The sequence below is a fragment of the Rattus norvegicus genome, chromosome 8 (assembly GCF_036323735.1).
Source record: "Rattus norvegicus strain BN/NHsdMcwi chromosome 8, GRCr8, whole genome shotgun sequence".
Taxonomy (NCBI): Eukaryota; Metazoa; Chordata; class Mammalia; order Rodentia; family Muridae; genus Rattus; species Rattus norvegicus.
In genome coordinates, this window is record NC_086026.1 from 13124183 (window position 1) to 13268361 (window position 144179).

Sequence of the window (144179 nt, forward strand, 5' to 3'; positions counted from 1 at the left end):
TCACACATATACCACAGCGCGCACACACACACACACACACACACACACACACACACACACACCAGTTAATTTTGATATGCCTTAAGTAGTTCAATGGTTGGGCACTTTTAAATCTCCCTGAAGCTAACAAACACTCCCCTCTGGTACACCTGAATTAACACCCTCCAAATCTACATTTTGTCTTTGTTGCCCTGTTACCTTCTGTGCAGCCTCCCTACCTTAGGGTTGCCTTCCATTTATACTACATTTCAGCCTTCTCATCCTCTTCTCCTTCACGGAGTGGGTCTACCACCCCCACCCCCGCTGTCCCAAGCCTGGGAATCCTGAAACTCCTGCCTCTGTCTGCCCTATCCAACCATTAGCTGCTGGCATCTTTATTTACCAACCAGAACCAACTGGGGGCAGGGTGCCTCAGTGTCTTACGTGCAAACACTTGTGTGAGCAGTTTGGGGGACCAAAATTAACAATGTAACACAGGCAGCATTAGGTCAAACCCACTTCAGCTAAAAGTATCCTCAAAGCACAACCCACACTAGCTCAACCAATAACAAACAGGTGTGGGAGAGTTTCACTGATTTACATGCAAGGGAGCCTGGGTCTCACGTCTCTCTTCAGACATGATTAAATTGGGTTAACAAGATGGCTACCTGGAGGCTCCAAATCTATACATCTGTGTGACTGAAAAACCAAGAGAATGACACCTTCTCTTGGCAATTCTCTACATCAAACCTAGAAAGAACACATCGTGTGTTGTGTGTAGGGCAGAGGAATGGGCGGCTCTTGCCCTTTTAGGGTCTAGACATATGCACTATAGCTTAAACTGTGCTGTCATCGGAAACATGAAAGCTTTGAAACATGAATGTTTCCCTGCAACATGGGGGTTACTGATAAGAAGGCAGCGTGTGATTCTGCAAAGAACAAGTGGGGCTTGTTCAGGGAGAGCGACTGTCTGCACAGGCCCAGGGAAGGCCTGGATTTCAAAGACTGTGGGGTGAAGGGGCATCGTGATGGGAATTCCAAGCCTGCCTTGATTACTACAGCACCCAGTGAAAAGCAGAGATGTTAAGGAGCTTTACTCTTAGGTCCAGCCTCACAGACAGAGGGCATCTGAACTTCACAAGTAAGTGGGAGGCAGGAGAGTGGAAGGCAATGCGGAGACAGATGCGGAATGAAGGATTCCCGGACTCTGGAGCCATGTCCCGGTTCTAACGTTCAGTAGTCCTGGCCACTTTGAAGGTGAGCCTCAGCTTCTTCTGTGAGATCACCAGCAATCTCCAGCTTGTGGCCACTCAGCTCCTGGCATCCTCAATATTAAATACATTATGCCTCCAGCAGTTCCTTACAAAAGAACTTTGTGCTTATTCTTGAAGGCGTCAGTATGCCATCTACACTGTCTTGTGAGCTATCTTTAGACTAGCTCCCTTCTCTAGAATGCAAGAGAGCTGAGAGGTCAGAGAGTCATAGCCAACAAGAACCTGGGAAGAAAGACTCTTATACACAGATAAAACCACCCTAAGTGCTGATGAGGTAGGGAGGGCTGAGTGGAGTGTGAGATGGCCACAGGGGCTAGTTTCCCTCCAAATGCTCAACCTTGAAAAGAAGAGAACCATTCCCAGTCACAAGCATAAGCTTATGATAAGTGGTGAACGAGGGTGTGTTAGTCAAATGCTTGCCCAGCATGCACAGAGTTCAGCTACTAATGGTGAAAAGAGAGAGCATTTCAGTAAAGCCTCCCACCCACTGCCAGGCAGGCAATTTCATGAAATTTAGAGAGATACCTGTGAAAAGAGGACCTGAATGTAGGAGGGGACATGTTGGGAAGTATAAAGGTCCCCACAGGTGAGGGAGCAGATGAGAGGAAGAAACTAGAGTGAACATAACTAAATTCATTATATTTCATATATGAAATTGTCGAAGAGTCGAAAATGAAAAAGTAAGTCAGAAATGATTGCTGGCTTTAGCAGTAAAAGCTGTTTAAAGATATAAATATATACAAGGTAATTTAAAAGTACCAAGTCATTGTTTTTACCCTCTACGTTAATCTAATTAATATTTCAAAATGTGAGAGGAGCATCCAATACCCTCAGAATAATCCTCAGATACCCTGAGTAAATTTGCCACTAAAGTTGTAGACAGTCTAAAGTAAAATGTTCGCTTCTAGTTTTAAATCACAAAATAAAATACTGTCATGGTTATAAATTATCTCCAAACAGACTGAGGGCTTTATGTTACCTGGTGTTGCTGAGGGACTCAGCAGATTCTTGGCTCCTCCAAAGAAACTGACTTTCCAGCATTTGGGAGGCAGATTAAAGCAGATCTCTTGAGTCTGAGGACAGCCTAGTCTATTTAGCAAGTTCTGGGTTAACCATGGATACCTGGTGAATATCCTGTTTCAAAACAAGAAATGAGAGAGAGAGAGAGAGAGAGAGAGAGAGAGAGAGAGAGAGAGAGAGAGAGAGACTCTTTATTAGAAGAGTATGTTAATAAGCTACTTGCCAGTGTAGCAGGAAGCTGCTGAATTGTAAACAACTGAGAATATGCTTTGTTTTTTCTTTCTTTCTTTTATTCTTTTTTGTTTGTCTGTTTGTTTTGTTTTTATGAAACAAGGTTTCTCTGTGTAGCCCTGGCTGTCCTGGTACTTGTTGCCCAGGCTGGCCTTGAACTCAGTGCTGGCCTTGAACTCAGCGATCTGCCTCCTCTGCCTCCTGAGTGATCAGATTAAAGGCGTGCACCACCAATGCTTGGCTGCCTACTTTTCTTCTCTTTGGGGAGTTGAAGGCAGGGAGGTGTCAAGGCAAGGTTTCTCTGGGTAGCTCTGGCCAGAGTGTAAGGCTGTATACAAACAGAAATAGAAAAATCTGAGGCAAATTTAATTATTGAAAGATGTACTTATTTTTAAAACTAACATTTATTATGAGTTTGTAAATTGTCATATGGGGTTATAATCTATGTTCCATTGCTCATTGTCCAATAAAACCCATTCTATCACATGGGTCTACTTCTTATGGAAGCTGCCAGGCATAACAAGTTGTGTCCAGCCTCAGTGTTTGGGTGGGACAAAGATGGTGATTTCCCTTCCTCTCTGGAAGATAACCTGTAAAAACTGAACTGAGAGGGCAAATGGTTAGCCCCCCACGTAAGTGTCTCTGCTTCTTCCCCCACCCCACCCCATCCCACCCCCCATTCCCACACCCCACCCCCAAGTAGAGATATGCTTGCTTATAAAGGTCCAGATTCTTGACGGGTGAGGATTAGGTGGGCAAGGAGAAGCAGAACTGTTAGCAGCCTTGTTTTGCCTTCTTCCTCTGAGAGTGGTAAAAGCCTACAGCAGAAGGGGATTGAGCTGGGGCCATGATTACCCAAACCTTCCTTTCCCTCAGCTTCCTCTCACTTCCCCTTTCTGGTCCTTTCTCTTCCAGTTTCCTATTCTGAAACCTTCCACATGCTGATGTATGAGCTTCAGAGCAGTGGTGGCTGTACCTAGAGGCTGGGGACAATGGTGGCTGTACCTAGAGGCTGGGGACAATGGTGGCTGTACCTAGGGGCAAGGTGGCTAGAACAGCTCACCCCTCCTTTGTAAGGAGCTTCAGGGAACTTCTGAGTTGCCACTTTGTCCAGAGCTTCTCACCTAAACACAGTGGGCAGGCCAGTGACTCCAAAGGGATCCTACTGTCTTTCTGCCCTTTGTCTCAAGTCTTCTCCTGACAAGAAACATTTCTGAACATTTAGAATGTGCCTTGTATCATTTGTCCTAACATCTGGTTTGCCCAGTTTCAGTCTTTAGCCTTGTTTATCTGTTCTGTCATTCACACCATGTATCCAGAGATCTTCCTGCTAAAGTCTGTGCTTTCCTTGTTTACAGATGGACTAGACAAGGAGACTCCTTTGCTAACTTTAATATCTAAAGCAGTTACTTTCTGACGTTTTGAAGAACATAGCATTAACAATATCAATAAAGATTATGGGACACAGGCATCCCAACCTTTTCTGTTTCTTCTGCATTTGTCATACTTCCTCACTAGGTTCAAAGATAGGAAAAAAACAGAAACTTACAACTCATAACTCCCAGAATAAGGGTGCTGGCTCACCAGTTCAGAATACTAGCTACTCTTCAAAAAGATCTGGGTTCGGTTCCTAGCACCCACACAGTGACCCATGGCTATCTGTAACTCCAGTCCCAGGAGACCCGACACCCTCCCTTCTGGCCTCCGAGGAACTGCATACATGTGGTGCACAGATATGCATCCCAGCACACACACACACACACACACACACACACACACACACAGCTCCTGGAATAATAATAACAACAACATTGATACTGGCTAACATGGTAACATGTTAGTGTCATTGAACTGGACTTCTACAAATGGTAAAACCAGAGTCAGTGAGCTGCTCGGTAGGTAAAGGTGCTTGCTGCCAAGCCTGACCACCTTGAGTTCTATACCCTGGCCCATGGTAGAACCAATTCCTATATAAACACATACTTTAATTTAAAGGGTTAAAATGGAGCTAACAAGATTGCTTAGTGGTTAAGAGCACTGGCTGCTTTTGCAGTAGATTGAGTTTCAGTTCCTAGCACCCACACCATGGCTCACAACCATCTGTAACTCCAGTTCCAGGAAACCCAACACCTATTTCTGCCCTCGTAGGCTCCAGGCCCATACATGGTGCTCAGATGTACACTCGGACAAATCTGTCATACATATAAAATAAAAAATAAATGTTTCAAAATTGTAAAGGTTAAAATGGCATATTTTACATTATGTTCATTTTACACACACACACACACACACACACACACACACACACACACACGAATTGGTTTTCCTCCCTTAACGGTAAGTTATACTCATGGCCTGTATTCATATACTGTCACAGCTGTGTCTACATACTGTCATGCTTGCTAGTTGTGGACAGGACTTCCCAGCTGAGCTCTCAAATTCAAAAGCCAATGTAGACACCAATGACTTAGACACAGACGACTCTTCTTTCCCTGGTAACAGTCACTCTTGTCCCTTCTACAAGCCTTAATCCCAACATTAGGTGCAGGTCCCTCGGATTCTTTCTTTCTTCCTTCCTTCCTTCCTTCCTTCCTTCCTTCCTTCCTTCCTTCCTTTCTTCCTTCCTTCCTTCCTTCCTTCCTTTCTTCCTTCCCTCCTTTCTTTCTTTTTAAAGAACAGTTCTTTGTTCTATAGTTTCAAATACACAGCAGACCAACCCTGTTCCCTGAAATTTAGCACTGGCATTCAATACAAGCCTCAACACTGTAGTTCTAATGGGTTTCCTTAGAAGTCACTTCATAAAGCCTTGCTCAAGAGGAGGGTTAGGGGGAGGTTAAGCAACAGTAACATAGTAACTAGCAATGGTTTTATTTCTTCATTGTCACAGGCAAACATACAAGTTCTTCTTCCTCTGTGCCTGATCCTATAAAATACGTGCTACCCTCCGCCTTGTGGTACAACGTTTATAAATATAATTCACCAATAAGAAGTTGAAGCCACTAACAGGGGCTTAATAACAACCACCAGGGGACAATAAAATGTGGAAAACTGACAGAATCTGAAGAGAATTGGAAAGGGCACTGAGATACACATTAGAGTAAATGTTTGCTTCAGAGGAGGTGTGAAGGGAACTTCTGATGAAGAATTCCCTGAGCTTCTCCAAGCCTACTTTCCTTCTGATGTGACATTTAAATACTACAGAGCATTGTGGGTAGTGTCCCTCTGTGCATTGCCAGAGGGGATGCCTGAGCCATGACACCTGGTGACAGTACTGGTGGACAGTTCTGCAAGATACTGATACTGTCCTTTGGCGCTCAGTTCTTCTCTCTCCAGCATGTTACGTTAAAACCTTGCTCCTTGCCAAACTCGCTAGGCAGCTGGATGTGGTCTGTGTTCAGAAGACTGAGGAGGCTTCCTTTCAGTAAGTGGATCTTTTTACCAGGGGAATTCCTCAAAGGAATACCAAGAACAGGCTAAGGAGTACCCCAGAACATTCTCTAGAGAAATGGGGTTCTCCAGAGAAACATCACTAAATTTGGCAAGAAATTTCTCAGCAGTTTCATTCTTGGCTTGATTTTTGTTGTTGTTATTGTTGTTGTTGTTGTTGTTGTTGTTGTTGTTGTTGTTGTTTTATTTTGTTTTGTTTTTGTTTTTCAATTTTGTTCTTGTTTTGTTTTTAATCTCTCTTTCCACTTTCCATAAATGAGACTAGCTTGAAAATTGTTGTATAGCCACTGTCTAAGCAGATCTTCCTTCCTGAGAACAGTACGTTCGGGGAATCACCACCCACTAATAGTAGCCACTTCCTGAAATGAACCAATTGAGTTAAGCTGAGTCTTTGGTGATTTGGATGTATCAGGCACTGAGGGGTCAGGAACTGCAAAGTAAATGCCCACACTGGATGCCAATGTTTGTGGCAGCCTGCAGCCATTCTCTCACCTATCCCTGTGCAAAGGTTGTTCCCAGAAGGTAAAAGTAGTCATGTCTGTTTGCATATTGACTTATGCTCATAACAGAAAGTTCTTGATCTTCAGCACCAGAATCGATGGTTTTCAGGGCGAAGCTGTTAACTCCCCCAAACTGAAGGTCCTGCTTGCCTGTCTCATGTAGGACGTGGTGAGAGGGGACATCTGGGCGGAGCAAGGAGAGCAGTGCTGAGCAGGGTCCTGGTTCACAGTGCTGCCTGCCTCCCTGCTGTGAAGGCACTGGCAGGGCGAGAGCTAAAACCTGGTTTCCTGGCCTGGCTGGTATCCTTCCTCTGTTCCACTTATCTCTGTGAGGGTTTGGTTCTCCCTCTCACCCTGGCTGTAGTAATGGCCGCTTTTCTCTCTCTGATGGCCCTCCGTGGAGTTGTGTTTCCTGCTACAATCTGTCTTCAGAACAGGCACTAGCATTTTCTCACAGTCCAAATTCAGCCACAGTACTTCCTTCTTCTTATTTTTCAGAAGGATAAATCCAAAATGCCTGCACCCAAGGCTAGAAAAGCTCTCTAGCCTCATTACAAACAATCTGCCTGAATTCCCCACCCCCTATCCAGTTGCATTACAACTCACTCTTAGTATTGTACACTCTAAAGTTTTAGACAAGTGTGTGGTGACATGTATTTGTCACCACAATGCCAGAGCATTTGTTGTTTTTTAAAAATGGTCTGTGCTGAGCTCATCCCTCAGCCACCCTCTCCACTCTACGCCCCTAACCACTGATCTGCCCCCTGCCTCCACAGACTGCATGGCATCTAGTCAGAATCAAGTTTTAACCCTTTCCTGATGGATCCCTTCAGTCAGCAGCCTCATGTAAGGCTCTTCCATGTCTTCTCATCACTGTGGCTCTTTTGTTTTCAGTGCTGAGTAATATTCCTTTGCATGGGTTACCATAGTCTGTCCAGCTATTACCTCTCTGAAAGACATCTTGAGTGTTCTCACGTTTTGAGCAGAGTAAATAGAGTGTTACAAGCATGCACTCGCAGACTTTATATGGGCATACATTTTCATTTCTTCTGTGGCTAGGAAAGAGCACATGTGCCTGTTCCTGTGGTCGGCGGGGTTTAGCTGTGGACAAACTGTATTCCTAAGTGACTGTCCCCAGTACATCTTGCCTCTGCTGTGGCTCGTGCACGGGATTTGAAGCGTTGTGGTGGCTTTAACTGACGTGCTGCTAGTTACACTCACATTGCCCTAGAAAGTGCAACGGGGAACATGCTTTCACATTACATAGTATTTGTCTCTTTCGGCAAATTATCTCTTTGGGTCCTTGGTGCATCTTTTAGTCAGATTATTCATGGTCTCGTGTGTTAGGAGTTCTTCATATAGTTTTAAGAATAGTCCTTCATTGGATATGGGGTTTTTTTGTTTGTTTTTTGTTTTTGTTTTGCAATATTTTCTCCCAGCCTGTGGCTCGTCTTGTTATGTAAGATAAGAATAGAGCCATGATTTTACTCTGAAGCAAGGATCAATGGACACCTTCTAGCATTGTGGTTACCTGATACAGGTAACATCTACAAATGTTATTGTACAGACGTGAGTTATTCAGGGCTCTTCCTGAATATATGGTGGGGTTCCATAATTGAAGAAAGTTAGGAATAGCACTACCCAGTGAGGAAAGAAGCCACCTGATCAGAGGGTACCCACCAGTGTGCCTCAGACAGGAGGCTGTGAGAGTGAAGGCGGGACCTGCCGTACACAGACCCTGCACCCGCAAAGCCTGTCTCCTTTACAAAGAAATATGAAACACCAGCAGTGCTCCGGGTTCTCCTCCTCCTTCCTCCTTCCTTCCTTCCTTACCTCCTTCGTTTCCACCTTCCTTTCCTATTTTAATCATTATACCCCCTATGCAGCCAATGATCGGTCTATGTAGCCACTGTGTGGCCACAAACTTGCAGTTCTCCTGCCTCAGCAGCCTCCTGAATTCTGGACCCCAGGCACGATTCAGCTATAAATTCATCTACGAATCATCTTGGTGCAGCGATATTCTTTCTTGGCATGGGTGATGTTGTAGCACCTGCTCAGTGATGCTGTTTGTAATTTGTGCACTGTCCCACTCATTATAAATGTTTAGAAAACTCTTTGTAAGATACGGAATACAATTACAGTTCCAAACTTGTCATTGATAAGACATGAAAGAGTAGTTATTTGATTCCAATAAATAAAACAAGTGTTCTTGTGGATTCAGCATTCGGGGGTCCTCTAGGACATAAATTTAATGTGTTCCTGCTGCCAATATAAAATCACAATACTTCCTCATTGTTGCTAAATTCTAAAAAGAAAGAAAGCATGAGAATGAGTCACCGATTCCCACAGTCAGGGCCGAGAAGCCATATAAATTTCTCCAGCCCCTGTCAGGAAACATCAAAGTGGCTCTGAGAACAATCGTCTGTTGATGGCAGCTATGAGGCTCACCCTGTTCCGCATTGTGTGTCTGCTGCCAGGCTGCCTGGCCCTGCCACTGTCCCAGGAAGCCGGAGAAGTGACCGCACTTCAGTGGGAACAGGCGCAGGTACATGGGTCTCTTGCTCGTCCCTCGGGGTTCTCTGGCCTCACCGCCAGCCTCCACATGTGGTTTTGAATGATTTGTCCTTCGGCGCTTGCGTGGCAGTGAATATTCTTGAGCACGATGTTCCTGGTTAGAAAGCAGTGCATGCTCTCTGTGAAAGCCACGCGCCGGCTTCGGAAGCCTTCCTGAACTCTGATTGGATGCCAGCTCCTTAATCTGCTCTCTAGGTGAACGAGCACATCATTTCGTTTCTGGCCTTAAATTTTCCAATTTAGAAACTGGAGAAGTATAATAATGATGTCACCAAGTGCAGAGATTATAACACACTTAATGCAGTATTGAAATCCCATCCAGGCTCAGGAAGTGCAAGTGTTAGTGTTTGTTGCAACTTGCAATTATCTTCATGAACTGTACTGAACTGGACATCTAAGGATGAAGCCCCACAGTGAAGAAAACTGTAGTCAGAAAGCGCAAAGAGAAGAAGTAACTTTCGTGCATGTGCAGTAGAAGCCGTCTGTGTTCTACCCCACGGGGTTGAACCGGCAGACCAGTAACATGATGACAGAAGGTCGTCTTGCTACCAAAATAGAGACAGGAATCAGGAGCTTCTCTAGCTCAGAAATGCATTCTCTTCAAATATATTGTTATTCGGTAAAACCAGATAATGACTGATATGCTTTAAGCATAAGAAAAATAGAGCTAGACTTCACATTCCATTTGACTTTTTTAAAGATTGATAAAGTAGATTCAATCATCAATTTATAACCTTACCAAATAGCATTTTAGGAGTTTTGATCCAGTTTTCTCCAGGATGCTGTTGCAAGGGTCTTCAGGCCTGTCAGTGTGCCTGCACAGATGGTCTGACAGAAGAAGGGAGCTTATGTATTTGAGCCCAACCCAAGCTACACAATGAGTTTCAGGCTGTCCTGTGCTACAGAGCAAGATTCTATCTCAAATCAAAACCAGGGGTAGAAAAGAATGCAAACATGTCGTCCAGAGAGTGTCTCATTAAAGTCCACAGCTCCAGAAGGGATACAGTGTTTGTTATTGGTTTTTTTAAAACAAAAAAAAAATAATTTGTCCATGATTATTATGAGTGAATAGTAAGAATTTGTTGTATTGAATGAAACACCATGGGAGCAGGTAAGGAGCATCTTGTTGGTCAGTTTGCTTTGGTAAAATGCAGTCATGGGAGGTTTTCAGCCACTGCCAGGCACTCTAATACTGACAGCAAATGACTAAGCAGATGGTAGGCCATTCAACGATCTTCCCACTGCACACACTTTTAGACTGTACACTTTTCCTAAGGAAACTTCCTTGGAAGTGGAGTACAGACACCTGGGGTGATCTCTGCCTGCTGCTTCACCTCTCTGAGCCATGTGTCTTCAGATAAAGCAGAGGCATTTCTGGGTAGACGTTGTGTACCCCTTTAATCCCAGCACTTGGGAGGCAGAGGCACTCAGTGTGCCTGCCCATGGGAAGGGACTTTAACGCCTTCGTGAGTTGCTACTGTTATCATTCTCTTGCCTCTTTGTATTCTGGCTGAAGATCTCCCACCCCACTCCCAGACCCCAGGATACTTTCAGACATCCAGTTATGCTTGGCAAGATCTGGGGTTCTCTTTTATTCTGATGCCTCCTAAACGGGCTATGCTAGCAGCAGAGTGGGTTGAGGGGAGAAAGGGGAAAGAGAGAAAGGGGCCTACAGATAAGGAATCTCCAGACCAGGTCTGCTGCTGACTCGGTGTGTGAACCTGAACAAAGCATGTGGCTGCTGTGAGCTGTGGTCTCTTCCTGGACTGTTAAGTCAGATTAGTCAAACTAACAATCACCTGACTTCATATCCTTGTGGAATTCATAAGAGCCAGATGGGAGCCTCTTTAGCATGGCTAATGGACCTCACATCTATCTCCCCAAAGTGTCTATGATGTTCAAGGGTCTTACTATGTGCTCAAAAGTGCTCTCTCTCTGAGTTTTGTATGTATGTATGTGTGTATAAGTGTGTATGGATGGATGTGTGGATTTGTGTATATGTGGCTGTATGTATGTTTGTGTATTGTATGTGTATGTGTATATGTATTTACATGTGTTATGTGTGTATGTGTGTTGACATGTGTATGTGTGTTTGTGTTTATATGTATATGTGAGTCTGTGTGTGAGTGCGAGTATGTGTATGTATGTGTTTGTGTGTATGTATGTGTATGTAAGTGTGTGCATATGAGTATGTGCATGTGTATGTGTGTGCATGTGTGTATGTGCATGTATATTGTATATTGTGTGTATGTGCTTGTGTTTGTATGGGGAGGTAAGCATGGCTCCTTCAAGCTAATCCTGTGTGTAATTTATATTAGTGTTCTTTCAACACTTAAGTCCTTTCCCGAGCCTCGGTTCTTAGTGTATGTGTAAGTGTGTGCATGCTTGCATGTACATATATGAGTGTATTGTGAGTGTGTACATGCTTGTGCATATGTATGAGAGTGTGTGTATTTGTGTGTGCGTGTGTGTCTGTGTGTCTGTGTATCAACCATAGTTTGATACTGGGAGTCTTTAGTGATCCTCCTGCCTCTTCATCCCTGGCATTGGAGTTATAGAAGCAACCAATTTTTAACATAGGTTCTGGGAATCAAACTCAGGTTTTTGAGGTAAGCTCTTCTCTGACTGAGACATTGCCCCATCCCTTGTTGTGCTTGCTAAAAACACACTGACACTTCTAACTGCTCTAAAATAAGACCAAGCTTTAGAAAGTGGGTGGTGTGTTTGTCCTCCAGGTATGCATGGAGAATACATAGGTCAGGCTTTCTTCTTGTCGTCTTATGCAACAACATAGTAGTCCACCTCCCCTCACCAGTGAATGCTTACTTCACTCCATAATCGTACAACAACTCTGTCTTCAAATCTACAACAATAGCACGTACAAGAGATGTGGGTTTTTTGAATAAAAGACTTTTTACTCTCTGTCTGCCAGAATTATCTTAGGAAATTTTACCTTCACGACTCTAAAACAAAGAAGGCCACCAGTGCAGTGGACAAACTGAGGGAAATGCAGAAGTTCTTCGGTTTGCCGGAGACTGGAAAGCTGTCCCCCCGTGTCATGGAGATAATGCAGAAGCCCAGGTGTGGAGTGCCAGATGTTGCAGAATTCTCACTAATGCCAAACAGTCCTAAGTGGCATTCCAGAACTGTCACCTACAGGTGAGGCTCACTTTGACTCATTCTGATGGAGGCCACAAAACCCTTTTCCTGAGAATTCAAACACTGAACTCTTCTGTGCCTTCAGAATCGTGTCCTATACTACAGACTTGCCTCGGTTCTTAGTAGATCAAATCGTGAAAAGAGCTCTCAGAATGTGGAGTATGCAAATCCCACTGAACTTCAAGAGGGTTAGTTGGGGGACTGCAGACATCATAATTGGCTTCGCAAGGGGAGGTAAGCATGGCTCCTTCGGGCTAATCCATGTGTTGTTTATATTCGTGTTCTCTTTTCAACACTTAAGTCCTTTCATGAGCACTTGAGATGGCCTTTATTGGTGAAACATATGAAGCATATGCGAGAGGCCTTAGTTTCTATTTTCAGCATCACACACACACACACACACACACACACACACACACAGAGAGAGAGAGAGAGAGAGAGAGAGAGAGAGAGAGAGAGAGAGAGAGAGAGAGAGAGAGGAGCTTTAAGATCCTGAATCTAGTAGCCTTCCACATATAATGGTTGACAATGATGAGCAGACAATGACAGTAGTCAAAGATCTAATAAAAGCCATGCGCCTGGACCAGATTTTCTGTGTGAAACTGACTATTGGTACCAAGAGGGTCAACCAACTGGACTGGCTTCTCTCTCCAGTTTTCATAATCGTATGATTGTGGAGAGAAGAGAAGGCCAGGGAAAATGGAGACACTGATAGAAATCACTGTGTGCTTTTGCAGATCACGGAGACAACTTCCCATTTGATGGGCCAGGAAACACTCTAGGCCATGCCTTTGCACCGGGGCCAGGCCTCGGCGGAGATGCTCACTTTGACAAGGATGAGTACTGGACGGATGGTGAGGACTCAGGTACAGTGTCCTATGTCTCTTCTGCGATCATTGCTTTAATTATAATCATTACGAACCCGTAAGTGTCAAGTAATGGACTACATGCTTCAAATGTTTTTATCTCATTTAATGTTTTCTTTTTTAATTTGTGTGTGTCGTGTAGAGACCTACCTGGTAGGAAAGAACTGAGGTTGTCCTCTGCCTCCACACTTGTACTGTGGCACAAGTTAAATAAAAATAAACAAATAAGATAGGATAAGAAAAAAATGAACCAGAAGAGCACATTGTGGCCCTTACTGGTCACAAAGCTAAAAGGTTAACTGAGGGCAGTCAAAGCAGTTAGCTACCCCTACCCAGCCCAAAACTAACACAAAGCTCAAAGTTAAACTCATTAGCTATCTCAGAACTTGATGTCACACAGAGCAGCTTCTAACTGCCTAAAAAATTAAAACCAACAATAACCATATGCAATGAATTTAATTATTTCTTCTTTGGTAGCACAAGGAAATGGATATAGTTCTCACACCCAAGGCTCCCAAGAATACACTGGTCAGAAATTCTCCACAGAATCTTCAACACACAGAGATTTGAAGTAACTGGGTCATTTCCCAGTGGCCCTGCCTCGCCTACCAGCAAAGCATATTATTCTTTCCCTGAATTCTGGTTTCATAAAGAACTGCTGTAGCCACTCTTTTCTGTCCTCCTTTGGTTCCTTATCTGGGAGGTTGGTTTAGGGTATATGTTCTTAACCTTAGGTCACTCACTAATGGACCAAAGTTCTTCCTGTTATTCTTATTTGAATGTGAAATGTCCCATGAACTCCTGCATTTGCACATTTGGTTCCTAGTTGGTGGCACTGTTTAGGAAGGGTTATGGAGTCTTTAGGAGGTAGCATCTTGCTGCGGAAGGGCAGACTTTGATGGATTATAGCACCTTAACCTATGCTCATGCCCTCATGCTTGCTTTTGCTCTCTCGTTCTCTCACGCTCTCTCTCTCTCTCTCTCTCTCTCTCTCTCTCTCTCTCTCTCTTTTCCTCCCTCTCCCTCTCCCTTTCCCTCTCTCTCACTCTCACCCTCCCTCCCTTTCTTCCTCCCCCCTCTCTGAGTCTCTCCCCTTGTGTGTTTATGAAATATGATCTACAGACTGCTTTCCTGCCACCTACTATTGCCGTGACTTCTTTGACATTGTGGATTCCATCCCTACAGCAACATGAGACAAAATAAACCCTTTCTTCCTTCAGTTGCCAAGGACATGGTGTTTTGTATACACACACACACACACACACACACACACACACACAGAGAGAGAGAGAGAGAGAGAGAGAGAGAGAGAGAGAGAGAGAAGTGAGCAATGAACTCTTCTCTCAGTCTCCTCTCTTTTGAAGGAAATAACCAATAACCAAGGAAGCCTGGGGAATTGGCTATTTCTTTCCATTACGATGTGATTGATGTATTACTGGCATTTATATAGTTATTTTAATACTTACCATATATACTTCCCTGGCTATAGGAGTGAACTTCCTGTTTGTTGCCACTCATGAACTTGGCCACTCTCTGGGTCTGGGTCACTCTTCTGTTCCCAGTTCTGTGATGTACCCTACCTATCAAGGAGATCATTCAGAAGACTTCAGTCTTACAAAGGACGACATTGCAGGCATCCAGAAGTTATATGGTAATAATCACGGCTTTCCCAACAAGAATGTCAGACTTGAAAGATGTCAGAAAATAGGGACTTGCCTGGAAACCACAGTGAAAACCTATGCAGTGGGCCAGCAGAGTGCAAGGCTGTGTGAGGTCCCAAGGTGAAGTGCCACCCTCACATTCCTGGGGGATGTTTATATCATGCATATGAAGAGATATTCATTTTATTTTTAATTGATCTCTACAAGCTTGTGTGAGTGTATACGTGCATGTGGGTGTGCATGTGTGTGTAAGTTAACAAAGTACTACACATATATGTAGGGTCAGAGGACGATTAACACATGTCAGTTCTCTCCATCTCCTGTATGACTCCCAGGGGTGGTATGTGGACCACCAAGCAGGCATCCAAGCCATTGTTCACTGGACCATCTTAGCAGCTGACATTTCATACGTAAGCTTCCAGAGTCCACTGTGAGACAGGAATGTTATCATCCTTCTTTGCTCAGCTCAGATTCACTAAGAGAGCCCCACCCCCAGACATCCTCAGCTGCTTGCTGCCAAACAGTTGCCCTACACAGTCAAAAGTGACCCATTTTCCCTGTTTTTATAAACATGCAGGGAAGTGGTCCCCACAAACAACCACAGCCGCCATGGTAGCAGGGTAACAAATGCCCATGACATCTACCAATGTTGTATCCCAGTCTCCCTTTTATTTTGATCAAATTCCAAAATCAGTTGTTTCAAACAGCAAGTGTCAGTCAGTATTTGCTTGATAGAGCTCACTAGAAATAGTATTTGGGGAACAGAAGATAAAACCCATGTCCCTGGATAAAGATGAGGAGAAGAATATCCAAGAAATGACTTAGCAGAGGTGCAAGGTGCTTGAAGAACAGTACCAAGCCAGGGAGGTGATTTCAGGTATTGGTATGTCTTTCCTAATCTCCACCTTCTCAAAAAGACATGGACTCGAGAATCCAGAATTACATACTCATCAAACTTGCCCAAAAACCTACTTCACACATAAGTAAAAATGAGGATATAGTGTCAAAAGACACTTCTCTTTTGAAGACCTGTATTCAGGAAAAAAGTACTTCTACAGGAAAAGAAATGGAAATCAGTGGAACCTAGAATTCACTCTGAATCAGCAGTTGCCACAATGTGTTCCCAGAACAGTTTGCAAAGGGGCTATTACAGCAATGTAGTATTTCTACTACTGTTGTACTTCAGATGTGTATGAGTGGTGAACACATATTCAGACAATTTGTCCTAAATTATAATTGTTTTGAGGCAAATTCTGTCTGTGTAGTTCTTGCTGTCCTGAGCTTTTGATGTAGACCAGGCTGGCCTGAGTTTTCTAGGTAGAGCAAGCTATCCTGAGGTTTCTAAGTAGAGCAGGCTATCCTGAGGTTTGTAGGTAGAGCAGGCTGGCCTGGGCTTTCTAGGTAGACCAGTTGGCCTTAAATGTGCAGTGATCCCCTTCTCTGCTTTCCTAATATTGATACAAGAAGCATATGCCCCAACATACCACATCTAGCTAACATAGAAGGGTTTTGGTTTCTGGTGTTTTGGCTTGGTTTTGGTTGATGGTGGGAATTGAACCTAGGACATTGACTGTGTTTATATAGATGTAGAATGTTTCCTGTGTGATTTATAACCCACCTTGATGTTCTTCTTTCCTTCCTTATCAGGAAAGAGGAACAAGCTGTGATAGATGCAGACAGTTTCTGGAATGAGCAAACGCCCTTCCTGAGCCACACTTACTCCTTTCTTCCTTGTACTGTGGATGGGTTTTGCACATCCCTCTGAGGGTCATTTTGATGGAATGAGTCTGACAAATCTCAGGTAACACGACAGACACCAGCAATAAATGTCATGTGACATCAGCAATAAATGTCATGTGTGCAAATAACCCCACTGTCATTATTCTGTGATGAGAAGACGCTTTCAGTGACCAAGGAAGATATGCTATGGACTGCCTCTTTTCATTGGGATCTGACATGGGAAGCCATGGAGAAGGCCTTCATTTTCAGCTATTCCATGGCTCCCAGCAGTGCCTGGTTATCTGAGATCCTGAGAACTAGATGGTCCCAGCCTCATCACAGGCCTGGGGACCCCCCGAAACCAGCTTTGGCTGTCCCTTACCTCAGACTGCACTTTCCCACCCCAGAGCAGTGTCCCAGGGCTTCCCTATGGCCCAACCCCTGTCCACTTGCAATGGTGTCAGATAAGCATGGTCAAACTTCCCGATCCTGCCTCCCCAAGTGGCCATGCCCTGTGGTTGAGCGGACGCAGGACCCACAATTCTACACTGCAATGCACACCACACACACACACACACACACACACACACACACACACACACACACACACACAGGGCAGGTAATAATAATAACAGATACACCTGCTGCCTTTGAATCCTTCACTTAGCCAACGTATGCAGGTCTCCCGCTGGCCTTCCACCTGCAGCCGTTCACTTCTCCTCCACCCTGCAGGCTTCAGACCCTTGTAAAGCTTCTGCTGGACCGTGGCTTCCTGCTGTCCCACATTCATTCCAGACCTTGAACTTGTTCATTAACAAGTTTCTCTCCTGAGCAATCTCTGAGGTGTCAAGATGAAGCTGCCAAAACTTGGCCATCCCCTCCTCTTTCCTCACACCCTTGCTTGCATAGTTCTCCCTGAAAAACAGAAAAACGGAAATATATTTAGTTTTCATTGATATAGATTATGCCCCCTGTTTGGTCTGTTGCTATGTACTATAATGCTAAATTCTATACCTGAGGGAAGGTCTAGGCCTATGAGTGAATTCTCATGTGTACAAGCTTTTGTTGTATGAACCTTATACCTTAATTTAAAACTATTAGTTAAATAAAATTGGTGACAGCCAATTACTGGAGAGATTAGAAGTAGGTGAGTTTGGAGTGACTTGGTTGGAAGAGAGACCAGGGAGGGAAGGAGAAGAAGAAGGGGGAGAGAGAGGAAGTTCCCATGAGGGGAGATGGACCATGAGCGCATGGCCAGGAGAAACAGCAAGTATCTGGGAGATACCACTGGGGAGGTAGGCAGGCCAGCAGTCAGAAGAGCAGATTAGGGGTTACCCCCAGTAATTGTCAAAACCAAATAAAATAACCAGAGCCTGAGTCTCATTCATTTGTAAGCTAGCTGGAGATAAGCTTAAATTGTCTGTACCTCAGCCCCCAGCAGTTTTCTTTTCAAAGTTGCTTGCAGATTTCTTTCAGTACTCTAATACTGAGAAGCAGCAGCAGTCATTAGAAATGCATTATAGACGTGAAGCCTTAACACACACACAGAGTATATACAGAGCAAACTCAAAGACACTTTCACAGAACAGAGCACACCTGCAATGGGAAGTGGGTGAACTAGGTTCCTGATTCTGTGGACAGCAAGGCAGCCTATAGGGTTCAGCATAAATGTAGTCATTCATTAAGAATCCTTTCTGCTGGCTTAATGCTCGCACTCTGTCTTGAGCAAGAGGAGGCCATATCTCTCTTGCAGCTGGCATGGCTGCCTATTGCTTTTCATACCCAGCCTTCCCTCCACACCTCTAAATGCTAGAATGCTAAGTTGTCCCGGCTGGGAGGGAAATGCAGGACCCAGACACTTCTTACTGGAAACACTGAAAGGATGACGTCTGGTTCTGGGCTCTGAAGGACCCACTTGAGTCCTGCTTGGCCAGGCTCATGCCTTCCAGTTAATTGGTCTTTTGCTCATATCTTTGGTTTGCAAAGCCCTGCACAGTGGGTTGACTCCTGGTATCTTCAGTGAATTTTACTCCTGATTTCAATCTTAACCAGGAAGTCATCCCCTGACTGAGCATAGAGAATCTCCCTCCAGGAACAATGTCATAACAGCCACTTATACATTGACCATTTCTTAGTAAATAAAGACCTGGCTTCTCTTTAAATTGTGCTGAAAGGCATGTCACATGACAGCTACTTTGTTAACTCTGAGTGTACAGGTGAATACTACTGGGTATATTCACATTGTGAATTTAAAACATATGATGCATCTCAGGTTAGCCTAGACCTTAATATGTAGCCAAAAATTACTTTTAACTTCTGCTTCTCCAGCAACCACCTCCCCAGTGATGTACTGGTGTGTGCCACCATGCCTGGTTCATACAGTGCTGGTGCTAGAACCCAGAGCCTTTCACATACTACACAAATGTCCTGCTGACTGAGCCGCATCCCCAACAGAAGCTTCCTGGCTCCAGCATTGCAGGCGTGTTTCTAAAGGTTTAAATGTGTTTATTTAATGTGTGTGGGCATTTGCCTGCATGCATATAAGTGCACCACACACATGCAGTGCCCCAGGGGTCAGAGGAGGATATCATATTCCATAGAACTGAACTGAAGTTATAGACAAGTTATAAGCCCGCACGTGGGTGCTAAAAACTGAACCCTGGTCTTCTGCAAGAGCTATCTTAAGTCTGATCCATCTCTCCAGCTCTGCTGTCAGCATTTTTGATTATGTGTTATGGTTTGTTTAGCAGTAACCTCTGACCTCTGACTGATGTGTGTTACTAGAACATCCTCAGTTGTAGCAGTGAGAAATGCTCTGACACCTTCAAATGCCCCCTAAAGGAAGAAATAGCTCCCGATTTAAGAATCACTGAATCACTGATTCTTAAATGCTAAAAGAAACCACTAAAAGTCACTGCAGAAAATTGATCCTTATTACCCTATATTTTGTGTCCCTGGCATTTTTCTTTTCATCCAAGACTGTCTGGCTAGTTTTGTGACAACTTGACAAAGGCTAGAGTGATCTGAAAAAAGTGAACCTCACTCGAGACAATGCCTGCACATGTATCAGAAAAATGTAGCACAGTGAAATGACATCCTTAGGGATAGGGTACTCTGCAATGAGTTTTGGTGGTGGTGAGGCTCTACTGGGAGGATCCATGAGGTTTGACTGTCAGCTTGCTCAGTAACTTTTGATCATCATAAAATATGTCAGTGTCTCTCCAATAAATTCCCTTTTGCCTATTCTAGAACTAAAAAACATAATTTCTCCTGTAAAAGAAAAGGCCATATTGGACAGTATTCTCTGGAGCAAATGGACCAATAAGGCAGGGTAGTTCAACGGTGGCCATCTGCACACTTTGGAGCCTCTGTCTCCGCTGTCCCAGTCCAATGCTGCACAGATTCCTATAGTTATTGCTGGTTTAAGTTGGAAGGCCAAAGAAACTGGAGTCTGCTGTCAGGCAAGGATGGTAGGGTAGACACACACCACTCAGGAAGTGGCTGTGAAGGTAGGTAAGTACAGACACCTCTTTCCTCAGAACCCTTTGGATCTGCCCTACCCATTGGAAGATGCTGCCACTTAGAGGGTGGGTCTTCCCCACTTAGTTTAACTTCTCTAGAAATGACTTCACAAATGTGCCCAGAAAAGTGTCTCCTAGGTGACCCTAGGTGACCCCTTCAGGATTGTCACTGTCATCTCTGCCTCCTCATTAGATTCATGTATCACTATTGCCTTTCAGAAAAACAGAGCCCACAGATGCATAACAAGGAGCAGATTAAGTGACTGATATGATGCACGGAGAGTCCATTGCTCTCTCTGTGCCCAATGTGGAGCTAAGCACAGCTGCCCTCCTGGTGCTGTTATTAATGCATAGGTAACGTTGCCTCTGTGCTAAAGTTTCAGATTTGCACATTCATGCCCTGCTTACCCTTTTTCCTACCAGTGCTAGGAGCTGAACCCAGGGCTTGAAGCATGCTAGGCAAGCATGTTACCACTGAGCTACATGCCCAGTGCCTGTCTTTTGTGATAATGTCCTTATTTTATAAAGTAGAACATATGATCCTTCCCCTTCCAACATTTGATGACCAATTAATCATAAGCTGTGGTCCTGTGGGTATAAGAATGTGGCACCAAGACATACAGAGAGAGAGAGAGAGAGAGAGAGAGAGAGAGAGAGAGAGAGAGAGAAATACACAAATAAAATGTAATGCAAATTTTGGAGAGATTTTGGGGGAAACACCTCAGAAAAGAGGAGGGAAACAGAATGAGCAGAGAAAGTCCTAGGGAATCAAACTTAGGCCACCAGTCTTGGCAGCAAGCGTTTTTATCCCTGTGCCATCCGGCTAGCTATCCCCCAAGATCCCTTGCATGTCTAATCCTATCTTGGTGTCCTCTTTAGAAGATCATAGCTGATACCAGGACTGTCCAGTTTTCTATTTTTGTATAAAAATGACCCTCAAGCATGCCTCCTGAGAACAACCATGTATTATTTCCCAAGATTCTGAGGCTTAGGGGCTCCTGCATGGTCCAGCTGTACAGTGAGGTAGATGGGTTGGTTTGGAAGATTGGCAAGCCTCTCTTTTTTTTAAAGATTTTATTTATTATATATGAGTATACTGTAGCTCTGCCATTACAGATGGTTGCGAGCCATGATGTGGTTGCTGGGATTTGAACTCACGACCTTTGAAAGAGCAGTCGGTGCTCTTAACCACTGAGCCATCTCTCCAGCCCCCGGCAACCCTCTCTTATGTTTCTGTTGTGACAGAACAGAGACTGCTGGGCTCAGCCAGGACTATCAACCCAACCATAGTGTCCACATGTGACATCTCTGGCTTGCAGACCTTTTGGGTTTTGTTTGTTTGTTTGTTTGTTTTGTTGCTGTTATTGTTGTTGTTTTTTGGGGGGTTTTTTTGTTTTTCTCTTTGTTTGATATGTGTGAATGTTTGCCCTGAGTGTACATATATGCACTATGTGCATGTCTGGTATCTATGGAAGTAGAGACTATCCAATCCAATGACAAATGAAACTGAAGTTAGAGATGGTTATGAGCCAGCATGTGGGTGCTGGAAATTGAACGTAGATGCTCTAACCGCTGGACCACCTCTGCAGCCCCAGCATCCAGGACTTAATTTGAATATCTCTTTGGATGTACTTTGCCTTCACACAGCCCCACTCCTGCCATACTCTGATGGTAAAAGAAACAACAGACACATCCAGAATGAAAAAGAGATGGTCGAACGACACTCCAGTTTGAAGCCAGAAGAGCCAAGAAATTCACGGTGCTGCTCTAAACAGCCACATGGGGCCGCCCTTCCACTTATGAAAACACCTGTCATTTAACCCAAGAGGCATTTATTAATTCTAACCAAAAGCATACTGGCTACAGCAAACATGCCAGGCAGATCCCACCTGGGGCCTCCTAGCTTCTGCCCTCATTCATCATCATGGCCCAGTTGTCAATGACAGAGAAGGACAGGGACTTGGTGCTGATGGTGGAACCGTCTTGATGAATCAGTCCCCAGACCACACACAGCCCTTATGAAGGGAAATAGAGCAGTTTTGCTGTTGGTCTTTTTTTTTTTTTAATTTTTCTACAAATGCAGAAGGCTGTCATGAGAAATGACCCTGGCCACAGATTCGTTGACCATTTGGAGCCCGTGAAACAGCAAGTCTTCCATTTTCTAGTAAGCATAAGGAGGAAGGAAATAGGCACTCTGGCCCACGTCTATCTAAGGGTCAGCTGTGGTCTGCTGTGCCTTCTGAAGCTTTCATCGGTGAGGAAGAGACAAGAAATTATGGACTGGTGTAGGACTATTCTCCCAGGAAAACTGCCAATGTCCCCAGGAGTTCAGGTGAGGCACTTCCAAAGCAACCATCACAGCAGTCCTGACTGCTGACAAGTCCCTCACAGAAGGAGATAGAAAGCACCATGGGACCCTCATCAGAAGGAGATAGAAAGCACCATGGGTATCCATCCACCCCTGCAACCAGTGTGCACATAGTCCCAGTGGGGAGCAGGAAGAGTACAGGAGAGGAAGCATCAGGGAGAGGGCTCCCTCTGCCTGGACATGCAGTGTCATTGTGCATGCTAGGTAGAGACCACCCACCAGAGCTGTATTAGGCCACCCATGCTCCTACCTGTACTCCTGTCATTGGTCTGTAGGGTTCCCAGAATGAACTTTAGTGGATTTGCACCTCAGCCTGTTGGTCCTCAGGAAGGAGGGGGGGGCACTGTTTACATCTCCCACAGGAAAAAAATTTTCAGAACAGCTGTGAATGTAGCTTGATGGTTAAGTATTTGCCTATAGTATGAGGTCATGGGTTTGATTCCCAATACAAAAGGAGGTCAGTGGGGGTAATAATTAAGGCCAGGGAGTTAAGTGTGAAAGAAACAGTGCAGCTAGAAATGCAAGCCCTGAGGTTGATTCTCCCACAGAGAATGATAGCCTTGTCTTATTGTTTTTGTTTGTTTCAGAGAGGGTCTCTGCTAGATCAGGTTAGCCTCAAACTCACAGAGATCTGCCCACCTCTGTCTCCCAAGTGCTGGTATTAAAAACGTGAACCACCACACCTGGTTTACAGTAGGCTTTTTAAATCTGTGCTGTCCTTTGCTGAGTCATTTGTACAAGTTTAGTCAGTTTAGACTTGGTGATGAGGAAAGACTCAGGCACAACAGTGGCGAAAGACAGGTTTGGGGTGTGGTACGTATCTGCTGTGTATTGAAGCAGTGTCTTCTGTAGTCTAGGCTGGCCTCAAACTCATTATGACACAAGGACTTTGAATCTCTCCCTCTTTCTCGAACCTTCTGGGTGCTGTTATCACCATACCTGGTTGACGAGGTATTGGAGATGGAACATGCTAGACAAACTTTCCACCAATACACCAATTCTCTCAGTTCCAATTTCTTGATAGCAAGACAGAGTAACAGGTTCTAACCTAAGGAAGAAGTGAAATTTCTTAGAAAATGTGCCATTTCTTAGTAAATGTTCACAGAATCAGAGAGAAGGCCAGAAAAACAGGCAAAGAATATGAACTCACTTGGGATTCCTGTGTGAATAATAACACTGCCCAACAGGGAATCCCCATTTGCCACCTACTAGATCCAGAGTCCCGAAAAGGAGAATTTTCTGTCTGTGTTAAGACCACACATGAATGAGGAGCATGTGTAGAAGGTGCATGCCTCGTAAGACTGACTGCCTGAGTGTCCACCCGAGAATCCAAATGAGAAGGCTGATGAGGGGGTGCATGTCTGTAAACCCAGTGCTTCCCTGGCAAGACATGAAGGGTAGACAAGAGGAATGTTAGTCAAGTATAGAGACATTCTCTGACTTCCACATGCACGTCCACACCCACATCTTCATAATATACACTATCATATACACACACCAAATAAATCATGTTTTAAAAAAGATCACATTTGTCTCCGCCCTTATCCTTTGGAGACAGCTGAAGCTGCAGGTGGTATCAATCCTTAACACAACCATGTTTTTACACACACACACACACACACACACTCACAGAGACACACACACACACATACACACAACCACAGTAACATTAAATCTGAAAACTAGCCTCAGTAAGATATTAACAGATTGAGGATGTAACTCCACAGACAAACTGGCTTCCAAAGTGTTTGAAGCCCTCTAAACTTGGTCCCCAGAACCATTTTTTAAAAATGAAGAAGTTGGGGTTAGGAAGATGGACAGCTCCGCAGTTAAGAGCTCATATATCTTTGGCAAAGAGGCAAGTTGGCACCCACATCAGAGGCTCACAACTGCCAAAAACTCCAGCTCCAAGGAGATCCGATTCTTCTGGAATCTGCAGATTTACACACACACACACACACACACACACACACACACACACACACACACGGACAGAGAGAGAGGCATAATTAAAATAATCTTATTTTAAAGTGCAGTAATTCCTAAGGAAGAAAGATTGTAACAAAATGTTGTAATAAAAATTATTTAACTTAACATTCTTTGCAGAATTTTCCATTAATATTTTAGGAAACATTTAGCTACAACAAAATGAAAATGCAAAGAGCAGGTTTGTCCATTATCTTATCTTCCTGACAGTCGGGAGCATTCGGGCCCTCTCTACACACATCTCCCACATCTACAGAGGGAGGCAAGGCACACTGCCTTCTACCAAGACTCGATGATGAAGGTTGATGTCATTATGCAGGTGAAGGCAGACAAGATAAAATGAGGCCTGTCATTGGACAAGAAGGAAGGGAGGTGGGAGCAGAGGTTTTAGAAGGGAGAGAGAAGCAAAAGAGAGAGCGCCAGAGTGAGGAGAGGAGCTGGGAGAACATGGCACCAGATGTTAAGATTTTTCTCTGCGCATAGATAAAGGTTATGACTATTTTTAAGGGGTGGGTGTGTACAGGGTTTTGCGCTGTCTAGATGGGCAAATTATATCTTATCAATTGGATTAGAGGTTATTGTGTGGTGTGTTCTTTCATGGGGGACTGAATTGAATTCAAGAGAGTGTGTGGTGGCAGGAAGCATTGGGATGTGTATACCTGGCATAGTAACCACCCACCAAGGGAACTGTGAGCGACAGCAGGGGGTGTGACAGAGTGCTGTCGCACACTTACTTTCTGTCCCCATGATCTCATGCCACTGCTGCCAGCTCTCCTATTCTGGTTCACACCAACTCTAAGCCAAGTGCTTAATGCAAAATGTGTTTTCCTATATACTATGCAACCTGTCAAGGTTACTTAACCATTAAGATGTTCATTCCCATCCTGCCTGGTAAATGATTTTTGCTACTGCTACTAAATTATTGGGTGCTATATTTACTATATACATTCTCAAGTCAGTAATTTAATAAACACAAGTTGTCTAACTCAGATATGACCAATTGATACAGCTCTCAATCTCGGAAGTCTGCTAATTATTAATATACCCAAAGTCTAACAGATTACCCCCCAAGGTCTCAGAAGATAATGGACACAGCTATGAGAAATTGTCTGGATTGTGTTATGGAAACCACTGAGAAACACTGTGGACTGACTGGAGAGCCAAATGCCTCATATTGCTTAAAGTCAAGGTGGGTCACTTCTCAGTTCACGAATTATCTATTCCACAAAAGTCACAAATTCAAATTTTAAGTTTTCTTTGATTGCCCTTTAACTAAACTTAAAAGTGTTTTTCATTATGTACATTCAGAAGGAAAAACACCTTTTTGTTCCTTCTGCTCCACAAAAAGCTCATCTTAAAGACTGTTCATGTTGTTAACTTATGTTGTTATCTCTTTTGTAAATTTATAAGCTACAGGAAACCCACTCAGACCTACCTCTCATGGACCAAATAGAAATCTGCTTGAAGCAAAACACTTGTACTGTCATAATTCAGGGTTTTGGCCTCAATTTTTCTGCTGTGTTCAGCATCATATATTTTATAAAATTTAAAGCAGTGAGAGCTAAATACATGTTATGCACTCTTCAATTATAAGATATGATAGGATATTGGTTGTGAAAAGGATTACTGGGGAACTAGTGTTTTCCATCCATTAGTATATTTTTCTGACCTTAACTACAAAGGCCCCTCCCTCATGGGGTAAATGCAATGCCAGCAGGAAGACTCTACATTAGGAGACCAGAAGCTGGTCGTGTGACACATGAGTACCAGAAAACAAGGACCACACAAGTTCTGTGCACTACCATGTCTGGCCAGCTCAGAGAATGTACACAGGAAGTATGATTACCTTCCCTATTAGCTAGTATACGTAGTATATTAGGCACTTAAATATTTGTTGAGTGAGGTTTTATAAGAGGGACCCAGTGTGCAGAGCCTCGCTGGCAGTGAGCTGTGATTGCTCCGGATCTGTTCCTCAGAATGTAGAGGTAGCCACACTGCATGGCCAGGCCTGACAACACCAATAGGACTTGATGTTGTGCGAGCTCAACTTCACAATATAACAATGTAGTGAAAGCGAGATGCATTTGACATGGCCAGCATCGGATAAGCCATTTTGTATTTCCAGGGTATTGGTAGTCATGATACCTACCAGCTCCTTACATCCAGCAAACAGATATCACCACCAACTGCTAGTGTGTCAATGCCGCTGAGGTTTTTAAATCTGTGCTTGTACTCCAGGCTGTGCACATCATTTATGGCAGCCTCAAATTCTTGGACGTCACAGTAAATTATCATCTCAAAGAGTTCTGGGAAGCAGGTAATATTTCTCTCTTCTCCCCAAGCATCCTGAAGAACAAAATGTCTTACAAATGCTTTCACATTCAGGCATGGGTTCAAGGGCAGAGCGATATCCCTTGATTTTCCTGCCACTAGGTCAATGTTAAAGCTTCTGGCATTTGTATTCACCTCTTCTTTAATGACAACAGTTTGTCCAGGGCCAGTGGAAGCATTCAACCTTGCTTCAAATGGCAGGCTCAACGGAAGCTTTGCCAGACTTTTGTCTATTTTCTCTGCTTATCTGTGTCAGTCCCAGAGTAGATGTTTCCATGCTCTGTAAATCCAAGCTGAATCTGAACCCGATGGAGTGAATGTTCACTTTGCCATAGATGCCTACTGTGTCTACCTTCTCTGGACTGATCCTGTGGCATACATCAGAATGTGCTTTCCATTCACAGCCACCTGGACTTTGTTCTTTAGCACCATGATCACAGTCTCAAAGGACTTTATTTTCTGAAGGGCATGTCATAGGTGATCTCCTCCCAGCCCCAATTCTCATGGGTCAGTGTGTTACAAACAATGTGGTTGGATCTTTTGAAGCGAGGGTTAAAGTGGAAGGGCCACATCAGCTCTTGGCTTCAGGTTGTTGCCATGTACCTGGAATCTTTAGGACCATGTCCACGGATTACAGTCAAAGAGCCAGGCTTCAACTGCTTAGTAATGGTGCCGACCTAGGAGATTGTCGAGTTATAGATGATATTTTGTAGGTTATTTAAGGACAACATTTTTCTTTTTCAACTTATTGATATTGTTAATTGGAGTCTCTCTTTCATCCCACTCTTCATTTAAGGATTACTCAAAGTAAAAACTTGTCCCTAGCCAGGTGGTGGTAGGTTCTGCGCTCTGACATGTGTCCCTTGCCAGACACTGTTGGTGCTCTCTGTCTTTCATTCTTAAATGTCACCCTTGAACACTTGGAGAACCTGCATAACTGATATGGGTTAGGGTCGAATATTAGCTGTGTTGTTGTACTAAAGTCATTTGATTTTTTAGCTGCAGGTACCCTAAGAATAGAATGGGAATCTTAACATTTACTTCTCTTCCCAGTTTAAAGAACAAGTGAAATATTACTAACTTAAAAGCTGTTAAAGACGAGAACCAACAGCTAGTCTCAGCAAACTACAAATGAAAACAAAGACCTTGGCATCCACTTTCAACCCCCAACAGAATCACAAAACCATCTTAACTGGAGGTAAGAAAGTACACAAGAGGCCAGAACACAGTGCCCAGGCCCTGCACCCAATCCCTTCTGTGTGCAATAGAACTGGAGGTACTCTGGACTCCATGATCTACACAGAAAATCAGGGAAGCTCAAATTCACAGACCACACCTTGAGCCACAGCATGTCCCAATGCTTGTCCCGTCTTCTGGTCCCTCCTCCTTCCATGCTCTTGCTAATCTTCCTCTCTGACTCGCTGAACCTGGGACAGGCACACCCCATTTCAGCAGGCAATCTTTTCATTTCCCCTCCTTCGTTTGATGAGCTAAGAAGTGAAATGCAAATGTGTTCCCTTCTCTTTGAAAAACTAAGCCTCCCTTCCCTGGAGCAAAGAGGAACAAGTTTTTCAGGTTGTGGATCTGAGGTACCACCAAAAGAAAAAAAATGGGGGGTGGGTGAAAGATCAAGAGGGAGAAATGCTTACCTAGACTCAAGGCACTTTGGAGGTGTGGGGACAAAGTCTATGAGTTTAGAAAGGGGAAGTGCCAAACTCTGTTCCCCATAGTCACCTGGCAATCAGTAAAACAGCAGACACAAGTACTTGGGTCATCTAATCCACAGTGCCCTGGGCACTGGGTTTCAGAGCTTTATAAAATACTCTGCATTTGGTATACTAACTATCGTGGAAACTGCTAGATGCTGCCCAACTGACAGGATGCTGCAGATGCAGACAGATCAGACCTCACTGGGTGAACAGATGAGTAAGAATGAGGTAAGGGTGGAACCTTGGGGCAGGTAGAGCTTGTGACAGGGGTAGGGCTTCACAGCTGGCAGAACATTTTTAGTCATGTGTCACCCATGATTGATTGGCAACTGTGTGTCAAAAGAAAGGTGATGATCTAACAAGCTTGAGCTTGGATCAGCCAATAAAGAACTTGTCAGGAATCATGAAGACATGAATTTAGTCTTTAGAATCCAAGTAAAAAAGCTGAGCTGGCAGCATATGCTTGTAAGCCCAATGTGGAGAAGCCAGAGACAGATGAAACCCTGAGCTCCCTGACAGCCAACCTGGCCTAGTAAGAGAGATGAAGGTCAATGTCTCAAAACAACAAGGTGAGTGACTCCTTGGGAACATGCATAGTTTCTCTCTATGTATGAACACATGTGTACACATGCTTAACACACACACACCCTGAAAGCAAAGGAAGGGAGGGAGGAAGGGAGGGAGGGAGGGAGAGAGGGAGGGAGGAGGGGTGGGGGGAAGAAAACCAAACCTGTTGGTATACTGGCTAGTCTTGTATCAACTTGATACACAAACTAGAGTTACCTGAAAGGAGGAGAATTTAAATAAGAAAAATGCCTCCATAAGATCCAGCTGTAAGGCATTCATTTTCTTAATTAGTGATTGATGAGGGAGAGCCCAGCATATTGTGAGTAGTTCCATCCCTGGCTTGTTGGTATCTACATCAGCTCCTGCCTCCAGGTTGCAGCCCTGTTTGAGTTCATGCCCTGGCTTCCTTCACTGATGGACTATGATGTACAAGAGTATGACATATAAATCCTCTCCCCCAACCTGTTATTGGTCATGGTGTTTCATCACAGCAATAGAAACCCTAACTAAGATAGAAGTTAGTACCTGGAGTAAGATATTTCTATGATAGATCCAACCATGTTTTCTGGAAGATTGTGGAAGATCTTTGGAAGTTTGGTCTAGAAAACCCTTTGAGTGTCGAGGGCTCAGTAGGTTGTTCTGTGTGAGCTTGGAAGGTAAGAATATTGTGAGCAGTGCAGAAGATGGAGACCTGGAAGCTTCCAGAGAAAACTTAGACTCTATCAGAGACATTTGCTATTTTGAGTTGGGATTCTGTCTTTCTGGTCAGTTGGGAAGGAAGAGGCAGCCTTAATTAATAAGAGACCAGCAACACTGAAGTGAAACTTTTGTAAATGTGGGACAATTGATGCTGGTCAGCTAGAGCTAAGAAATTAGGGGTAATTGAGAGGAAACACACATCATTAAGGTGAAATCTTCTGGGAAGGTTTTATAGGTTAGCACAAATAAGCTGTGTTCCAGAAGTTATTGTGCTGGCAGCTTGTTTGTGTAAGAATCATGAAGGTAGTACTGGCTTTGACATGAAGAGATTATGGAAGCAGCTGAAGCTTGATACTGGGAGAGGCCGGGAGAGGCCAGTGGTGAAGGAGCAGACTCAGTGGCAGAAGGCCGAGGACCGAAGGAATCGTGCCAAAAAAGTTGAGGATTGGCACCGAGAAGAGAGCCTATGAGAAGCTGTTGGTCAAAGAGCCGCCCAGTTGCAGCAGAAGATTCCAGTTGCAGCAGAAGTTGCCAGTGCTGTGGAATGACCATCAAGAAGAGCAGCAGCAGAGGAGTAGAGTCAGCCAAAGCCTAGAAGACAAGCTGTGTGTGTTGAGAAAGCAGAACTGAATTAGTGACTCAAACTCCTTGGAGGATTGAGTGACTCCCAGATAGCTGGACATTGAAATACTTATACTGTTGGAGTTTTGTTTTACTTGGTTCAAAATGTAATTTTGCCCTTGTTCTTCCCTCCTGTAGAAGATATTTAACTTAGTTTTATATTTTTACAGGAGTCTAACAGCTTAAAGACTTTGAACTTACAAAAACAGTTTTGCATTTTAAGATTGGATTTTTTTATTGATTATTTAGGAATTTTACATAGCACACCCTAATCACACTTACTTCCAAGTCCTCCCAGGTCTGTTGCCCCATCCTTATGACCATCCAAAGAGAAGGAAAAAAGTCCAATTCGTGTTGCCCATATACTTACTGGAACATGGTCAAACTCCCAGTGTCCATCTACTGTGGAGAGCTACACTTCAACATCATTATACAAATTTTAAGAGTTCTCTTCAATAGTTCTTGTCTAAGCTGTTTCTTTTGGTGGGGCTGGGGGTCATCACAGAAGCCTTCTATGTCTCTCTTTCTCAACTGTGAGTCGGCAGTCATCAGTACTACTGCGGAAGAAGTTTTCCTGAACATTACAGTCAGGGGTAGAACAGATCATGGACTTCCACATGTTTTCTGGTGATAACACAGACCACAGACATCAACATTTCCTTCTGCCACCGCACAGGCCATGACCATCATCACATCCCTCAGTGACAGACCACAAACATCAACATGACCTTCTAAGGGAGCACAGATCACAGACATCAACATGGCTTCAGGTGGCAGCAGAGACCACAGACATCTGCCTGGCCTTCAGTGGTAACACAGGACATCAAGATCCCCTCCCCACCCTATCCAGCAGGACCACAGACCCGCAACATGGCCCTTGGTGGACTCCAGCATGACTTCAGGCAGCAAGAGATTAGATATTTTAAAGAGACTGAAATTTTAATTTGTTTGAATTAGTAAAGACACCAGGACTTTTAAAGTTAGCTTTGTTTTTAAAGTGAGATCTTGGGATGAATTAGAAAGGTGCAGCTTAATAGTGATGTGTTTGCTTGTCAAATTGACAAGGGGTCAGTTGTACTAGCTAGTCTTATGTCAACTTAATCCAAGCTAGAGTTATCTGAAAGGAGGGAATCATAACTGAGAAAATGCCTCCTTAAAATCCACCTGTAGGGGCTGGAGAGATGGCTCAGCGGTTAAGAGCACTGGCTGTTCCTCCAGAGGTCCTGAGTTCAATTTCCAGCAACCATATGGTGGTTCACAACCATCTAAAATGAGATATGAATGTCCTCTTCTACATTCATATTTAAAATAAATAAATAAATAAATGAGAGAGAGAGAGAGAGAGAGAGAGAGAGAGAGAGAGAGAGATCCGCTTGTAGAGCATTTCTTACATTTAGTGACTGATGCGGGAGGGCTCAGCCCACTGTGAATAGTTTCATCCCTGGGTTGGTGGTCCTGGGTTCTATAAGAAAGCTGGCTCAACAAGCCATGGTGAGCAAGCCAGTAAGCAGCACTCCTCCATGGCCTCTGCACCAGTTCCTACTCCAGGTTCCTAACCTGTGTAAGTTCTTGTCCTGGCTTCAGTGTTACACTTCAATGTGGATGTGTAAGCCAAATAAACCCTTTCCTCTCCAAGTTGCTTTTGGTCATGGTGTTACATCACAGCAATAGTAATACTAACTAGGATATGTGGAATTTAAATCTAGTAGACAATAAAATCTGTTTAAAAAAAGATACAACCTTCACACCTTCATAACACACACACACACACACACACACACACACACACACACACACACCCTTCATTCTCTTGGCAGACCATCATGGGACTGGGGATCAAGCCAGCCTTGAACATGCTACTCAAATGCTCTACCACTGAGCTTCATCCACAGCCCTCCCCTTACAGATGTTCAAGAGCCCCCTTGGCCCTCATGCCACACACCAGCCTTAACTCTGTGGTTGGCCTCAAGAGCTGGGCCAGGTTGCCAGGGCTCGACTCCAGAGCTATCTCTCCTGACTCGCCCATCTTGGTGTAGTAATTCTCAGAGCTAAGATGCTAAGAGGATGCAAGGGCTTCCTCCTCCTTAGCTGACCCTTCAAATGATGCAGGATGAAAGTTCATTTTAGTTGTCTACTTGAGACAATCTAAAATCACCTGGGAAGACAGTCTTAGTGAGGGACTGCTAGATCAGGTTTATCTGAGAACTTGTCTGTGGGGGGTCATTTTAATTCTATTAATTGATTGATGTGGGCCTAGAGGTGGGCAGCATCTTTCCCTGGGTTTGGGTCCCAGACTATACAAAGGAAAATGTGGGCTCAATGCAAATTCATATGCTTCAATTCTCTCTGCTCTTAACCATGGATATGATAAGCTGCTTCCAACCCCTGCCTTGCCTTCTCTGCAATGATAGACTGTAATGCAGAACTGTGAGCCAAATAAGCTCTTCCTCCATAAAGTTCCCTTGTCATGATATTTTATCACAACAACAGGAAACAAAACTAACACAGAGAAGCCACGAGCTACCTGCTTAGGACTCTCCGGCTGTGCTTTCAGTACACAGTAGAACTCACACATATGACAGCCCATTAAACATGCCTTTGCATGACTTACGAAAGTTTCAGATGCCAAAAGCACAGGCTAGCACCTGTGCTACCCGGCCTCCCAGTGACTCAGTACCCAAGGTCACTTTAAAATGTTCTTCTCTACCTCTGATTCAGCTCAGTCTTTTTCTCATGCTTAAACTATCAAATGTTTCTGAATTTGTTCAATCCCAATACACGCCCTCGGATCACAATGATCTTAATAAACACAAAGTGACTGACTCCCCTCAGGCACTCTTTTAGTGACTGCCTCTACGCTCCTCTCCCAGTGGACACAAGATCTGCGGGCCAACCCCTCCCTCAGTCTAGCCTGCAGCCTAATTTTATATCACCTTGGAATTAAGAATAGACTTTATTTCTGGGAACACTTGGAAAGGAAATTAACATTTTTTTTAGCAGATACCATAGGCTGCTTGTTCAAATACAAATGTGACTTGGGACCCATGAAATAATTTAAACTAATATTAGCATCCTGCCCCCAAATCTACTTGACAAAAGTACAAGGCCTTACATTTTTTTGTGTTTTGTTTTTGTGTGTGTTTTGTTGTTTTGGTTTGGGTTTAGTTTTGGTTTGGGGGGTTAGTGGGGCAGGGGTGTCCAACATAAATTTTATTGATTCTTTGGGAATTTCACATCCATAGATCCCTCCTGCACCCTTGCCGGAAGCCATCTTTTGTGAAGAGCAACACTTATTACATTCTTAAGAGTTCTTTTCCATGGGTTCCTGTTTAAGCTGTTACTAATTTAGAGTAGAGGGAGGGGCACTGGGGTGAGGGTAAGGGTTGTCACAGAAATCTTTCACGTCCCTCTTTCTCTACTGTGCATCTTCTGTCATCCATATCACTGCCAAAGTAGCTCATCTGCTCTTTACAGTTCTCGGGAACATGAATCGTGGGCCTCCACAGGGTTCCTAGTGTCAGGTCAGCACAGAAAACAAACAGGGCTCCCAATTGCTGCAAGGCCACAGACCCAGATAAGGCCCTCTGATATAGCTGAGATCATAGATTATCAATATAGCTTCAGGCCACAGCATAGAGCACAGACCTGGCTAGAGTAAACCCACAGACCCAGACATGGCTGTCTGTAGCAGCATAGGCCCAGCCATCACCATGGACCCAGGGGACAGTGCAGGTCACTCAGATGAGTCTAGCTCCCAGTGGCAACAGGGCCCATGAACATCAATAGCTTCAGGCTGCAGCAAAGACCACAGACATCTGAGTGGCCATTCTTAATTCTTAAGTTAATGTTTTTAATCTGTCAAGGTTTATGTGTTTGAAGATATATAGTACACAGTATATATAATTATTTAGAGAAAAAAAAAACAGGAAAAGTTTTCTAGCTAACTTTTTAGAAGATAGAAACATAGCAGAAGAAACCAGCTCAAGCTAGTATTTGAAAATCAGGGTATAACCTTTTTAGTAAGTATAAATACAAGGGCATTGTACTAAACATTAACATTTGTTCTTCCACTAATATTTACTACATGAGATACATTGGCACCTCTCACAGCCCCTTCTGTAACCACACTGGAATTCCTTTCCTGTCTCATGCAAATATTAACTAAGCATTGTAGTGTGTCCCAGCAAGGACTGAAAGACTGAAACAGATTCTCCATTTAGTAACCTGGCCTCCCTCAGTATAATTGTTTGGAATTGAGATCAAAACAATCAATTGTTTGGAGGACAGAAAGTATGTTTTCCCATCACTTCCCAAACATTTTAACAGTTGTGCATTAATGACTCATTTCATAGCCATTTCCCCTTTTTTCCTCTGAAAGTTCTTCTTGTCCTAAAACTCCCTGGTCAAGATCTGTGGCGGAGAATTTCTTGTCTCCTCAGGGCTGGCTTGGAATAGGTCTATTCTACCTGCGTTTGTCTTCCTGCTGTGATAGAACAATGAGTAGTAGGAACTGCTGACCTGAGGATTGGAGTGTTCAGTGAACTTCGAAGTTCTTTGTTCTTCATGGAACAAAAGAGGCTTCACTCACTAGCCATCTGTCTGTCCCAGTCTCATGTTGGGAGTAGAAAAGGCTGTGGACTGGCACCAACCGGAAGAGAAAATTGCCTTCTCATCAGCAGCTCACCTTGGAGGACAGACAGGAAGTGACCTCACTCAACTCACTTGACAGGACTGACAGGCATGCCCACATCTTGACCAGGTCTCTTCAGCCTCACACGCCTCTTACCTTTCTCTGCATTTCTCATTGCCTGACTCTTTAGTTGACCCACTGAGGATTGGTGACTAAGCCTAGCTTGTCATGGCTGCCAAGGTCCAGGCTCTGACCATAAGCCCTGTTAACAATAACACAGTGCTTAACGCTTCAGTGCTTCTGCAGGGTTTGATGTCCCAAATGTTAGCTGGGCTACAGAAAAGATCCTGCCTCAAAACTACAAACAAAGAAGGATAAATTTAATTCAGAGGAAATAATGTAGAAGAAGCAGTGCTTGAGGAAAACCTGAAGGACGGGAGCGTCATGGTCATCACAAGCAGGGGACAGGCAGAGCAGGAGCTCAGTCCATCAGACATGGATGAGTCCATCCATCCACAATGGCAGAGGGAGACTAACAGGAGGGTTCACAGCACAGAGGATATGGAGAGAGACTGGAAGTCACCGACTGGTGGAAGAAGTCTCAGACTCCTAGGAAACTCTAACTGCTAAGAATCACTAATGATAAGGTCAAGAGCTCAAGGGTTACAACCCTGAACAATGGTTAGGTGGAAAACTGATGGGTCATGGTAAATAGTTGGCCTCTTGAGGAAAGAACTCTTCTTAGGATGCCAACATGAAAATCTTTGAATCTTCCACATTTGTTGGGATTCTGCTTTTCAACAACTTATCTCAGGTGAGCCTGATATCATGACCCCATCCCCTCAAGTATTTCAAACGACAGACTGTTACATAACTTAGTTGGTCGAGTTCCAGCCTAGCATACGCTCAGCCATGGTTATTACCACCAGCACTGCATAAATTGAGCTTGGCGATCCCAGAACTTGGATTCGGAGGCAGGAAGATCAGAAGTTCAGTGTAAGGGCATGAAGTTCAACCTACAAAACCCATAGTGAAAGGAGAGAACCAATAAATATTGTCTTCTGATCTCCATGAATGTGTATAGCACACATGTGCATGCACACACACACACACACACACACACACACACACACACAAATAAAGTTTAAAAATAAATAAATACTGGGACTAGAGAGCTGGTTCAGAGATTAACCATAGTTGCTGTTCTTCCAAAGAACCTGGGATCCCTTCTAGGCTCCAAGGGCAAAGTACTCACATGTACAACAAAGCCACAGACATATACATAGAAAATAAATCTTTAAAAATACATGAAATAGTCTTTTAGAAATTTAAGTCTATCCTTAGCTTCATATCAAGTTTGAGGCCAGCCTGAGCCACCCAAAACTATGTCTCAGAAAAACAAATATAAAATTAAAACCAAGACTCTAAAAGTCAGATAGTGGTTTGTCCTCAAATATCCCCACAGTGAAAGTCGATTTGACTGACATTTTTGTATTTCTGCTTTCATTTAGCTTTTGCCTCTGGAAATTCCCAACTTCCTCACTAGTCTTACTGATGTCTTACTATGAAATGGTCGAGGGTTCCGCCAGCAGTGCTGGGATTTCCCTGTCCATAAGCCGTGCTCACAAGGCTGCCAGGAGCACAGGCCACTCAACCTGTCCCCTTTCAATGTAATTTTTAAACTGTGTTCTTTATTTAGTGTTTTCTCTCTATTGGTATTTGTGTGGGTTGGGTAAGGAGGATGACTGGTAATTGAGCCTAGGACCTCATGCATTATAGGCAAATATTTTACCACTCAATTATACCCCCAGGCTTTGTAAAATATTTAAAATATTCATCTGATTTTCTGTAAGTCTTATAGTTACTTTTCTAAAGTTTCCTAGGTATTTAAATACTCAAAGCTCTGGTTAAGCATATATTCAGGAATATATACAGCTCTTACTATTACTTAGTAAGGCCAAGAGATGGGCAGGGCTAAACTGCCTGCTGCAGAAACATTAAGGACCTACATTAGGGTTCCTAGAACCCAAGCAAAAAGCTGAGTGTTAGTGAGTGCCTGTAACTCCAGCTCTGAGGAAGGAGATGAGGTAGAGACAGGTGGACCTCTGAAGCCCATTGGCTAACAGTTTAGTCCAATGGCTGAACTTCAGGTTCTGTGAGAGATCTTGTCTCAAAAACTGAAGTTGGTGAGCACCCAAGTTAGGACACCTGATGGACCTTTAGAATCCACATAGGGGTGCACACCCCTGTACCCACACATTTACAAATGTTACATACCACATATCCACAGTCACAGATCAAAACTGAAAGGAAAATAAGTGATTGATAAGGCAGCACAGATTTTGGGTCCACACTGCCTAGAACCAAACACTGATGGCCAGTTACTAGTTTTGTGTCCTGCGACTTCACCTTTCCCATATATAAAATGGGTATGATAATGACCACACTCCTTTGTAATAAATGCTATATAATACTCCTAGAATATTGCCTTGTCAGTGGTGAGAATAATTCATATAATAAAAATATATAACAATTGAAATGTAAATAAGAAATACCCAAGTTAATAAAGATGGAGGAAAAAATGTAAAGACGATGAGGTTGTTAAAATGTTAGTTTTTACTGGCACTCATGATTGATATTTATAACAGTTTCAAACCATCACAGAGGCTTGTTCCTCTAAGTCTGGGGAACACCCTGTGAAAAACATGAACCTGAGAGAAACTAGACCCAGGAATTGTATTTAAAGAACTCATATTAAGCTATTAAGGTGTTGTGTCTCAAACTTGTAATTTCTGAGACTTGGGAGGGTGAGGCAAGAGAATGGCTATAACTCCAGGAGTAGCCTTAGCTACAAAGTGAGAACCTAGTTCAACAACCAGCCAACCCTTACTGACAGAATTTGATCACTGAACTACAGTCAGATGGCTTTTGGTTTGCAGACCAAACAAGACCTGGCATCTCCTGGATCGTTCCTGTGCTAGACAGGATACAGAGAGTGCCTGTGACAATCCCTTCAACATAGAAACCATTACTGCCCTCATCTTCCAGATGATAAAATGGAATTTCCAAGAAGTTAAGGGGTTTACTTGAACTTGTAGCTAGAAGGGATGGATGCAGGCAGTCTGTGAAGCAGCAAGTGGGCAGATGTGCATCTCTGTAGATACACACTGTCTCTTGAGTTGGCTCTGGGGTTTCTGTTTCTATAGGGGTATTTACTTGGGACACAAGTTACTCCCTTTTTGAATGAATCCTCCCATGAAGCCTTGAAGAACACTGGAGCTCATAAATGTATGGTTTGTGCTTCACAATAGAAATGGAAGAAATGAGACCAGAAACTTTTCCTCCCCACCCTTACCAGCAGCATTTGACCACAGGACTTTCCCTATTCCTTAACCCTGAAGTCAAGTGGCTTTGGTTTGGAGACTTTTAATCTTTTACTTATTATCAATATGTGCTTGAGTCATGCATATATGTCCCTGATGTGTATGTGTGCATAGACATGTGTGCCACAGCATGCATGTGGAAGGTCACAGGAGAACTTCGTACAGTTGGTTCCTGCCTTCCACTTTTATGTTGCTTCCTGGAATGGAACTAAGGTCATGAAGCATACCCGGAAATGTTTTTACCTCCCGAGTCATCTTGCTAAACAAACACTTGTTTAGAGATGTTGTCTGCTTGTTTTTTCTGGGGATTGAACCCCGGGCCTTAAGAATGCTGTGCCCAACACACACACACACACACACACACACACACACACACACACACACACACATCACTGTGGTACTTCCCAGCCCTCAAGTCAGATGTTTTATCTGTATTTTATAAGTAAACTAGGTTCACTGACATGGATAAATTAAAGTTATTGTATCTATAGAGAAATCCAGCAAGTTGAAAATCATTCTCCATCTGCCATAAAGGGAGAAAAAGAGGAAAGAGAGACACCATGCCTGAGAGGTGCCAGACAGAGAACCGCAGTGTAGGAGCTGGGGGATTGCAGTCCATGAGGTCTACGGCAGCAAAGATGGAATATAGATTTTAGTAAGTAATAAATTGGGAATATTGGAAGGATTAGGCACATGGAGGTTAGGAAGTAACCTGGCCATTGAGCTGTTTAAGGCATAGAAGACTATAAAGGCTCAAAAGGGAAAAAAAAAGAAAAGAAAATCATTCTCTCCTGGGTCAATTTATTATGGTTACATTTATAGTTTATACTAAAAAGGGAAATAGGATAACACAATGGAAAGCTGTGCTGGCTAGTTTGTGTCAACTTGACATAAGCTAGAATCGTTTGAAAGAAGGGACCCTCAACTGAGACAATGCCTCCATAAGATCCCACTGTAAGGCATTTTCTTGATTTGATTGATGGAGAAGGGTCCCACAGTCCACTGTGGGAGGTGCCATCTCTGGGCTAGTGGTCCTGCATTCTGTAAGAAAGCAGGCTGAGTCAGCCATGGGCTGCAAGGCAGTAAGCAGCACCCCTCCAAAGACTGCATCAGCTCCTGCCTCCAGGTTCCTGCCCTGTTACAGTTTCTGTACTGAGTTCCTTCAATGATGAAAGTGATGTGGATGTGTAAGTCAAATAAACCCTTTCCTCCCAAGATGCTTTGATCATGGTGTTTCATCACAGTGATAGTGACCCTAAGACAAAGGCCAATTAAATGAATGGTTCATTAGGTCACATTGTAATGCTACCATCAGCAGAGCCACAGCATCTCTCTAACATTTGGGGTGAATGTCGACTGTGATGGCAATGCATGGTTGTCTACTTGACTACATCTAGAATTAACGAAAACCCAAGATCTGTGAGGGATCTTCCTTCCTTCCTTCCTTCCTTCCTTCCTTCCTTCCTTCCTTCCTTTCTCTCTTTTTCCTTTTCTTTCTTTCTTTTTTCTTCCTACTATTTTAAATAGTATTATTCTCTCATATATTATGTCCGGACCACAGTTTCCTCTCCACATACCCAGTCTCTACCCCCTACCTCCCCTCTCTTACAGATCCACCCCTCCTCCACTTCCCCCTAGAGAAGAGCAGGCCTCCCAGGAATATCAACCAAACTTGGTATAACAAGCTACAATAAGACCAGACACATACCCTCACATAAAGACTAGACAAGGCAACCCAGTAGGAAGAAAGGGGTCCCATGAGTAGGCAAAAATGTCAAGGACAGCTCCTGCGCCCACTGTTAGGATTCTCACAAGAACACCAAGTTACTCAGCTCTGTCACATATGCAGAAGACCTAGGTCAGACCGCTAAAGTTTCCTGATCTCTGCAACCCCCTATGAGCCCAGTCAGTTGAGTCTGCGGGCTGTGTTCTTGTGGTATTCCTGACCCCTCTGGTTTCTTCCTCCCCATCCTCCTCAGGACTCTCAGAGTGCCCATCAGTCGCTGAATGAAGTCCCTCTGGTATCTTTGGTGGGGATTCTGCTAGGCTCTAGCTCCAGAACACTCTACAGGCAGGACAAACTGTAGGTTTTGTGTTATATATAATGTTGTCCCAATCCATCGTGAAGCCTGGTCTAGTTAGAGAAGATGGCCAGATCAGGCTCCTTTTCTCCCATTACTAAAAGTCTTTGCTAGAGTTACTTCCCAAGCTTCCATAGCACTAGGTTTCTACCTCACTTCTGGAGGGATTTTTCTTAATTAAATTATTTGAAGTGGGAAGACACACCAGACCTATTGAGGTAAGAAGACCCACCTTAAATCTTGCCACATCTTTGAGTGATATGCTATATAAAGAACACAGAAGGGAGGCTCTTGCTCTCTCCCCATCTGCCCTCCCTCTGAATCCAAGTTCACTCCTTCACTGACATTAGAGCCTACTTCTTCAGGATTCCAGCATATACTGAAGATCAGCTAAAACATGCAATCTCGTGGACTGAATAACTATTGCAATAGAAAATTGGCTTCCAGGCAGCTCAGATAAGGGTTTTAAACTCCATACCCACAGTGGCAGGGTCTCCATAGTTAGACCCTGTCTTAAAAAAATAAATAAACACACACACACACACACACACACACACACACACACACACACACACACAGAGTGAGAGAGAGGAACGTTCTGTTGGTAGACAGCCATTGTTGAACTAGCTGGACCACAGCCTGAAAGTCAAAGCCATATATATTTTATTTTATTATATTATATATTAATTATATAGTATTAAATTATTAATTATAATATAAAATATATTAATAAAGTGCAGGTATATTAACATATAACATGCTATTTAATATGTAACATATTAACATAATAGTAATTAATATAATATTAATACATTGCTATATAATACATTATATTGATAAATTAATGTATTAGTCATTATATATTATGTTGTTATATATTATAGTATAATACTATATTAGTGTTAATAACATTAAATAATACTATATTAGTGGTAACAACAGTAATATATTAATAATAATGTTCATACAGCTATTGTGTGTAATTATTTTATGTATGATTATTATAATCATATACTAATGTAGTACATATTAATTATTAATGATGTAACCATATTGATGTTTTATGTTAATATGTAATATGTTATATAATTATAAAATGTGATATATTAATAAATTTTAATGACATGTTAATATGTTAATTATAACATAATACAATCTTATAGTACTTCTCTTTTTACCTAATCTATTACTCACTTGTGTACACATTTTCTTCCTCAAAAAGACATAAAGTCAAAGCACCATTTTAAAAAAGATCAAGGTTTGCTGGTGATATTGGGGAAAAAAACAAAAGCTGCTGACTATGAGATGTGACAGGATGAGGTGAGTTTTCCTGCTGCTGGAAGGGAAAAGAGTGATGTCCCCTCCCCCATCTGGGTCAGAAGTTTCCACATAGGCAACCCAAAACTGCCCTACACAGAAATTGTAGACAGAAATTGCATATGTGTCTTAGTTATGGTTTTACTCCTGGGAACAGACACCATAAGACTAAGGCAAGTCTTCTAAGGACAACATTTAATTGGGGCTGGCTTACAGGTTCAGTAGTTCAGTCCCTTATAATCCAGGTGGGAGCATGGCAGCATCCAAGCAGGCATGGTGCAGGAGAGCTGAGAGTTCTACATCCTCAAGGCCAATAGAAGACCAGCTTCCAAGCAGCTAGGATAAGGGCTTTAAACTCCACACCCCCAGAGACAGACCTACTCCAGCAAGACCACACTTATTCTAATGAGGCCACACCTCCAAATAGTGTCACTCCCTGGGCCAGGCATGTTCAAACCACCACAATATGATTCCTTAAAATGTTCAGTAAGCTAGTGAACCATGCTCAGGATAAAAAGATATGGCTTAACCTCTCTGTATGACCTGGTTATTTAATTTTTTTTTATTTTAACCATGTTTTGTCCTAGTTATATTCCTTCCTCATATGCAGATGCCCAGTACCTTCATAAGTAACTATAATTTTTATTTATTAAAAAAGTTATTGGGCTAAAGATGTAATACACTTGCCCAGGCTGCACCAAGCCCTAGCACTCCAGAAATTGAGTGTGGTAGCACACGCCTCTATTTCCAGGCTCAGGAGTTAGCACAGAAGCCGAACAGTCAGAAATTCAAGATCATTCTCAGCTTCTCTGCAAGGCAGAGTAAGAGAAAACACAGGCATGACTTAGCTCCCTGTCTGCCCAGCATAGTACACTTCCCAATATGAAGCATGGCTTCTGAGTGTCCCAGAAGACAGAACACTGAATTCTGAAGTGGTGTGAGTAGCCAGTTGCTGGCCTATGGAAGACTGCACTCCCCATGTCTCTTATGTGCTTCTTCTGCATAGAGACCCAGATGGTATAAGCATTCCCTTGTCCAATCCAAGGCAATATGCTAATCAATCACAATTGATATCCATAGCTATTCATGTCCAATAAAGCAGACGATGGTCCCCAAAACCTTCTCCAGAGAAGTTCATCTCCAGATCTTTTGCCAAACCATGGGCACTGTTGTCTCATTGGTGATGCCACACCCAAATTACGGCCTTAAAAGGTGTCTTTCAATAAGGAAATGGTTAAGTTGTACATTTTTTTTCCTCTCCTGGAGCCTTAGTTTTAGACAGTCTCCTTAGAGCAGGCTTGCTTCAAAAGCTCTGCTGAAGCTTGCAGGAGCACCCCTTTCTTGGTTTTGGTCCTTTGATTTTGTTTGGAGAGAGCTCCTGGCTACCTATTATAAGTTATTATCCCTCTTGCTGGCCCTGAACTTGCATTGACCCTCTGCATGACCCCAGCCTCTTGAGCACTGGGATGCCAGACTTGTGCCAAACACTGGTTGGATTTCTCTCTTAACGTCCAAACTTGCCTTTCTTCAAGTGTGTTTGAATTTTTCTTAATCAATAAACTCACTAATTTTGTGTGCCTCTCACTAGCTTTCAAATTTGTTTCTATGGTATTGTTGCTGGTAACAGTCTAATGTCTATGAGCTGGTGACAGTCTAATGACTGGAGTTTCTATGAGCTGGTGACAGTCTGGTGATTGGGATGTCTATGAGTTGGTGGCAGTCTGATGATTGGGATGTCTATGAGCTGGTGGCAGTCAGATGACTGGGATGTCTATGAGCCACAAAAAAGAAAACTTACACGGGTGGAACTGTAGCTCAGCTGAGAGAGTGCCTGCTCACATGTACAAAGCCTGATTCCCAGCACCACGGGGATGCAAGTCTATAATCCCGAACACAAGGGTGAAGACAGAAGGATAAGAAGCTTAAGGCCATCCATCCTTGGTTTTGTAGTGATTTTGAGCCCAAACTAGGCTGAAGAAGAGGAAATTTCAACACTAGGAGACAAACCCATCCCCTCCAACACAGGAGGAAGAGCTGAAGTATCACTTAGTCTGAAGACACACAGTTTTCATCATCATATATTTTCATGTCCATGGCTCACTGTGAGAGTTAAAACCACTGAGAATATAAGCAAGTAGTTCCTAAAGAGGAAATGCAAATGGCCAGAGGACACAGGCAGTGCCTGTCATCACAGTTACAAAGGAGGAAGATGTCAGCTAAGCAAGACAACACAGTCATGTGGCAGGAGCAGGGGCAGATGCTGGTCATAGTCAGCCAGAGTAAGGGTATAGATTTTAGAGAACACTTTGTTAGTTCTTTTTTTTTCTGAGACAGGGTCTCATTCTGTAGCCCAGGATGTCCAATAACTCACTATATAGCCCAGGCTGACCTTAAGTTAATGGCAATCTATCTATGTAAGTCTCCCAAGTCCTGAGCATACAGGTATAAGCCACCTAACCGAATCAAACGTTGAAACAGATCTTCCTGGAGTAAAGTCTAGAGACCTCTCCTCAGCAGCATGTCTTAAACCACCAGCCTGAGCCACTGACTCTCAGATGTCCACAGTGAAATCAAATTTATGTTTGTAAAAGGCAGAGATAACCCAAGTAGTGCCAAAAGTAGGAGTTTTTAAATCCATTACACCCACACTGTAAATGCTTTATAACCATCACAATGAAAAAAAGTCTGTCTGTAAAAACAGGGGGAAATGACTGTGATATGTTTCCAAGGCAGATGTGTACACTGGTACAATTGTGACATAAAGGTTATGGGAGTAACCAGTTGCTTTTGCATTGGACCTGAAGGATGCTGTACAGGAAGGAATTGGTCAAAAGTCTGTAGCTGAGAAACAAATTACTGTCTTTTTTGCAAAACCAGGTGCAAACTGCCTTCTGAATATTTATGCTTACACACACAAATGAGTGCTGGCCTCAACCTTGTCCAGGAAAGCTTCTTCTGCAGTAGTCAGCAGTTAATGCCAGTAACTAGTCAAAGTGCTGAAAATAAACATCTATTGAGTGCTCGACCCAAAGTAGGACATCCATAACCACCCTGTCCCTACCCAAGGTTCAGAGGTCATCTTAGAAGAGAGATAGAAAGATTGTAAGAGGCAGAAGACAGGAAGGAAGGCTGGAACATCCACATATGTCTGTGTACCACATGTGTATAGTGCCCACATAGGCCAGAAGAGGGCAACAGGTCCCTGGAACTGGAGTTACAGATATTTGTAAGATGCCTTATAGTCGCTGAGAATTGAACCTGGGTCAGTGTTGTTAACCACTGAACCATCTCTCCAGTCCAAGATATTCTGTTTTTAGAGTTTTCAAGGTACATAAGAGCAGATAATTTCTGTATTGGGGGGAAAAAGATATGTGTCCTATGACTCTATATTAGAGGTGAGTGGTGGGATTGACCTGAGGCCTTGCACTAACAGGTGCAGTGATCTGTGAATTCCAGTATCAACTACCTGCAAGACTGTATGCTGCACAAGGAACATAGAACAGAGAAGTCTGCAAAGAAAGACACCTAAATGTGGACAGTAATGAAGAGAAACAGAAAGGACTTTTTCACATTTTAATTTTATACCCCACATCTACAGCAAGTGGCCCTGCCCCTTGCCAGCTGTAGCAATAGGAAGAGTGAGCCCCATACCTCTCCTGGGCAGCACAGTAGAGCTGGCTCTGGTGGCACGGGTGCAGGAGAGTCACCCTGAGGGCATGAGAGTAAGAGAGATGGTCCCTCCCCTTACCTGGGCAAAGCTGGAGAGCTGGCCCTGCCCCTCACCTGGGCAAAGCTGGAGAGCTGCTCCTGCCCCTCACCTGGGCAAAGCTGGAGAGCTGGCCCTGCCCCTCACCTGGGCAAAGCTGGAGAGCTGCTCCTGCCCCTCACCTGGGCAAAGCTGGAGAGCTGCTCCTGCCCCTCACCTGGGCAAAGCTGGAGAGCTGGCCCTGCCCCTCACTTGGGCAAAGCTAGAGAGCTGGCCCTGCCCCTCACCTGGGCAAAGCTGGAGAGCTGCTCCTGCCCCTCACCTGGGCAAAGCTGAAAAGGTGGCCCTGGTGGTGATAGTGCTGAACTGACCAACTAACCTTCCATCCAGGCCTAGATCTGAGTTGGGCTACCCCAACATCTAGCTCATCTTTGAACTGCTAGCTTGTGTGAAGGGGCCAGTCCTACAGATTCAAAACTACAGGATCTCTATGATATAGCAACAGGATATCTGAGAAGAGGCCTGGTAAGGATTCAGTATTAATAGTGTTAGCAAAAGCCATATCCTTCAAGACAAACCAAAGACTCATTGCAATGAATATTTGCAAGAAAAGCTGTTTGAGCAAAAGAGTGTACTGTGGGACACATTGTGGCATGTGGAGGCATAGAGATGCAGCTCCCAGGCAGGGTCAAGTAAGTACTGGTGACAGGTGCAAGTAGGGGCTGGAATGCCACCCTTGAGAAGAAAATGTTTCTCTCACTTGGTCTTAAACTATGTTCTGCTGTGTCCTGTCTCTGTGGAAGTGGTTCTCATACTCTCTTGGTTATGGAGAGTATATTTTGACAATAAGAAGAGGGGTAATGAAAATATGAATATTTTGAGAAGAAACTTTTGTTTAGTCTTATTTCTTTGTTTAGTCTTGCCTCAGTTGTTCCTGGTATTGTGGGAATAACGATCTTATGGTATCTTGCCAAAATGGAAATTGAGATAATGCATATTCATATCTATATAAGGATTAACAAAGCTTGCAACTGCATGCAGTTGCTTCTGCCTTTGCTCTGCATCCCGTGTCCTGGTTGTTTGCGACTGTACCCACGGCCCCCAATGCACTAGACATTGACAGTGACATATTGTAGCTTCATTGGCAAGATAGGTTTTATTTTGTTTTGTTTTGTATATATTTTCTCTTTTATAATTCTATGTATTTCTGTATCATATTTAAATTCTACACTAATGTGATAGCATTAACTCTTTTGGAATGAAAAAAAATAAAAGTAGCTATAAATGTTTACAGAGTACAGAAAACAGTGAGTGAACTTCAGGAACTGCATGCATGAAGAATCACTAAGTATTCTGTAGAACATCAGCTGCAAAATTGTTCACACGTGTCCACACCAGTTATACAGAAGTCTCAGAAACAGGGCACCTGTGCATCAAGTTATTTTCATACTGCAGAAGATATAAGACAGAAACTGGAAGGGTAGGGGCGTCATTAGCACATTGAAGCATTTGGGAAGCCAGGAGTAGGGCTGTCAGAAGCAAGTTACCTGGTCATGGCTCTATATGGGGTCACAAATTCAAATGAAACTTCAGAAATTAATGAAGTAGGTGAGGGTAAATCAGTAGAGGTGTGATCCATGACATGTTGTCCATGTTCTACCGGATGCATATACAGGCAGATTAATTAAACATGGTGCATTATTTAACAAAAGAAGAGAGAGAAAGGGAGGGAGGGAGGAAAGCAGGGAGGAAGGGAGGGAGGGAGTGAGGGAGGGAGGGAGGGAGGGAGGGAGGACCAAAGGATAGTTGGATGTGATTGAATGTGATTGATATATATTATATGTACGTATAAAATTATCAAGCAATAGAGAATATTACATTTTCAAAAAGTAAAAAGATGCTGAATGTATGATACACCTTTAATCTTAGCACTTGGGAGGAAGACGTAGGAGAATCTCAGGGAGTGACAGGCCAGCCAGGGTACACAATAAAACCCTGTCTCAGAAAGATAAAAAATAAAAAAGGAAAAAGAGGACTGTGGTGGGGTGTGGCTTGTGGGTAGAACACCTGGGTAGCAGTGTTAGGCTCAGACTTCCATCCCCAATACTGAAAGAGAGAGGGGGAGAGGGGAGAGGGGGGAGGGGGAAGGGAGAGGGAGAGGGAGAGGGAGAGGGAGAGGGAGAGGGAGAGGGAGAGAAAGAGAACCCAATGTCAAAGGCCCAGTACCATCTAATCTTTCTATATTTCAAAAGAAGCTGGCATTTGGGTTTCTGCATTCATATTCCAACTAGGTTTCCAATGTCCCACCTGCTGTACTGGTGAAGAGTCAAAGGCACATGCAGCACATCACTGCACCGTCACAGCATTTGAGTAGAGATACTAACATCCCTCAAGACCTGGACCAGGTCCCAGGCCTTCCACTGGCCCATTGGTCAACATGACACAGGGGCCCCTTTCAGGTTCTGGTCTTCTACACGAGAATTTTTTGTCTTTTTATTTATTTACTTATTTGTTTGTTTGTTTTCTTATTTAAACAGGATCTCATGAAACCTAGACTGCCCTCAAACTCGCTATGTAACTCAAACTGGCCTTCAACTACTGATTCTTCTGTCTCTGTCTTTCAAGAGCTAAGACTACAGGCATATGATGATATGATATGATATGATATGATATGATATGATATGATATGATATGATATGATATAGCAAGTATTATAGATAAAACAATTTTAAAACAGACCACATGGACTGAGGATGGATCTCAGTTGATACAATGCCTGCCTGAAAACAGACACAAAAGGGACTTGAGGCCAGGAATGGTGGCACACACTTAATCCCAGCACTTGAGATGTGGAGGTGGGAGGATTTCTTCTGCTGTGTAGTGGAGATGGGGCTTGGGGCTGTCAGGTTTGGCAGTAAAGGGACAGGTGTCAGATGTGAGTGCAGACAGCTGTTCCTTCCACTTCCTTATTCAGTGCTCACATGTGTGCCCCACTTGCTCACGTGTATACCCGCTTATTTTTCACTGTGGGGTTCTATGCTTCATTTGGTTGTAAAGCATGACTTCCTCTCTGATGAAGGAGGTCCTCTCATAAGAGATCCCAAATCTAGTCTGAAGCAGAACCCTGTTTTCTCTAACCTTAAAGGGTGCAAGTGTGATCTGACACCATCTATGCCATATACATAGAGTATAGCTGGCTATTGTGCTACAAGCGACCAACACAATTGCTATTTCTATTCTAGGCATGTGTGGGAAGAAGGTGGATGCTCAGGATGCACTGCCTTCCTTCCTTCCTACGCTCAGACTCTCTTGTATCAGAGAATACTGTAATACCTAATAACACAATAACTAAAGCTGTAGGAATTTTAATCCAGCAACATGGCTGATCTGCAAGGGATCGCACTCAGACTTAAGTCTGTGAGATCTGGCGGGAATGAAGACTGACCACACACCTTTAGTCCGTTTTGCCCTTCTGGGTCTTTTTGTTCAGCCCCCCCCCCCCCGCCTCTTGTCACTTTCTTCTGTTTGTGCTCTCCTCTCCCACTCTCCCCTTCTCCTCTTCTCTCATGGTCAGGTTCAGTCTGGACTCTTGCAGATGCCTCCTGCTGTGCTCTCCTGTATCCACAATAAAATCCTTCTCCTAAACCATTTCTTGGTTCAGTCATGTCCTCCTCATTTTAGTCACCTGGACTCCAAGGACAAGTCCCAGAAAATCACCCAGACACATTTAACAACTCCTTCTGATCAACTGGGAGCTGCCCTTGCCTTGTGACAATCTCTGTGATGCTGGGCTTTGACTCCCTGCAAATGCATCATCTGTCTAGACCTGAGAGCATCAAGAGCAGGCTCCTCATAATACTGCTGTTTCTTCTTCCATGGTTTGCAGTGCTGCAGTGTCCTTGTTTGCTCTGTTGGTGACTGAAAGTGACTCCAGAGGAAAGAGTTTACCTGGCCTACAGGTGACAGCCTGAAGAGCAAAGCCAAGGGAAGAACTCAAGGAAGGAACCTAGAGACCGGAGCTGAAGTAGAGGCTCCATCCATGAGGAATGCTGCTTGTTGGCTTGCCGGCTTGTTGGCTTGCTTTCTTCTTGGTTTTGAGCCTATCTTCTACAGGTGAGCCATCTCTCCAGCCCTCAGAATGCTTCCTTATACAGGCCAGGCCAATCTGTCCAGGGGTGGCACCACCCACAGTGGGTGATTCCAGTTTGTGTCAAGTTGACAAACACTAACTAGTACAGACAGTAAATGCTCAACAAAAAAACTTTAAGGTATTTAACTGACTTCAGGTCACAGTGTCTGTGTGGCTGAGTCTCCAGACAGCTTCAGTTTCCAAGAATCTTGATTCAGGGCCAGGCGGACAAGCTTAAGCGATTCCAAACACTAGTTATGCAAGCTCACTGGCCTGAACTCCACCCCAGAAGCGATATAGCTTGATGCAGTGCAGTACACATATTTGTTATCCTAGAATGCACAGTGAAACGGTAGAACTAACTCTGCCTCTGACCTCCACACAGGAGTGGTGTGGACTCACCTATGTATACATATGTGTACACACATGCACACACACACACACACACACACCACAAACACTTTATTATAAATAATTCATTTGAATGACAGACACAGAAAGAAACAAAGAAACAAAACAAAATTTGGTTCAGAAGTCAAAAACAACTTAAAATCATTTGAGGAGCTCAGGAGATGGGTCAGCAGTTAAGAACACGTATTGTTCTTTCAGAGGACCCTGGTTCAGCTCCCAACCCCCACATCAGGTGCCTCATGAACACCTGGAACTCCACCTCCAGAGCAGCTGACATTCTGGCCTCTAAAGGCATTCATACACACATGGTATACACATAAAGACACATGCATACACATGAGAAAAAATTAAAGGAAATCCTTAAAAAGTCACTTGAAGTCTGGGAAGTGGCTCTGTGGCAAGGGCACTTGCACCAAGCTGAATTCCATTTTCCAGGGCCCAGGTACACATGCTAGGGTACAGATTATCTTGATGATATTAACTGAGGTAAGAAGCCCCAGTGACAAGCTCAGTGTCACTGTTCCCTGGCTGGCATCTGGACTGTATTAGTAGAGAAAGTGATTGGAGCAGCAGCCTGCAGTCATCCCTCTTTGCTTCAGATTGTAAATTCTGATTGTAAACGCGTCATTACCAACTGCTTCAAGCTTCTGAGCCTGACTTTACCTCCAAGATGGACTTTACTTTTCAACTGTGGGTCATAACAAACCCTTTCTACCTTGAGTAGCTTATGTCAGGGCATCTTATCACAGCAAATGAGGAAGAAACTTAAGATTATATGTGTTAGGGTTTCCGTTGCTATAAAGATAACCATTACCAAGGCAATTTTTATAAAGGCAAACACTTAACTGGGGCTGGCTTACAGTTTCAGAGGTTCGATCCATTATCATCATGGTAGGGAGCACTGACAGCATCCAGGCATGTCCAGGCAGGCATGGTGCTGGAGAAGGAGCTGATCGGAAGGCAGCCAGGAAAAGACTGTCTCTCTCAAGCAGCTAGGAAGAGGGTCTCATTGCCCATGCCCACAGTGACACACTTTCTCCAACAAGGCCACACCTCCTAGTGCCACTCCCTAGGCCAAGCCTATTCAAACCACCACAATGTGTAATAAACACACTGTGCGATATATAATATACAATATAAAGTTAATATTAGTAATTAAGATTGAAATAAAAAAACGAAAGACTGAGTGTTCCATTGCTGTGAAGAGACACCCTGACCAAGGCAACTCATAAGAAAAAGCATTTAACTGGGGCTGGGGGCTGGCTTACAGTTTCAGGGGCTTACTCTATTATCATCATGGCGGAGAACATGGTGGTATACAGACATATATATATATATATATATATATATATATATATATATATATATATAGAGAGAGAGAGAGAGAGAGAGAGAGAGAGGAAGGGAGGGAGGGAGAGAGAGACTAGAAGAAGGCTTTTGAAACTTCAAACCCACTCCCACTGATACACCTCCAAGGAGGCCACAGCTACTCTAATAAGGCCCCTCCTCTTAATTCTTCACTGACAGCTCATCAACTGGGGACCAATATGCAAATGTATGAATCTGTGAGGGCTGTTCTTATTGAAACCACCACAACAGCTCTCAACAGAAGTCAAGACTACTTGGAAAGTTACAGCCAGTGAAATGAGCATACATATCTTATGAATTGTTATTCAATAAATTCTGACATCGTAGAAATAAGAGCCCAAAGATGTCTATTTTCCTGCTCATGACACAGGAGATTGTTAAGGGAAAAGCCTAGGCTCCAGTTATCTCGATGATTAGATTCTGCCACTCATTTCCAACGTCCCAATTAAGAAGATGTGAGAAGTGGAGAGAACGGCTGTGATCCCTGTGGCCACATTGGGAACAGAAACAGTGACCCCAAGTCTGTTTTTGGCATTCTGACATGAGCTTAGTTTAAATAGAGGGTTGAAGGTTTGTATAATTAAGCATAATTAAGCATTTGTCATCAGTCCATCATTGGCTGAGCTGCCATATGCTAGAGAGTTGAGCAAATTGTTAATCTGTTAGTGTTACTCTCCAAGGGAACCAAGATGATGACTTCTGATCCCAGGTGATAACTGGCCTCCCCTGAGAAAGGCTCTGTTCTCTGAGGTTTTTGCTCTCCCTGCAATCCGAGGCTGCTGATTTGGACAATGATTATTTTAGTGCTTTCAGCCTTGAAAGGGAACGGTTAGGTCAACAAACACTCCTTTGCTGAGTTAAGCAGGCATCTGAGCCAAGAACAGGAAGACAGATTGGAGTCACAGTGAAGATGCCAGACACTCCTGCTTCTGATGCCCCATGGACCTGAGCAGCCAAGTGACCTCCAAAGCCTGCTTCACTCCTACCACCCTCCAAACCCAGCTTCCCTTTTCTCGTTATTTCTTATTTTTCTCTGCTCTCAGTTCAAACAATACCCCAGTTTCATTGCTGGCTCATAGTAGACTTGGGTAACAGCTATGCCTTCGCTCTTCTTAGAATCGTGTAGATATGAATACTGATTCCCTCTCGGGAGGTGGCATTGTTAGAGTAGCTCTGGAGGTACAGGCTACAGTACTGCTTGAAGACAAGACACCAGAGCCCTGGTGACTCCCATTAAAGAAAAGCTAGTTCCCTGATCGAACAAGTGGAAGCTACCTCTGGCACTGGGTGATCTGCTCCAAGATGAGAACATTGCATATTACCGTTTGCTCCATTAAGAGCTAATCTATGTGGGCCCTGCCAATCCCTTGGCTAGAAGATGACTCCTCAGGAAGATGATTCACTGAAAGCCATGCTAAGGAGACGGGGATGGGTAAGAATCCCCTTAAGGAGACAGTGTCCATATACCACGCAGAAGCCCTTCCCCTGTGCAGCACTAATAGAGGTTCCATCACACAGCATTGTGATCTGTCGCTCTTCAAAGTTACTCAAAAAGTGTGGCTTTTCCTCTCACTCTGCCCATCTCTTTTTCTTCCAGACACTAACCAAAGTCTTGGCATGCTCTCTAGACAGTGATCTTCTTTGCTCTTTGTCTTCAAGCCTCCCTCCCCTTCTGCCATAGAGATAGTTAGCCTTCACTAGGAAACTGCCTGCTTTCTTCTTTTTTTTAAGGCTTACTTTACTATTTTTAATGATGTATATGTGCACACGTGTCTGTATGTGGCTAGGTGCACATGAATGCTGGTGCCTGTGGAGATTAGAAGCCTTGAATGCCCCTGGAGCAGTTGTGAACTGCCCATGTAGATGAATCCTCTGAAAGAAATAACACATGCTGTTAACCAGAGGCCTCTCTCCAGCCTCTGCCTGCTTTCTTCAAGATGTGGGAGCACCATGTCTTTTCCTGCCCAGAATGCACTGTTCTATCCAGTCATTTGGGTGCTCAGACCTGTGAGGATGAAAGGAACTTAATGTGCAGCCAGGCACCCATTAAGGGTCATTGACCTTTTGCTCTAGAATGTAGAGGAGATCCTAGTCACCCTCGGGTGAGATAAGAGCAGGACAATAGGCTCTGAGATATTAGGGCTGCCCTGCCTCTGTGAAGCCTGCTTATCACTAGGAAAGGATGAAGTGGTCTCTCCTTACTGTATGGAGGGAAGGAAAAGACAGCCCGGGAATCAGCTGTGAGTTCCGTGGACACTTGTGACACACACTTCTCTGGTTACTGCCCTGGAAATTCCCTTAGCCTCCACTTCCACAAAGCACAATGTTTGGTTCTAAAGCTGCCTTCCCGCTAGCAGAAAGAATAACCTCATTTATCCTAGATTGGAATGGAGTCTAAGTCACCGATTTCTCCCAGTGCATTAAATGCCACCCCTGTAGTTTTTCTCTCAGACTCTAAGAAAATTGTCCTTAAGTTTCCACCTGAGTCAAGTTCTAAATTATTTCATTAATGAGTGTAGGCTCCCAAAAGGGGAAACTCGATTTCCCCAGAACAATACTGCACATCTCTGTATGCATTTTTAAAAATTTTATTGGGTTTTTTTTTTTTGGTCAATTTCACATCATACACCTCAATCCCACTCATCTCCCCCTTCCCTCAGTACTGGCCCTCCAACCTCACAAGCTGCCACCTCCATTTTTTTCTAAATATTTCAGTTCCTCATGTGAAAATTCTCAAGACGTCACCAAAGCCATTGCTGCCCTTACTCAGTAAGCCTCAGGCATGAAGACTTTAGTTCTGCTCCCCATCACAGAGCTGAAGCAATGAAGTGAACCAGGCTCCTTCAAGCCCTCAGAGTTCTGCTAGAGAAGGAATCCCGACTTATTATAAAATACCTGACTAATTCTCCCCCAACACATCATGGTGCTGGGTTGTGTGTGTGTGTGTGTGTGTGTGTGTGTGTGTGTGTGTGTGTGTGTGTGTGTGTGTGTGTGTGTGTGTTTTCAGCTGAGCGAACAGTGAACTGCCTATGTCCCAGATGAGAGACTGCAGCACTGAACAGGAACCAAGTCTCTAGCAACTTCCCATCCTCTTTTAAAACTTCCCTGATAGCTGTTGTATCTGTCTGTCACCTAAAACCCTTGTTTCTGAAACCCTGCCTGTAGAAGTGTTTGTGTAATGGAGAGGGAAGGGGAGCACCCACCACCACCAACCCCACCAGGAAGCCAGTAAGGCCTCTAAGAACTCCAGTCCAGCTAACGGCCTGAGGCCCGCCCTTCTCCACACTCAGGTTAACCCGCTGCTGCTACCTAGGACTCTCACCAAGCGCTGTACCAGGCCCAGACTTTAGCACAACTGACTCCATTCAGGCCATAAAGCTCAGCACATGGACAGCATCGCCTACCAAAACTAAAGCAAAGACCTGAGCTATCGGAGTCTGGGAATCTCTAACTCATCTTGCCTTTCATCTTCTCTAGTTCCATTTCTGGCTCTCTGCTCTTGTTAACTCGAGTATGTCGATACAGGACAGGGTTTCCTGTGCTTAAAAGCTCACTCTGAGAAAGGTTTAGGGCTATACTGGTATCCCCAACACCCTGTGTAGTTGTTGTCAACCAGTTAGCAAAGACATTCTATTGCATTAAACCTGTGTCCAAGTAGTCTTTTCTGGTGGACACCACAATCCTCCACTCATTTTGAACCTTTATGCGGCACTAGTGGACCCTGGCTTCACCTGTCACACTGTAACCCCACCTGAGGTGTCTCTGACACCACCCCACTTAGCTTGCCTATCGACCAAGATGAGAAAGGGCCTAGCAATAGGACTCAGTGAATAAAGGGACGTGCCACTAAGCCAGCCGATCCCCAGGACCCACATGATGGAAGGAAAGAATCAATTCCTGCAAGTTCTCTCTCTTTCTCCCCGCCCCACCACCCCCTCTCTCTCTGACTCCCACATTTGAGCTGTGGCATACTTGTGTGCCACCGACTCTGGTTTTGGCATCCATGTGGTGGGTAAACTGAGGTAGGCAGCCGTTGAGAGTCAGTGCTTGGAGCCGCTGACTAGGATGGACCCAGATACCTATAAGAGCTGCTGCCAAAGGCAACCAGTGATTAGAGAAGTTGTTCAGTGGACTGTTCTCTGAGGGGACAAAGCTTAGTTTACTGGGGCCGGCACTCCCGGTGGCCAGCCGAAAAACTATGAACCCTTTAACTCCTTGCGGCCAGGGAGAAAGAGAAGGAAAGAGAGAAAACACACACACACACACACACACACACACACACACGAATAGATGAAACAAAAGGCAAAGTTCAATAACTTCATACACATAGACATGAATGCATACATACATGCACACAGACCTATACACACTCACACATAAAATGGTTAGAGCAAAGCTCCAGCAAGCTGGCTCCAAAAATGTCACACATACATGTATAAATACATACAACCAGTGGATGAGAGGAACAATATTCCAACCACCATTCTCATAACTTTACACATACATACACAATTGATATATGGCAGAGATAATGTTCCAGCCACACCACACTGTACCTTACCACACCACACCATACCTTACCACACCACACCACACTGTACCTTACCATACCATACCACACCATACCTACACCATACCTTACCTTACCACACCATACCTTACCTTACCACACCATACCTTACCTTACCACACCATACCTTACCTTACCACACCATACCTTACCATACCATACCCTGTCATACCACACCACACTATGCCATGTCATGTTATTCTTACCTCCATTGCTTATATATCCCAACAAAATCTTTCAAGCAGTATACAATTATAATGTGATTACATTTTAGTTTTCTTCTAGTGAATGATTATTTTTAAAAACAATGTTTTTCAATACCTTTACAAGATATAACATTACACAATACAAGTAAAGAAAACAAATTATTCTCAAAAACCCACGGACACTCATAGCCAAGCAATTTGTTATAGATTAACAAAGCATAAGCAAGGTCGTTTCCTCAGCCAGCTTCTCTCACTGGCAGGCAGCAATTTGTGGTTACAAAGAAAGAAGTAATTACTTTATTATTTATCTTTAAAAGAAATCTTGTAAGAATCTTTTTTAAAAGTCAGAAATCTAAACTTTTATATAAAAATCAGTCACTTCTACCTTAAATCCTCAAGACTCACATCTACTCATCAGCAATTCTTAATAAATCATATCAGGAAGCCAAGGGCAAGAATGGGTATAAGAAATCAATCATCGCCAGTCCAGCCTCAGTGAGAGTCACATCAGCCAGAGCTGCCATTGTTCTTGCTCCGACTACATAGGTCCTAGCTTGACTAGTGTGCCTTTCTGAATGTCAGGTTGCTCCCTAAGATTTTCTGCACCAGAGCTAGTGGTAAAAACATCGCAACCTAGCTTCACTAACAACCTATTTTTCCAAATCTTTTCTAAGGGTGGTGGTCATAGCTGACAATCTACATCTCTAAGTTCTTCTCTAGGGTGGTGACAGGATCAGAATCTGCTCCAATAGTAATACAGGAAGAGATCAAGCATTAGTACTGTGAGTACCAGAGACACTGTCCAGTGAGGGACTGGAAGCCCTCCTAAAGTTTTCATAATTCTTAGATGAAGAGGGCTGTGAGGGCAGCAAGCAGCAGAACTCCATGACAGCATAAAGTCCTCAAGACACATTAGTCCTTGGGGCCGTGCCACACCAAGGCCCACCTATGCATTCCATAAGTTCTGAAGCCATTTGTCCTTCCTCCTGCATGGCCCTTAGCACTTGTGTCCACATACAAAAATATATACACCACATATATACACAAATAAGTAAATCAAACACATAAAATATGTTGGGTTTCAGATCTCGGACAAGCGGCTGAGATGCTTTTTTATTCATTGTATTTTATTATCCAGGTCCTCTCAGCATCCCTCAGCCCTACTTGCTCTAGGGTAGGGCTGCCATACCGTCCTCTACCCTGAACTTTCTGGCCCAGGGGCTGAGCTGCCATGCCAGCAGCTCTCCATGTAGTCTAGATATTTTGGTTACCCCCTCCCTGCCCCCAGCTCTCATTCTCTCTCTGCACCTTTGCTTTCTTTCTCTTCGCCCTTCCTCTCAGTCTCTCCCTACAGGCAACTTCGCTGAGCCCCTCCTGTGTGGTAAACTGCCTCCAAGAGCAGCACCCTATAAACCTGCCTTTGTACTTTAATTTGGCTTGAATTGACTCATTTAGTCAGTGAGCAGAGATAACTTATCAGAAATGTTTTGTAGAAAGAAAAAAATGAAAACAAAAATTGGTCCGAAGTTCTCTTTCTTTGTAGGAATAAAAGAAAAAAGGGTAAGGGTTTCGTAACAACCATTTGAGCTGTAACTTGGGAGCCACTAAACCAGATAATGCTGAGACAATTCGTGACTCTCCTTAAAGGAGCCTGAGCCCACACTTGGCTACATCTTTTTCTAAGTGCCTCTCCTCCTTACTCTCATACAAACTCCAACTTGGCTTCCTCTCACTGGCTAGATCTGAAATTGTTCTCTATATGAAAGCCACAGATCCCTTGGGCAGCACCCCGCGAGCAAACTTGAGCCTCCGGAACACAGGTAAGACCAACTTTACTGCTGCAAGAGACCTGCCTGGTGATCTCAGGACACACAGAGGCAGAATTCCTCTAGGACCGGGAACCTCCTGTGTTTACCAGGAGTCCCACACCCGCAGACCCCGGCCTGCAGCAGCTCTCTGCTCCCAGACAACGTGGGAGAGAGACCCCAGCGCCTGGTCAGGTAGGCACTCCTGAGGCTGCAGAGCGGAAGAGACCACCAACACTGCCCACCCCTGCCCACATCCCTGGCCCAAGAGGAAACTGTATAAGGCCTCTGGGTTCCCGTGGGGGAGGCCCCAGGAGCGGCAGGACCGCTGCCTCTGAGACACCACCGGAAACTGAAGGAAACAGACCGGATAAACAGTTCTCTGCACCCAAATCCCGTGGGAGGGAGAGCTAAACCCTCAGAGAGGCAGACACGCCTGGGAAACCAGAAGAGACTGCACTCTGCACACACATTTCGGGCGCCAGAGGAAAACACCAAACTCCATCTGGAACCCGGATGCACTGAAGCTCCCGGAAACAGCAGTGCAGATCTTCCTGGTTGCTGCCGCCGCAGAGAGCTCGAGGGCAGCACCCGAGAGTGAACTTGAGCCTCGGGACCACAGGTAAGACCAACTTTTCTGCTGCAAGTGACCTGTCTAGTGAACTCAAGACACAGGCCCACAGGAACAGCTGAAGACCTGTAGATAGGAAAAACTACACGCCTGAAAGCAGAACACTCTGTCACCATAACTGACTGAAAGAAAACAGGAAAACAGGTCTACAGCACTCCTGACACACAGGCTTATAGGACAGTCTAGCCACTGTCAGAAATAGCAGAACAAAGTAACACTAGAGATAATCTAATGGCGAGAGGCAAGCGCAGGAACCCAAGCAACAGAAACCAAGACTACATGGCAATATCGGAGCCCAATTCTCCCACCAAAACAAACATGGAATATCCAAACACACCAGAAAAGCAAGATCTAGTTTCAAAATCATATTTGATCATGATGCTGGAGGACTTCAAGAAAGACGTGAAGAACTCCCTTAGAGAACAAGTAGAAGCCTACAGAGAGGAATCGCAAAAATGCCTGAAAGAATTCCAGGAAAACATAAATAAACAAGTAGAAGCCCATAGAGAGGAGACACAAATATCCCTGAAAGATTTCCAGGAAAACACAATCAAACAGTTGAAGGAATTAAAAATGGAAATAGAAGCAATCAAGAAAGAACACATGGAAACAACCCTGGATATAGAAAACCAAAAGAAGAGACAAGGAGCTGTAGATACAAGTTTCATCAACAGAGTACAGGAGACAGAAGAGAGAATCTCAGGAGCAGAAGATTCCATAGAAATCATTGACTCAACTGTCAAAGATAATGTAAAGCAGAAAAAGCTACTGGTCCAAAACATACAGGAAATCCAGGACTCAATGAGAAGATCAAACCTAAGGATAATAGGTATAGAAGAGAGTGAAGACTCCCAGCTCAAAGGACCAGTAAATATCTTCAACAAAATCATAGAAGAAAACTTCCCTAACCTAAAAAAAGAGGTACCCATAGGCATACAAGAAGCCTACAGAACTCCAAATAGATTGGACCAGAAAAGAAACACCTCCCGTCACATAATAGTCAAAACACCAAACGCACAAAATAAAGAAAGAATATTAAAAGCAGTGAGGGAAAAAGGTCAAGTAACATATAAAGGCAGACCTATCAGAATCACACCAGACTTTTCGCCAGAAACTATGAAGGCCAGAAGATCCTGGACTGATGTCATACAGACCCTAAGAGAACACAAATGCCAGCCCAGGTTACTGTATCCTGCAAAACTCTCAATGAACATAGATGGAGAAACCAAGATATTCCATGACAAAACCAAATTTACACAATATCTTTCTACAAATCCAGCACTACAAAGGATAATAAATGGTAAAGCCCAACATAAGGAGGCAAGCTATACCCTAGAAGAAGCAAGAAACTAATCGTCTTGGCAACAAAACAAAGAGAAGAAAAGCACACAAACATAACCTCACATCCAAATATAACAGGAAGCAATAATCACTATTCCTTAATATCTCTCAACATCAATGGCCTCAACTCCCCAATAAAAAGACATAGATTAACAAACTGGATACGCAACGAGGACCCTGCATTCTGCTGCCTACAGGAAACACACCTCATAGACAAAGACAGACACTACCTCAGAGTGAAAGGCTGGAAAACAACTTTCCAAGCAAACGGTCGGAAGAAGCAAGCTGGAGTAGCCATTCTAATATCAGATAAAATCAATTTTTAACTAAAAGTCATCAAAAAAGATAAGGAAGGACACTTCATATTCATCAAAGGAAAAATCCACCAAGATGAACTCTCAATCCTAAATATCTATGCCCCAAATACAAGGGCACCTACATACGTAAAAGAAACCTTACTAAAGCTCAAAACACACATTGCACCTCACACAATAATAGTAGGAGATTTCAACACCCCACTCTCATCAATGGACAGATGATGGAAACAGAAATTAAACAGAGACGTAGACAGACTAAGAGAAGTCATGAGCCAAATGGACTTAACGGATATTTATAGAACATTCTATCCTAAAGCAAAAGGATATACCTTCTTCTCAGCTCCTCATGGTACTTTCTCCAACATTGACCATATAATTGGTCAAAAAACGGGCCTCAACAGGTACAGAAAGATAGAAATAATCCCATGCGGGCTATCAGACCACCACGGCCTAAAACTGGTCTTCAATAACAATAAGGGAAGAATGCCCACATATACGTGGAAATTGAACAATGTTCTACTCAATGATAACCTGGTCAAGGAAGAAATAAAGAAAGAAATTAAAGACTTTTTAGAATTTAATGAAAATGAAGGTACAACATACCCAAACTTATGGGACACAATGAAAGCTGTGCTAAGAGGAAAATTCATAGCGCTGAGTGCCTGCAGAAAGAAACAGGAAAGAGCATATGTCAGCAGCTTGACAGCACACCTAAAAGCTCTAGAACAAAAAGAAGCAAATACACCCAGGAGGAGTAGAAGACAGGAAATAATCAAACTCAGAGCCGAAATTAACCAAGTAGAAACAAAAAGGACCATAGAAAGAATCAACAGAACCAAAAGTTGGTTCTTTGAGAAAATCAACAAGATAGATAAACCCTTAGCCAGACTAACGAGAGGACACAGAGAGTGTGTCCAAATTAACAAAATCAGAAATGAAAAGGGAGACATAACTACAGATTCAGAGGAAATTCAAAAAATCATCAGATCTTACTATAAAAGCCTATATTCAACAAAACTTGAAAATCTGCAGGAAATGGACAATTTCCTAGACAGATACCAGGTACCGAAGTTAAATCAGGAACAGATAAACCAGTTAAACAACCCCATAACTCCTAAGGAAATAGAAGCAGTCATTAAAGGTCTCCCAACCAAAAAGAGCCCAGGTCCAGACGGGTTTAGTGCAGAATTCTATCAGACCTTCATAGAAGACCTCATACCAATATTATCCAAACTATTCCACAAAATTGAAACAGATGTAGCACTACCGAATTCCTTCTATGAAGCCACAATTACTCTTATACATAAACCACACAAAGACCCAACAAAGAAAGAGAACTTCAAACCAATTTCCCTTATGAATATCGACGCAAAAATACTCAATAAAATTCTGGCAAACCGAATCCAAGAGCACATCAAAACAATCATCCACCATGATCAAGTAGGCTTCATCCCAGGCATGCAGGGATGGTTTAATATACAGAAAACCATCAGCGTGATCCATTATATAAACAAACTGAAAGAACAAAACCACATGATCACTTCATTAGATGCTGAGAAAGCATTTGACAAAATTCAACACCCCTTCATGATAAAAGTCCTGGAAAGAATAGGAATTCAAGGCCCATCCCTAAACATAGTAAAAGCCATATACAGCAAACCAGTTGCTAACATTAAACTAAATGGAGAGAAACTTGAAGCAATCCCACTAAAACCAGGGACTAGACAAGGCTGCCCACTCTCTCCCTACTTATTCAATATAGTTCTTGAAGTTCTAGCCAGAGCATTCAGACAACAAAAGGAGGTCAAGGGGATACAGATCGGAAAAGAAGAAGTCAAAATATCACTATTTGCAGATGATATGATAGTATATTTAAGTGATCCCAAAAGTTCCACCAGAGAACTACTAAAGCTGATAAACAACTTCAGCAAAGTGGCTGGGTATAAAATTAACTCAAATAAATCAGTAGCCTTCCTCTACACAAAAGAGAAACAAGCCGAGAAAGAAATTAGGGAAACGACACCTTTCATAATAGACCCAAATAATATAAAGTACCTCGGTGTGACTTTAACCAAGCAAGTAAAAGATCTGTACAATAAGAACTTCAAGACTCTGAAGAAAGAAATTGAAGAAGACCTCAGAAGATGGAAAGATCTCCCATGCTCATGGATTGGCAGGATTAATATAGTAAAAATGGCCATTTTGGGGCTGGGGATTTAGCTCATTAGTAGAGCGCTTACCTAGGAAGCGCAAGGCCCTGGGTTCGGTCCCCAGCTCCGAAAAAAAAAGAACCAAAAAAAAATGGCCATTTTACCAAAAGCGATCTACAGATTCAATGCACTCCCCATCAAAATACCAACCCAATTCTTCAAAGAGTTAGACAGAACAATTTGCAAATTCATCTGGAATAACAAAAAACCCAGGATAGCTAAAGCTATCCTGAACAATAAAAGGACTTCTGGGGGAATCACTATCCCTGAACTCAAGCAATATTACAGAGCAATAGTGATAAAAACTGCATGGTATTGGTACAGAGACAGACAGATAGACCAATGGAATAGAAGTGAAGACCCAGAAATGAACCCACACACCTATGCTCACTTGATTTTTGACAAAGGAGCCAAAACCATCCAATGGAAAAAAAGATTGCATTTTCAGCAAATGGTGCTGGTTCAACTGGAGGTCAACATGTAGAAGAATGCAGATCGATCCATGCTTATCACCCTGTACAAAGCTTAAGTCCAAGTAGATCAAGGACCTCCACATCAAACCAGACACATTCAAACTAATAGAAGAAAAACTAGGGAAGCATCTGGAACACATGGGCACTGGAAAAAATTTCCTGAACAAAACACCAATGGCTTATGCTCTAAGATCAAGAATCGACAAATGGGATCTCATAAAACTGCAAAGCTTCTGTAAGGCAAAGGACACTGTGGTTAGGACAAAACGGCAACCAACAGATTGGGAAAAGATCTTTACCAATCCTACAACAGATAGAGGCCTTTTATCCAAAATATACAAAGAACTCAAGAAGTTAGACCGCAGGGAGACAAATAACCCTATTAAAAAATGGGGTTCAGAGCTAAACAAAGAATTCACAGCTGAGGAATGCCGAATGGCTGAGAAACACCTAAAGAAATGTTCAACATCTTTAGTCATAAGGGAAATGCAAATCAAAACAACCCTGAGATTTCACCTCACACCAGTGAGAATGGCTAAGATCAAAAACTCAGGTGACAGCAGATGCTGGCGAGGATGTGGAGAAAGAGGAACACTCCTCCATTGTTGGTGGGATTGCAGACTGGTACAACCATTCTGGAAATCAGTGTGGAGGTTCCTCAGAAAATTGGACATTGAACTGCCTGAGAACCCAGCTATACCTCTCTTGGGCATATACCCAAAAGATGCCCCAACATATAAAAGAGACACGTGCTCCACTATGTTCATCGCAGCCTTATTTATAATAGCCAGAACCTGGAAATAACCCAGATGCCCTTCAACAGAGAAATGGATACAGAAAATGTGGTACATCTACACAATGGAATATTACTCAGCTATCAAAAACAACGACTTTATGAAATTCGTAGGCAAATGGTTGGAACTGGAAAATATCATTCTGAGTGAGCTAACCCAAATCACAGAAAGACATACATGGTATGCACTCATTGATAAGTGGCTATTAGCCCAAATGCTTGAATTACCCTAGATGCCTAGAACAAATGAAACTCAAGACGGATGATCAAAATGTGAATGTTTCACGCCTTCTTTAAAAGGGGAACAAGAATACCCTTGGCAGGGAAGAGAGAGGCAAAGATTAAAACAGAGACTGAAGGAACACCCATTCAGAGCCTGCCCCACATGTGGCCCATACATATACAGCCACCCAATTAGACAAGATGGATGAAGCAAAGAAGTGCAGACCGACAGGAACCGGATGTAGATCGCTCCTGAGAGACATAGCCAGAATACAGCAAGTACAGAGGCGAATGCCAGCAGCAAACCACTGAACTGAGAATAGGTCCCCCGTTGAAGGAATCAGAGAAAGAACTGGAAGAGCTTGAAGGGTCTCGAGACCCCATATGTACAACAATGCCAAGCAACCAGAGCTTCCAGGGACTAAGCCACTACCTAAAGACTATACATGGACTGACCCTGGACTCTGACCTCATAGGTAGCAATGAATATCCTAGTAAGAGCACCAGTGGAAGGGGAAGCCCTGGGTCCTGCTAAGACTGAACCCCCAGTGAACTAGACTGTTGGGGGGAGGGCGGCAATGGGAGGAGGGTTGGGAGGGGAATACCCATAATGAAGGGGAGGGGGGAGGAGCATGTTTGCCCGGAAACCGGGAAAGGGAATAACACTCGAAATGTATATAAGAAATACTCAAGTTAATTTAAAAAAAAAAAAAGAAAAAGAAAGCCACAGATCCTGGTTTGGCCTGAGGAGAGGTAACTCCACAGACTGCTGGGGAACATGCTGGCAGCATGATGACATGAGGACGTCTGATTGACTCTACATGTAAAGTTGAAGAAACAAGAATCCCTAAGGACAGATAGCAAGATAGAAAATCTCCTGCAAAGAAGACAAGAAGTTGTGACAGGCGATGGGACTTACCTGGAGAAAGACCCTGGGGCTTTCCTACAGCATCCAAAACTTGGAAGTCTCTGCATCCCAGTGAGACAACTCAATTCTGAACTCATCTCAAAAATTCCCCAAAGTGACCTTCCAGGAGCAAATTTCTCCACATCCAGACACAGCTTCCCCACATTTTTTTGTACCAATGCCACAGACCAAATCTAGCATCTATGACAATTAGCGTCACGTCAACACAACAAAATCTAGAATCACCTAGGAGATGACCTATGGACATGCCTGTGGAAGATTCTAAACTTCAGTGGGAAGACTCATATTATTTTAGTCGTTTTTTATGTGTATGGGTGATTTGTCTGCATGTATGCCTGTGCACCACCTGCAGGCCCAGTATCCCCTGAGGCATCAGATCTCCTATAACTGAAGTTGGTAACGGTTGTGTCCTGTCATGTGGGTGGTGGAAGTGAAGCCACATCTTTCTGAAGGACAGCCAGGGCCCTTCATCACTGAACCATCTTTGCAGCCCAGGAACACCCACCTTACTTCTCTGGGTGGGGATCCTGGATCATATACTCATAAGACACGGAAACATGAACTGATGGCAGGTATTCACTTCTTTGTCTCTGGGTTTAGCCCACAGATGCAGTGTGGCCAGCTGCCTCATACTCCTGCTGTTGTGACTTCCTCCACCTGGATGGGTTGAAACCTGAAACCATGATGATGTCTTTGTCCCGTGGAAAATCACAGCAACAGAAAGGGGACAGAGATGCACGTGCCCCTCTCATTGTCCATCAGGCTTGACTCCCAAGACTGAGAGCATCTGGAGCCCCATGCGGGGCCAGGGAAAGACTGAAGTCTCGATGGCTGCAGAGGAGAAACTTGTCTCCCAGGAGATTTCACACAGTTCTGTTTAAATAGTATGTGTCTTTTTCCTGATTCCTGTTTCTTTTTTTTTTTTTCTAGAAAACTGTAATAGTGTTACAGAAAATGCAGAAAGACTCCAGGACTCCCCTGATTTGGCCAAAGTGTAAATAAATCTGTTTTTCTTTAAAAAAAAAAAAAAGCGTGTGTGTGTGTGTGTATGTGTGTGTGTGTGTTTCATTAATCCAGTTGAGTCCTAGCTTCCTTTAAGATGGTGGGTTTTTGGATCTAAGATCCCTTTAAGAGCACCGCTGAGCAACTGAGCAGTGCTCCATAGTTAGCAGCGCTGAGCAGTGCTCCCTGTAGCCCTTCCTTTCTTGAGAAGCCATGTCTTTAGAGCTTCAATCCACTAGGAACTTTTTGTTTTTACTTACTTATTTTTGTGTTTTTGAAAGAGTCTAGGATTTTCTGCCTGCGCCGAGGGCTGAAAGCCAGCCGCCAGGAGTGCCTACACACCTGAGAGCAGAGGTAAGACCAACTATTCTGTGCCAAGTGACCTGCCTGGTGGACTCAGGACACACAAAGACAGAAGTCCTCTGGGACAGGGCACTTTCAGTTTCTGTCTGTGCCCGGATATGAACCGAATCGATCCCACAGCTCCCTGCTCCCAAATCCTGTGGGGGAGAGAGGTAAACTCCCAGAAGTGTGGACAATCTTGAGACCGCAGGACAGAACGCCACTTCTGCCCACCTCTGCACACATCCCTGGCCCAAGAGGAAACGTCATAGTGCCTCTGGATACAGGAATATAGGCGCAGTCAGCAGCAGGAACCTGCTGGTTCTGGCCTGTGCCCAGAACTGAACTGAACCGGTCACATAGCTCCCTGCACCCAAATCCTGTGGAGGAGAGAGCTGGACCCTCTCAAGTGCAGACACTCCTGAGAACTCAGAGGAAACTAACTACTCTCTGCCCACATTCCCGACCCAAGAGGAAATTGCCTAGTGCCATCTGTGCCTCCTGGGTATAGGACCTAGGAGCAGTCAGGGGCAGCACCCTTTGGGTTTGTGCATGCACCAAGGGCTGAAAGCAAGTTTCCAGGAGCTCCTACACACCTGAGAGCAGAGGTCTCTGTTCCCAGATCTGGCTGAAAAAACAAACAAACAAACAAACAAACAAAAACAAACCAGGTCTACAGGAGTGCTGACACACAGACCTACAGGAGGGTCAAGCCACTGTCAGAGAGAGCAAGACCAGCTAACACCAGAGACAACCTGAGGGCAAGAGGCAAGCACAGAAACCAACACTACTTGGCATCATCAGAGCCCAGTTCTCCCACCAAAGCAAATACTGGATATTCAAACACACCGGAAAAGCAAGATTTAGATTTAAAATCACATTTTATGATGGTGATAGAGGACACTAAGGACATAAAAAACTCATTTAAAGAAATACAGAATAACACAAGTAAACAAGTAGAAGCCCTTACAGAGGAAACACAAAAATCCCTTAAAGAATTATAGGAAAACACAACCAAACAGGTGAAGGAATTGAACAAAACCATCCAGGATTTAAAAAATGGAAATAGAAACAATAAAGAAAGCACAAAGGGAGACAAAGAAAACCTAGGAAAGAGATCAGGAATCATAGACGCAAGCATCACCAACAGAATAGAAGAGATAGAAGAGAGAATTTCAGGGGAAGAAGATACTATAGAAAACATTGACACAAACAACAAAGATAATGTAAAACAGAAAAAGCTCCTATCCCAAAACATCCAGGAAATCCGGACACCATGAGAAGATCAAACCTAAGGATAATAGCTATAGAAGAGAGCAAAGATTCCCAATTTAAAGGGCCAGTAAATACCTTCAACAAAATTATAGAAGAAAACTTCCCTAACTTAAAGAAAGAGATACCCATAATCATACAAGAAGCCTACAGAACTCCAAATAGAATAGAGCAGAAAAGAAATGCCTCCTGTCACATAATAGTAAAAACACCAAACACACAAAACAAAGAAAGATTACTAAAAGCAGTAAGGGGAAAAGGTCAAGTAACATATAAAGGCAGACCTATCAGAATCACACCAGACTTTTCGCCAGAAACTATGAAGGCCAGAAGATCCTGGACTGATGTCATACAGACCCTAAGAGAACACAAATGCCAGCCCAGGTTACTGTATCCTGCAAAACTCAATTAACATAGATGGAGAAACCAAGATATTCCATGATGAAACAAAATCTACACAATATCTTTCCACAAACTCAGCCCTACAAAGGACAATAGATGGAAAACTCCAACACAAGGAGGGAAACTACATCCTAGAAAAAGCAAATAAGTAATCTTCTTTCAACAAACCCAAAAGAAGAGAGACACACAAACATAATTTCACCTCTAACAATAAAAAATAACAGGAAACAACAATCAGTATTCCTTAATATCTCTTAACATCAATGGTATCAATTTCCTAATAACAGAACATAGACTAACAGACTGGATACATACAGAAGACCCAGCATTTGGCTGCATACAAGAAACACACCTTAGTGACAAAGACAGACATTACTTCAAAGGCTGGAAAACAATTTTCCAAGAAAATGATCCGAAGAAACAAGCTGGAGTATCAATTCTAATATCCAATAAAATCGACTTTTGTCTGGGCCTACAAGAACATCAACAGAGATCCCGGAGAGGGGAGTGGGATGAATGGGATAAGAGGTAGGAGAAATGGAGACAAGACAGTATTCTGATCAAGTCTCATTTAATCAAGCAAAAAGCACTTGCTTATAAGCAGAAAAAAATCACACACTACAAACTGGTAGGGTAATGATTAACATACGTCATATCAGAAACCAATGGCATAAGTTTTGATTTCCCAGAAACTTCTTACCTACAATAAGTTTCAATATCCTGAAATCTCCAACTAACAATAGAGTGAAACTCATTCTTGTGTAGAAGCAAGCTAGCAGAAAGTCTCCAGTATTCTTGGCTGGTGGTAACCCCCACGTATGCTACTTGGAAACAAGGGCCCATGAAGCAGAAAACATGTAGCTCAGGCAAAGAAAGGCACAAGCAGGCTGGGTGGCCCTGGACAGGTCCCCCTTTTTTATTATTTCAAGCCACAAAAGAGCCCCTCGGGAACTGTGTCTGTCTTAGGTCGGAGCAAGACATTCTTATTTCTCTAGGCCCATCATTGGATAAAGCAACAGCTTATGGTGATCCTCCTGTCTTAGGCCCCAAATGGTCAGAGAATGTTGCTCTCTTACTAGTCACTGACTGTGCAGTTCAGCTCACAGGGGAGGTAGTTGGCAGCAGACCTAGATCATTCATCTCAAGGCGATGATAATGGACCTGTGTAGGCCTAGCCCGAATGGCTTCGATTTGTTGTTTAATAAAAGCATGAGCCTGTTGAAAATCACGGGTCCCAGTGTAACCAAAAGCAAAATACTAATCAGAGGTCCCACAAAGGGCATCAAAAGAGAAAACATAGATGATCTCCACCAACCATCAGCAGCAGAGGAAAATTCCTGTCTCTGTAGTTCAGCGCTGAGCTTGTGTAACTTATTAACTTGGGTTTCCACCAAGCCAGATTCGTTGACATAGAAACAGCATTCTTCTCCCAGGAACAGGCATGTTCTGCCCTTTTCCACCATCAGATCTAAGGCTTGCCCGACCTGAGCAAGGGAATTCATCTGCCTTTGCAGGGAGGCCAGAGACTCTGCTGAGGCCTCTATTGCCAAATGAAACTGTTGAGAAAGTTTTGCAGTGGTGAGAAGGGAATGTCCTAAAGTTCTTCCTGCCAAGCCAGCAGCCACAATGGATGTAGCAAGGGAGATACCAGGGATAAGAAAACAGCCCATTTCATCCTTAAGAATGGCAGGCCAGCCCAACCTAGATATTCAGTTGGGGTGCGAAGGGTTAACAGCGGCCCTAAGGTAACAGGAAGGCACAGCAGCTCCTTATTTACAGGAGTCGAAAGATTTTTGGAAAGAGTACCATTACACCAGAAAAAATACCCCTCAGGGGCAAAAAGATCTGTATTTGGGACAATAGTCAAATTACACAAGGTAGTGCTAGCATTAGAATAGCAAAAGCTAAATTGTTCCCTGATCAGGAACCAAAAACAGTGATAGATCAGAGGTGGGAGAGAATCCTTTATCAATATTACTAGAGCCATTAAATGAGGTGGAATATGGGACTACTGTTAAAGGAGGATGTCCTAGTGTGGCACAAAGGAGGCATGCAGAAACATTGCCAAGACCTGTAATGTTGGCAATCACGAGGCCTTCTCTGAGAAGACAGAGCCAGGAAAAAGGATGTTGTGAAGACAGGTGAGTTGTGCATTTAACTCTTTTTCTTGTTCTTTGATTTCTGCATGAATGGTGGTTTGTACTTGGACAAGAGAACACCAAATACAGACATAGCTGCTAGGCCAGGTTGTATCTCTAGTCATACACATGACTCACTTGACCAGTGTAGTCCAGCAAGAATCCCATGGATCCCAAACAAACCACATATAGCCTGTGGATGTGCGGTAAAAATTATGGCCCTGATAAGGACCTTGGATAATAATCTCATTATTTCTTAAGGTCCTAACATCATGGATTCTGCATGAATGATAGGAACATCCCACGTTCTCTTCAATCCGTCTGTCTATACTGTAGGAACATTGCTGATCATACAAAAAAGCACAAGACAGGAGCAACTTTTCCAGGCAGTGTCTTAAAATCTGTAAAATGTAACATTTTAGCAGATTGGCATCCCACAGGTGGGCCATCAGCCGTAGCCAAGAGATGACCATAACTCTGAGTTTTAGCATGGTTGGTATAATTTTCTGTCAGGAAAAAACGCCAGGCAAATGGGGAAGTTGCATCCCTTTTACCTGGTGCTGAAGCCTCACAAGTGATTTTTCATTGTCTCAAAAGGACATCCAAAGGAATATCTACAGCAAGTTGAATTCAGTCATTTTGCTGAAAAGAAAAAAAAGTATGTATTCTCAGGGAAGAGGTTATTCCCTGGATTTATTATTATTATCAATTTGTTTTACCAATCGCTCTGGCAGCCATCTGGCTGCATCATTTTTTTTTGAGAAAAAATGTAGACTGATCGTCTCCCCCAGAAAAGCACTGAGTCGGGTCCATGCCATGCATCATCTAAAGGATCTTTCCATTTGACCACGGCGAACTGTTTTTGTGAATTAGGGTGCCAAAAATGATCTGCAGCTGACTTTTAATAAGCATCCGATTTTTAAAAATTTAAAATAAGAAGGGCATGGTTTACTATATTTCTGGAGTTACCCTTCGTAGGATACCATTCTCCCTTTTTTATTTTTTCAATAGTATTTTTTAAAGACAAATGTGCTCTTTCTACCATGCCTTGTCCTTGAGGGTTATAAGGAATCCCTGTAAGATGTGCGATGTGTAATTGTGTACAAAATTTTTGAAAAGCCTTTGAGATATAACCTGGACCGTTATCAGTTTTAATTTATTTGGGAATCCCCAAGACAGAAAAGCAATGTAGTAGGTGGGCAATGACATGTTTGGTGGTTTCATCAGTTTATAGGGTAGAAACAACGAAGCCACTATAGGTATCTATACAAACATGAATATATTGTAAATTACCAAATTCTGAGTAGTGTGTGACATCCATTTGCCAGATCATATTTGGTACTAAGCCTTTGGGATTGACTCCTAAGTGTGGAGTTTAGAGGCAAATCACACAGGAAGGACATTGTTTGACTACCTGTCTGGCTTGTTCTCTGGTAATATAAAACATCGATCTTAATGTGTGAGCATTTAAATGATGTAAAGAATGAGCAGTCTGTGCCCGTTGAAGTCTTTCAGGTAGGCCAGGGGAAGCAGTGGCTATTAACTTAGTGGCCCCATCTGCCACTTCATTGCCTTGGGTCAAAGGTCCTGGCAGACCAGAATGGGCCCTAAAGTGTCCCAAGAAAAAGTTCTTGGTCCGTTTTTGGATAAGTTTTTGACAACATAAAACAAAGTGGCTGTTTCTGAGACGTACCTAATCTGTCCCGCAGTTTCTAACAAAGGTATGGAATGGGCCAAATAAGCATTATCAGTATAAACATCCAAGGATTCATCAGGAAAGGCGGAAGAACTGCAATAATGGATTGTAATTCAACTAATTGGGCAGAGGAATTTTGAGTCTGGAATTTAACTATTTTACCTTTAAAAGTATAGCTGTAATTCCAGTATGATCCATCAGTAAATACTAATCAAGCATCATCTAAAGGTTCTTTACTAATAATTCGGGGAAATATAACAGCATGTAATTTATAAAATTAAATTAGCCTATCAGGTGGGTAATGATTATCTAAATCTCTTGTAAATGAGGCACAGACAATAGGCCATGTACCTGTGTTTTGTAAAAGCCAGTTGACCTGAGGTTGGGTGTAAGGCTAAATAATTTTTGCTGGCTCAATTCCAAAATATTTTTTAGCATTTTCTCTTCCTAAAATAATTAAATCTGCTATAGCATCATAATAAGGTAATAAAACCTTTTTCGGGGAAGAAAGTAAATGAATCCACATAATAGGGTTACTCTGCCAAAAAAAAGGTCAGTTGGTGTCATGGTAGTATTAAATATGATGAGCACCAAAGGTTGATTATAATTTATATGAGTAACAAGTTGTTTGGTGATGTTATCCCTGACCTTTTGTAGTGCCAAAAGTGCTGACTAAGAAATTTTTCTTGGGGATTTAGGGTTAGGATCTCCTTTTAATACATCAAACAAGGGTTTTAACTCTCTGGTGGTAAGTTTTAAATAAGGTTGAAGTCAATTAATATCACCCAACCATTTTTGTAAATCATTAAGAGTATATAATTGATCCCTGCGAATGGTAGCCTTTTGACTAATTATCTTTGGCCCATTATTTGGAATTCCAAATAAGTATAGGGTTCTTGAAACTGAACCTTTTCTGGAGCTATGTGAAGTCCTGAAGCTGCTAGCGCTTGTTTCAGCTGTGTAAGGCATTGTAACATTGTAACACCTGTCCACCTTCTTGCCCTGCTATTAATATATCATCCATGTAATGAACAATATACATGCTTTTCCAAGAACCTCTGATTGTTTGTATGGCCTTAGCAACATATTTTTGGCATAGGGTGGAACTATTTGCCATTCCTTGAGGCAAGACTCTCCATTGATAGTGCCTCATAGGTTCTTTAAATTTTATAGATGGTAGACTAAAGGCAAACCTTTTCTGGTCATCAGGATATAAAGGAATTGTAAAAAAGCAATCTTTTAAATCAATATTACCTTAAAATAACCTAGAGGTATAGCCACAGGAGAAGGCAACCAGGTTGGAGGGCACCCATGAGTACCATGGTAGCATTTACAGTTCTTAAATCCTGTAACAGCCTCTATTTACAAGATTTTTTTCTTAATAACAGAAATAGGAATATTCTAAAAAAGAGCTACTCTCTTGAATATGTCCTGCTTCCAATTGTTCCTGCACTAACAATTGTGCCACTTCTAGTTTTTCAGAGGTTAAAGACCATTGATCTACCCATATGGGCTCATCAGACTTCCAGATAATTGGATCAGCATACCTTGGGGTGCAGGCACGTCAATGGTTAAAATTAAAAATTTTCCCAATCCTCCTTTATCCTTTTGACCTGTGGCTGAGATAGGTTATAGCACACCATTTTCTTGCTTTCCCAATCCTTTTCCGGGGCCACATCCCTGGTCTAATATCTGTGCAGCAATCACCTCATTAAGGCTGCACATTACAACTTTCATCTGGGAAAGCAAATCCCTCCCCCGTAAATTCACAGGCAAATGAGAAGTTACAAAAGGCTTAATAAGGCCTGAATTATTTTACTTATCTCTCCCAGTAAGGTATTTTGAACCTTGTCTTGGGTTGCTACTCTGATCAATCCCTCTCAAATTAGTTAATGTCTCCACAGTAGGACAACTGGAAGGCCAATCTTCTTGTTTAATAATAGTCACATCAGCTCCTGTGTCAATTAATCCTGTAAATAACTTTCCATCTAGCCAAAGTTTGAGGGACAGTTTCTGAGCAGTAATCTCCTGTACCCAATAAGTATTTGATGATCCAAAACCCCTATCTCCTCTTTTGGGATGTTGTATTTTATTGTCAGTTTTAATTAGGGGAAGCAATATTAATTGAGCTATCCTCTCACGCTGAGGAATGGTTATAATATTGTCTGCTGCTTTGGCCATAACTTTTATTTCCCCTGTATAATCATTGTCTATCAGTCCAGGATAAATCTGTAGCCTTTTCATGGTCACACTGTTTCTTCCTATAATCAGTCCAAATGTTTGAGATGGCAGTGGACCATAGATTCCAGTATTGAGAGCCTGAGTCCCCATCTCTGGGGTTAATACTGTGTGGGAGGTAGGACAGAGGTCCAGTTCTACACTTCCTGGTGTTGCTCTACTAAGTTTTGAAATGGATTGTTGGAGTTGGCTGGAACAAAGCTGACTGCCCCACAAACTCCATTTCCCTGATGATATATTGGGTTCCCTTCAGTGTCTCTCTTTGATCTGCAGAAATTTGCCCAATGTTTTCCTCGTTTGCATTTTGGGCAGAGGCCAGGAGCAGGGAGATCAGATTGTTTTCTAATTGGTTCTCTGCAGCAATCTTTAGTATAATGTCCTGCCTTAGCACATTTAAAACACCCCCGTTTATTTTTTTTCTCTATTGGTGATGAATTCTTTAACAGTCTGTCCACTAAAGACTGCTGCCATAGCAAGACCCTGCTGATACGAGGGTCCAATGTCTGAACAGAGGTGGATGTAACCTGTCAAATCAGTCTTCTTTCATAGGGTCTGATAGCCGCCTGACAAGCTGGATTGGCACTTTCATAGGCTAATTGTTTTACATAATCAACACCTGCCTCTGCCCTTCCAAAAATGTGACCTGCAGTAGTCATGAGCCTGTGTACGAAATCTGCAAAAGGCTCATCCAGTCCCTGTTTCACCCCAGTAAGCGACGCTCCTGCATCCCCTTTAACAGGTAGTTTTCTCCAGGCCCTAGTGGCTGCTGCTTTAATTTGAGCGAATAGCCCAGGATCATATTGTATCTGAGCATCGTTAGTATCATAATTGCCTGATCCAGTCAGCATGTCAAAAGTCCACCCATTACCTACCTGGGCATTCCTTTCAACAGTCTCTCTACAATCTTCAAAAAATTCTGACTTCCAGAGAAGATAATCACCTCCGGGCAGAACAGTACAGACTAGTGTATTGCAGTCCCCAGGAGTGAGCCAGTTTTCAGCCACTGATTCTAAAAAGGCCAGAGTATAAGGAGTGGTAGCACCATATTGGGCAACAGCAGTTTTTAATTCTTTGATAATTTTAAATCTTTTTTTTTTAAGATTTATTTATTTTATTCATAGATGGTTGTGAGCCACCATGTGGTTGCTGGGAATTGAACTCAGGACCTCTGGAAGAGCAGTCGGTGCTCTTAACCTCTGAGCCATCTCTCCAGCCCTTTTATAATTTTAAAGTCATTTAAAATTTAAATTTAAATTTAAAGTGATATCTCCAAGGCTGTCCCTGTGCATCTTTTGGTACGAATTATCCAGACAGCTGTGGCGGGAGAGTTGTTTTTGCTTTTTAGTTTGTATCTGTCACAGACTCATCCCCTGTTTTTAATTTTTATAGTTTGTTAATCAAATATCGATAAAGTTCCTCTAACTTTATTTGTTCCTCAAGATAAGTGATTTTTTATTTCAACTCTTGCTTGAGGTCAACGACCGCCATTACAGTAGGCGCAGAGGCCCGATTATAAGGAGGTGGCAGAGAAAACGGCGGAAGCCAATTGGGCTTGTGGTATTTGGCTTCCTCATCTTCTAAGGAATCCGAATTCACTTTTGCTGATTTTGGGTCATTTTCATTGTCGAGGTCAGATAGATCTTTAAGAGGAGGACATTTTTTAGGTCTCACATCTGGCTTGAGTCTAATATCAGATTTTTCTCTTTTATTATCTTTTTTGTGAACCTTTTTTCTGTCCTCAGGCACCCCGTGTCCCCCTTGTGCACCCTCATCCTCACTTTCTAGGGAAATTAGGTCAATTTGCTCTTCTCCCTGTGTTTTGACCTTATCGGTCTTTGAGGAATCTTTTAGATTCTCCTCAGTTTGTGATATCGCGGCTATTACTGTTGGGCAAGTCTCCTTTTTATCTATTAATTCTTTAATTAGAGTACAATAAGAAAAAGCAGTCACAAGAGCCTTTGCAGGCCCAAAGGTGTATTAAAAGTCTTTAAGAGTATCTCTTATTCTATTCTATCTTTTAATATCGATAGTTCCCTCTTGAGGAAACCAAGGGCAAAGATCCTTAACAAAATCAAAACATTAAATAAATCATTGGGTTTTACCTTTACTCCCTGCATCTTTAATGCCTTTAACTGTCTCACATAGACCTCATGTTGGTTTAATGCTTGTCCCATAATCAGACTCTATCACTCACCTTCGTTTTGGCCACAGCAGGCTCCCACGGCGTTCGAAGAAATTTCTATATATAATGCCGGCCACATGAGTCTTCTTCCTCACGGAGACCCCTGTATCCAGGCCCCACACTTTGGGCACCAACTGTCCCAGCCCACGGGAATATCAATGGAGACCCTGGAGAGCTGAGTGGGATGGATGGGACAAGAGGCGGGAGAAATGGAGACAACACTATTCTGATCAATTCTCATTTAATCAAGCAAAAAGCACTTGCTTAGAAGCAAAAAAAAAAAAAATCACACAATACAAACTGGTAGTCAGGGTAACAATAAACATACGTCACATCAGAAACCATTGGCATAAGTTTTGATTTCCCAGAAACTTACCTACAATAAGTTTCAATATCCTAAAATCTCTAACTAACAATAGAGTAAAACTCATTCTTGTGTAGAAGCAAGCTAGCAGAAAGTCTCCAGTATTCTTGGCTGGTGGTAACCCCCACATGTGCTACTTGGAAACAAGGGCGCATGAAGCAGAAAATACCTAGCTCAGGCAAAGAAAGGCACAAGCAGGCCGGGTGGCCCCGGACAGACTTTCAACCAAAAGTCATCAAAAAAGATAAGGACACTTCATACTCATCAAAGGAAAAATCCACGAAGATGAACTCTCAATCCTAAATATCTATGCTCCAAATACAAGGGCACATACATTCATAAAAGAAACCTTACTAAAGCTCAAAGCACACATTGCACCTCACACAATAATAGTAGGAGATTTCAACACCCCACTCTCATCAATGGACAGATCATGGAAACAGAAATTAAACAGAGACATATAGAAACTAGCAGAAGTTATGAACCAATTGGATGTAACAGATATTTATAGAGCATTCTATCCTAAAACAAAAGGATATACCTTATTTTCAGCACCTCATGGAAACTTCTCCAAAACTGAGCAAATAATCGGTCACAAAACAGGCCTCAACAGATACAGGAAGATAGAAATAATGCCATGCATGCTATCAGATCATCACAGACTAAGGCTGGTCTTCAATAACAAAAATAACGACAGAAAGCCCACATATACATGAAAGTTGAACAATGCTCTACTCACTGATAACCTGGTCAAGGAAGAAATAAAGAAAGAAATTAAAGACTTCTTAGAATTTAATGAAAATGAAGGCCCAACATACCCAAACTTATGGGACACAAGGAAAGCTGTGCTAAGAGGAAAATTCATAGCTCTTAGTGCCTCCAAAAAGAAATAGGAGAGAGCATGCATCAGCAGCTTGACAGCTCACCTAAAAGCTCTAGGAATCAAATACACCCAAGAAGAATAGAAGGCAGGAAATAAAATCAAACTCAGGACTGAAATCAACCAAGTAGAAACAAAATGACTATACAAAGAATCAACAAAACCAGGAGCTAGTTCTTTGAGAAAATCAATAAGATAGATAAACCCTTAGTCAGACTAACCAGAGGTCACAGTCAGTGTATCCAAAAAATAAAATCAGAAATGAAAAGGGAGACCTAACAACAGAATCTGAGGAAATTTTAAAAAAAAATCATCAGATCCTACTACAAAAGACTATATTCAACAAAACAGGAAAATCTGGAGGAAATGGACAATTTTCTAGACAAATACCAGATACCAAAGTGAAATCAGGAACAGATAAACTATCCAAACAAACCCAAAACTCTTAAAGAAATAGAAGCAGTTATTAAAAGTCTCCCAACCAAAAAGAGCCCAGGTCCAGATGGGTTTAGTGCAGAATTCTATCAGACCTTCATAGAAGACCTCATACCAATACTACCCAAACTATTCCACAAAATTGAAACAGATGGAGCACTACTGAATTCCTTCTATGAAGCCACAATTACTCTTATACCTAAACCACACAAAGACCCAACAAAGAAAGAGAACTTCAGACCAATTTCCCTTATGAATATCAATGCAAAAATACTCAGTAAAATTCTCGCAAACCGAGTCCAAGAACACATCAAAACAATCATTCATCATGATCAAGTAGGCTTCATCCCAGGCATGCAGGGATGGTTTAATATAGGGAAAACCATCAACGTGATCCATTATATAAACAAACTCAAAGAACCACATGATCATTCCATTAGATGCTGAGAAAGCATTTGACAAAATTCAACACCCCTTCATGATAAAAGTCCTGGAAAGAATAGGAATTCAAGGCCCATCCCTAAACATAGTAAAAGCCATATACAGCAAACCAGTTGCTAACATTAAACTAAATGGAGAGAAACTTGAAGCAATCCCACTAAAATCAGGGACTAGACAAGGCTGCCCACTCTCTCCCTACTTATTCAATATAGTTCTTGAAGTTCTAGCCAGAGCAATCAGACAACAAAAGGAGATCAAGTGGATACAGATCGGAAAAGAAGAGGTCAAAATATCACTATTTGAAGATGATATGATAGTATACTTAAGTGACCCCAAAAGTCCCACCAGAGAACTACTAAGCCTGATAAACAACTTCAATAAAGTGGCTGGATATAAAATTAAATAAGTAACCTTCCTCTACTTAAAGGATAAACAGACTGAGAAGAAATTAGGGAAATGACATCCTTCACAATAGTCCCAAATAATTTAAAACACCTACGTGTGACTTTAACCAAGCAAGTGAAAGATCTGTATGACAAGAACTTCAAGCCTCTGAAGAAGGAAATTGAAGAAGAGCTCAGAAGATGGAAAGACCTCCCATGCTCATGGATTGGCAGGATTAATATAGTAAAAATGGCCATTTTATCAAAAGCAATCTACAGATTCAATGCAATCCCCATCAAAATTCCAACTCAATTCTTTATAGAGTTAGAAAGAGCAATTTGCAAATTCATCTGGAATAACAAAAAAATCCAGGTTAGCAAAAACTATCCTCAACTATAATATAAAATACCTACATGACAGACACTACCTCTCAAACTGTGAACCAAAGTACAGCTTCCTGCACGTTGCTTTCATTGAATACTTTGTCATGGTGATAAGACAAGCAATACAGAAAGTTTTGCTAAGAAAACATGAAGTCCTTGTAACATTTATAGAATCATCATGAAGCAGCCTCTGATGCTCCTGTGTGGAAAGCAACTCAAATCCAGTCCTTCATGAATATTTTATTGTTTACTCTTATTTAAATTTTTTATTTATGATTGTGGGTGGGTGTGCATATGCAGGACAGAGGACAACCTTGGAGACTTGGTTCTTTTCTTCCACTTTTTTTTTTTTTAAGATTTATTTATTGTATATGAGTACACTGTAGCTGTCTTCAGACACACCAGAAGAGGGCATCAGATCTCATTACAGATGGTTGTGAGCCACCATGTAGTTGCTGGGATTTGATCTCAGGACCTCAGGAAGAGCAGTCGGTGCTCTTAACCACTGAGCCATCTCTCCAGCCCCCTCCTTCCACATTTTTAATGAGGAATGTTGTTAATCATAATCTTGCATACTTGTACAAAAATTCATTAGAATTTGGAATTTCAGAAAAACAAAGATTCACTACTGTGTCGAATATATAATTTGAAAATAAAATAGCCTCTTTATTTTTAAATAAAACAAATTTATACCCAATAGCATGCTTATTGAAAGCAATGAAATATTTCATTTATTAAACATGTATCAAGAAACAAAGTATATGGATTCATTTTTGAGAATCTCCCATAAAAATATCCTGTTTCTGCATTTACTAATGATTAAAATACTAGACTTTAACGGTTATAAAATAAATTATAATGTAGGTAATGGAGACGAATTTACTAGGTTATTGTCTTAGTTAGGGTCTCATTGGAGCAAAGAGCCATGACCACAGCAAGTTTTATAAAGGAAAACATTTAATTGTGGCTGGCTTACAGTTTTAGAGGTTCAGTCCATCATGGTGGGAAGCATTGCAGCGAGCAGGCAGACGTTGGAGGAACCAAGAGTTCTCCATCTTGATCTGCAGGTAGCAGAAGGAAACTGTGAACCACACTAAGCATAGTTTGAACATACGTAACTTCACAGCCTGCCTGTATAGTGACACACTTCCTCCAACAAGGCTATATAGTCCAACAAAGCATGTGTCTTAATTATGCTACTTCCCTATGGCCAAGCATTCAAACAGGAGTCTATGAGGGCCATAACTCTTCAAATCACCAGTTTCCTTTCTACCTTCTTTAGACTAGAAACCAAGTCACTGTTTACATAGTATATGTGTGCTTGTATTCATGTGGAAGTCTATGTGCATGTGTGTGGAGGCCAGAAGTGAATGTTGGGTAGTTTCCCCTATCTAGTAGAGACTAGTTATTTTGAGGTAGTGTTCCGATGAACTAGAAACATTCCAACTGGCTAGCCAGCAAGGTGCAGGAACCACCTGTCTCTACTCCTGACACTAGGATTACAGGCATCTGACACATTTTTACATCAACGCTGGGGGTTTTGGATTTGGGTCCTCATGCTTGCACAGTAAACCCTTCACTGATTAAGCCACCTCTGTAAACCCAACCCACTTTAACCCCCTTCATTGGGATCCATTAGCATCTATCTTGCCACTAGATTATAAACACCATAAAGTTATGGACCATCATAAACTAAACATTCAATAAGTACTTTGTAAGCCATTTTCATAAGCAAAAGACTCACAGCATCTGTATTTAGCTGGGAGGAGGAGGATTAGGGCATAAAGAACTGCCCAGATGGTTGAAGATAAAATGTAAAGGGAGTCTGGAGAGATCCCTGGAAGCTGCACACAAGGAAAGATCAGTAGACACCCTGCACAAAACAAATGTCAACCTCTCAGTGGATGCCATGCAGCAAGCCAAGTGTCAACCTCTGTTTAAAAGAATGGTATTTATTTGAGAAGAGCATTGCAATGGGAATGTGTGTGTCATTGCACACTGGTACTACTTATAGAAGTTACAGCAAGAAGTTTCATTTTGGTAATTTTTGTTCGTTTGACTAGTTTGTGGAGTTAGGGTCTGATATAGTTCAGGCTGGCCTCAAACTTGCTAAAAAGCTGAAGATGCCCATGAATTCCCACTCCTCCCTCAGCATCCCAAATAACGGAGTTACAGGACCGTGCCTCCATTCCTGGCTAGTTTGGTTGAGACAGGGTATCACTATAGATCAGCTCAGCTTGGAACTTACTATATATCTCAGATTGACCTTTGACTTGCAGCAATCCTCCTGCCTCTGTCTCCTAAGTACTGGAATTATAGGTGTGTGCTGCTACACCAGCTAGGGGATTTTTTTTAAAGATATAAGGTTAGATTACATCAGTTCTTTTTAAACATTTCTCCTCCACCTGGGAAGTCAAAGGTAATGCAGCCACTGACTTGGTGTCTGCTAACGGTCCCTTGGTTTCACAGGCTGTTTTCTTACTGTTTCTTAACAGCAGGAGTGAACTCTTTCCTCGGACCTCTTTAATGAAGCGCTACTTTCACCTTTGAGAGCTCTGTTCTGGCTTAGCCACTTCTCCAACACCCCATCTCTTTAAATCACCACACCAAGCACTGGGTTTCAACCTCTGTAGTCGGCAAACATTCATTCTGTATGCAGAATGTTCCTTCCTATTCCAATTGGCTAGATTCTTCAGAAATAGAGCCACCAAATCCTAACATAAAGCTGTTTTTTTTTTTTTTTTAATACTTTTTTTTTTTCCGGAGCTGAGGACCGAACCCAGGGCCTTTGTGCTTGCTAGGCTAGCGCTCTACCACTGAGCTAAATCCCCAACCCCATAAAGCTGTTTTTTAAAGCCCATTTTAGATGCTGGTATTTTCAGGTTGGCTGATTGCAGCCTCATAAGTCTTGTAAATGCAGAGCAGGTGGCCTAATAAATCCAGGATTACCATATATCTATAACAGAGAAACTTTACTAGCAGTCAAAAAGTGTTTCTCATAACAAAGTTTTTGGCTTATCTTTGAAGTGCCCTGGATCAGGTGTGAGAGAGCTGCAAAACCCTGGGTCTGTTAAGTTTAGAGTTCTGAGTGGAATCAAAATGCAGTCTTTGGGAGCAGGCTTTATGGCTTACGAGGGATTTTGTCAAAAAATCTAGTTTACAGCAGGCTGTTTTTTGAGAAGGATCAGCGAACTCTAGAAGAGAGGGACCTAGGATATAGGTGCTAAGTTTCCAACTGGTCTGCAAACCGCACTGCCCCCTCTACAAGGTTTTCCATAGTTGTAGAAAAAAAAGTAGGCACAGTGGAGTAGGAAGATCAAAGATCGCGATGGTTACTTTGAAACTTGTTTGAGTCTGATCCTCCTACACTCCTCTGAGAGGCTGCCTCTGCAATCATTCAACTGTGACTCCCTCTCTTACTCTGCGCCGCACGCGCGCCAATCCCCACCCGAAAACTTCTATATAAAGCCTGTCTTCAGGACATCCTGATAGACGACTATCCCTCAAATGGCAGACATAGAACCACAGCGGTCTCTGCACTCAGTCCACACCACGCCATGCCCAAAGCCACGCCCTCATCCTCCCCTCCGAGAGCCCCGCCTCTTATCTGCTCCGTCGGACTGTTCTGAGAGCCCCGCCCCTCCCTCCCGATGCTCCTCCCCTTGCCCCGCCTCCATAAGCCACGCCCTCTCTCAGAACTCCTCTTCTCAGAGCCACTCCCCCTCTTGGTTCCACAGCTTTTCCCTGCCTCGTCTCTTGTGGGCCACGCCCCTCCTTACTTTGCGGACCACGCCCTGGCTCCGCCCCAGACCTCCTGGCCCTATCCCTATTTGGTCACTAGGGGGGACCGGCGGCGGCGGCTGCTGGGGAGCGGTACGGCGCGGAGGGCAGCTCTGGGCGCCGGGCTGTTGCTGCCGGCGCTCAGGGGCCCTGGAAACAATGGCGCTGTGCGCGCGGGCCGCGCTGCTTCTGGGCGCGCTGCAGGTGCTGGCGCTGCCCGGGGCCGTGGCGCAGGAGACCTATGCTCAGGGTAAGTCCGCAGGCGGAGAGGAAGCGCGCTGCGGCGGCCTGCCTCTCCACGTCCGGCGTCCGCGTGGAAAGTTCCACGCCTCTGCGGTAGACTCCGCGGGCGAAGGGGGAACTGAAGTTGGGGCGGGTGTCTCACTTGCCGGCGGGCCACCTGCGGAATGAGATTCCGGCCCTCCCCTGCTTGGGGGCGGCAGACCAGCGTGATGCGCAGAACGTGTTCACTTTCCCCGGGATGGCCCTTCCGCCGAAGACCCATGTTGGTCCTCAGCCTTTCCCTGGAGTTCTGTGGCCGGTAGCAAGATCTGTAGATTGAAATACGTCCGCTGACCGCCGCAGAAACAGGTCTGAGTTTTTACCCACACAGCTTCCTGCCGAAGGTACTCCCAGACCTTGGATCGGGGCCAGTTCGGCTAGGTGGGAACCTTGGGTGTATGCACCTTGTTCCCCTGCGCAGGTGATGCTTGTGCTCGGACCGTGGCCACTACCGCAGCGAGTCACCAGCGCAGCAGCCTTGAGGTCTCTGTGGTCCGGAGCCCACGACGTCATCATTAAGGTCATAACAAGATGATGTTAACAGCCTTACATGTTGGAGGTTTTGTTTCCCTTTGAGACCTTGACCTTTTGGACACTTTGAGAAGAACTCTGAGTTTGTGAAAATTCTATTGTCCCCTGTCACCTACTAGAATCCAGTCGCTAGAGAAATAGTAAACTAGGATAAGAAACTTTAAATGACTAAAGGCTTTGTGATTTTCAGTTCAGCCCTTCTGGGTTTTTTGTTTGTTTGTTTCTTTCTTTCTTTCTTTCTTTCTTTCTTTCTTTCTTTCTTTCTTTCTTTCTTTCTCAGTCTCTTCTGTGGATAACCAGTCAGTTTACTTTAGCAGATGACTTGGGCCCAACAGATGCTTTTGCTGGAATAATCCGGTGAATTAAACAACCCTATTTCTGTTTGTTGTGCTGAATTTCATTGTTTTGTTGAATCAGGCTCTCTTGTAACCCAGCAGCCCAACCATGCTTTGAACTCCCTATGTGGCTGAAGACAGCCTTGGTCTTCTGATATTCCTAACTCTACTTAAGGGATTATAGTGCCCCTTCATCTCGATTGGTTATGTTTTATGTTTGCTCTTTTGACTTGTACCTGTGACAAACTGGAATTGCAGACCTACTTCTGAGATCAGTTAAGGAAAGAATGGACAGTATAATTACGCTGAGACTCTGTCTTAGAGCAAATAGTAGACTTTATGGGAGGAGGCCGTCACCCTCCCCAGCTACTTGCCTTGTTTGTACAAATACATCTGATTTTTCCTCTCACTAGTTACTGGCTGAAGTGGAGTGCCCTTTTCTATCTTTTGCCCTCCGAACATGTTTTTTTGTTGTGACTGTTGCTGTTGGACTTTCTCACTATGTAGTGTTTATGAGTGTCTCACTAGAGAGGTTAGTGCTATTTAGAAAACCTGAAATGCTCTGACGCCCTGATTTCATAAACTAATAGAATCAATTAATTCAGTTCTGTAGAGATACCTTCAAACTGAGCTAAAAGGTGTTGTTACGGAGTGTCAGGACGAGGCCTCTGGCTAATCGAGCATTTCTTAAGGCCATCCTGAGCTACATAAAGGAGACAGTATCTCTAAAAATGTCAACAGCAAACCAAAAACCAAATAACTGTTGTAATCTTTGTGTGTGGCATGTAATTGGTACAGTTAGCATTACAATACATGGTGGTTTTTAAGTGTTCTGAAACATAACTAAAACCCCAGGTACATTTCCTGCCATTGTTCCCCACAACCACCACGATGCTAAATTGAGGTTTGTAAATCACCCTTGGAAACCTCACCAACCATATCCATTTTACAGCTGAGAAATCCGAGACTCCACGCAGTAAGCTAACTTAGAGTAAAACAAGAAATACACGTTTGGCTTCAGAGCAGAATCCAGTCTCAACCATTTCACATCACTGCCTGCCCGTATCAGCTGGTACCAGCTTTACTGCTTTCACCCCACAACACCGTCCAGGGTATTGTAGAAGAGAGAGAAGGGTGCCATGAACTTCTGGCTTTGTAAATTACTCTTCTGCTTGGCATGGTGGCAAACACCATTAATCCCAGAGACAATGCATGTTGGTCTCTGAGGGTCAGGCCAGTTTGGTCTACATAGTGAGTACCAGGACAGTCAGGGCTATATAGAGAATCTCTGTCTCAAAACACCAAAATAATACAATAAATAATGATTCCAGGCACATATCTTTAGTTCTAGCATTTGGGAGGCAGGCTGGGAGGCTGTTAGTATATTTTTTAATGGCAAGTGACAAATTCACTTTCAACAACCTTAGGGGAATGAAATAACTTTTATTAACTTGTAACTAAATGCGTGCAAGTGTCTGTTCAAACATTCAAATATTTTGCCGAGAAATCCTATCTTGGGAGTGACAGTAACTAAGGTCTGTGTGGCAGTCCAGACACAGGTCGACCATGCTATGGAGATGTACTGAGTATCATAGCAGTGGGACCCATTGCTTGCTAATAGGTTGCACCTTGACACCAGAAGAGGGAGGAATCAGGATGACATGGCTGAGGAAGGAGCAGCTGATGATGTAACACCAGGAAGATATGAGAGGAGGAGCATAGATCTGTACTGGCTTTGCAGTTAATCGACCCAGTCCACATCCAGGCTCGCTAAAGAGCTGAGTAGCTTTTTGTGGACCTCAGTTGGTGTTGCTGTAAAACAATGCTCCCGTCATAAAGTTACCAGGAGGCTAAGATGAAGGAAACCTCTGTCCATTAGCACCTAGTATTATTGGCCACAACTCGATACCTGCCAGATAGTTCCTTCTCATGCTGGACAATCATGTGAACCAGAGGGAAATACATGGCAAACAGATTTCACAGTTGCTAAAGATTTCAGTTATTATTGCTGACTTTTCTTTGCATTTTAGTTTCTTCTGTTTGTTTTGAGTGAGGGAGGTTGTTGGGAGTGAGTTATGTCAGAAACATAAATAACATCTTTGTGCCTCCTTACCCAGGGAGTGACTCAAAGTAGGGTCAGTCCTTGTGACAAGGAACAATAATAGTATTAATTGAGCTCCCTTCCCTTGTGGGTTGGAGTCTTTATAGATTCCAAAGTAAGCCACTGAAATGTTGCTTACCTGGTGCACAGTATTCTCTTAATTCCCCTGACCTACTGAAATATTAAGATACTAGCTTAAGGGGTTGGGGATTTAGCTCAGTGGTAGAGCGCTTGCCTAGGAAGCGCAAGGCCCTGGGTTCAGTCCCCAGCTCCGAAAAAAAGAACCAAAAAAAAAAAAAAAAAAAAAAAGATACTAGCTTAAAAATTAGATTTTCACTGAAAAATGAGAATTCTACAAATGTCGTCTCTCCACTGAGTGACACTAGGAGTGGTGGTGGTTTTAAGACCATGAGGCACACATGAACCAGGAGAGCCTTTCCAGAGTGGTCCATACAACCCAGAACGAGCTGATCACTTCTGCAGGCACCTTGACAAAGCTGTTGTCACCAAAAGGTAGCATGTGCAAGTTGCTACGGAAGCTTTCTGTGTTCTGTGTGAAAGGTCTAACAATGCCGCCTCAAACTGACAGCTCCAGGATGTTTCATAGCAACAGTAGTACAAGCAGAACTTCCTGTGGTATTACCTCCCCTCCCCCATACCCATACCACTGTCATCCGTAGGCCACGCCCATCTGTGGCTGCAAGTTCCCTCCCCCCCCCCCCCCCCCCCCCCCCGCATACCAGCTCCAGGCTCAGAGACTCACTGTATCTGGGGCTAGGGATGTATGTATGCATGCGGGATTCACATAAACTAAGTAGGCCTCTCAGTTTCTTCAAGCTCACAGTTCCTTTTTCAAAGCCCTGGTCCCTCCCACTGCAGCCCTGGAAGCAGGGACAGCCTGTCTGTAAGCATGTCCAATGGATGGCTCATCAACCTGGCAACTATGCCATGTGGGCCTGAACTCCTCCTCGGGTCCCCCATTGTACTGTCTTTCCAGTGGTGTGGCAACTCTTCATATCTTTCACACAAAGATGGTCAGACAGTTGGCTTCAAAATGTAGACCCCTTGGAGCCCTAAACCAATAAAGGTTTAGGGCTTTAAATAAAGGTCAGAGGGCTCCTGCTATGTACCAAGTTAAATCTTCAGTATACTTTAATAACGAATGTCTTTATCTTTGTAGGCTCTCCAAGTGGAAACCACTCTGTGCCTCTGCTGACTGCCAATGTTAATGTGACAGGTAAATTTGAAGGATTCGAGGTTTCCTTCTATCTACCGATAGCCATGCTACCCGGGGAAGTGTATTCAAGCTGACACAACCTCAGCCTCAGCTGGGATTCCCTCCTCCCAGATGACTAAAGCTTGTGTCAAATTGACAGAAAACAGTAAGCAGTACAAGCCATGTCTCAACCAAAACAAAACATACTGCTTTTTTAATACTGCAGGAAAAGTATTTTATATTCTGCATATGGCTTATGAATGTGTGACTGCAGGCCCTCTAGTGAGCAGAGTCCCTCAGCACTGTCCTGGCTTCCTCCGAATGCAGCTCTTTCCCATCACACTCCAACCTGCCAGCTTCAGTGAACAGTGGCCCTCGGCTCACTCAGTGTGGGACAAATGAGCCCCTTCTTGGGGCTGTGTACTCACAAGCTTGCAGGTTAAAGTTAATCATACTGCAAAGCAGGGCATCTTCTCAATGGCCTTGTCCTCCATGCCGACTTACTTAGAAACTGGAAGAGATTACATACATTCTGGTCTTACTCAGTACTTACCTGCATGTCTGTGATACACCATCACAATATGAGTGCACAGGACACAAAGTGAGCTACATCTTGACTCCCTCAAGTATTTTGTGTTTAATATTCTCACAGCAGAACATAGGCGAGATAAAATTACTGACTCACCCCTAAGTTTGCAGTGCCTGCCATTATGAGGATTCACATTATTGTTAATTTCTTCATTTAACCACGCCATATAACACAGCTTAGGCCTGCCTCAAGTTCTCTGCATGATGCAGGCTGGTCTTGAACCTGCAGTCCTCCTGGCTCAGGCTGGTGACTCTGAGCACCTACCCCGTCATGGAGCTGACATATTTTAGAGGGAAGGAAGGTCTGTGCGTTTGTGCGTGTGTGTGTGTGTGTCTGTGTGTCTGTGTGTGTGCATGTGAGCGTGTGAGCGTGTGTGTGCGAGTGCGTGTGTGTGTGTATGTGCGTGTGTGCGTGTGTGTGTCTGTGTGTGTGCGTGTATGTGTGTGTGTGCGTGTATGTGTGTGTGTGCGTGTATGTGTGTGTGCGAGTGCGTGTGTGTGTGTATGTGCGTGTGTGCGTGTGTGTGTCTGTGTGTGTGCTCGAGTGCGTGTGTGTGTCTGTGTGTGCATGTGCACGTGTGTGCGTGCGTGTGTGTGTGTGTGTGCGTGTGTGTGTATGTGTGTGTGCGTGTGTGTGTATGTGTGTGTGTGCGTGTATGTGTGTGTGTGCGTGTATGTGTGTGTGTGTGTGTGTGTGTGTGTGTGTGTATTACTGTAGGAGATGGCTCATCAGCTAGGAGCTTCTGTTCTCATCAGTGGAGAACCTGAGCTCAGTTCCCAGCCCCCACATCAGAGGGCTCACATACAGGCACACGTGCACATAATTATAACTAAAATGATCTCATTAAAAACCTAAAACAGTAGAGCTTTAAAAGGTGCGGGGGAGTTACAAAGATGGGCTTGATTGAGCATTTCCCTAACTTCCATGAAGAGCCAGTCCACACTAAACCTGTTCAGTTCTTCATGCTGTTATTCACGCATGTGCGTGTGTTCGTTCGCTGGCGCCTGAAGATTGCTGGTAATGTGTGATGTCCATAGATTCCTCCTCACAGATTGTGGAGTGGAGTAATCACACTCTGTTATACCCACTTAGTGAGCAGATGTATTTTTAGATAACCCACTTGGCTTGGTGCTATTTCAGGCACAAGGCATTTACTAAATAAAACAGATCTGTGTTTGCAGTCATGAATGTTCCATCAAGAGATGGGATGGGAGTATAAGGAAGTGAGGATTACAGATGACTTTGGATGGTGATAAGAGGTGAACAGGTTAAAATACATACATACAGACATACATACAAACATACATACAGACATACAGACATACATAGGTCATGGGCATAAGACATAGGTTGTGCAGTAGAGGCCTACAGCACTGCTTCGGGTGCTCCTGTGTGGGTTGACCTGTATAAAGTGGGATAGTTTAAGCTGACTTGAAGACTGGAGAGAGCCAGCCCTACCCATGCCAGAGGAAGGAATGTTCCAGGAAGGAGAAATCACTGGTATGGGCACCGTGTTGCTGGTGCTCTTGAGACTGGAGTGAACCCCTTCTCCCAAGATCAGCAGTGACCACCTGCACAGGAGCCAGGGAAACCAAATGATGACATAGTAGCTGTCAAAAACATAGGTGGCCAGAAGCAGGGGTCCTGGCCACTCTGTTAATTCTTCAGACAAGTGAGTACTCTTTTTTTTCGTAATGTCTTTGAGTGAGTCTCGCCCACTGTACTCTTCATCTTCAACAGCTAGAGTGATGTCACCAGCCTGGCTTTGTTTCCGTATCTGTAATACACTAAAGTTGTGATCAGGAGCCCCATGTGCTTATGACTCAGCCAGGGTTGGTTGCTGTATGGTACTGTGGAATGCACAGCAACACTTTCGGCTTTTGTAACTGGGATTCTTTTCGTTGCTGTTGCTGGTTTATCTGTGACTTTTCCCCCTTTTTGGTTATAAAGGTAATTCAGGGTTCGTGTGGAAAATTTGTGATGTATAGTAAATAGTTAACATCATTGCTTGAGGGTTTTATTTTTTTGTTTTGTTTTTTTTATTTTGTGTGCGTGTGCACATGTGTGGTGGTCAGATGACACCTCCTAGAGTGAGTTCTCTCTGTCCACCCTGTGGGTCCTGGGGATGGAACTCAGGCTGTCAGGATTAGTAGCAAGTATCTTTACCAGCCAAACCATCTTGTCAGTCCAGTAACAATGTTTCATTCTTGAATATTGCTAAAAGAATAAATGTGTGAGTTAGGACATGGCTTAGACATTCCACAGTGGGCGAAAACATGTTATACACAGTAAATGTGTACACAATTTTAAAAGTACTCGATTTTGGTTAGTTTTGGGTTTCTTTGGGGTATTTTGTTTTTGTTTTTATGTGTGTTTTTGGGTTTTTCTTGTTGTTTTTCCCAGCTGAAATTCATGAGCACAGTGTTTGAAACATGGGGACTAGAAAACTTTATGACTGTACTTATAATATACTTCTCCCGTGTGTGGTCCATTGTCCTCCTCCTTCCTTTCTCCCTCCCTCCTCCTTTCCCTCCCTTCCTTTCTATATTTTTTTTTAAACAAGAGAAGCAAAATAGCTATCAGAGAAGAACAATAGTACAGTTCGCAGTGGGCTGCGTAGTCAGGATGAACAGTAGGCCACATGAGCGAGAGAACGATCACTGTGTGAGGCTTCTTTTCCGGAGTTTAAGAGCCGGAGACTGCTCACCAGGGGAATAAATTTTTTTTGTACAATATAGTCTGATCACAGATTCCCCTTCTAACTCTTACCAGATAATGTATTTTATGATTTTTGCTTTGAATGGAGTTCCCTTTCTACTTTGCCAAGAAAGGGAGAGAGGTGAGGAAGGAAAGGGAAAAAGAGAGAATAAAAGGAAAAAAAGAAAGCGAATAAGGTGTGTTTCTGCTCAGAGACTGGCCTGAGGGCTCTGAGAACTAGTTCGGCTGCTTGCTGTCTCCACCAGCTTTTTGTGTCTACCCACAGTGTGTAGTTCATGTTGTTGGTTCACTATGGGTGATATGGACTCTCTCTGAGTCTTTCCTCTTAGCTGGACAGCACAGGGTAGGTGGGGTGCTGTATAAAGTCCCTGGCACCCAACACCGAAAAAGTTACAACCCAAGTGGTTCTGTTCCTCTTCCTCCTTCTCCAGACTCTCCCTGCTCCCCTGCCTCAAGGCCTTTCCCCAGACTGTTCTTGGTACTTAAGGTCCTGTCCTCTCCTGTCTCTGCCTGCTGGTCACCTGTCAGTCACACTGAGCGCTGAACACTGAATGCGCAACTCCACTCCTCGGTGAGCAGTCCTTGATCTCACGTGTGTGTGTGCGTGTGCGTGTGTGTGTGTGTTTGTGTGTGCACGTGTGCGTGTGTGTGTGCGTGCGTGCGTGTGCATGTGTGTGTGCGTGTGTTTGTGTGTACGTGCATGTGTGTGCGCGTGCGTGCGTGTGTGTTTGTGTGTGCGTGTGTGTGCGGGTGCGTGCATGTGCGTGCGTGTGTGTGCGTGTGTGTGTGCGTGTGTTTGTGTGTGCGTGCATGTGTGTGCGTGTGTGTGTTTGTGTGTGCGTGTGTGTGTGCGTGCGTGCGTGTGCATGTGTGTGCGTGTGTTTGTGTGTGCGTGCATGTGTGTGCGCGTGCGTGCGTGTGTGTGTTTGTGTGTGCGTGTGTGTGCGGGTGCGTGCATGTGCGTGCGTGTGTGTGCGCGTGCGTGTGTGTGTGTGCGTGTGTTTGTGTGTGCGTGCATGTGTGTGCGTGTGTGTGTTTGTGTGTGCGTGTGTGTGTGCGTGCGTGCGTGTGCATGTGTGTGCGTGTGTTTGTGTGTGCGTGCATGTGTGTGCGCGTGCGTGCGTGTGTGTGTTTGTGTGTGCGTGTGTGTGCGGGTGCGTGCATGTGCATGCGTGTGTGTGCGCGTGCGTGTGTATGTGTGCGTGTGTGTGTGTGTGTGCATGTGTGTGTGCGTGCATGTGTGTGCGTGCATGTGTGTGCGTGTGTGTGCGTGTGTGTGTTTGTGTGTGCGTGTGTGCGTGCGTGCGTGCGTGTGCATGTGTGTGCGTGTGTTTGTGTGTGCGTGCATGTGTGTGCGTGTGTGTGCGTGTGTGTGTTTGTGTGTGCGTGTGTGTGTACGTGCGTGCGTGTGCATGTGTGTGTGCGTGTGTTTGTGTGTGCGTGCGTGTGTGTGCGTGTGTGTGCGGGTGCGTGCATGTGCGTGCGTGTGTGTGCGTGTGTGTGCATGTGTGTGTGCGTGTGTTTGTGTGTGCATGCATGTGTGTGCGTGCATGTGTGTGCGCGTGCGTGCGTGTGTGTGTTTGTGTGTGCGTGTGTGTGCGGGTGCGTGCATGTGCGTGCGTGTGTGTGCGCGTGCGTGTGTGCGTGTGTGTGCGTGTGTGTGCATGTGTGTGTGCGTGCATGTGTGTGCATGCATGTGTGTGCGTGTGTGTGTTTGTGTGTGCGTGTGTGTGTGCGTGCGTGCGTGTGCATGTGTGTGTGCGTGTGTTTGTGTGTGCGTGCGTGTGTGTGCGTGTGTGTGTTTGTGTGTGCGTGTGTGTGTGCGTGCGTGCGTGTGCATGTGTGTGTGCGGGTGCGTGCATGTGCGTGCGTGTGTGTGCGTGTGTGTGCATGTGTGTGTGCGTGTGTTTGTGTGTGCATGCATGTGTGTGCGTGCATGTGTGTGCGTGTGTGTGCGTGTGTGTGTTTGTGTGTGCGTGTGTGTGTGCGTGCGTGCGTGTGCATGTGTGTGTGCGTGTGTTTGTGTGCGTGCATGTGTGTGCGCGTGCGTGTGTGTGTTTGTGTGTGCGTGTGTGTGCGGGTGCGTGCATGTGTGTGTGCGTGCATGTGTGTGCGTGTGTGTTTGTGTGTGCATGTGTGTGTGCGTGTGTTTGTGTGCGTGCATGTGTGTGCGCGTGCGTGCGTGTGTGTGTTTGTGTGTGCATGTGTGTGCGGGTGCGTGCATGTGCGTGCGTGTGTGTGTGCGTGTGTGTGTTTGTGTGTGCGTGTGTGTGCATGCGTGCATGTGTGTGCGTGCGTGTGGGTGCATGCGTGCGTGTGTGTTTGTGTGTGTGTGCGTGCATGTACGTGTGTGAGTGCGTGCGTGCGTGCGTGTGTGGGTGCGCCCCAGTGACTCACCAAGCTACATTTACTTGATGCTTCCTATCACTCTAACTATAAAGAGTGCCTGAAGGGGCTGTGCTGATTTCAGTCACCATCTTAGCCCAGGGCCCAGGGCAGGACCTGGCACACGTCACTGTTGGAACAGTGAGCAATGAGCAAGTGTTTTGCATTGAGGACGGCAGTAATGTGCGGACTACTCCAGCCCTGGGTGCCAGGAGTCACCTAGGTGCAGTCAGTGACCATGGGAGTTGCCACAATTAGATTCTGTGTAGAAGCAACCTTGACTCTTGCCTCTTGCCCAGGTCAGCCTGTGTCCTGCTTTATTCTGGGTAAGACTTCTCCAGCGGATGCTGACACCGGCAGCTTCCTGTCAGGATAACATCTCTGCTCAGTGTTTATCTGTGAGAACATAGAAAAGGCTGGTCCCAAGGCTTCCTACCTGGACAGAGACTTGCTGAAGTAGATTGTGTTGATTACAATTCAACAGAAGCCACAGAAAGACTCCGAGGTGGGCAGTCCCACAATTTGGTTGACGTTTCATAGAGCAGGGTTCATGATTAGGAACCTGTTGACTGAGTACAAATGGCTCTGAAGCCCTCGCAGTGGTGGGAGGCACTCAGATGCACAAGCTCTCAGCTGAGGGGTTGGGTGTAGCAGCTGGTATTCTGAGTTCGAATGTTTCGTTATTGCGGTCAGTGACCGGACACTTAACCCCGCACCCACCTGTATTTAGAGACTTTGGAAGGGAGAAGTTAACATGGACCACTGGCCAGTCAGAACAGACCAGAGAGCCCAGGGGGCGGAGCCGTGTGAGGAAGAAGAAAGAAGTGGACTACAGAAAAGAGAGGCTCCCTCTTACTGTGCCTCCTAGTCTATGAGAGATACAAGTGACGGGGTGGTGACACTTTGAAGATAGGCAGTTTACTTTGCCACTGAAAAGGGTTCACATGCACCAGAGGCTCCCGAGCCCTGGAAGGAATCCGGCAGTTGGCTTACCTATCACCTTTGACTTTAACATACACTTTACAACTTGCTGCAGTCTTTTACTTCTTTGCATGTGGGTGTGTCTATGGGTCAGTGTCTCTTGGCGTTTGTGTGCCTGTGTGTCTGTGTATCTGGCACATGCAAGCAGTTACCACGGAAGCCAGAAGAGGTACAGGTGTGAGCCACTCTGAGATTTAGGAACGTGGGTCCTCTAAAGAGCAGTAAGCACTTGTCTTAGTCACTGTTCTATCGCTGTGGAGAGACAGCATGACCAAGGCAACTCATAGAAGAAAGTATTTAAGAAGAGGCTTTTGTAGTCCATTATTATCACAGCAAAGGTATGGCAGTAATCAGCTGTGGTGCTGGAGACGGAGCTGAGAGCTACACAATGATCCGAAAGCTGAGATCCATGCCAAGCCAGGGGTAAGCTTTTGAAGCCTCTAAGCCCGCCCCCAGTGACACACTTCTTTCAGCAAAGCCATGCCCCCTAGTCCTTCTTAAATAGTGCCACTGTCTGATGACTGTGCATTCTAATGTATGAGCATTGGAGGCCATTTTTATTCAAACCACCTGAGCACTCTTGACTCCAGAGCCTTCTCTCCAGCCTATATTATGTCCCTATCTTCATGTCTTGTGTCCTGTGTCCTTCCTGCCGCCCCCAGCAGGGTGGCATTTCCTCTTCAGGGGCCTTTAGTTACCTGCTCAGAACCAGCATGGCAGTATTAGGTAGCAGAATGAAGAAAGTACAATTGCTGGTATTTGGCAAGTGAGGGATGTTTTCTTGCCAGATTCTAGACCATGTTATGGTAATGGCCACTGCATAGAAGGCTGCTTACAGCAGAGCAGACGCCCCACCGCAGCGGCCTGGCAGCAGTAACAGCAGCTAGGCCATTGCTGGGATGGATATTGTGATTTACTGCTTAACCTTGTTTAACGTCATAGTCTTTCCATTAGCTGTCAAGAGAGAACACTCTCCAGGGAAATCCAACTTTGCTGAAGTTTCCGAACTGAAACATGAGACGTTACAGAGAATAGCAGGGGTCCCGTCATAACTAACTCCATTTAAGTCAGCTTAATACACGTGTCCTCAGCACCTGTTCCTGGATTAGCCATGAAACTTGATGAAACATCAAAGCTAACCTTTGCAAAGTTAGTTCACCCCCATTAGTCCTTTTATGCCAGTGTAAAAAGAGAGAGGGGAAGAAAGAAAATGAATATGAAATTGAATCATTTCCGATTTGTTCCAAAGTAGACAGGAATTAAAACTTTGCCCTTTGCAAGACTCCTGTGAAGGTATTCATGTTGATTTTTGTGTGCTTTATAAATATACGTGAAGGCTTTTCAAAACCATAGCCCTGCTGTCATCTTTATTCAAGTTGTATTTTAGATGGCTCTCCAGTCATTGCTTTTTGGATGACATTTCATAAACATCCTTTGGAAAAAAAAGTCGGCATCCCGTTAGCCACTGAACCATCTCCGGAGCGCTGCTGTCTGGTGAGGTTCCGGGGCAACCAGCACGCGTCTTAGTGCCAACTCTCTTTCCGTCCACCTCATCTCAGCAGCGACAGTATCAACATTTACAGCAGCATCTTAGTTTTAATTATCTGTTTACACCCACGTGCAGATTCCCATGGAGGCCAGAAGGGAGCCCTGGTCCCTTCATGCTGGAGTTGTAGGTGCTTGTGAGCCACCCCAGCAGGTGCTCTGAACCAAATGCAGTCTTCTGCACGAGCAGGAACGGTTGGTTTGAGTTTGGTTTGTTTCCCTTTTCTTTTTATTTTTTTTCAAGGTCTGTCCATTTTTCATAATTGTGGTCTCTTGTGGTCCACCTTACTGTAGCCTGGAGGAGCTGGGGCTGCTCCCCACCACGCCTGGCCTTGACACCAAACTCTTTAGAGTCCTCGTGTGTGTGTGTGTGTGTGTGTGTGTGTGTGTGTGTGTGTGTGTGTGTGTAAGCAGGTGCCGGTCAGTCCCAGTTTCGGCCTTATGTCACATACTACGTGATCCCTAGTCCATTTGTGTCATAGGATGGTCACACCGTTCTCCTTTGTCTGCAGTACAGTGCTTGTGTCCGTCAGTGGGTAGGCAGTAAGGCCTTTGCACTTTGTGGTGACCGTGAGTAGCTGGAGTAAGTAGACATGCAGATACTCATCAGCACACACGCTTCCTCCTCTGCATGGAGACCCAGGCACAAGGGAGCTGCCTGATGCTGACCAGGAAATGTTCAAGTGTTGACTGATGTCAGTCATAGAGACCTACTGATGTTTGCCTTTGATGTCTGGGAGCTACAGTGTTGAGTTACGTGCATTCTGAACCGTTACTTCTTGCTGGACTGAATCCCCTAGCATTGTGTAACAGTCATATTTATTTGGACTGCTTTTGTTGTAACACGTATTTTATCTACGAGGCCACTCCTTTAGGTTCCATTTTCATGGGATGTTGTCTTCCAACCTTTTACTTCCAGTTTGTGTGTGCCCAAACAGCTGAACTTACTAGTTTATTATAAAAACTGTATAGTTTGATATAGACTTGGGATTCTGCCCAAATTTAGTCACAGTCTTTTAATTGGAGGATTTAATGCATTTACATGCAAGGTTACTACTGCTAGGTAGAATCTGAGTCTAGCTATTTCACAACCGTTTGTCTAGTTTTGTGGTACCCTTCCTTGTACAGCCTTTGTGGCTGAGTGACTCGCACTGTGCTTGGCGCCTTGTTTACTACTTTCAATTTTAACCGCTGGTCTTGATTTGTGTTTCTCTTTTCCGCGAAGCTTGAAAGAAATAAACCTTGATTAGAAATAGCTGTTTCAAAACGAATCCACTGATTTCCTTAGCACTTAGGGACAGGAGTAGCTGCTCACTGGTGTGGCAGTGGGAACTGTCACCAACGATCTTCCTCAGCTGACATCTTGCTGGGAAGAGCATTATTTTAGACATGCCACAGGCTCTCTTTGTCATGCTTTTCTAGTTTAAGAAAAGAAAGGCTTTCCATGTTACATAGCAGCAAAACACAGCACAATGTGGGTACTGTAAACTTCCCTCTCTCATAGTGTAGAATCAACGTAGTTCTTGTAATTCCTTAACAGAATGGAAAACTGAAGGTTATTTTGAACCATTGTAGAGCATTTGTTTAGTGTATAGGAGGCCCAGAGTTCTAACCTGGCACTGCAAATAAAATTAAACAGATAGATGAATTAATAAATAAAACAATTATTATGTATATCATGAACTCTTTAGTATAGAATAGTTCCAGTGAAGAAATTGATTCTAGATGCATTTCTATTGTAATTTGAGTTACATTTCTTCTGAGTTCTTGTGCTCATCCTCCCCAATGCTGGGCTTACAGGCCTTTGCCTCCAACACCTCACCAATCCTATAAGGGATCAGTTTTTCCACACAGGAGCCTTTGGTGTTAGGGGTTGTCTTAGTTAGGGTTTTATTACTGTGAAGAAACAGTTCAACCTCGGCAGCCCTAATAAAGGACAACATTTAATTGGAGCTGGCTTACAGTTCAGAGGTTTAATTCATTATCATCATGGTGGGGCGGGAGCATGGCAGCATGTAGGCAGATATGGTGCTGGAGAAGCATAGAGTTCTGCATTTGGATCTGCAGGCCACAGGAAGAGACAATGAGTTTGAACATCTGAAACTTCAAAGCCCACCCCCAGTGACACATTTCCTCCAAGGCCACATCTCCTAATAGTGCCACTACCTATGGGCTATGGGGGCCATTTTTATTCAGACTACCACATCCACTCCCTGGCCCCCGTATGCTTGTAACCATATTATAATAGAGAAATGTATTTGGTTCGACTTCAGTTCTCATTATCCATCAGTCGCAATCCTGTTTAGAAGTCCAAAGTCTCTTTGAAGACTCACGGCAATGACTTAAAATCAAAATGAAGAAGCAGATGAGATATTTCTAACAGAATGGCACAGGAGAGAGATTGCCATCCCAAACGGGAAGAAAGGGGGCACAGTGAGGAAATACTAGACCAATGCAAGCCTGAAAGCCAGCTGGGCACACTCCATAGTCTACCACCACGTCTGAATGTGAGCGCTCTTCAGATCGCCAGCTCCGTTTAATTTTGTGGACGGCAGCACATTTAGTTCTCTCGAGCCATTTCCACTCCTTACTCGCAGCTTTTCTCAGCCATCGATGTGGCGTCTCAGGCATCGGGAGATCTCTGAGGCGGTCTCTGCTCACCTTCACACAGTGGCCTTTCAAGGCTTCCTTGCAGGGACACCCCTGACATGCCTAGCCTCAGCCATGTTCCTTCCTATGTCAGGAGATTCTACAACCCCTTTCTCTTATCCTGATTCTAAAGCCAGAACACGTGGCCAAAGCTGCCGAGTTCTCCTGCTGAAGCCGTAGCAAGGCCTTCTCTTTCAAATGCATCTCCTGCTCTGTTTTCAGTGGTCTCCTCCATTGCCCAAGCTTGGCTGTCCTGGAACTTGCTCTGGAGACCCAGGCTGGCCTTGAACTCTGAAATCCACCTCCTGCCTCCCCAGTGCTGGGATTAAATCCTAAACTTTCCTCTAACTCCTTTTCGCTGGCCGGAAGTTTAGCTGGGTCACCACCCTTTATTCCCTTTAGCTTCATGCTTGTGTTCTGTATTTTTCCTTTCTGAGCTTGCTCCTTTTCTTTATAGATATGCATAAAAATGGCCACTAATAACTACACCACACAGTCAGTCTTGGGCTGTTTCGAAATCACTTCTACTAAAGCTGTTAATCCATAAGTCTTCAATTTAACCTCAGGCAGATTTTTTTGGGCGAAGACCAGAAAACAGACACATTCTTCTCCAAATAAAATATTTTCTCCAAATAGTATGTGGTTTACATACTAAAATTCCTTTCTGAAACCTCTTTAGCCAGGCCCCACATTTCAAATCACCCCCACTGCCACTGTCAGTATGACCCATTAAGGCCCACTTAAAAGCATTCAGCTGCTTCTCTAACCCAAAGTCCACATTGTAGCATCAGGAAGCATAGTCCGCCCTGTTCCAGCAACACCCAGGTCCTGATACCAACTTACATCTTAGTGTTCTCTTGCTGTGAAGAGACACTGTGACCCCAGGAATCTTGCAAAGAAAAACATTTCATTGGGCTGGTTTACAGTTCAGAGGTCCATTATTGTCATGTTGGGGAACATGGTAGCAGGGCTTCAGACATGTTGCTAGAGAGGTAGCTAAGAGTTCTACATCTGGATCAGCAGGCAGCAGGAAGAGACTGTGAAGCCACTAGGTCTGGCTTGAGCTTCTGAAGCTTCAGAGCACTCCCCTACCCCACCCCCACCAGTGACTTACTTCCTTCAGCAAAGCCACATCTCTTAATGGTGCCACTCCCCATGGGCCTGTGGGTGTTGCTTTTTAACAAAATCTCAATGGTTCTGTTTTACCAATGAGAGCTGGATTACAGCTACAGAAAGTCTATAGCTTACAGAGGCACAGAAAGCACCCAGCCGACCTTCCTCCTCAGGTCTCATCCCAGAAGCAATGCCCCTCTCTCTTGCTGTTGCAAAAAACCTCCTCCAAACTGAATGTCCCTCCTTTCTACTTCCTGTGTGTCTCTACCATCCTCTGGATTCCCCCCTACTCTCTATGGTTTTTAATGATAGTATGTTATTCCTGTCAACTGGTTACTTGCTCTGCCTCCTGACCTGTGGTTGACTTTATTTAATCCTGTTCATAATAATCAAGCAGAGAACTCTTGGATTAAAGGTGTGTGCTAAGACTGAGCCACACCACAACTAGAAACATTATTTTCCAGTAAATAACACAGTCTCAGGGTTCACAGTATGATCAAATATCCTGTAACATATGGGGGCCATTTCTCTTCAAACCACCACAGAGGGTCAGGGTTCCAGCCCAGGTGTTCTTTCCTTAACTTTGTCCCCAGGCATCTTGTTTTTAAAATAGCTTATTGTGTATGCTTTGGAAGTCTGCAGTTAGCTGAAAAGCCTGGGGCAAGGAGAGACCTGGGCTCAGCCAATGCTTGCAGACCTGAAAGCTTTGCGGGACTGTGACCCTTGAAAGTTCGGACACTTGAAGTTGGTCATAGAGTGTTGTTCGGACACTTGAAGTTGGTCATAGAGTGTTGTTTCAGTTCCTTTCAGTTGCTATGATGCAGCTAAGGAAGAGAGGATTTATTCTGGCTTGAAGTTTAGAGGGGTGCAGAGCCTCAGAAGCACGAAACTGGCCCAGCAGTCAGGGAACACGCCAGTCCTATTTCATCTGCACACAGAAAGTAGAGGGGACAAGAAATGGGACAGACAGGGCCTGGCCTAGTGGCACACTTCCTTAATCAAGTCTCTCTTGTCTCAGGTGCTCCCAACTGGGGACCAAGTGTTCCAGAACAAAGACCTGTGGGGGACATTTCTCATTCAGGTCACTACAAATGTAGGTGGGGGACCTTCTGTGCCTCCCGATGCATGAGAGGGAGAGTAAAAATGAGTAGGTTCTGACCACAGGGAGAGCCTAAAGTTCATGGAGGCAGAGGTCCGATTGGCTGGAAGGTGCAGACAGTGCTTGGGATTAATAAATCCCTTTGGCTCTTGTAGCTCTTAGACAGTTCCTGTTTGTTTCTGGCTTTGCCCCCTTGCCTCCCCCATGTGGTGAGGGTGGAAGCCAGGTCTCACACTGCTGAGCAAGACCTCCACCGTGGAGTGGCACTGTACTGTGTAGTTAGGAGGAGGGAAGTTACTGTACAGTCTTAAGGTTTGTGACTCCGTTTCCTTCCAGTACTGCTTCTTGGGGCCACGAGGATTACAGTTAGTTCAGACAAAATGCTTGGAGCAGCAGCTGACACCTGTGGGCGCTCTGTACCTGTTAGCATCCTTGTTAGGATCGAGTCCAGCACGTGGGAGTGGAGAAGCCAAGGTTGGAGTTAGGACACCATGGTCACTTAGACTCTTAAAGCTGTATAAACCGCCAGCTGCCTCACTGATGTTTGCCAGCTTCCTTTGTTGACAGTACTCAACAGATTCATTTTTTACTTCATGTATCCCAAATGACATAGGCAATATATGTCAGATCCCGAGAGGCACAGAGACTTAATTGGACATAGATAAAAGCTCTAGAATGGGGTTGTGGATTTAGCTCAGTGGTAGAGCGCTTGCCTAGCAAGCGCAAGGCCCTGGGTTCGGTCCCCAGCTCCAAAAAAAAGAACCAAAAAAAAAAAAAAAAAAAAAAAAAAGCTCTAGAATGCCTCCGCTGAGGTGGACGGTAGGAAGAACAAAAGCTGTAATGACAGGCAGGTATAAACGTGGCAGTAAAGATACAGGTTATCATCAGGTAGAGGAGGAGGAGATACTGGGAGAAGCATCTGGCACTGGGGCCATTCGAGGATGAGGTGAAGACCTAGAGCAGTGAGACTAGACTAACCCGAACAAAGACTCCTAGAAATAGGGACAGGAGCCCTGAGCCATCCATCTTCCCTAACTAGCCAAGGCCTCAAGTGGAGGAATTGGAACATTAGCCCAGCCACAAAACCTCTGCTTTACAGTTTGTCCTGCCTGCAAAGCTCGCTTAGATGTGGGATTTTGAAGTCAGTAGTAGTTAGATTCTAAGGACCATGGGAAATAGATTTAAAAAAAAAAAAAAAAAAACCTGATTATGTAACAAACTTATGTAACAGTATAGCAGTATAGCTCTTAGAATAAAAAGTTTGGCCCAGGCTGGCCTCGAACTGGTGATCCTCCTGCCTCTGCCTCTTTCAGCAAATCCTACCAGCATGTGCTACCACAACCAGCATATAAAGAGTGGAGCAGAGACTGAAGGAAAGGCCATCCAGAGACTGCCCCATCTGGGGATTCATCCCATTTCCATCCCGTATGACCAAACCCAGTCACTATTGCTGATGCCCAGAAGTGCATGCTGACAGGAGCCAGATAGTCGTGTCTCCTGAGAGGCTCTGCTAGAGCCCTACTGTTACAGATAACGATGCTTGCAGCTAACCATTGTACTGAGCATGGGAACTCCAAAGGAGGAGTTAGAGAAAGAACTGAAGGAGCTGAAGAGGTTTGCAACACCATAGGAAGAACAACAATATCAACCAAACAGGCCTCCCCACCACCACCACCAAGAGCCCCCAGGGACTAAACCATCAGCCAAAAAGTACATGTGGGGGAACCCATGGCTCCGACTGCATATGTAGCAGAGGATGGCATTGTTCAGCATCAATAGGAGAAGAAGCCCTTGGTCCTGTGAAGGCTCATTTCCCCAGTGTAGGGGAATGCTAGGGCAGTGAGGTGGGAGTGGGTGAGTGGAAAGGGGAGCATACACACACAATCAGGGGAAGAGGATATGGGAGGGGGGACCGGGAAAGGGAATAACATTTGAAATGTTAAATACATAAAGTATCCAATTAGAACAAAGTTTAAAGACGTTAAACCAGTTGAGTTTAGTGCAGAGAACAGTAATGGAGTAGTTGCATAAAATGTAAGCCATGGAGAGTAGTCATCATCAAGCGAAGTAGTGTGATGAAGCCCTCAGTTCAGTTCAGTGGCTTCTGCGTTGGAAGCAGTTGAGTGTATGCTTGCACTTGGGCTTTATTGGCAGCACTGTCTTAGGGTTGATAAAACACCATGAACAAAGTAACTTGCGAAGGAAAGGATTTATGTGGCTTTTACTTCCACACTGCAGTTCGTCGTTGGAAATCAGGACAGGAACTCAAATAGGACAGGACCTGGAGGCAGGAGCTAATGCAGGGGCATGTAGGGGGGCTTACTGGCTTGCTCAGCCTGCTTTCTTATAGAAACCATAACTGCCAGCCTAGGGATGGCACCACCCACAATGGGCTGGGCCCTCCCCCATCAATAACTAATTAAGAAAATGCCCTACAAGCTTACCTGTAGCCTGATCTTCTGGGAGCATTTTCTCAGTTGAGGTTCCCTCCTCTCAGATGACATTTTAGCTTGTGTCAAGCTGACTTTAAACTAACACAGAGACTGATGAGAACACAGATGTTTCTGTTACTGGAACCTTTTTGTGTGCGTCAATATTGGTAGGTGGTAAGGGCCAGCTAGCAGGTTCATCGCCACCAGAAAACAACAGAAATCAAAGTTGGGAGACACTGACTTTAAACCCAAGCTTGTCCACTTCAGATACTTGTGACTAAGTATGCCCACATATTTGTCGATGCTGCCCATGATGTCTTGAACATGGTCGATGGGAAGTCAGCGTCTGGGTGAGCACTTCACATGGGCTTTGGCTGCTGAACTGGAGCAGACGCTGCAGCTGCAGCATGGGGCCCAGGCTTGGAGGAACCACGAGAGTTGGCTGCCGACCCTCCACGGCTGTGACAGGAATCCCACAGTGAAAACATGGCCTTGACGTGGTATCTGGCTCACAGAAGCTGCTGCTGTCTAAAATGCAGTATTCCTAGAAAACATTAAGCATGTGAGTTTCAGTGTTGTAGGGTCTCATTTTTCCTTTGTCTTTCAAGGAAAATATTGGGCATTAGGTATTAAATTTTCTAGTGTCAGAGCCAGCCAGGTGGCTTATACCTATAACCCAGCCTTCACAAGGCTGAGGCAGGAGGATTGCCAATAGTCTGAGACTACTCTTCACATGGGTCTGTATGGGCTACAGAGTGAGGATCTTCTCTTTAAAACAAAATTACTAGCACCAAACCTGGACATGGAGACCTTATCGGTAATCTCAGTACTTAGGAGACTGAAGTAAGAGGATTCTGAGTTCCAGGTCAGTCTGAGCTACATAGCAAGTTCCAAGCCAGCCTTAGCTATGTAACATGACCCCCTCTCAAAAACCAAAACAAAGAATGTGGCTTCCACAGTGAACTGAAGCCACCTGCTGCTCTGGTTCAGTGCAGTTGCCTCCCCGGGCTTCTTTGCTGACCTTGGAGCAGACACTGTTTTGCACTCTCTTTGTTGTGGCGCTTTAAGCTTGTGGGTGACCACATTCTTTTTTGGCAGCTGCAGGGTTGCACATGCCTATTCTTCTGTGTTAGGCCCTAAATCTTCTGTAACCGAATGACAGGACCATCTGCATAGCCTATGAAATTGCTAGTGCAGCTTTAATAGTGTTATCTCAGGCATAGTTAGCCCTGCAGAGACAATGCAAAGGCAGACTGGGGTGTGATGGAGTCTCTGTCAGTGCCCTGCGCGCTCTCTGATGGAGACTAGCTGGTGTGTTTCTTATATGCAGATTCAAAGGACATTAACATGTTTGGTACATACATTTTTAAGTAATTCTCAGCATCTTTGTAACCTAAAGTCTATTCACAGTTTTCCATCCAGGAGCATGATAGAGGTTAGCCCTGGGCAGTGGTATAACTCTGCACCCTTTCCAGCCGAGGCTTCCTGACCTCATGATGCCACTGCCCCTTATAACATAGTCAGCTGGCGACTCAGAGAAGGGGCTTTTCAATCAAATTGCCTAACTTTACATCCTGGCTTCTTTCTACATTTGTGACTGGACAAGTTACCCTCCGTATCTCCTCATCTTGTCTGTAAGTGGGGCTAGCAGCGTCTACCTCAGAAACCTATGAAAATTACATTTCTAAATTATATAGAAGAGTCTTAGGCACAAAGTAGCAGTATTCGCTAGGGAACACTGGCAGCTCAAACAGGGCGTGGGCTCAGCTTTCCCATTCATTCCTGGTCACAGTTCAGTTATGTTAGTGCCACGTGCCTCTACAGAAAAAGGGACAGAAAGCGCTGGCAGTGTGGCTGGTAGTGAGACACCTTCCCTTTGGGCCAGTGGAGCCCTGGGGCAAGCAAGCAAGCACCTTCAGGCAGCCCCAAGTACCCACTGCACAGGGCCCAGAGCAGCCTGGCCAGGCGGGTCCCATTTGTGCCAGTTTAGATGAAAGACTCTTTACCCAATGTCTGGTAGTATGTTTTCTAATTTTCTACAGGAAGAAATTGAATTCAGCTTGTAAAAATGGAAAGTAAAAATGGCCTAAAACATTAGAATACCAACACCTGAAAAGGGAAGAAATAATCTCCTTTCTGCTTGATCTAGAAAAGCTGTGGACAGCATGGGAGAACATTTTTTTGGGGTGTGTGTGTGGGGGTGCGTGCGCGTGCATTTCATCGTGCTGGCCCTAAGAAAAATTCAATTCTAAGGTAGTAATGATAAAAATACAACTAAGAACTATAAAAACTAAAACCCATGTATTTGAAAAGGAGACAGACAATTTGGAAGGAGAAAAGGGCTGCCCTCACCTCTAGCCTGGCTTGTAGCTACTCTGTTCCCTGTCTATCAACACCACCAAGAACCCCTCACAGTAAGGCCGCCGGCATCAGTGGGCGTCAAAGCATCGTGTTTGTGTGGAGGTAACCCTTGAGCACACATTTAGAAAGAAGCAACCGAAGCCTGATCTGCTGTGTAACTGGTGAGTTAACGGAGTAGGATGGGTCTGTGGTGGTGGCACACACTTCCTGTCCCGGCGGGGGCGGGGGCGGGGCAGAAGCAGGCACATCTTTGAGTTCCAGGCCAAGCTTGGTCTACATAGTGAGTTCCAGGACAGCCAAAGCTATACAAAGATACCTTTGTCTTAAAATTTTTAAGGAGTAGGGGGAGTTGCTGAGAGGTTGGAGGGTCTTGAGCAGGGACATCAGGCAACACTGGTGATCTCGAGTCTCCTCACAGCCTTGGGCCTTCTGGAGCTAGCTAGACTTGTGGGTGTAGTATGTGGCTGTGGAGTGGAATGAGCAGGCTCTAAGGACCTAGCTAGCAGTCTTCTGGGAAGCCTTACTGCCCCGAGCAGACAGGCCCTCTACCCTGCACTTTCTGTCCTGCTGTTCGAGGACAGCCTCCCTGCAGAACTCTCAACAGAGAGGACAGCAAGCCATCTTGTCCTGGGGTCTTTAGATGATTGAAAGAAGATTCAGAAAGTATTTAATGCTTAGGAAATAGACGCTCCCCTCAGGGTGCAGACGTGGTTCTTTAAAGACCCAGTTTTCACAATGCTCCACTTCTCATACAGATTTTTCTAGATTTTTTTTTTAATCTAGATTTTCAGTTCTTTGTTCTGTCAAGTAATTTGAATTTAGCCATTTTAAAATGTACCTGTGGACTTGCAGTAAGAAAAGGCCTTTTTGGTTTTAAGCAGTAAATATCTCTTGCCAGCACTTGCTTGACAGGGTAAGGTTTAGGCTGTCACTCTGAAAAGTGGTTCTCACTTTCTTTCTCTTTCTTAATTCCAGGAACTCACCACTTAAATTTTATTTAAGTATTCAAGCTACAAATTGTTCTTAGAATCGGTCTCCTGAACTAACACTCAGACCTCAGAACATCCTAGCTGTGTTGGAAATAGCTCCATGTTTTTATCAACTGTAGTGGATGGAAAACTACTACTGCAGATTAAAGAATTGAGTTTTTAAAAACCAAATGAGAATTTGAGTGGGCATTTGATTCCCCTTCAGTCTTTTGGGACTTGGTTACAGCACTAAGGGAGATTATTCCTTCACAGTAGCCTTCCTGCCTTGAGGTAGCTGAAGCCATTGAAGATCCAGGTCGGCTGGGGAGACAGCTTCACAGAGCATCACTGCTGTTACACAACAGTGGCTGTCTGTTTCCTAAGCTGACACTTGTCATAGGCTGCAACTGAATTGGCTGCTAACAGCCACCATAGGAAGTAGGAGACAGGACAGCGCCCCTTGCTTTACAGAGGGACCTTTCCAGTGCAGCTGTCACAGGGGTGAGCTAACAGTACCTCAGCTCATAACCACCACCACCCTACCCCACCCCCATGGTACAGCCCTTTACAGGGACTGGATCTCAGGGACTTTAAGTGGCTTCTAAGCTCTGCTTCCTGTGGTGTAACTAACTGGGCTAGAGGAGTGAAGTCTGGTCAGACTGCTGGAGGCCCAGACATGAGCACATGCATGTATATTTGGCCTTTTTGCATTGCATCTGCTGTAGGTATATGGGGCTGTTTTGGAAAAGAAGAAACTTTGCTACAAGTGAAGGAAGCATCATAAATTTTGCTAATACATAGATTTAAAACAAAAAACCATACCTGAGCCAGCCTCCCTTGGGACTTGACTTCAGTCCTTGGCCCTGTCCCAGGGCAGACAGTTATCTGTCTCTTCAGAGAGTTTCCTTTGGGCCTTCATGTCTCCATGAGAAGTAACATCCTCTTTCTTTCTCTCCGTGGGCCAAGGCTGGAAGAGGACACTCTTCCCTCTTCAGCCTTTTCAACCTCAGCTCAAACCACTGGTTCTCATTCTGTGGGTTGTGACCCCTTTGGGGTCGAATAACCCTTTCATAGGGATTGTATATCAGATATCCTGCATATCAGATATTTACAATTCATAACAGTAGCAAAATTAACGGATACAAAGTAGTAATGGAAATAATGTTATGATTGGAGGTCACCATAGCCTAAGGAACTGTATTAAAGGGCTGCAGCATTAGGAAGGCTGAGACCTTAGAAACTAGAGGAGAATGAGGAGCTCGGATGGATGGATGACAGCTGGCGGTGGCCGGCCTGTTCTAGTATTATCTGTGCAGGTGACAACCTTGTTAACTGGTACCTTTAGGGACTCATCGGTCTCTGAACTGTGAAAAGAGTGGGGAACATCATGGCTGTTGTTCATATATTATTACATATATTTATTGTTTATATTTTATTCCATTTATTTATTGGGAATCTATGAGTCTGAATGAGTGTGTGACGTAGCCCATGGTGGAGGTTGGGGACAACCTGTGAGAGTCCTTTCCTTTTACCGTGAGGGTCCCAGGGAGCACACTCAGCTCCTCAAGTTTGACAGCTGGTACCTTTGCCCCAAGGCCATCTCCTGACCCATTCATCACCCACTGGTTTTGTTGTTTAAAGCAGGATCTTGAGTTTTGGCTCTGGCTAGACCCAAATGTGTGATCCCCTGCTTCAGCCTCCTGAGAGCTGCCTTTCCAGTTGTGTGCCACGTTGCGCACATTAGGAGATATTCACAGAAGGAAGCACCCGGTGTTGGATCCAGAATGAGGGTTAAGTGACCAGGTATGAACGCTTACCTTAAAAGACAGCGTCCTTACATTCAGTTTTCCCTTTGGAGCACTTTACCCATGTACAGGCATTTCAGCTAGCTGTTTTTCTTGCATGTTTGATTTTCCAGGGAGGGAGCTAATATTGTCCTGTCCTGTTTTCCCAATGTCACTTTGTGGGTCTGAAGGCTGCATTATTGTGCAGTTGAGGAAAGCAGTGTTGTCGTGTTCTGCAGAGGCCACTCTGGTAGGCAGCAGGACATAGACTGCTCCTCACTGTGTGCTCTTCACAGAAGGAGTCATACAGCGTGTTAGCGTGTGCTTAGATGCGTGTTACTGTGTGCTTAGATGTGGTAGTATCCAAGGTTGAACAATAAAAGGCTAGTTCAAATACGGCGCCTACCAGGATAATGATAAATGTTCTCTTGATCTTAAAAGGGTGGGGAGCTAATCCCAAGTGGGAGGACTGAGTAGCGAGGCTAGGTTGAATGCAGACAGATGCATCCACAATGTAAACACTAAGACGGGTGGAGAAGCAATTCCCAGAAAAGCAGTCTGTACCCGAGCTTGAAAGACAGTTGGTGACATTTGGAGTCATCATTTGGAGAAATAAGGACCTTGGTGCTGATGGGGCAAGAAGTTCATATAACTAATTTTTTTCTACCTTACTATTTATGAGAATAAAAATGGTCAACAAGGGAAACCAATATGCTTTTCTGTTTCTGAGCGATGGAAAGCCAGCACAGTCTTAGAGTCAGAGGCACAGTCCAAGTCTCCGTCCCACACATGTGTGGTGTCAACAGCTGCAGGTCTTCAAAGTGGGTACTGTTTGGACCGTTAATGTACAAGGATTTGCTTTTGGTCACACGGAGTGTTTTATACTCCCTCGAGGGAAATGCCTGCTGAGGAAGACATGAGGAAGACACATTTCCACAGCTGGGAGTTCTATTTAAGGGTTGACCTCTCTGTCATCTTTCATGCACATACTATTTCATACCAGCAGATATGCCCAGGCATGAGCTGGGGCACTGTCACTGTAAAGTGCGTCTGCCAGACCGGCTTCGAGACGTGAGGATCACACCACAGAATGAGCACCTAGAGCCGTGGCAGCCGCCCAGAGCCACCACAGGAAGTTGTCACCGCAGGACGGTTCTGCCTGCTCCTGTCCTACAGTGGCGTGGACTCTGTAACCACTGGCTGTCCTCAAAGTCCCTCAGAGGACGTGGCCGAGAAGCTTAAACTCTTCTCATACTCAGTCTATTCCTCTAGACATGAAATAATTTGCTGCAGGTTATGGTGGCCCGTGTTCTCAGCACTCAGGCAGGCTACGGTGGGATTGCCACAAGTCTGAGGCCTGCCTGGGCTACATGGCAAGGCCATGACTCAAAACAGCAACAACAACAAACTGAACTAAAGCAAGGTGCAGTGTCGTAGTCAGAGAGGGTTCGGTCTTACGGGGTTATCCTCTGTATGTCCTGACTAAGCCTCCTAGCTATAGGGCTTGGTGGTGGTGGTGGTTTGGGTGTAATACAGCAATATCGTCATGAGCATGGCTTTCCTCATTAGACCCGTTCTGTGTGCCACTGACACAAGTAGCCGTGTGTGAGATCTTTTATCGTAGATCCTAACAACAATTCTTATTCTTGGCATTTTTTTTCAGAGAATACCACCATGCAAGTGGTTTCCAACCAGACCAGTCAGATTAGCACTGTGAAGCCGTCTTCAGTGTTGCCAAAAAATGTCACAGCTGCCACTGTGAGGCCTGCAACTATTAAAGTATCAACCCCGGGAGTCTCTCCACATGTGACCCCCAGTGCCTCAAAGTCGACACCCAAAACAAGTGCTTCCCCAAACTCCACCCAGACGTCAGCATCCATGACAACCACAGCCCACAGTAGTTTACTGACATCTGTAACGGGTATGTATTAAAACGACTTTCTTTTTTCCTATGCTATGAATTAGCTGTTAAATGCTACATGAGAGCCAGCATTCCATTCTACCAAAATATAAGCTGTATCTGCTTAGATTTTCTCTCACCCACACTTCAGTGTACTTACCTAGAAATTCAGACTTCAGAATGTTTCAAATAAAGCACAGATACCTGTTTTATCTTCTTAGTTTCAGCAACCACTCATCCCACCAAAGGCAAAGGATCAAAGTTTGACGCCGGCAGCTTTGTTGGTGGTATAGTGTTAACACTGGGAGTTTTGTCTATTCTCTACATTGGATGCAAAATGTATTACTCAAGAAGAGGCATTCGCTATCGAAGCATGTAAGTTGGGCCATTCTACACACTTTATCATGACCAGTACCATAGTTGGGCAGTGCTCACCTCCAGGATTGTGTTGTGTGCAGACTTGTGACTGTTCACAGATGGATACATACTGGTGAGCACGTTGGTACTTTACCTGGGGTCAAACACTGCTTTACCAGAGTTTAGCAAGCTCCTTTTGTTGGCTTTTACCACTCTCATAAGAACTGACATGCCAGGTCTCATCAATGTAGTGACTTAATACATGTGCCCTAGATATGTCATCAGAACCAAAGAGTATTTTGGGCAAAACATGTTTTTATTTTTAATTTTAATGACAAAGACACAGACACAAAAGTTTCCCTGGTAACAGTACTTACCGTGAGTACAGACTTCTATAAGCCACGTGTGGTGGTCCATGACTGTACTCCTAGCTTTATAGTAGCCTAACTTCCTAATTTTAACTGTTAAGGGCTAATTTTTCCCCCACATGTGTCTGTGCCCTGTGAAAGTCAGCACAGATTTGCCTGTCGACCTGTTTGGTAGCCTCAACCACTACATTGTGCTGGCTATGCACAAAACTGAATGAGCAATGACAATTAATTTTGTTTGTGAAAATTAAAGTTGTTCTAATGTTACCTCTTTTATAAATAATTTTACAATAATTTTAAATTTTTTATATATTTCAGTGATGAACATGATGCTATCATTTAAAGTACTTCAGTAGTCAAGGAAAGAAGAGAGACTGCAGCCCTGTCAATTATTTTGGTTTATATTAGTTTAAGATATTATTTTTCTTGGAAATAGTATAAGCAAGCCATGCATAAAAGGAACAGTGTATTCCATGAATATCTGGAAATTTCTCATTACTATAGGTAGGGGTGTAGTCTGGGTAAAATGAATATTTGGAGCTAACAGGTAATTTATCCAGTGATTATATTTCCTTAACTAAGTCATAGCAAGACTTTTGGAGTATGTGCATGGTATTGGTCACTGAGGAGCAGGACCCATCTGGCATACAATGAGGAGCCTGCCTCAGCATTCCACATCTCAGTCTCTTCACTGCTCTCACAAAGAACTTGAGTGCCAGTCAGAGCTGAGTCAGGTTCCACAGTGGGCTAATCATCTTTCAGGCTGTCGAAGGAAGCATCAGCATTTTAGGGTTTAGATTACAGTTCATGTAGAAGTAGAACTTGCACTCCAAATTCAGCTCCGACGACCACCACTCGTGCTCCTGTGCACCCATGCTCCTGTGTTGACAGCCGCCGGAGCACGGGAGCTCGGACCATCATTTCTCGTCAGCTGTCCGTTGGTATTTCTTCCTTTGTACATAATTTAGGCAAGCTGCCACACTCGCCCTGCTTCTCAAAAGGTGCAGCAGCATGAAGGCTGCTGTCATGCTGCTGTGGAAACCTGTCCCACGCTGGGAACTGCTTTTCGCAGTCACTTGTCAGTTTGAGTTCTAGTGAACAGCTTTTAGGCAATGTGGGGCTGCTTCCCATATCCAGAATTTGTTAATGGAATGCAAAAATGCCAGTTTTCACAGCTCCATTCTGTGATTTCCCAGTCATTGTTTAGAAGCCTACATTGACTACATCCTGCTTGTTAAGCCAGGAATTGTGAAGCCCCAGGCCACTGAACCCACAGGGTACAAATGCTGTATTTTTTTACACTGTCAACTTATTCAGACTTGAGAAAATGACTTTTTTATAGTAAAGTGTATTTTGGTAAATTCTGGCTTCCTGATCCCCAAGCCCTGGAAAGGGCGCTGCAGCCTTGTATCTCTAGGAAACCAGACTCAGGTCACCAGAGCAGCCACATTCTCTGTGGCATTGTAAGTTCTAAAGTTTATACTCAGGTCAAACTCAGGGCCAGGTTTAACAAAGGAGGCGTTTGGTTACAAAATACTAATATAGTATTTCTATCATAGAGGGACAAAGTGAATTATAGCAATTTTTGAAAGTGTAGAAATAAGCCAAAAAATGTCCAAATGAGCACACACCTATGTTACAGTTAAAAATGTAATAAGTGTAACTTTTGTAATCTGCTTCTGGTTTTTAAAACAACACAAACTACCAAGAATTTTTTTTATAAATAAGAATCATTTCTACTTGCTGTATCAGGTCCAACTGATATGGTAAAAGGTGGACTGCTCAGATTACGATAATGCAGAGAGTAGAAACACAGAGATGCTAGGAAATGGACTGTGGAGTTAAACTAGTTTTAAGCAAGGGCTGGTGGAAATTCGACACTTCCCCCATTGGCTTGTAACCACTGCTCTGCTTCCTGTGCAAAATACAGGTCAGGGCCTTGAGGCAATGAGGACCTCAAAAGTTTAACTTGTTTTGTTTGCTGCAGTCTTGGTACTTCCGTACCCTCCAAGATTGTCGTGAATACTTATTTCTCTAGCACTTTGGAAATACAAACAACTTTCTTAAAGCAAGGTCATTATTTGCTTCTTACTTTTCCACCGAGTTGGGGTTAAAAGTAATTTACGTAATGTCTTTCTAATTTGTTACTTTCAAATACCAGGATTTCTGTTGAAGAGACTTCTTTTTAATCTGTAAAAATTGAACGTGTTTCCTAAGCCTAAATTGTCTTCCAAGTCTAGCTTAAGCAAATGCTTACTTTCCTAGCTTTTCTAGAGAATGAGTTGTTTTTTTTAAGATAAAACAGTGAGTAAATCCATAAAAGGACTAATTCAAATATGAAAGTTGGCAACATATTTTATGGTGTGGTAATTTTGTATCTTCAGGAGAAAGACTTGCCATTTTTCTATTGTAATGACCAATTTTGGTATTTCATTGTTACTAAGATCTATTTTTAGAATAAAATTTGTTCTCTATTCAAAATGTTTTAGTGTTTTGTTGAATATGTCCCGAAGTTCCTCTTTTATTTATCTAGTATATAATCCTGTTGAATACACAGTAACTAAGGGCTTTCACAATGGGCCAGATCTTGAATGGTTCCGTCTCAACAACAAGGTCCATTCCTTGGCACAGGCTTTGGAAGTTTGCCATTGGATTCTCTCATTTCTTCAATATTCTTGGGTTCAGTTTCTTTTGCAACAGATGAGCAGCCATCCATTTATACTCAAGACCACACACACACACACACACACACACACACACACACACACACACATATACAAACATACCACACACCACAAAATGTCCACTTATTTCACTCCAGGACCCAGAGAAGCCATCTCTCCTGACCCTGCATAAACTCAAAACTACCTCTACCTACATGCCCAACTCTATCTACCTGTGCTTCAGACATGGGAGACTTCCCCACAGAAAGCTCACTTGCACCATGGACCCTGGAGCCATGTGTACATACTAATTACCAGCTCAGTGTTCAGTGAGACTTAGAACTTGCTTCAGACCTTAGTTAGCTTCAAGGCCTACATACCCCACATCAGTGCTACTGCCTTAAAAGACCTCATGCCCGGGGCCTTAGGGCCACTGTTAATGTGCCTATGCTACTAATGCTAGCTCATTCAGTCACCAAGAAACTTAGACCTCACCTTCACCCTGGAGCTACTGAAGCCATTTCCATGCTAAAATGCCCTTGTTCCCAGCTCTTGACAACTTCACAAGGACCGGTACCTAAATACTTGTCAGCTCATCAGCAGGTCCTGAAAACCCTTGCTCCAATCTCTGGATCCATAGCCATGCCACAGGCACCACCCTTCAGGTGATGTCACAGTGGGCCTACAAGTTGGACCTAGTGCCTTGAAAAGCCTTAGCCATGACCTACCTCTAGGGGCGAAAGGACTCCAGCACACATCACAAGTGAAGACCTGCTCACAGAGCTCTGAGGGCCCTACAGTATTGGCCACATAACCCAAGCTGCCAGCTGCAGACACTTAGCTGCTCGCTCACTTGTACAGACCACTGTGCTTTCACCGATGCCTATGTATCTCCCAAGTGTGAGTCCTTTGCCCAACGCCATCCTATAAGAGTGTTAGTGCAACTAAGTGCACAGAAATCAACTAGAAATGTGAACCGAGGAGACAGTGACACCAAACAAACAACCACTTCGCAGTAGGTAGAGAGCTCCAAACTATTAATATACAAAAAAAATAATAATAATTCAGGATAATGTTAAGGAAGTTCGAGCATTAGAAGATAATAAGCAGTTCAACAAAATTAAGTGATGAAATGCTAATTGCAATATACAATGTGTCGGGCTCATGTGACTATGGTGAAGTGACTTGATAGCCTACAGAAAAAGGACTCTTCTTGCCTAAGGGGTTGGGGGGAGGCTCTATCATGATTGGCTGGCTATTTGCCTGCTTTCAGGCTACGGCATGGTAGAGGATCATGGAAACATACCACAGAGGCAGCTGTTTCTGTGGTACCTGCAGGGCCCTGGACCTAGGACTCCCCACGATAACAGAATCCATTTAAGATCGTGACTAGACTACTTAAAATACCTCGTACAATGGTAACAAAATGGTGCGAAATGGACAACAAATTATACAGTCATCAGAGAAAACAGAAGTGAAGAAATGAAATCCTGCGCAGTTTCTGAGCCAGCATCATAAGTGAACGTACTGACTGTTAAGGAAACATCCCCAATCTGGAGAAAATAATTTTAAGAACCCAGGTACAGAAAGATCCAAATTCACACATCACACTTGATCCAAAATGAATGACACATGACATTACAATCACATTGCCAAACAATGGCAGGTTCCGTGAATGTAACAAGAAAATGTTGTATAATTCCACTCAGAAGCTCCCATTTTGACATGATTTCAGTGGAAGCTGACATACTAGAAGAGTCGGGTCGTATGATGTAATCAAGTTCTGAGAAAAAAACAAAACCACAGCTGAACGGCAAAGCTGCCGTCCCTTCAGGCACTGAAAGACTCCCCAAGACAAAAGTGTGGGCTGTGGCTGTCAAGGTCAGAGCTCTTCAGAGTAGTTCTGTGAGTCCTTAGAAAGACCAAGCATTTAAGATGACAGATGCACTAACTTGTTAACAGGTATATGACATGATAAATTATAATAATAAAAATGGAAGGGGTATGGTTAAAGTACACAGTATTTTATGCAATCAATGAAAGCAGTTATTACCTAAAAGAAATAACCACAAATAAACAATCAGTGGGTTCATAAAAATAATAAAACATATTACCATTGCCAGTACAGAAGGTTACCCAGTCCCACAGGGAGACAACAAGAGACGAAGAAGAATTTGCAGGACCTAAATTAACACAATTTCTGCCTCTCCACACCACTTCAGCATCTGCCCTGATGCTGAAGAACAGAGGTGTTCAGATTCAGGACATTAGAATATTTGCATATGTGAATGAGGTATCTTAGGGATCCTGTCGGACACTTAGGGACAATCATTTGTACTTCTTATAAACACTAGCTGAAAGGTAGCTTCTATGAGATTTTTAATGTGCCTTCATTTTAACTGAACATGTTATGTGATGCCGGGTATAGAAATTTCCTCATGTCACTCAGGAATTTCAGATTCTGAAGTCTTTCAGGTGTTAGAAATAGGGATAATCAGCTTTATATTTAATAAATAAATATAAATGAGCTAAAATTTTAAATCAAAATCATTGGCTGGGCTGAGGAGACGCTCAATGAACCCAGTGATCAGTGTATAAGAACCAGGAGCTGAGTTTGGATTCTCAGCACCCACATAGGATCTAGGGGTGGCAGTGCACACCCATAACCCCAAGTACTGGGGAACAGAGACTGATACAGAACCCTGGGGCTTGTTGGCCAGTCTGTCTACCCAAAAAGAGTAAACTCTAGGTTCAGTGAGAGATCCTGTCTCATATAAATACATAGACAGACAGACAGATATAAAAAGACAGACAGTAGTTGAGGAAGATACATCAAAGTCAACTTTTGACCTCAGACACATGGGAAAATGAACACACACGAACACAAATTGAATGGATTTAAAAAAAATAAGACTCAACTTCATGCAGCCTGTAAAGCCCTCTTTGATTTTACAGACGGAGTTTGACAATGGTGGATGTGGGATGGTTTGCTTGATTGCTGGCTTTTCAACATCTGGAGTGAACCACAGTTAGAAATGGAGGGCTCATCTCTGAGAAGAGTTTCTGCTTGGTTTGAAGTGGGGGAATCCACTTCTAGTCTGGATCTTTGAGGTAGGAAGATACATCTGTGATCCAGAAATTGAGGAAGGAAGACATGTGCCTTAGTCTGGACTTTGAGACAGGAGATACACACCTTTGACCTGGATCTTGAGGTAGAAAGATACTCCTTCAATCCAGGCCCTATCTTCCTGCTAGAAGCCTGTGTTAGGACAAGGGAGAGAGAGGGAAGCTCTTGTTCTTTGCCTGCTTTCCCTCACCTTGCTAGCCAGCCCATTCCTTCACTGGCATTGGAGTCTACCGACTTCTTCAGGATTCCAGCATGTACTGAAGACTCCACCTTATGAGACAGAACTACTCCCAGATTCTTGGACTTTCTATTCACAGCTAGCAATTGTTGGATTAGCTGGACTGCAGCCTGTAAGTCATCCCAATGAATGAATTTAATCAGTAGGGACTGAGGGATGTTGGGAAAACCTGGGGGCCAATGTCCATTTTGATATGTTAAAGAAGCATCCTATCCACTGGTCCCATGTTTGAAACCTAACACATAGTAGACCAAAAGGCCTAAATTATAGTAACAAAACAGTCCTAAAAGTCTATAGTGGCCTCTGTGGAGGTTTAAATTAAAATGGCCCCATAGGTCCACAGGGAATGTCACTATTAGGAGGTATGGCCTTGGAGTAGGTGTGGCTTTGTTGGAGATGTCTGACTAGGGGTGGGCTTTGGGATCTCAGAAGCTCAAAACAGTCACTTCTTGCTACCTGCTCTTGCTCTTATCTCCTCCAGCACCATGTCTGCCTGCTTCCTGCCATGATGATGATAGACTAAACCTCTGAACTGTAAGCCAGCCCCAGTTAAATGTTTGCCTTTATAAGAACTGCCATGGTCATGATGTCTCTTCCCAGCAGTAAATCCCTAAAACAATACATACACCCACATGTATATATATTTTACAATATATGAATATATATTTATAAATATTTAAGAATATAATTAATATATAATGTATAATTATATAATACAAATATACATTTATATATTCTAAATTAAGATCTAAAATAACAAAATAAGAAAAAGTGTACAAGTCACATATGTGATAAGGAGTTAATATTCAAATGTGTAAGGCACTCAACAATTAAAAAAATCATAGAAATGTGCAAAATACCTGAAACAAACATTTTAAAGAATGCACACAAGTGCCCAAAATGTACATGGAAAAAAATCTGCTGTGCATAACTAACCATCAGAGAGATGCAAATTAAAACCTCAGTGAAATCCCACCACCTCCTACCAAAGGCAGGCAGGGCAATGGTTCAGAGGCCACAGGAGCACCCATTGCAACACTGTTTCTGGGAAAGTATGTCAGCACAGCTGTCTGTCATGGAGAACGTGTACCTCAGAAAACTGAAAACCAAACCCCTATGCTCCATCAACCTCACTGCAGGGGCAACACCTGAAGAAATGAAATCAGTATGTTAGGATCTGTGTTGATAATGTGACACAGCTCTAAGTGGCCGTTGGGAAGGGCTTGACCATGTGGAGAAGGGAGAACATGGGAAATCCAGGCTGCCCACTTCATCCCACGCCGCACCCAGAGCTGTTCTTCTAGCCAGGACTCTAAAGAAACAGAACCAACAGAATGAAAACACATAGAACGGGGTTTCTTAGATTGGCTCACAGGATGTGATCTGCAGAGTCCAAAAATGTTTGCTTCACAAGAGTAGTTGCTCAGTCCACAAGGCTGCAAGTCTCAGCAGTCCAGTCTGGTGCTGCAGGCCTGGAGGATTACTGGATAGCTACTGGTTTTCAGTGGGCAGTGGAATTCTGAAGAAGTCATGTCTAATATCAATGAAGGAATGCTTCCACAACAGGACAGGTGAACTTAACAGCCAGAGTACGGGCGAGAAATGAAAAGCTGAGGTACTTTCCTCCTTGATCTTTTTATGTGGACTGCCGCCAGAAGGTACAGCTCATATTGGAGTGGACCTTTCTGCTTTAGATAATCTAACCAAGAAAATCCCTCTCAGAAGTGCTCAGTAGTTTGTGTCTTACTTGCCAAGTGAACGACCAAGATGAGCTATCACAGCTCTTTACGATATCTCTTTAAAAGAGGCATTGAGAGGGGCTGGAGAGATTGATTGGCCAGTGGTTGAATTCTCAACCACAATACTGGGATCACAACTCGCCGTAACCCAGATCCAGGAGAAACCAATGCCTCTGGTCTCTGTGAGCCCCTTTGCAGGTATATACCCACACAAAAGACACAAACGGACAGAGGAAAGCCATTTTAGACGGACGAAGTGGGGACCGCCTGGAGCTATGATGATGGGTGCAGCATTTGCCCTTCACCGAGCCAGGGTTATGCAGGGAAGGCCAGCGTGGATAGCACCAGGACCTTGGGGGCTGAGGTTTGGGAACTACCACTTAACATTGCTCCTGTATGTGCACAATTAAATGTCCCAGACACTGAGGTATAAAATGCTTTGTTCGGCATTGCAGAAAGCACCTTGAGAGGAACTTGAGATATTCTGAGCTCCCTGTGATTCTGTCTTCTGCTTTCCCATTTGAGGGCTGTCACTAACCCGCGCAGCTCTCAGGCCCACCCTTGACTCTTTCATTTCAGATCTCTTTATTTTTATCCCAAGTCCGACCCCTCAGGACCCTGTCCAGAACCTGACACATCTGATCTAGGGTCAGTTGAGGGTCACTGAGATGACTCAGCAGGCAAAGGCACTTACCACACTGCCTGATGTGAGTTTGATCCCTGGAACCTTAAAGTGGAAAGAGAGACCAACTCACCGTGTTCTCTGATCTCCATTCACGAACCTAAACACACACTATAACTAACAAATTATAATACTGTTTTTTTTTCACAGTATTTTTTTTATTAACTTGAGTATTTCTTATATACATTTCGAGTGTTATTCCCTTCCGGGCAAACATCCCCCTCCCCCCTCCCCTTCTTTATGGGTGTTCCCCTCCCAACCCTCCCCCCATTGCCGCCCTCCCCCCAACAGTCTAGTTCACTGGGGGTTCAGTCTTAGCAGGACCCAGGGCTTCCCCTTCCACTGGTGCTCTTACTAGGATATTCATTGCTACCTATGGGGTCAGAGTCCAGGGTCAGTCCATGTATAGTCTTCAGGTAGTGGCTTAGTCCCTGGAAGCTCTGGTTGCTTGGCATTGTTGTACATATGGGGTCTCGAGCCCCTTCAAGCTCTTCCAGTTCTTTCTCTGATTCCTTCAACGGGGGTCCTATTCTCAGTTCAGTGGTTTGCAGCTGGCATTCGCCTCTCTATTTGCTGTATTCTGGCTGTGTCTCTCAGGAGCAATCTACATCCGGCTCCTGTCGGTCTGCACTTCTTTGCTTCATCCATCTTGTCTAATTGGGTGGCTCTGTATGTATGGGCCACATGTGGGGCAGGCTCTGAATGGGTGTTCCTTCAGTCTCTGTTTTAATCTTTGCCTCTCCCTTCCCTGCCAAGGGTATTCTTTTTCCTCATTTAAAGAAGGAGTGAAGCATTCACATTTTGATCATCCGTCTTGAGTTTCGTTTGTTCTAGGGATCTAGGGTAATTCAAGCATTTGGGCTAATAGCCACTTATCAATGAGTGCATACCATGTATGTCTTTCTGTGATTGGGTTAGCTCACTCAGGATGATATTTTCCAGTTCCAACCATTTGCCTACGAATTTCATAAACTCGTTGTTTTTGATAGCTGAGTAATATTCCATTTTGTAGATGTACCACATTTTCTGTATCCATTCCTCTGTTGAAGGGCATCTGGGTTATTTCCAGTTTCTGCCTATTATAAATAAGGCTGCGATGAACATAGTGGAGCACGTGTCTCTTTTATATGTTGAGGCATCTTTTGGGTATATGCCCAAGAGAGGTATAGCTGGATCCTCAGGCAGTTCAATGTCCAATTTTCTGAGGAACCTCCAGACTGATTTCCAGAATGGTTTTACCAGTCTGCAATCCCACCAACAATGGAGGAGTGTTCCTCTTTCTCCACATCCTCGCCAGCATCTGCTGTCACCTGAGTTTTTGATCTTAGCCATTCTCACTGGTGTGAGGTGAAATCTCAGGGTTGTTTTGATTTGCATTTCCCTTATGACTAAAGATGTTGAACATTTCTTTAGGTGTTTCTCAGCCATTCGGCATTCCTCAGCTGTGAATTCTTTGTTTAGCTCTGAACCCCATTTTTTAATAGGGTTATTTGTCTCCCTGCGGTAACTTCTTGAGTTCTTTGTATATTTTGGATATAAGGCCTCTATCTGTTGTAGGATTGGTAAAGATCTTTTCCCAATCTGTTGGTTGCCGTTTTGTCCTAACCACAGTGTCCTTTGCCTTACAGAAGCTTTGCAGTTTTATGAGATCCCATTTGTCGATTCTTGATCTTAGAGTATAAGCCATTGGTGTTTTGTTCAGGAAATTTTTTCCAGTGCCCATGTGTTCCAGATGCTTCCCTAGTTTTTCTTCTATTAGTTTGAGTGTGTCTGGTTTGATGTGGATGTCCTTGATCCACTTGGACTTAAGCTTTGTACAGGGTGATAAGCATGGATCGATCTGCATTCTTCTACATGTTGACCTCCAGTTGAACCAGCACCATTTGCTGAAAATGCTATCTTTTTTCCATTGGATGGTTTTGGCTCCTTTGTCAAAAATCAAGTGACCATAGGTGTGTGGGTTCATTTCTGGGTCTTCAATTCTATTCCATTGGTCTATCTGTCTGTCTCTGTACCAATACCATGCAGTTTTTATCACTATTGCTCTGTAATACTGCTTGAGTTCAGGGATAGTGATTCCCCCTGAAGTCCTTTTATTGTTGAGGATAGCTTTAGCTATCCTGGGTTTTTTGTTATTCCAGATGAATTTGCAAATTGTTCTGTCTAACTCTTTGAAGACTTGGATTGGTATTTTGATGGGGATTGCATTGAATCTGTAGATTGCTTTTGGTAAAATGGCCATTTTTACTATATTAATCCTGCCAATCCATGAGCATGGGAGATCTTTCCATCTTCTGAGGTCTTCTTCAATTTCTTTCCTCAGTGTCTTGAAGTTCTTATTGTACAGATCTTTTACTTGCTTGGTTAAAGTCACACCGAGGTACTTTATATTATTTGGGTCTATTATGAAGGGTGTCGTTTCCCTAATTTCTTTCTCGGCTTGTTTCTCTTTTGTGTAGAGGAAGGCTACTGATTTATTTGAGTTAATTTTATACCCAGCCACTTTGCTGAAGTTGTTTATCAGCTTTAGTAGTTCTCTGGTGGAACTTTTGGGATCACTTAAATATACTATCATGTCATCTGCAAATAGTGATATTTTGACCTCTTCTTTTCCGATCTGTATCCCCTTGATCTCCTTTTGTTGTCTGATTGCTCTGGCTAGAACTTCAAGAACTATATTGAATAAGTAGGGAGAGAGTGGGCAGCCTTGTCTAGTCCCTGATTTTAGTGGGATTGCTTCAAGATTCTCTCCATTTAGTTTAATGTTAGCAACTGGTTTGCTGTATATGGCTTTTACTATGTTTAGGTATGGGCCTTGAATTCCTATTCTTTCCAGGACTTTTATCATGAAGGGGTGTTGAATTTTGTCAAATGCTTTCGCAGCATCTAATGAAATGATCATGTGGTTCTGTTCTTTCAGTTTGTTTATATAATGGATCACGTTGATGGTTTTCCGTATATTAAACCATCCCTGCATGCCTGGGATGAAGCCTACTTGATCATGGTGGATGATTGTTTTGATGTGCTCTTGAATTCGGTTTGCCAGAATTTTATTGAGTATTTTTGCGTCGATATTCATAAGGGAAATTGGTCTGAAGTTCTCTTTCTTTGTTGTGTCTTTGTGTGGTTTAGGTATAAGAGTAATTGTGGCTTCGTAGAAGGAATTCGGTAGTGCTCCATCTGTTTCAATTTTGTGGAATAGTTTGGATAATATTGGTATGAGGTCTTCTATGAAGGTTTGATAGAATTCTGCACTAAACCCGTCTGGACCTGGGCTCTTTTTGGTTGGGAGACCTTTAATGACTGCTTCTATTTCCTTAGGAGTTATGGGGTTGTTTACCTGGTTTATCTGTTCCTGATTTAACTTCGGTACCTGGTATCTGTCTAGGAAATTGTCCATTTCCTGAAGATTTTCAAGTTTTGTTGAATATAGGTTTTTATAGTAAGATCTGATGATTTTTTTGAATTTCCTCTGCATCTGTAGTTATGTCTCCCTTTTCATTTCTGATTTTGTTAATTTGGACGCACTCTCTGTGTCCTCTCGTTAGTCTGGCTAAGGGTTTATCTATCTTGTTGATTTTCTCAAAGAACCAACTTTTGGTTCTGTTGATTCTTTCTATGGTTCTTTTTGTTTCTACTTGGTTGATTTCAGCTCTGAGTTTGATTATTTCCTGCCTTCTACTCCTCCTGGGTGTATTTGCTTCTTTTTGTTCTAGAGCTTTTAGGTGTGCTGTCAAGCTGCTGACATATGCTCTTTCCTGTTTCTTTCTGCAGGCACTCAGCGCTATGAGTTTTCCTCTTAGCACAGCTTTCATTGTGTCCCATAAGTTTGGGTATGTTGTACCTTCATTTTCATTAAATTCTAAAAAGTTTTTAATTTCTTTCTTTATTTCTTCCTTGACCAGGTTATCATTGAGTAGAGCATTGTTCAATTTCCACGTATATGTGGGCATTCTTACCTTATTGTTATTGAAGACCAGTTTTAGGCCGTGGTGGTCCGATAGCACGCATGGGATTATTTCTATCTTTCTGTACCTGTTGAGGCCCGTTTTTTGACCAATTATATGGTCAATTTTGGAGAAAGTACCATGAGGAGCTGAGAAGAAGTTATATCCTTTTGCTTTAGGATAGAATGTTCTATAAATATCCGTTAAGTCCATTTGGCTCATGACTTCTCTTAGTCTGTCAACATCACTGTTTAATTTCTGTTTCCATCATCTGTCCATTGATGAGAGTGGGGTGTTGAAATCTTTCACTATTATTGTGTGAGGTGGAATGTGTGTTTTGAGCTTTAGTAAGGTTTCTTTTACGTATGTAGGTGCCCTTGTATTTGGGGCATAGATATTTAGGATTGAGAGTTCATCTTGGTGGATTTTTCCTTTGATGAATATGAAGTGTCCTTCCTTATCTTTTTTGATGACTTTTAGTTGGAAATTGATTTTATTTGATATTAGAATTGCTACTCCAGCTTGCTTCTTCTGACCATTTGCTTGGAAAGTTGTTTTCCAGCCTTTCACTCTGAGGTAGTGTCTGTCTTTGTCTCTGAGGTGTGTTTCCTGTAGGCAGCAGAATGCAGGGTCCTCGTTGCGTATCCAGTTTGTTAATCTATGTCTTTTTATTGGGGAGTTGAGGCCATTGATATTGAGAGATATTAAGGAATAGTGATTATTGCTTCCCGTTATATTCATATTTGGATGTGAGGTTATGTTTGTGTGCTTTCATACTCTTTGTTTTGTTGCCAAGACGATTAGTTTCTTGCTTCTTCTAGGGTATAGCTTGCCTCCTTATGTTGGGCTTTACCATTTATTATCCTTTGTAGTGCTGGATTTGTAGAAAGATATTGTGTAAATTTGGTTTTGTCATGGAATATCTTGGTTTCTCCATCAATGTTAATTGAGAGTTTTGCTGGATACAGTAACCTGGGCTGGCATTTGTGTTCTCTTAGGGTCTGTATGACATCAGTCCAGGATCTTCTGGCCTTCATAGTTTCTGGCGAGAAGTCTGGTGTGATTCTGATAGGTCTGCCTTTATATGTTACTTGACCTTTTTCCCTTACTGCTTTTAATATTCTTTCTTTATTTTGTGCGTTTGGTGTTTTGACAATTATGTGACGGGAGGTGTTTCTTTTCTGGTCCAATCTATTTGGAGTTCTGTAGGCTTCTTGTATGCCTATGGGTACCTCTTTTTTTAGGTTAGGGAAGTTTTCTTCTATGATTTTGTTGAAGATATTTACTGGTCCTTTGAGCTGGGAGTCTTCACTCTCTTCTATACCTATTATCCTTAGGTTTGATCTTCTCATTGAGTCCTGGATTTCCTGTATGTTTTGGACCAGTAGCTTTTTCTGCTTTACATTATCTTTGACAGTTGAGTCAATGATTTCTATGGAATCTTCTGCTCCTGAGATTCTCTCTTCCATCTCTTGTATTCTGTTGGTGAAGCTTGTATCTACAGCTCCTTGTCTCTTCTTTTGGTTTTCTATATCCAGGGTTGTTTCCATGTGTTCTTTCTTGATTGCTTCTATTTCCATTTTTAATTCCTTCAACTGTTTGATTGTGTTTTCCTGCAATTCTTTCAGGGATTTTTGTGTCTCCTCTCTATGGGCTTCTACTTGTTTATTTATGTTTTCCTGGAATTCTTTCAGGGATTTTTGTGTCTCCTCTCTATGGGCTTCTACTTGTTTATTTATGTTTTCCTGGAATTCTTTCAGGGATTTTTGTGTCTCCTCTCTATGGGCTTCTACTTGTTTATTTATGTTTTCCTGGAATTCTTTCAGGCATTTTTGCGATTCCTCTCTGTAGGCTTCTACTTGTTCTCTAAGGGAGTTCTTCACGTCTTTCTTGAAGTCCTTCAGCATCATGATCAAAAATGATTTTGAAACTAGATCTTGCTTTTCTGGTGTGTTTGGATATTCCATGTTTGTTTTGATGGGAGAATTGGGCTCCGATGGTGCCATGTAGTCTTGGTTTCTGTTGCTTGGGTTCCTGCGCTTGCCTCTCGCCATCAGATTATCTCTAGTGTTACTTTGTTCTGCTATTTCTGACAGTGGCTAGACTGTCCTATAAGCTTGTTTGTCAGGAGTGCTGTAGACCTGTTTTCCTCTCTTTCAGTCAGTTATGGGGACAGAGTGTTCTGCTTTCGGGCGTGTAGTTTTTCCTCTCTACAGGTCTTCAGCTGTTCCTGTGGGCCTGTGTCTTGAGTTCACCAGGCAGCTTTCTTGCAGCAGAAAAGTTGGTCTTATCTGTGGTCCCGAGGCTCAAGTTCGCTAGTGGGGTGCTGCTGCCCACAGGCTCTCTGCAGCGGCAGCAACCAGGAAGACCTGTGCCGCCGTTTCCGGGAGCTTCAGTGCACCAGGGTTCCAGATGGTCTTTGGCTTTTTCCTCTGGCGTCCGAGATGTGTGTGCAGAGAGCAGTCTCTTCTGGTTTCCCAGGCTTGTCTGCCTCTCTGAAGGTTTAGCTCTCCCTCCCACGGGATTTGGGTGCAGAGAACTGTTTATCCGGTCTGTTTCCTTCAGGTTCTGGCGGTGTCTCAGGCAGGGGTCCTGCCGCTCCTGGGCCCTACCCCACGGGAGCCCAGAGGCCTTATACAGTTTCCTCTTGGGCCAGGGATGTGGGCAGGGGTGAGCAGTGTTGGTGGTCTCTTCCGCTCGTGCATTTGGTGTTTTGAGTATTATGTTACGGGAGGAGTTTCTTTTCTGGTCCAATGTATTTGGAGTTCTGTATGCTTCTTGTATGTTTATGGGCATCCCTTTCTTTAGGTTAGGGAAGTTTTCTTCTATGATTTTGTTGAAGATATTTACTGGTCCTCCTTTGAGCTGGGAGTCTTCACTCTCTTCTATACCTATTATCCTTAGGTTTGATCTTCTCATTGAGTCCTGGATTTCCTGTATGTTTTGGACCAGTGGCTTTTTCCATTTTACATTATCTTTGACAGTTGTGTCGATGATTTCTATGGAATCTTCTGCTCCTGAGATTCTCTCTTCTATGCTTGTATCTATGGCTCCTTGTCTCTTCCTTTGGTTTTCTATATCCAGGGTTGTCTCCCTTTGTGCTTTCTTTATTGTTTCTTTTTCCATTTTTAATTTTTTCACCTGTTTGTTTTTTCCTGGAATTCTTTCAGGGATTTTTGTGATTCCTCTCTATAGGCTTCTACTTGTTTGTTTATGTTTTCCTCCGTTTCTCTATGGGAGTTCTTTACGTCTTTCTTGAAGTCCTCCATCATCATGATCAAATGTGATTTTAAATCTAGATCTTGCTTTTCTGGTGTGTTTGGATATTCAGTGTTTGCTTTGGTGGGAGAATTCGGCTCTGATGATGTCATGCAGTCTTGTTTTCTGTTGCTTGGGCTCCTGCGCTTGCCTCTTGCCATCAGGTTGTCTCTGGTGTTACCTCGTTCTGCTATTTCTGACAGTGGCTAGACCGTCCTATAGGCCTGTGTGTCAGGAGTGCTGTAGACCTGTTTTCCTGTTTTCTTTCAGCCAGTTATGGGAACAGAGTGTTCTGCTTTCAGGCGTGTAGTCTTTCCTGTCTATTGGTCTTCAACTGTTCCTGTGGGCCTGTGTCCTGAGTCCACCAGGCAGGTCACTTGGAGCAGAAAAGTTGGTCTTACCTGTGGTCCCGCGGCTGAAGTGGCTCCTGGGCAGCTGCTTTTGAGCTCTCCATGAGGGAGGCAACCAGGAGGGCCTGCACCGCCTTTTCCCGGGGCCCTCATGCACCAGGGTCCCAGATGGCGTTAGGTTTTTTCCTCTGGAATCAGAAATGTGGACAGAGTGTAGTCTCTTCTGGCTTCCCAGGCATGTCTGCCCCTCTGAAGGTTTAGCTCTCCCTCCCACGGGATTGGGTGCAGGGAATTTTTGATCGGGTCCCTTCAGATCCGGGTGGTGTCTATTTTCTCATATTCTTAAAAAGCATTGTGCAAAGGTAAGGAGAGAACTGTACAAAGCTATCTTCTGACCTTTACATGGATGCTATGAGACAGCCGCACACGCGCGCGCACGCGCGCGCACACCCACACCCACACACACACACACACACACACACACACACACACACGCATGCACCACTAAGGTTCTTTGTTCTGAGGATCTTGCTTTTTTTAAGCTAGGTCATGTTCTAAAACCACAGTCAGTTCTTACTGTGTGGTTTCGGGGTGACTGGAACTGCTAGGCTCTGAAGCACATCAACAGGCCCAGCAGAGCTCCAGACTGATCACTTAGGTGTTCTCACCGTACTGTGAGCACAAGTCTGAGATGAAGGTATTGGGAGCTCTGGTGTCCTGAAGCCTCTCTCTTAATTTCCTTTGGCTGTCTTCACATGGCCTCCTGGAGTATATGGGCTGGAAGTCACCTACAGAATCTTGCTCCTCCTTGATTAACTCTTTTAAAGACTTATTTCCAAATACAATTGCAGTGTTACCATAGCAGAACCCCACCATCGACTCAGGCCAGAAAAGAGCTCAGCCGCTTATAGCAGGTACCAAAGTGCTTGACACACTGTGGACCCTGTGTGTACTAGCCAGTAGCAAGCAGAAGGCCACATAGAAGAAACAGTCCTAAAAAGATGACTAGCCTTTAAGAAAAAGGCATGAAGGACTGGTTGTTTAACAGCGGTCTGGCACTGCACACTACCCTCATCTTGGGGTAAGTTCTAACTGGACTGCTTGACTGACAAACTTCTAATTTTACTCCCTAAGAGAGCTGAAAGCCTCATCACAAATTATTCATAATAGGTCCAGGATAAAGATTTAAAAAGTTTGGAATATTTTAATTCATAATGTAAAACAATTCTTTATCATCTCCACGTGGTGGCAGGGATAGACCTCTTGCTAGGAGAAGGTTTTGAATCTAGACGGTGCTGAACTACACATGTGTATCCTGACAGAGATGGAGATGGCTCATGGATTAAGACTTTGCTGCTCTTAAAGAGGACCAAAGTTCATCATGCTAGTGCCAGGGGTTACAACATTCTCTGGACAACTGCACATATGTATACAGACAGAAACATAAATAGAAAAATCATTTTAAAAAAATCTACACCTTGTGTCAACTTGACTATATCCAGAATTAACTAAAACCCCCAAACAGAGGACACGTTTGAAGTGGGAAGACCTACTTTTTTTTTGTAATATTTATTTATTTATTGTATATGAGTACACTGTAGCTGTCTTTAGACACACCGGAGGAGGGCATCAGATCTCATTACAGATGGTTGTGAGCCACCATGTGGTTGCTGGGATTTGAACTCAGGACCTCTGGAAGAGCAGTCAGTGCTCTTAGCCCTGAGCCATCTCTGCAGCCTGGGAAGACCTACTTCTAATCTCCATCTTTCAGGCGGGATCTTCCAGATCCTTTGAGCTGGAAGACCCCCCACCCCCCACTGATGTGGGATGCACCTTCTGCTGGAAGCCTCTGGAAAGTCAGGGAATAAGCAAGCTTTTGCTCTGGGCCTGCTTGCCCTCACTTTGCTAGCAAGTCCATTCTTTCATTGGCATTAGAGCCTACTTCTTCAGGATTCCCACACCTACTGAAGACCAGCTGAAACATCCACCTCGTGGATTTCCATTCACAGCCAGCCACTGTTGGATTAGCTGGACCGCAGCCTGTAAGTCCTGCAATAAGTCCTTTTTCTAGACACAGCCTCGTTCTGTAAGTTCTATTACTCTGGAGAACACTAATACAGGGGTTTGTTTTATTTACTCATTTTGTCTTATTATCTAGTCCTTGCTGCTTTGGAACTCACGATGCAGAACAGGCCATCTTTGTTCCTCTTGGTTTCTATTGCTATGATAAAACACCATAACCAAAGGCAACATGGGGAGGAAAGGGTTAGTTTCAATTACAACTCTTTTTTTTTTTTTTAAAGATTCATTTATTCATATATATGAGTACACTGTAGCTGTCCTCAGACACACCAGAAGAGGGCATCAGATATCATCTTACAGGTGGTTGTGAGCCACCACGTGGCCGCTGGGAATCGAACCCAGGACCTCTGGAAGAGCAGTCGGCGCTCCCAACCACTGAGCCATCTCTCCAGCCCTCAATTACAACTCTTAGTTCATACTCCATCATTGAAGGGGGTCAGTGCAGGAACCTGCAAACGAGTTGAAGCAGAGGCCATGGAGGTGTGCTTACTGACTTGTCCCCATGGCTTACTTGACCTGCTTTCTTGTACTGTCTAGGACCATCTGTCCAGGGGTACAACTACCTGAAATGGGCAAGGCTCTCCTACATCAATCATTAATAAAGAAAACTGCTCCAAGACATGCCTATGAGCCATCTTATATGCTTTCTCAAGATTCCCTCTTCCAAGACATGTTTAAATTTGTTGTCAAAAACAAACCAGCCCAAAGATCCACCTGTCTGTGCTGTACACCACCACGCCCTCTGCCTTTTTAAAGACACTTCAAACCTTCACAAGCCTACCAGACTTATATCTAGGACAGGTCATATATGGTTTGGTCCACAAAGAAAGTACTTATCACTGTCTGGTTCCTAACCCTCCAATCCTAACAAACACCTACACTCAACAGGCAAGTAAACTGTTTCATATAATTTCTCATGTAGATTTATCTCAATTTTTTGATACTGATGGAGTCTTCTCCCAATATTTTATTTACAAAGCACACACAGCTTATCTAAAGGAATTCTCATGAATCACATTAGAAACATTTTTAAAAGATTTATTATGTACACAGTGTTCTGCCTGCATACATTCCTACACACACTGATGATGCAAGCCTTTAAAAAAAAAACTTCAGTATGTTTCTCATAAACAGAAAATATTATTTACTAGTAACAGAAAAATACTTATTTTCCAGAAGGGAAAAGCACCAAGAAGCACAGGGCTAACTGCTGAGTGCCAGGACCACTGGTTTCAGGATTTCTGAGTTCCACATCACCTGAATCCAAAGTTTTCAGAAATCCCAAATCCAGGAAGTCCTGAGGACACACAGCAAGCATCCCCACTCCTGCTCTGGGACATACACACTCCTGTAGCTCATCAGCATAGACCCTCCCCTGCAACAGACTAAGATTAAATATACAATATGACATAAAGCAAGATTATTAATCTTGAAAGAGTAGAGCACATATGTTCTGCTGCGTAGCTGAATCAGTAATTCTTTGTTCAGACAGCTTCCTTCATTCATGAGAGAAACGTACGCACAGTCCCTTTAATTGTCCCCCTGCAGATGGGGCACTTTCTCAGGGAAGGGGCACATTCCCGGCAGACTACCAGATGACCACAAGGAATGAAAACGATAGAGACCTCTCTGTCCATACACACTTTACACGTTCTTTCTTCTTGTAATCTCCGCAGCTGTTCTTCCAATGACAAGCCTGAGAACAGAAGGACAATAGTGAGACTCAGCCTCTACAAACTAACAGGCACAATGTTGGAGTGCTAGCTCCATTTTACCTGAAACGTCTTCTGTGGGAATATACTTCATCGTCTTCTCCACTGAAGAAAGCAAGCATACAAAAAGCATCATTCTATCAATATGAAACTTTTTAACCTACTACTTTTACATAGTTTTTTTTGTTTGTTTGTTTTTTTTTTTTTGCTATATATTACAAAGAATACTGTCGGGGCTGGGGATTTAGCTCAGTGGTAGAGCGCTTGCCTAGGAAGCACAAGGCCCTGGGTTTGGTCCCCAGCTCCGAAAAAAAGAACCAAAAAAAAAAAAAAAAAAAAAAAAAAATACTGTCCAGGCAATAAAATACATCACTTTTTAAAAAAATAGATAAAATGTAAAGATTACAGGTTTAAACTAGATTTATTCTGCTTTATCAATGGAGAGACAACTCAAACCCTATAGGTATCTAAATAATTTTTTCCAATAAACTCACCAAATAAGTGTTCATATAGCGTAGAGTCGACTTCCTTCAGAGAGTTTTTGAAGACGCTGGCTGCAGCATTTCCCTTGACTAAGATGGTGTCGATGAGCTCTCTTGCTTGTAAGGGTATCTGTGTTTTCTGTCTGATAATATCATGTTCCTCCTTTGTAAGTACACTGGCCTCAAGAAGATCATCCAGGATAGGAATGACACACGTCAACTGTTGGAAGAGGGCCATTCTATTCTTCCGAATCAATGACAAGTCACCTTCATTTAAAAACAAGCAAGAAAAAGTTCCATTAAATTTCAAACACCCCCAACTTACACCCAACCAACCCTATGTACAAATTAGGCACTAAGCTGAGCTTGAAGGACTTCTCAGAAATGACTTGATTGCACATCAATGCAATCAAGTGTCATGTTAATCTTACAGATTAAACTCCGATATATCACACAATTAAAAAAAAAATCCTTCAAATTGTTGTGAGCAAGCAGAAAATTTTAGAGAGTAGTAAACCATGTGTCCTCTCTTTTTTCTCTTTCCCCAGAATCCTAAACTAGTTGAGCTTTCTGGTTTGTTATTTATTGAGACAGGACCTCATGTACCTATGTTCCCCCAATCCTGACTCTACCTCCATTCCAAGAGCTAGGATTACAGACATGAACCCCTATGCCCGATTTACATAGTGCTGATAATGGAACTCAGGGTTTGTGAATGTCAGGCAAGGACTCTATCAATAAGCTACATCTTCAGCCTAGAGGCTGAGACTCCATGCCTTCTATACAACTACAATGCTCAAGAGCTTAAGCTACAAGACATGATGGACTATGCTTGGCTCCCAGGCAAGTCTAGCCACTTAATAGCCATGTGTCCTCCTGCTATATACACCTGATCTGAAATAGGAATAATATCATCTTCCTCAAAGAATTAAATAAAATGCACATAAACCACACTGCACAATACCTCACATGTAACACATAGCCAGCTTTATTTTATAAATCTAAATTTATAGTATAGTTTTTAAAAATGAATCTAGCTTATTCATAAGATTACTTTACTTCAGAGATGAGAAACCTTCAATTTAATTGAATGTACTACCTACTTACTAACCAAAAGGCCAGGATTGAAACATAAATCTATCTCAATCCAGAAGTTAGAATTTTAAACTTTTTGTGATATGGTCACATAATAAGGCTGTAGCCAACTAGACCTCTCTTTTTTAAAAAAAAAAAAAAAAAAAAATTTTTTTCTTTCCTTAGTGTGTGTTGGGGGAGGCAGTCCTGCCACAGCACCTAACTTATAGGAATCAGTGTGTGTGTGTGTGTGTGTGTGTGTGTGTGAGAGAGAGAGAGAGAGAGAGAGAGAGAGAGAGAGAGAGAGAGAGGAAGCGTGTAGCAAGCACCTTTCCCCATTAAGCCATCTTGCAGGCTCCCGATGGCCCTCTAATCCTGTCTTTGCAACCACTATTCCCAGCTAGTCTACATACTCCTTGAAAATAATCAATACTTCACATTTATTTACTTCTACTATTTACATATTTAAATATATGCATATTTGTTGAAGATATAATTACCCAGAGGAAGATTTATTCAAGGAGATTAAGACTTAATAAAATCTACACAAATATCCAAGTCATTTGTCTATTATCCTTGGGTTGGGCAAAGGACCACAGCCTAGGATGTCATCTTAAAATCAAATTTTTGGTGTAAGGATCACCTACCAAGGATTATTAGGTAAAATGTCATATTAGAAACCAAATTTGAAGGAACTTTATTTAAAAAGTAGATTCTTGCTTTGGAATGTAGGCTGACCGTAAACTCAGTACCCGTCTTACTCTCCTGAATGCCACGATTGTAAGAATTAGGTATGTTCCATTACAACCAGCTTTGAACCAGTTTTTAGATCTTGCTTAAAAAACAAAAACAAAAAATTATGTGTATGTGCCTGAGTGTATGTTTGTGTACCAGGTACATGCAAAGGTCTTAAGAGGGGGTCAGATCCCCAGGAACTAGAGTTGTAGGCAGTTGTGAGACACTGGACTTTACTTAGACAATAGAAACCAAACTCAAGTCCTTTACAAGGGCTCTTTACCACTGAGCAATCCCTCAAGTCCCTTAAGTCATGCTTTTTTCAGTTTTAGTTATGTATACAGAAGAAATGCAATACAGCTCAAAAGAAGTTTATTGTAAATCTGTGTAATGTTACATATACATGTAACCTCAGCACTTTGGAGGTGGGGGCAGGAACCTCAGGGATGTTCAAGGACAGCACTAGCTATAGACCGAATATGAAGCTAGCCTGAGCTTGGCAAAGAGACAGTTTAGGTATGTCCAGAGGAGGAGAGTATCAGCAGCCATTTATGGGTGAGAGGTGAGGATGCTGCACGTAACAGGTAACTGAAAACCTGCAGCCACCAATGCTACCTGATGCCGTCTCTTCACTCTGTCTCTCCTTCTCCTCTTCTCTTCTCTCATCTTCAGCATTCAGAAGTGCTGAGACAATATCACTGACCGTCCTGTAGTTCTCACCAGTGGCCAGGATCTGTCGCTGAACCGTCTGTCTCACCAGGCTCCTACTGAAGCCCATATCCAAGGCTGCTTTAACCACAGGTGTGTTCATCATCACTGCATCTTCCCAATTCTCTCCAGGGCCCAGATGCACAACTGTTTGTAAACAAATTTGCTACTATTAAACTCCACAAATTTAAAACTATGGAAAATATAATGCCTGTGGCACCATTTTTATTCATGTCCTAATAAATGAGACATACCATGCGCAACAATTAAATTAATTTCAATACGATTTGAACTTTGAACAATTAGTGTACTATGCATCTTAAAAAAAAAAAAAATCACTTCATACAGTACCTACATCCTGCCGTAAACTTAAAACAAAAAAATCTCTTGGCAATTTGCTTAGGAATCTGTTGCTAAAAAAATTTGAAGTGTTGTTGGAATGGCTCAGTGGTAAAGACACTTGCTCCAAGCCTACGTTCAACTCACAGAATCCATAAGGGGGTAAGAAGAGAACTAATTCCCAAAGTTGTCCTCTTTTTTAAAAAATAGTTTATTTGCTTCTGTGGCACTAGTGTTTTACCTGCATGTGTAAGGTGTTGGGTCCCTGGAACTGGAGCTACAGACAGTTGTGAGATGCCTGCATGCAGGTGTTGGGCATTGAACTTAGGTCCTCTGGAAGAACACCCAGTATTTTTTTTTTCTTTTTTCTTTTTATTGGTTGTTTTTTATTTACATTTCAAATGTTTCCCGTCATAAATCCCCTCTTATCCCCCATCCCCTGTGTCTATGAAGGTGTTCCCCAACCCACCAACCCACCCCTTATACCCCTCAGTATTTATAACTACTGGGATCTTCTCCAGTGCCCAAAGATGTCCTCTTAACTTCCAGACACACTGCAGCATGTGTACCCACACATACACTGTAAACAGCTTTTCCTCAAAAATCATGTAGGCAAGATGGTTCATGGGTAAGTGTTTGCTGTACAAGTCTACCCAAATTCAATTTCTGAAACTCACAGGAGAGACTGACTCCTGAAATAACTGTGTCTCCATATCTGTCTCTCTCTCACGTACCCACACATACAGATATGAAAAATTAATTTTAAAAGATCTCCCAAAATGATTCTAATACACATTCATTTTTTAAAAACCAATGTACCTCAAAAATATAGATATGCGAAATTACCTTCGAGCAAAAAAGTAGGGCAAATGTAAAGCTCATTATCACTGGACATGTGACAGCATAGACAAAGCCCTAGGTCCTTTCCTGACCCACATATAAGCAAGATTTAAGCAAAATACCACCCCAAAATAGATAGATGATAGATGGATGGATGGATGGATGGATGGATGGATGGATGGATGGATGGAGAAAAGGTTAAGATGTGGGTACACCTATGTTGTGGTAAAAGTAAATGCTTCTTTTATCCTGCACTAGATCCTACACTGTAGTGCCCCATGACATCTGTTAGATATTTCCATCTCATTCAGCAAAGCATCTCACCCACTTTGCTCTATCCCATATCACACTGCCGATCGATGGCTACTCTCTGAGCCTGGCAACAATATCTCGACCCACCTAGTTCCCAAGGCAGGTTGCCACCATGCCAGACATACACATCCCAATTTCATGGTGGGTCCAGTGTTTCCAGCCATCAAATACTCTCTTGAATCCAATTAAATCATCACATGAAAGCACACACAACACAACAACGTCTGAGAGAGGAGAGGTAGTAGCCAAGAGAACATGGAAGCGGTGTTAAGTTTCACATTTGTAGGTTGTTATGAATATTCTCAAGGCATGGATGTGTACAAGGCTTTGTATGTCTGGATGGATAGATGGAGCAAAGCAGGTGAGATGCTTTGCTGACTGAGATGACGATATCTAACAGATGACATAGGGCACTATGGTGACAGGATCTAATGTGGGTTAAAAGACAGCATTTTACCACAACACACCTAGAGGGCAGAAAGCTTACCTAGCACTTGTTTGCTAACACAGTAAAACAAAACATTGAATGAAGAAATGGGGTGTGGCCTGGGTGGAGGGCTTGTCTAGCATGCTTGAGGACTCCACTTCTGGCAAGCAGGCAGGCACCTACTCCCTCCCCAAAGAGAGAGTACGTGTGGGTGTGGGGCCTCACAGCAATGAGTCCTTACCAAGCACACATGAAGCACTAGGGTTGGATTCACACCAACGGACATGTATCAGATTTGAATGATGAATAATGTCTAAACAGGTACATAAGTGATGCAGAAAAAACAAGGATGGGCAGCATAAAGATGCAATAAAAATAAGCAAAAGTTGCTATTCTGAACACAGAAATTGGGAGGCCATGGGACACTTAGGGAAGCATTTTCTGTTAACCTGGTCAGTGCAAGCTTCTGTGAGATTACAGCTGTACTTTTCCAAAACACTTTACTGCCGTCTACTGGAAACATACAATAAACACACAAAAGTGTGTAGAGAGCCACTGTGATCAAAAGTATGTCTGAAGAAATACTAAAGACAGCCTTGATCCTCAACACCTCATCCAGAAAGTAACATTTAAAAATAAATAAGACCCTAAAACTGAAATGACAAAGCAGCAACAGGAACGACTGAATGAGAACAGCAAGGCAAGCCTTAAGCAGCACAGAAGCTTAACACAGTCAAGAAGTAAAGATGGTGGCAGGCAGCAGGGATAGCGGCCATGGTAGACAGCTTTGTAAGGAGTGCCTTCCATCACCCTAAGCTTGCCACAATACTGCAGGAGGATCCTGAGCAGAGGGCTGTTCCAGAGGTGACTGGAGATGCTGCAGAGATGGACAGGGGATCAGGAAGAAGTACAGGACAGACCGACCGGGGTAGCATGGCCTACGGTTGGCAGTGGGTAGACTAAGTATCAGGACTCTGTGACGGCGGAACAGACTCCTCAGGAAGTAACGCAGCTGGGTGTCAGGAACTGAGATGAGGAAGGGCAGAGAAGAACATCTCAATGAAGCAGACACCTCACGCTTTGACACAGTCACCGAGAGAGCTCTTGTCACCAGAAATGGAAGCACCTCTTAAGACTTACACAGGTAATGAACATTCCAGCCTGGACTGCATCTGTCCTGAGCATAAAGTACACTGCATTTAGTAGTCTTTCACTTAGCAATATGAAAAAGGAGCCAACAGAGGAAACTGTTCAAAATCATCCTAGCAAACATGAACAAACCTCAAGGAGTGGCGTCAGGGGAGCCACCCAAAGCAGGTGTGTTGGGGACAGAAGTTCAGTGTGCTGCAGTGCTCATCATCCCAGCCCTGCGGGAATGACGACAGTAGCATCCCAAGTTCAGGGCCAGCTAAAAATGTGTCCGGAGATGTTGCAGAAAGTAACAACTGTGTCTGTCAAATGCCAGCTACCGGGTAAGAAAGATTTACTCCAGCAGTTTCCAGTGACCTTTGCCATTATCCAAACAACATTTACAGATTAGCAGGAGGGGACATAATCCAGTGGACAAAGCCAGGTGAGGTGGCATAAACCTGTAATACAGCACTCAGAGCCTAAGACCAGGAGATCCGAAGTTCAAAGCCAGCTACAGGCATAGTATGAGACCCTGTATCAAAAATGAAGAAAAGAAAGGGGGAAAACTAAGAAGAAAGGAGGACAGAGTAACAGAGACAACTGGTTCTAAGAGAAAGGCGTTCTCACCACTCTTCTACTTTCTCTGTGCCGCCGACATCACATGAATAGGGAAAGCTGTGGGAAGATGGCTCACACGGGAAAGCACTTCCTCAGGCAAGCCAGAACTTGATCCTCAAAACCCACATAAAAGAGAAAACCGATTCCTGAAGTTGTCATCTGATCTCTACATGTGTAAATATACACATACACTATACATACATGCATGTACACAATCTCTTATACATTCTTTTAAAAATAATTTTGGAAATTAAACAGCAATCAATGAAGAAAGAAAATGTGCAACAATCATTCTGAAGATGGGCAAAGTGGCTTTATAAGGAAAAGGAAAGCAAGTAATTTAAGAGGCCAGATGATGTACAGCGCAGCACAGCATGGATGGCGTACGAGTGCCGAGCACACACGAGGCTCTGGCTCTAGCTTACATAAACACTGAGTGAGAGAGCCACTACCTCACCCTGTCAGCTCCTTACACGGGCACTTACCACATACTCAGGTTCTCCTTCCTCTCACACATGACCCAGTGTCTTACCCACTGAGCACAGCTTCCATGACCAAGGCCCTATCTACTCTGCAGTGAAGGTTTCTATAACTTTTCTAGATCTTGGTCATCTTTCTCTGTACTGGCTGCAGAGCTGCCAACGCCTCTCTTCAAACGGTGAGCCAGAACCAGCTCTCCCCTTCTGAAATGATCAGCACTTAAAGTGACAGTTATTTAACCATAACACATGTAGATCACACGCACGCACGCACGCACGCACGCACCCGGAACTACTAAGATCTGGTTATATCCAGCTCTCATGCAGACCTTGCATTGCATCCTTATTCTATCTCCAGCCCCACCATCAATCACCTGCAGGCCAGCCTCTTCTAACACATTCTAGGCAAAGTGACTTTCTCTCTGGAGGTAAAGCTTTCATTTGGTACACCTCAAGCTTTTGTTTTCTGCATGTGTCTCATCACTTCATATGTCAGCTCTTTATATAATAATATATATTAAAGTCGTGAATCTCAGCAGAAACAATACATTTTCTAGTTAACGTCCCAAAATTTCCCCTATGACTTTAAAAGTACCACCACCCCTTTCTCTAATATACTTTCATTCTTAACGTTCTTACAAAAATTCACAGTTGTATTTAAACAATTTTCCTACTTACCTGGAGGGTCAGCATTTTCTTCTTCTGAGGTGTCTGAAGTGGACAACAGCTATGAGAGAAGAGAACACTCAGTAGGTAAACCAGAAATGTCACACCGTCTAGACAGCACTCGGGGATCTGCCTTGTAAGACAGGCCCTTAACTCTGCTGCTGAGCTTACCGACCACTCAGGGAAACCTTCCTGCCTCAGCTTTCCAAGTACCGGGATTACTGGAGTGAGCCACCGCAGCCCAGCAAACAGACATTTAAGCAAATGCACACATCCTTTTGGAAACTCCAGGTATGCTAGCATACTCCTGTAATTTCAGCACTTAGGAGTCTGAGACAAGATCAGGAGTTCAAGGCAGGCCTCAGCTACAAGAAACCCTGTCCCAAAACTCTAAAATAAATGCACACATATACTTTACTTTGTTTTGTACCACTGTGCTTACACTGTTATCTGCATCCAAGTGACAACCACAGTGTGGCTGCTATGTTAGAGAGCAGGAGAGCAGCAATGCCGCCTCCCTCCATCGGGAAAGTGACAGTTCGTTTGAGTAACTCTTCAAAGGTCTTAACTCCTAACAAGATTTTGATTTTGGATTTTTTTTTTTTTTATGGAAGAGACTAAAGAGACATTGAAGTTACCTCTTTAACCCCAGTTTAAAAAAAAAAACAAAAAACAAAAAACCTCTGTACAGTGGCAGGATATAAGTTTTTTTAAAGGAAAAGGAAAAGACAACATTTATAAAGAAAGACCCCTGAACAGCAAGCTAACAACAAAACTGTCAAGGATGCCATTACTGTGGCCCATGCCAAGGGACTTGAACTCCAGCTCTTTTTCCTTAAGTACAGTGCCTAAAATGCTATAAAAAAATTGTAAACTCAATTTTGCCTCAAAATTATATAAATAAAATAAAAATAAACATCACTTCAAAGATTTCTGTAATTATTACTTCATAGTATAATTCAATGCTATACTTTATTTGTATGTGTAGAGAGTATATGAACCTGTTCATATGGGTATATGCATCTATGTGTGCAAACATGGGTAGACAAAGGTAGACACGAGTGTCTTTTTTAAGACAAGATCTGTCTCATTCAACCTGGAACTCACTGAGTTATCTGGCCAGATTACCTGCCAGTGACCTCCAAGGGCTCACCGGTTTCCAACACCCTTGGGTTACTGATATATGCTGGTACACCCAGCTTCGTATGTGCTGCTGGGATCTGAATTCAGGGCCTCATACAGCAGTAAGAACTTTCCTAAATGAGCCACCTTCCCAGCTCTCATGTAAATTTTAAAATCAGTTTACCTGCTCAAGAAGATGAGGATATCTAGCTTGAATCTCATCAACAAACTCCTGACCCTTCATCCGTATCAAGAACTCACACCTAAAATGTGAAACAAAAACTATTTTAAAAGTATTTCATATCAAAAATAAACGATTATTCTAGATGACTGGCTTTCTCTTCATTATACCCACCAAAAAAGCGTTTATATCACAACCCAGCAGACATGTTTCTACCAGAAACCAAACTCTCACACACACACTCCTAGCTGTTGGTGCATTCCACTGTTTTGCTGTCTCATCCCACTTATACAAAACAAAAGGGAGGGGACATTGTGCACTTAGAAAGGAGCAAAAGTTGTCATGTGAAACACAGTGTTATAAACATTGTCTTTTTCATGCTTAACAAGATTTCAAAACCTATTAGTCATTATCCATTAACATTTTCATTGTTCATAACATAGTAAAACCCAATCCTGCTCCAGAGTTCAATACCCCACACTCCATCCAGGAAACCAATAGTCAAGTTATTTCCCCACCTATGTGGCCATGTTTCTCACAGATTTCACCTACCAAGACTTCTTGGAGGAAGTTCATGTAACATCTACCTCCATTCTACTCACTTTAGAAAAAATGCTGAACAACTGGATGTCTACATGCAAATTTTCTTTTTAAAGCACAAACCCATGACTTATGCTACATGCAAAAATAAACTAAGGATGAACTTTATCCTGAAATGTAAGAAAAGACCTTTTGTCCTTCCTTACGTCAGAATGTTCATCTAGACAGGAAGGCTGGAGAGAGAGCTCAATGCTCAAGTTGCTCTTAACAGAGCACCAGAGATCAGTTCCTAGCTCAGGAAGCTCACAACCTCTGGACCTCTAGCTCCAGGGGACTCAGTGTTTCTGGCCTTCTTGGGCCTACACTCGTGTGCACATTCCCACATGCAGTCACACACTGTGACAGATAGTTTTGTCAACTTGACATAAGCTAAAATCATCTGAGAGGAAGGAACGTCAATTGAAAAATGCCTCCCTAAAATCCAGTTGTACAGCATTTTTTATAATTAGTGACTTAATATAATGTCCCCAGTCCACTGTGAGTGGGAACAGCCTTGGGCTGGTGGTCCTAAATGCTATAAGAAAGCAGGCTAAGCAAGCCATGGGAGCAAACCAGCTCAGCAGCACTCCTATGGCCTCTGCATCAGCTCCTGCGTCCATGTTCCAGCCTGCTTGAGTGCCTGCCCTGACTTTTATGGTGAACTGTGAAAATAAAATAAATAAATCCTTTATTTGCTTTGACCTAAGTTGCTTTGGCCATGTGTTTCATCATAGCAATAGTAGACCTAACTCAGACATGTATGTCAGTAAATACAGTAAAAATAAATCTAAAGCAAAGGAGCCTGGAGCTCAGATACAGAACCTCTGCTTAGCATTCTGAAGCACGGGGGTTAATATTCAAAAACAGAACTTTTATACAAGGACCAAAACCATAATCCATAAAAGATAAAACTGATAAAATGTCATCATCAAAATTAAAGGCATTTGCTCTTCAAAAGATTCTGTTGAAGAAATGAAAAGCTGCCCTGTGGAGACCGTTCCGTGGTTAAGCACCTGCTGCCGCCCTTCCAGGGAGCCTGAGCTGGTTTCCAGCATCTATGTGACGTAGCTCTCAACGGCTTGGAACACCAGCTCTAGGATTTTTTATGCGCTCCTCTGGTACCTGCACTCACATGGAAAACATTCAGACAGACACATACACATAAGTAAAGATTAAAACCTAAAGAAGTGAAAATACTTAATGGGCCAGCCTGACTCCATCTTAAGAATGGAAGCCATTTTGTTGTAAGGTCAGAACAAGTTCATTTCCTTTCGCTGAAAATTTCAAATTGACCTGCTTTAACCTGTTTCTGGAATTTAACATGTTCCCCATGCTATGGAATTTGAGTCACACATTGAATATACCCTGATAAGATGTTCTTCCAAACAATTTTAAAATGTTCTGCCAAGTTCCTACATAATCAGAACGCCTCTGGAAATTTCCCAACTCTTGAAAACCTCCTAGTTGTGTATGTTTGTTGTTGTTGTTTTGTCTATATAAACCGTACCTTCTCCTGTGTTCAATATTTTTTCAAATGCTACTTTAGAAAGTTATTCCAAATCCCACTTTAGGAGATAACACTGAGAAAATAAAGCTTGCTTAATTTGACAAAAGAATCTGGGTAATGGTCTTCACTGTCATTCGGTGGGATTAACAAATATAAACCACATATTAAAGGAGTTTGTAAGAAAGCTATCGACAATAGGGCAAACTAAAAGGTCCTTTAACCTCTGTGGCAAACCATGACTAAACAAACAGCCCAGGAAAGCCCAGAAAAGGCTCCTATTCACATAAAATAAAGAAAAAAATGTGGGGATCACACACACACACACACACACACACACACACACACACACACACACACACACACACACATAGAAAAAGGGAGGAAGAGGAGTCACTGGGGAGGACAGGCTTACGGAGAAGGCTGGAAACATGTGGGCTCAAAGGAGGACCAGAGGGCTGGAGAGATGGCTCAGTGGTTAAGAGCACTGACTGCTTGCTCTTCCAGAGGTCCTGAGTTCAATTCCCAGCAACCACATGGTGGCTCACAACCATCTGTAAAGAGATCCGATGCCCTCTTCTGGTGTATCTGAAGACAGCTACAGTGTACTTATATATAATAAATGAATAAATCTTTAAAAAAAAAAAAAAAAGGAGGACCAGAGTTTCTATCAACAGTTTGGTAGACACCACCATGGCTCTAAGGGCCTGCTTTGGTGAAAAACCCAGCCTTGAGATAATCACAGATCTCCTGAGGCCTCTCTAGTGTGCACTGGCACTGAACTCAGAACCTCCTCTGCACAGGTCAGCCAGTTCCCACAACTACACTGATAAGGAACTCTGGAAGCAGATGTTGCCATGCCTCTCCTTTAGAAAGGAACCACCTTACTCCCTAACAAGTGCTCCGTACCCCAGAGCTCACCTATAGCCATTCTGCTCCTATCCTCTTTAAGCCCCAGCCCTACGACTGATCTGTATACACCAGTGCTCCAGGATCCACTCCAGCGGCTCAATTGTCCTTATCTTAGACACTAGCAGTAGCACAGAATGGCAGTCAGTGAGAGCTCCCCTCCAACCCCCTCCACATAGACCAGTGCCACTGCCCCACCATCGTGAGAACATTCACAAGCCAAAATAGGAATCAACATAAGGTCCCCTGCCAGGATGTTTTCCACAAGAAAGAGATTTCAGCCTTGCCACAAAAGCTTTGTTGCTGCCTCCACACTGAGAAACTTCACTGACAATGACTTCAGATAATAGAGCTGCTGCAGCTCAGGACTTCCCATAGAGTCAGTCGGCCATACCCTAGGACAAGCCCAAACCCCTACACCCACCCATAGTTAAAGGTCTTACAAAATCTAAGCAGAGTTAGAAAGAACTTAGAAAACAAAGAAAAAAATCTAAACAATAAAGGAACAAAATAATTTCCCAAGATCCAAGAAGAAAGGTTCTGCTAGATAAGCAATTAATAATACTCATCTTCAGGGAGCTTGGTGAGTTTCAAGAGAACAAGACAGATAATGCAAGCTTACAATGAAGGAATACAATAAGGAACTCTCAAGAGCATAAGAGTAAAAATACACAGGTGAAGACAAATATGTAATCACCTTAAGACTGCTCTAGACTGTAAGGGCAGAATGTAAATCATTCAACTCTAACAACTCAAAGGTTAAAAGAAAACACTGCGGCCCAGATTCAATCTTTAGTTCTACCCCAGCACAGTGCAGAACTGTAGCTGTAACTATGGTTACAACTGTCCTAGTAAAGCAGCTATAGCTATAATGAAAAATAAACAACGGTTACAACCTTAAAAGATACAGGAACATCAAAGCCAGGACCTGTCAGGAAGGGAGGGAGGGAGGGAGGGAGGAAGGAAGGAAGGGAGGGAGGGAGGAAGGAAGGGAGGGAGGGAGGGAGGGAGGAAGGGAGAGAGGAAGGGAGGAAGGGAGGGAGGAAGGGAGGGAGGGAGGAAGGGAGGGAGGAAGGAAGGGAGGGAGGGAGGGAGGGAGGGAGGGAGGAAGGGAGGGAAGAAGGAAGGAAGGGAGGGAGGGAGGGAGGGAGGGAGAAAGGGAGGGAGGGAGGAAGGGAGAGAGGAAGGAAGGAAGGGAGGGAGGGAGGGAGGGAGGAGGGAAGGAAGGGAGGGAGGGAGGGAGGGAGGGAGGGAGGGAGGAGGGAGGGAGGGAGGGAGGGAGGAGGCAGAGTTTTTGTATGCAAATGAAATCATTAGCAGAGGAACAGACTGCTTTAAGAGCTGATGGAGGCAATTCAACTGAGGTTCCCTCTCCCAAGTGACCCCATTTTGGGTCAAGCTAACAAAAACTAAACCAGCAAGATAATAAAGACATATAGTACAGTAAGTCCTGATTACTCCACACTTGTTTCAGAACAGATTATAATCCCCGGCACGTAAAATATTACTTAGGAAGCACCAAAGTATTTGATAAATAGGTGAACTGTATATATTAAAATCTAGTGATGATCATCTGTTACATACAGTTCGTCTTTACCCAGATCAAAGATAGTCACAGCTAAAACCTGTTCAGAGCTGCACTGACAAAAAATATTAAGTTTCTCTTAGTTAACTATTTAAAACAAAGAGTGAAGAAATTTTTGTTTTACAAAGTATAACAATTCAAACAGAATTTAAAATGTGTTTGTATTTTAGCTGTAACAGTTAAACTTCAAATTATAACATGTAAGTCCCACCTAAATGATTAAGTCATTTCAAATTCTGACATTTCAATCCAAATTCAAGACATTAGCAACCTTGAACTTTTTC

At 43.5% G+C, this 144179-nt stretch overlaps 4 protein-coding genes and 2 pseudogenes across 24 annotated transcripts in view; 2 read left to right on the forward strand and 4 right to left on the reverse strand.

Moving 5' to 3' along the window:
- Positions 1 to 5374: 5374 nt before the first annotated feature.
- Prkra-ps1 (protein activator of interferon induced protein kinase EIF2AK2, pseudogene 1) lies at positions 5375 to 6898 on the reverse strand (annotated as a pseudogene).
- A 1962-nt stretch (positions 6899 to 8860) lies between these two features.
- Mmp7 (matrix metallopeptidase 7) lies at positions 8861 to 16579 on the forward strand. Its single transcript, NM_012864.2, has 6 exons — positions 8861 to 8996; positions 11958 to 12184; positions 12270 to 12418; positions 12922 to 13050; positions 14540 to 14701; positions 16359 to 16579. Exons 1-6 carry the CDS (start codon positions 8880 to 8882, stop codon positions 16376 to 16378), a joined length of 804 nt encoding a protein of 267 aa, NP_036996.1. The 5' UTR covers positions 8861 to 8879; the 3' UTR covers positions 16379 to 16579.
- Positions 16580 to 17075: 496 nt separating this feature from the next.
- Positions 17076 to 92571, reverse strand: LOC102556477 (uncharacterized). Of its 16 annotated transcripts, none has more exons than XR_005487951.2 (7): positions 80657 to 82598; positions 79889 to 79973; positions 76038 to 76200; positions 74716 to 74852; positions 70464 to 70551; positions 23259 to 23367; positions 17076 to 17345 (listed from the first exon to the last, which is right to left on the reverse strand). XR_005487951.2 is itself a non-coding variant. In XM_063266270.1 (7 exons), exon 1 carries the CDS (start codon positions 92552 to 92554, stop codon positions 90989 to 90991), a length of 1566 nt encoding a protein of 521 aa, XP_063122340.1. In that variant the 5' UTR covers positions 92555 to 92571; the 3' UTR covers positions 17076 to 17345; positions 23259 to 23367; positions 70464 to 70551; positions 74716 to 74852; positions 76038 to 76200; positions 79889 to 79973; positions 83379 to 90988. The 16 variants fall into 16 exon arrangements, 15 of the variants coding, with proteins under 15 accessions (XP_063122340.1, XP_063122346.1, XP_063122341.1 ...); XM_063266270.1 differs by lacking the exon at positions 80657 to 82598 and adding an exon at positions 83379 to 92571; XM_063266276.1 differs by lacking the exons at positions 74716 to 74852; positions 80657 to 82598 and adding an exon at positions 83379 to 92571.
- LOC103693005 (galectin-8 pseudogene) lies at positions 24275 to 31529 on the reverse strand (annotated as a pseudogene).
- Tmem123 (transmembrane protein 123) lies at positions 82725 to 112887 on the forward strand. 2 transcript variants are annotated; one of them, XM_063265682.1, is made up of 5 exons: positions 82725 to 82942; positions 87122 to 87178; positions 109445 to 109702; positions 109909 to 110056; positions 110725 to 112887. In XM_063265682.1, exons 1-5 carry the CDS (start codon positions 82852 to 82854, stop codon positions 110747 to 110749), a joined length of 579 nt encoding a protein of 192 aa, XP_063121752.1. In that variant the 5' UTR covers positions 82725 to 82851; the 3' UTR covers positions 110750 to 112887. The 2 variants fall into 2 exon arrangements, with proteins under 2 accessions (XP_063121752.1, NP_001014227.1); NM_001014205.2 differs by having other exon boundaries at positions 82741 to 82942; positions 109903 to 110056.
- A 16627-nt stretch (positions 112888 to 129514) lies between these two features.
- Birc2 (baculoviral IAP repeat-containing 2) overlaps positions 129515 to 144179 on the reverse strand; it is a 19976-nt gene continuing 5311 nt past the window's right edge. For 4 of the 5 annotated variants that reach the window (XM_006242494.4, XM_006242495.5, NM_021752.3 and 1 more), the window contains 6 exons: positions 139322 to 139400; positions 138028 to 138076; positions 133111 to 133350; positions 130699 to 130953; positions 130268 to 130309; positions 129515 to 130188 (listed from right to left, as the gene is read on the reverse strand). In XM_006242494.4, the coding sequence (XP_006242556.1) occupies positions 129995 to 130188; positions 130268 to 130309; positions 130699 to 130953; positions 133111 to 133350; positions 138028 to 138076; positions 139322 to 139400 (859 nt within the window). In that variant the 3' untranslated portion in view covers positions 129515 to 129994. The remainder of the gene's footprint in view (positions 130189 to 130267; positions 130310 to 130698; positions 130954 to 133110; positions 133351 to 138027; positions 138077 to 139321; positions 139401 to 144179) is intronic. The other variant, XM_017595882.3, reaches the window with a different exon arrangement.

Excerpts from the sequence above, each read along its gene's own strand:
- LOC102556477 (XM_063266282.1), bottom strand. The coding sequence starts at position 92,554 with ATGCACGCACCCGCACACACACGCACACACAAACACACACACGCACGC.
- Mmp7 (NM_012864.2), top strand. The coding sequence starts at position 8,880 with ATGGCAGCTATGAGGCTCACCCTGTTCCGCATTGTGTGTCTGCTGCCA. Across the intron at positions 12,185-12,269 it reads TCCAGAACTGTCACCTACAG|AATCGTGTCCTATACTACAG; the intron begins GTGAGGCTCACT and ends CTGTGCCTTCAG. Across the intron at positions 14,702-16,358 it reads AGGCATCCAGAAGTTATATG|GAAAGAGGAACAAGCTGTGA; the intron begins GTAATAATCACG and ends CTTCCTTATCAG.
- Tmem123 (NM_001014205.2), top strand. The coding sequence starts at position 82,852 with ATGGCGCTGTGCGCGCGGGCCGCGCTGCTTCTGGGCGCGCTGCAGGTG. Across the intron at positions 87,179-109,444 it reads TGCCAATGTTAATGTGACAG|AGAATACCACCATGCAAGTG; the intron begins GTAAATTTGAAG and ends ATTTTTTTTCAG. Across the intron at positions 109,703-109,902 it reads TTTACTGACATCTGTAACGG|TTTCAGCAACCACTCATCCC; the intron begins GTATGTATTAAA and ends TTATCTTCTTAG.